The sequence below is a fragment of the Scyliorhinus torazame genome, chromosome 7 (assembly GCF_047496885.1).
Source record: "Scyliorhinus torazame isolate Kashiwa2021f chromosome 7, sScyTor2.1, whole genome shotgun sequence".
In the NCBI taxonomy this organism is placed as follows: domain Eukaryota; kingdom Metazoa; phylum Chordata; class Chondrichthyes; order Carcharhiniformes; family Scyliorhinidae; genus Scyliorhinus; species Scyliorhinus torazame.
In genome coordinates, this window is record NC_092713.1 from 218488227 (window position 1) to 218632405 (window position 144179).

General features: G+C 46.7%; 1 protein-coding gene across 1 annotated transcript; it reads left to right on the forward strand.

Annotated features, from left to right (window-relative positions):
• The first annotated feature begins 12792 nt into the window (after positions 1-12792).
• Positions 12793-95857, forward strand: LOC140426837 (alpha-1A adrenergic receptor-like). The gene is made up of 2 exons (XM_072512064.1): positions 12793-14096; positions 94016-95857. The coding sequence occupies exons 1-2, from the start codon at positions 13136-13138 to the stop codon at positions 94585-94587; spliced, it is 1533 nt and encodes a 510-aa protein (XP_072368165.1). The 5' UTR covers positions 12793-13135; the 3' UTR covers positions 94588-95857.
• Positions 95858-144179: the final 48322 nt, after the last annotated feature.

Genomic DNA, 144179 nt, shown 5'->3' on the forward strand with positions numbered 1-144179 from the left:
ACAACAGTAAGATAAATGTTAAGCCCATTTAAAAATATTCACAGTATTCTATATTTTATATGGAGAACAATTAATTATTTTTGATCTACCATCTAAAAAGAATTAAATAATCTAGGTGGGCCAATATTATTCTCTTTTGATAGCTGCAAGAAAGTAGTGGCCATGGTTGAAGCAGAAAGATCACATATTGTTGACTCAGTGTGTGGAAGTTCCTTTTCATAATTTTGCTCTTAAAAACTTGTATTGAAATAGCACCTTTAAAGATGACTGGGCACCCCAAAGTGCTTTACAGCCAATTAAATAGTTTTGAAGTGAAGTTGGGGTTTTAGCATAGGAAACACAGCAGCCAATGTGACAATGGCTTTTTAGCACAGCTATAAAAGTGCAATATTATATAAATGACATAAAGAAACCATCTGTAAGCTACCACGTTAATAGATATTCCCGAATCTATTATTACAGAATCAAACATTGAGCTAAAGACATGCTCACCTCCTGGCACTTCAGAAATTATGTTTTGTGCATGCAACTGTGTTGAGGACATGACACAGATAGAATATAAGAGAAGAGTAAGGCATCATATGTACTTGTTGACCAAGAAGATATACTACCCACAGCAGAGAGTGTGCAGGCAGAGGATGCCCTATGCAATGATGTTGGAGGAGTTGGACATCAGGCAACTACACACGGTAGCACAGTGGTTAACACTGTTGCTTCGATGCACCAGGGACCCGGGGTCAATTCCTGGCTGGAGTCACTGTCTGTGCAGAGTCTGCATGTTTTCCCTGTGTCTGTATGGGTTTCCTCCGGTTTCCTCTCACAAGTTCCGAAAGACATGCTTGTTAGGCGAATTGGACATTCTGAATTCTCCCTCAGTGTACCCAAACAGGCGCCAGAGTGTGGCGACTAAGGGATTTTCACAGTGACTTCATTGCAGTGTTAATGTTAGCCTACTTGTGACACCAATAAGATTGTTATTATTACACTTTAGCAGGGTTAGGATACCTCTGTGAAACCTTAAAAGATCATCTGAAGCCAACCTCAAAATATCATTCTGCCTTAACAGTGCCAACGTACATCAATACACCACTGGGATTTTTATTTGCACGTAGGTCATTTCATTCTGGTGACATGCGCAACACTTCCCAGGGTGCTTGGAAAGCCTGCATTCACGAGGTACCTGAGGCATTGTATCATATTGCTTCAGACTTTGTTGATTTTGACACAGAAGAAAGAGAGAGATTCCTCGCATTCTGCAAGATCACTGGTTTCCCGAAAGTGATTGGGCTACTGATGGAACACACATTCTACTGAAGACACTGCAATATGATCTTTTTCCTTCATCAATAAGAAGGGCTTCGATTCTTTGGATGAGAGGATTGTAGGTGATGCCCAAATGAAGATCCTGAATGTAAATGCAGATCGCTGGGGAAGTGCAGGTCATTCATTCATCCTGGTGGACTCAAGAGTGCACAAGTCCATAAGTGCGTCACTGGGAATGACAGAATGGCTACAGGATGATAAGGTATAGCCATCAAGAATACGGCTAATGACACAGTACTGAAGAACCAGCAAAGAAGGAATCACATTACAACCATACACATCGAGCAATGCATCAAGTGGTGGAGAGGGCAATAGAAATATTTAAGTCACATTTCCTTTGCCTGTACAAGTCAGGAGCAGCTTTACAGTAGTCACCTGTGAAAGATTCCGAGATTGTAGTAGCATGTTGTGAATTGCACAATGTTGCTCTCCAGGAAGGACTGAGCATGACTTAGTGCCAGAAATGGAGGAACTGGAGGAGCAGAATGTGGACCCAGATGTGGTCATGCCTCCTGGAGCACATCAGGAAGCCCCGTCTGCAGCCACCCTCAGGACAACTAGAGATCATCTGGTCGCCACTGCTTTTGAACACTGAAATTTGCAAATTCCCTGCCCCTCTCTCCCTTTGTGCCTCCCAAAATAAGACAAGTAAACTGTTGTTTTAAAGATAAATAAATGACTTTAATTTAGTGCCAAACACTTAAACGACTTTTGAGATAGTTATTGCTGAAGAAGGTGAAGTTCAAGTGTTCATGTAAAAGGTTTGTGTTCTTAAATACATAGAATAATGGAAAAAAGATACAAAATTTTAGCTGGAAACTTTACCAAAAGACTATTGCCTGTGTGTCATTCAAGCATTGGAAACAGTGAATACCTCTGAAATGCACCATGCACACTTAATTGAAGGCATAAACATATCAATAACGGAAAATAATAAGGCTTGGCTTCGACTCTCATGTTGCTGATCAGAAGATCTGCTCCAGTTGCCTTTGTTGATGTTGATAAAAGGATTAAAAAAGTGATGGGACGAACCTCTTGCTCTTCAAAATATTTTCAAAGGAATTTTTATGTTGATGTGAGGCAGCAAACGTGACTCTGCTTTAATGTACAGCGTTGTCCTGAATTGCTGTGCTCAAATCCTGGAGTGGGATTTAAATCCACAACCTTCTGATTCAGAGACAAGAGGGCTACTACCTGAGGCACAGGTGGTACTTGACAAAGCTGATGCAATTACTTCATTGCAATCCACTCACTGTGAATTAGCATTCCTTGCATGAAAGGTCAAAGACAATAACACTAACCGTGACCCCATCCAGGGAGGCAACACCAGAGGTGATCATCTCACTAGATGCAGAAAAGGCCTTCATCAGTGTCGAATGGAGGTACTGGAATGGTTTGGGTTTGGGACACGGTTCACCTCATGGGTGAAACTTCTGTACAATGGTAATACAAGCCTTTTTTTACCACAATCGATAAATTAATGTCATTTGTGTATGGGATGGGGGGGAATAGAGCCCAAGGATTAGGAAGAAGGTCCTACAAAGAAAGCAAAACATGGGAGGCCTGGCTATTCCGAACCTCCAGTTCTACCACTGGGCAGCCACTGCAGAAAGAGTACAGGAAAGGGTCAAGGAACTGGGAGCAGAATATGTCAAGATGGAGGAGAGTTCCTGCAAAGGGAAATCCCTCTGAGCACTGGCCACAAAAACACATTCATCTCCCCGGCCAGATACTCAAAAGGCCTAGGGTAGTAGCAAATCTTCAAATGAGGAATCAAATGCAACATCAAGTTTGAACAAGATGTCCACCATGGCAGCCATCTGCAAAACTCACAAGTTCACCCCTGCGACAATGGACACCTCCTTAAAAAAGGTGGAGACAGGATGAAGGGACTTTGAAGGTTAGAGACAGGTACATAGAAGACAGGGTAGCGACCCTAGGGGAGCTAACGGACAAGTTTCAGCTCCCGAAAGGGAACAACCTAAGATATAACCAAGTCAAAAACATCCACCGCAAGGAAATGACGACATTTCCCCAGATACCAGGACAATCACTATTGGTCAGACGACTGACTAGGGGCAAGTTAGGGGACAAGAACTGTGCAGACATGTAGGGATGGCTACTCGAGGTGGTACACTCATCCCTGGACGAGACAAGGGAGGAAGAACTAGGCAGGGATATAGGGGAAGGACTCTAGATTCAACCACTGCACAGGAAAAATGTCACCTCCACGTCCGCATGGCTGAGCCTAACACAACTAAAGATGATACACAGGGCACACCTAGCCAGGACGACAATGAGCGAGTCCTTCCTGGAGATGGAGGACAAATGAGAATGGTGCCAGGGAGGCCCGGCTAACCACACCCACATGTTCTGGTCTTGCCCCAGACTTGAAGAAGAACACCAAGTACCCGACGAGGCCATGTCCGGGGTTGTGGGGGTGAGGGTAGAGCCTTGCCCGTTGGTGGTGGTCTTCAGGATATCAGGGCAGCCAGAGCTTTTCATGGGGAGAGGAGCCAACAACGTAGCCTTTGCCTCCCTGATCACCTGCCAAAGACTCCTGCTCAGCTGGTGATCAGCAGCACCACCCCAGAATTTCTCAAGTTTGAGAAAATAAAGTTTCCCATCAGAGGATCGGAGGATGGCTTCCACAAAACGTGGAGGATGTTCTCCAACTTGTTACAGGACCGGTTTGTAACCAGTGTCCAGTAAAGTGGGGAGAAAGGGCAGGGCCCAGAACAGGCCACAAAATAAGGAAGAGAAACGGGAGGGGCAATAAAGGCACCAAAGGGAAACGCAGGGCAGGTAGAAGAGAAGAGAGCCACAAGGGACACAGGGTAACAAAACAAAGAGTGCATTCAGCGGACACGCCCCCTCCCCCAACATGACTAAGTGCCAGGAGCAACGAGGGTTTGGGGGGGGGGGGGGCAGGCCGCACAACAGTAATGGGCGACCAATGGGGCACCCAAACAGAGACCCCCCACCAAAACTATATAAAAGCTCCCTCTCAGGGAAGCACAGCCAGCTACGGGCCCCACACGACTGAACGGGCATACCGTGCCACAGTCTGGCCCAGCAAGCGCTCAGCAACAATTTCTTTGTCAAGAACCTCTGTCTGTATTTTGGTCGATTACCTTATGACCATAGCCAACAAATCCTGTATGACAAGTTCCACGACTACATCATATATAAAATAGCTAAAACTACAGTTGCTGTAAATTCTTGCACATACATGTTTTGATTTTGTCTTGTTGTATAACATATGATATGAAATGTCAAAACACCAATAAAAAATATTTTTTTTAAAAACAATGAACATTAAAATTCAGATGGTTAGGTGAATGGATACATAGGAAATTACAATGTAAAAACATCACGCAAACATGACACAAAACTATAGCAACAGGAAATAATGTTTGAAACCATGTAGGATTTAATTTCTTTATCATGTTACCATGGATTTCCCCATGGAATTGCACAAAGTCACATGTCACATGTGCTCTGCCCAAAGGCCCATTGGCTGCTTCTGCTTCATTCGGTGGGACTTTCTTGGTAGTTTTACCATTGTTTGCCATTGTCTTCCATTTTCAAGGACACGATAAATAGACAAAGTCCACCTCAGCTAAAACAGGAATTGAACAAATGCTGTTGTCATTATCCTAAACCACTCAAGACATCTCAGATAACTGGCCCACACTGCATAGAACATGTTCCAGAATATAGTTACTTTTCCGACTGTGATATTTTCATGTTTCTGTGTATTTAGGATTTCTTCTTTATCTTTTTCTCCTTTGCTTTCCTTTCGAATAGAGTGAACTTGGCAATATTGTGTGAGGTGCATACATTTAGGACAGGATTAATAGGGGACATATTATGTACCCCTTAACATCTCCCTTGAATTATTCACTTTCTCCCCATATCCCCGAGTCCTTTACCTTCCCATGAACCATTCTCCTTCTGACCGTCTGTCACAGCAATCTAATATCTCCATCTTTTTTTTTTAATTACATGCCTCAATGCCTACTCTCTCTTGCCTCTTACTCTACATGCATCTCCCAATTACATCCCTATCCCATTACATCCCGTATATCCTGTCAGTGTCTATCCCACTAACCCTCCATCCACTCTCGACAAAGCTGGGCAGCAAGAGGCCATCAACCAGTTGTATTCCTCCCGTCTCCCCAATCCTCTTTTTTAATTTCCTTCCACGAGGCATTAGTTACTTTCAATGTTTTTTTTTAAATTTAAAAGAAAGTCAAATTAGAATGAAGAATGAAAGTACCTACCTGCCTTTATCTCTCTTTTTATTTCTCTATCTGCCTCGGCAGCACAGTAGCACAGTTGTTAGCACAGTTGCTTCACAGCTCCAGAATCCCAGGTTCGATTACCGGCTTGGATTACTGTCTGTGTGGAGTCTGCACGTTCCCCCGTGTCTGCGTGGGTCTCCTACGGGTGCTCCAGTTTCCTCCCACAGTCCAAAGATCTGGTTAGGTCGATTGGCCATGCTAAATTGTCCTTAGGTTCGGTGGGGTTACTGGTTTATGGGGATAGGGTGGAGGTCTGGGCTTCAGTGGAGTGCTCTTTCCAAGAGCCGGTGCAGATTCGATGGGCCGAATGGCCTCCTTCTGCACTGTAAATTCTATGATTCTATCCACATTATAATTTCTGTCTCTTTTATAATACTTTCTAAAAAGCTAAATTGCATACATAACACGTAATAGAGAGTTATAACATTCCACAGACCTATATGACATAGATCATATTTAATTTTGCAATTAATGTAAAGATCAACATTGCATAAAAGGCACTCTTCAAATTTAAATATGTCATGCAGCATAAACAACGCACTTTTAAAAGGCATTCCAAACTCCCAGATTGCATTTAAACATCACATTTCTATCTTTTTTAACCATTCTGCCGCCGAGTCACAAATCATTGGACATAATCATTGGTTTCCTCCGGGTGCTCCGGTTTCCTCCCACAGTCCAAAGACGTGCAGGTTAGGTGGATTGGCCATGCTAAATTACCCGTAGTGTCCATAAGGGTTGGGAGGGGTTATTGGGTTGCGGGGATAAGGTGGAAGTGAGGGATTAATGTGGGTCGGTGCAGACTCGATGGGCCGAATGGCCTCCTTCTGCACTGTATGTTCTATGTAATCTATGTATATTAAACATCAAAGAGAAGTTTTCACCCACCTTCACCTGTGCTCCGATGCAGCTGCCGTCTCTTTGGTATCAGGCCGTGTCTGAAAATAACTCAACAAATCCTTCTAATTACCGTGGGAACGGGAGGCATCTCCGCGTTTATTGTCCTTTTCACTGACCGCCCCACGGTTTTTAAAGAGGGGAAGGAATCATCTCGGAACTTCAAAATTCGCGCGGATCCTGCCTGCGCCCGGGACTTCCGCAGATTGTCCCGCCAATGTTGACTACCCCGTTAGCCCCGACCCTCCCTCCGGCTGCGAGGGTCTGAGCCCTTTTCAAGTCTGACGAAAATGTGACAACTGGAAGTCATATTGGGTAGATAGGAAGTCCCTGGAGGTATAAGATTTCTAGTCTGTCCGATAGTTTGACAATGCCCCATATTCCATTTCATGTTCACAAAGTATTTCGCATTGAAGGACCAGGATCCCAACTTTGTGCGTCTGTCCATGTTCACTTCCAGTCCCAGTCGAATTCCAGTTCACTGCTTAGCTGCAACCTAATACTATCTACATCCTACCCAACACATTGCAAATCTCCGACTATGGTCCAGCGTGGAAAGACTGTTGCGAACAATTAGTTAGTCAAAGACATCGTCGGTTTTAATTGTGAGATCATTACTGCTCGGCCTGATGAAAGGGGTGGGGGAAATGTACACAAATTGTTAATTGCAGGAAGTGGCGCCCATGGGTACCGCGGTGAACCGTTTCTTCACTGGCCAAAGGCACTGCCTCATGCCCAAACTGTCCAGCAAACATTTAAAGACGTGAGGATATATTTAATATTAGCTTCCAATTAGAGACTGTCTCTATTTGATTTTTCGGAATCAAAATAGTGGTGGCTGCGTGAAAGCAAGCAAGGGTTAAAGTGATAAAGATTATTGGATTTCGTGACTTAATCTGGGATATAGACACCCTTCATCCAACGCTGCGCTGCTAGTTCTGTACTCGGCGTAATTAACCGTGTTTTTTTAAACATATGTGAATCTCTTTAAATGTAAATTTGTGTGCATTGCAACAAGTTGGTTTGCAGTCTCGACAGGCGAACAGAAGATTTTTCTGCAGATTAAGGATATGTTAAATGACTGTCAGAATTGAAGGATAAGGGGATTTGGGGGGAAATGTATTGTTTCTGCTGTTATATCCGTTTATGTTTCTGTCGGATTCTCGCACATTTTTTTATTTGCCCAATACCACGTATTTTATCCCACAAAGATAAATTATTACGATGTTAATACCGCAACCTTTGCTTTATAACAATGTACCTTCGCTTAACTAATGTGTCAACATTGGTGAGGGCTCCATCCGACTGCTGCGCTTTGCACTGGTATTCGTAGACTCGAAACAATCCCTACAGTGAAACAGGAGGCCATTCGGCCCATCAGATCTGCAACGACAGCCTATCTCAGCACTCACTAACACCCCGCCAGTGCTGTACACCCTCAGTGCCTATGTCCCTGTCACTGTTGTATATCCTGTCAGTGTTGTACTCCCTCAGTGTCCATGTCCCTGTCAGTGTTGTATATCCCGTCAGTGCTGTACACCCCTCAGTGTCTATGTCCCTGTCAGTGAGGTATACCCTCAGTGTCTAAATCCCTGTCAGTATTGTACATCCTGTCAGTGTTCAACACCCGCAGTGTCTATACCCCTGTCAGTGTTGTATATCCTGTCAATGTTGTATACCTTCAGTGTCTATCCCCCCTGCCATGTTGTATATCCTGTCAGTGTTGTATACTCTCGGTGTCTATCCAGCTGTCACTGTTGTATATCCTTTCCGTGTTGTACTCCCTCAGTGTCTGTGTCCCTGTCAGTGTTGTATATCCTGTAAATGTTGGAACCCTCAGTGTCTATCCCCCTGTCAGCGTTGTATATCCTGTCAGTGTTGTACACCCTCAGTGTCTATGTCCCTGTCAGTGTTGTATACCCTCAGTGTCTATCCCCCTGTCAGTGTTGTATGTCCTGTCAGTGTTGTACACCCTCAGTGCCTCTCCCCCTGTCAGTGTTGTATATCCTGTTAGTGTTGTATACCTCAGTGTCTATCCCCCTGTCAGTGGTGTATATCCTGTCAGTGTTGTACACCCTCACTGTCTATCCCGCTGTCAGTATTGTAAAACCTGTCAGTGTTGTCCTCCCTCAGTGTCTACCGCCTGTCAGTGTTGTTTCTCCTGTCATTGTTGTACACCCTCAGTGTCTATCCCCCTGTCAGTGGTGTATATCCTGTCAGTGTAGTACTCCCTCAGTGTCTATTCCGCTATCAGTGCTGTCTATCCTGTCAGTGTTGTACACCCTCAGTGTCTACCCCCTGTCAGTGTCTACCCCCTGTCAGTGTTGTACACCCTCAGTGTCTACCCCCTGTCAGTGTTGTATGTCCTGTCAGTGTTGTACACCCTCAGTGTCTACCCCGCTGTCAGTGTTGTATATCCTGTCAGTATTGTATATCCTGTCAGTGTTGTACACCCTCAGTGTCTATCCCCCTGTCAGTGTTGTATATCCTGTCAGTGTTGTACACCCTCGGTGTCTATGTCCCTGCAAATGTTGTATATCCTGTCAGTGTTGTACACCCTCGGTGTCTATCCAGCTGTCACTGTTGTATATCCTGTCAGTGTTGTACACCCTCAGTGCCTCTCCCACTGCCAATGTTGTATATCCTGTCAGTGTTGTACACCCTCGGTGTCTATCCAGCTGTCACTGTTGTATATCCTTTCCGTGTTGTACTCCCTCAGTGTCTGTGTCCCTGTCAGTGTTGTATATCCTGTAAATGTTGGAACCCTCAGTGTCTATCCCCCTGTCAGTGTTGTATATCCTGTCAGTGTTGTACACCCTCAGTGTCTATGTCCCTGTCAGTGTTGTATATCCTGTCAGTGTTGTACACCCTCAGTGTCTACCCCCTGTCAGTGTCTATGTCCCTGTCAGTGCTGTATACCCTCAGTGTCGATCCCCCTGTCAGTGTTGTATGTCCTGTCAGTGTTGTACACCCTCAGTGCCTATCCCCCTGTCAGTGTTGTATATCCTGTTAGTGTCCATTCCGCTATCAGTGTTGTCTATCCTGTCAGTCTTGTACACCCTCAGTGTCTACCCCCTGTCAGTGTTGTATGTCCTATCAGTGTTGTACACCCTCAGTGTCTACCCCCTGTCAGTGTCTATGTCCCTGTCAGTGTTGTATACCCTCAGTGTCTATCCCCCTGTCAGTGTTGTATGTCCTGTCAGTGCTGTACACCCTCAGTGCCTATCCTCCTGTCAGTGTTGTATATCCTGTTAGTGTCCATTCCGCTATCAGTGTTGTCTATCCTGTCAGTGTTGTACACCCTCAGTGTCTACCCCCTGTCAGTGTTGTATATCCTGTCAGTGTCTACCCCCTGTCAGTGTTGTATATCCTGTCAGTGTTGTACACCCTCAGTGTCTACCCCCTGTCAGTGTTGTATGTCCTGTCATTGTTGTACACCCTCAGTGTCTATCCCCCTGTCAGAATTGCATATTCTGTCAGTGTTGTACACCCTCAGTGTGTATCCCCCTGTCAGTATTGTATATCCTGTCAGTGTTGTACACCCTCAGTGTCTCTCCCCCTGTCAGTGTTGTATATCCTGTCAGTGTCTATTCCGCTATCAGTGTTGTCTATCCTGTCAGTGTCGATTCCGCTATCAGTGTTGTCTATCCTGTCAGTGTTGTACACCCTCAGTATCTACCCCCTGTCAGTGTTGTATACCCTCAGTGTCTACCCCCTGTCAGTGTTGTATATCCTGTCAGTGTCTACCCCCTGTCAGTGTTGTATATCCTGTCAGTGTTGTACACCCTCAGTGTCTCTCCCCCTGTCAGTGTTGTCTATCCTGTCAGTGTCTATTCCGCTATCAGTGTTGTCTATCCTGTCAGTGTTGTACACCCTCAGTATCTACCCCCTGTCAGTGTTGTATACCCTCAGTGTCTACCCCCTGTCAGTGTTGTATGTCCTGTCAGTGTTGTCCTCCCTCAGTGTCTATCCTCCTGTCAGTGTTGTATATCCTGTCAGTGTTGTACACTCTCAGTGTCTATCGTCCTGTCAGTGTTGTATATCCTGTCAGTGTTGTACTCCCTCAGTGTCTATCCTCCTGTCAGTGTTGTATATCCTGTCAGTATTGTACACCCTCAGTGTCTATCCTCCTGTCAGTGTTGTATATCCTGTCAGTATTGTACACCCTCAGTGTCTATCCTCCTGTCAGTGTTGTATATCCTGTCAGTGTTGTACACCCGCAGTGTCTATCCTCCTGTCAGTGTTGTATATCCTGTCAGTGTTGTACACACTCAGTGTCTCTCCCCCTGTCAGTGTTGTATATCCTGTCAGTGTTGTATGTCCTGTCAGTATTGTACACCCTCATTGTCTATCCTCCTGTCAGTGTTGTATATCCTGTCAGTATTGTACAACCTCAGTGTCTACCCCGCTGTCAGTTTTGTATATCCTGTCAGTGTTGTACACCCTCAGTGTCTCTACCCCTGTCAGTATTGTATATCCTGTCAGTGTTGTACACCCTCAGTGTCTATCCCCCTGTCAGTGTTGTATGTCCTGTCAGTGTTGTCCTCCCTCAGTGTCTATCGTCCTGTCAGTGTTGTATATCCTGTCAGTGTTGTACTCTCTCAGTGTCTACCCCCTGTCAGTGCTGTATATCCTGTCAGTGTTGTACTCCCTCAGTGTCAATCCTCCTGTCAGTGTTGTATGTCCTGTCAGTATTGTACACCCTCAGTGTCTATCCTCCTGTCAGTGTTGTATATCCTGTCAGTATTGTACACCCTCAGTGTCTATCCTCCTGTCATTGTTGTATATCCTGTCAGTATTGCACACCCTCAGTGTCTATCCTCCTGTCAGTGTTGTATATCCTGGCAGTGTTGTACACCCGCAGTGTCTATCCTCCTGTCAGTGTTGTACACCCTCAGTGTCTATCCTCCTGTCAGTGTTGTATATCCTGTCAGTGTTGTACACCCTCAGTGTCTATCCTCCTGTCAGTGTTGTATATCCTGTCAGTGTTGTATATCCTGCCACTGTTGTACACCCTCAGTGTCTATCCCCCTGTCAGTGTTGTATATCCTGTCAGTGTTGTACTCCCTCAGTGTCTACCCCGCTGTCAGTGGTGTATATCCTGTCAGTGTTGTACTCCCTCAGTGTCTACCCCGCTGTCAGTGGTATATATCCTGTCAGTGTTGTACACCCTCAGTGTCTATCCCCCTGTCAGTGTTGTATATCCTGTCAGTGTTGTACACCCGCAGTGTCTATCCTCCTGTCAGTGTTGTATGTCCTGTCAGTATTGTACACCCTCCGTGTCTATCCTCCTGTCAGTGTTGCAGATCCTGTCAGTATTGTACACCCTCAGTGTCTATCCTCCTGTCAGTGTTGTAGATCCTGTCAGTGTTGTACACCCTCAGTGTCTATCCTCCTGTCAGTGTTGTATATCCTGTCAGTGTTGTACTCCCTCAGTGTCTACCCCGCTGTCAGTGGTGTATATCCTGTCAGTGTTGTACACCCTCAGTGTCTACCCCGCTGTCAGTGGTGTATATCCTTTCAGTGCTGTACTCCCTCAGTGTCTACCCTGCTGTCAGTGGTGTATATCCTGTCAGTGTTGTACACCCTCAGTGTCTATCCCCCTGTCAGTATTGTATGTCCTGTCAGTGTTGTACTCCCTCAGTGTCTACCCCGCTGTCAGTGGTGTATATCCTGTCAGTGTTGTACTCCCTCAGTGTCTACCCCGCTGTCAGTGGTGTATATCCTGTCAGTGTTGTACACACTCAGTGTCTACCCCCTGTCAGTGTTGGATATCCTGCCCGTGTTGTACTCCCTCAGTGTCTATCCTCCTGTCAGTGTTGTATATCCTGTCAGTATTGCACACCCTCAGTGTCTACCCCCTGTCAGTGTTGTATATCCTGTCAGTGTTGTACTCCCTCAGTGTCTATCCTCCTGTCAGTGATGTATATCCTGTCAGTGTTGTACACCCTCAGTGTCTATCCTCCTGTCAGTGTTGTATACCCTGTCAGTGTTGTACTCCCTCAGTGTCTACCCCCTGTCAGTGTTGTATGTCCTGTCAGTGTTGTACACCCTCAGTGTCTACCCCCTGTCAGTGTTGTATATCCTGTCAGTGTTGTACACCCTCAGTGTCTATCCTCCTGTCAGTGTTGTATATCCTGTCAGTGTTGTACATCCTCAGTGTCTACCCCGCTGTCAGTATTCACCCTTCCCGTTGATCAGTCGCTCTGATGTTTCACAAATCGTTCAGATCCACTTCAGGCGGACCCTGACGTCACTCTCATCCAGCACCTTTGACATTTTGTTTTTGTGCATGGAGCAGTTTGTATAAAAGCGGAGAGCGGGAGGGAGGCAGCCACACAGCGGAGCGGAGAGGCGGCCCCTGCACTAGGTAACAGAGCCCAGCGCTGTGCCTGGCTAGCACTCTCTCAGCTCTGCTCACTAACACATTGGACATTCTTTGCCGCTCGCCCGGACAGTGTTGCTGCAAACTCCCCCGATGAGAGTGGAATTGAAGAAAGTCTCGCCTCTCCGCCGAGCAACGTTGCCCTCCTCCCCGGTGCTGACTCCGGGATGTGTGTTTGTGCCGGGACCTGGCCGCTGGGCTGGCACAGCAGCTGAGATGGAGAATGATATTTAACATGAATTCCGAGCACCCTGCCGGAGGTGTGGGCGAGAATCGCTCCTCTGCATCCCCGTTCTTCTCTGGTGTGAACTTTAGCAACATCTCAAACGGGACCTTGCACAACAGCAGCTCGGCTATGAGCCCGGGGAAAGGAGCGATCCTGGGGCTGGTCCTGGTCCTCTTCATACTAATCGCGCTGGTCGGCAACATTTTAGTCATCCTTTCCGTAGCGTTCAACCGACACTTACAGACAGCCACCAACTACTTTATCATCAACCTGGCGATCGCTGACTTGCTCCTGAGTACCACAGTGGTGCCTTTCTCAGCCACATGGGAGATTACAGGCGACTGGATTTTTGGGAGGGTTTTTTGTGATATTTGGGCAGCGGTTGATGTGCTATGTTGCACTGCCTCCATCATGAGCCTGTGTGCCATTTCAATAGACCGCTACATCGGGGTTCGCTACTCGCTGCGCTACCCCTCCATTGTAACGGAGAAGAAGGCAGTGTTGGCCGTGGTAGGGGTGTGGCTCTTGTCTATAGTGATCTCCATCGGCCCGCTGTTGGGCTGGAAGCAGCCGGCACCCCTGAATGAACGGGAGTGTCAGATCACGGAGGAACCCGGTTATGCTATCTTCTCCTCCCTGGGCTCCTTTTACATCCCCCTGACTGTCATCTTGGTCATGTACTGCAGGGTTTACATCGTGGCCAAAAGGACGACCAAGAACCTGGAGGCAGGGGTGATGAAGGAGACATCGGACTCCAGTGAGTTGACTTTGCGCATCCATTGTAGGAACATTCAGGACGATTCCATCGTCTCCCGGTCCAAAGGGCACCATGCGAGGAGTTCTCTCTCTGTCCGCCTCCTGAAATTCTCCAGAGAGAAGAAGGCGGCGAAGACCCTGGGCATCGTCATGGGCATGTTCATTCTTTGCTGGCTGCCATTTTTCATTGCTCTCCCCATTGGTAAGTAGAAGTTATCGTAAAGATTCCCATCCTCAGGAAGCACCATGTGAAAACTAGGATTGACTATTAGAGCTTTGACAAAGAGGCATTCAGATTTAAAACGTTAGCTCACTTCTCTCTCCACAGATGTTGTCAGACCTGCTGAGATTGTCCAGTATTTTCTGTTTTTGGTTCAGTTGCAGCACCCGCAGAAATTTGCTTTTATTTTAGGATTCACTATTGTCCCTCATCTCATGGATATTGTAACGAAAGATCAGCCCGCGGGACAAACGCACCAATACGTTTCTTAACATTTAATATTTTAAAATAGGATCTTTCAAAGGGACCTTGGTGATAACTGTGTAAGCAGTGTGTGTATTACCAACGTTCCTCCAGGCTTAGGGGAAAAATATATTGTGCAACATTAACTTTTAACGCAGGATGCCGCCAATTCAGAGCTTCGCTGAATCAGCCAGTCTGTCCGACAGTGAATACATCTAGTGGTTTCCTCGATTTTGATCTAATTTATGCCCCCATTCTTTTCTATTGCACTTTCATTGAGAAGTTCAGACTCTGCTCCGTTCCCAGGTCTTATGAGCTATTGGGATCAAAGTTTAATTTGGGCGAACAGGGCAGAGACAAAGTATTCGGATCCATCATCAAATAACTGCAGCCATCGCTATAAAGATGACAGAGATTCTTTCTGCCTTTTTGCAATTGGTTCAGCTGCGGGTGTTTCGCCTGTTTTGCGGGTGGCTACACACCCACACAGCCACACACCTTCCCCCCTAATCATTGAATCTGATGGTTTCATCTGAATAAAAACAGTTTTTAAGGAATAACTCTTTACGGTTGGAACTTACGGGACTTTCAGCCGAAGTTTACCGACATCATTGAATGATTGGCATGTAAATGTTATTCAGTTATATGGTCAGTATGAGAACAGTTATATTACCGTGGCAGTATGAGAACCGTTATATTAGTGTGGCAGCATGAGAACAGTTATATTACTGTGGCAGTATGAGAACCGTTATATTACTGTGGCAATATGAGAACCGTTATATTACCGTGGCAGTATGAGAACCGTTATATTAGTGTGGCAGTATGAGAACCGTTATATTACTGTGGCAGTATGAGAACCGTTATATTACTGTGGCAATATGAGAACCGTTATATTACCGTGGCAGTATGAGAACAGTTATATTACTGTGGCAGTATGAGAACCGTTATATTACCGTGGCAGTATGAGAACCGTTATATTACTGTGGCAATATGAGAACCGTTATATTACTGTGGCAGTATGAGAACCGTTATATTACTGTGGCCAGTGTGTGAACAGTTATATTACTGTGGCAGTATGAGAACCGTTATATTACTGTGGCCAGTGTGTGAACAGTTATATTACTGTGGCAGTATGAGAACCGTTATATTACTGTGGCAGTATGAGAACCGTTATATTACCGTGGCAATATGAGAACCGTCATATTACTGTGGCCAGTGTGTGAACAGTTATATTACTGTGTGAATAGTTATATTACTGTGACCAGTGTGTGAGCAGTTATATTACTATGGCCAGTGTGGGAGCAGTTATATTACTGTGGCCAGTGTGTATACAGTTATATTATTGTGGCCAGTGTGTGTACAGTTATATTACTGTGACCAGTGTATGAGCAGTTATATTACTGTGGCCAGTGTGTGAACAGTTATATTACTGTGGCCAGTGTGTGAGCAGTTATATTACTGTGGCCAGTGTGTGAGCAGTTATATTACTGTGGCCAGTGTGTGAACAGTTTTATTACTGTGGCCAGTGTGTATACAGGTATATTACTGTAGCCAGTGTGTACACAGTTATATTATTGCGGCCAGTGTGTGTACAGTTATATTATTGTGGCCAGTGTGTGAACAGTTATATTACTGTGGCCAGTGTGTATACAGGTATATTATTGTGGCCAGTGTGTGAACAGTTATATTACTGTGGCCAGTGTGTGAACAGTTATATTACTGTGGTCAGTGTGTGAACAGTTATATTACTGTGGTCAGTGTGTGAACAGTTATATTACTGTGGCCAGTGTGTGAACAGTTATATTACTGTGGCCAGTGTGTGAACAGTTATATTACTGTGGCCAGTGTGTGAACAGTTATATTACTGTGGCCAGTGTGTGAGCAGTTATATTACTGTGGCCACTGTGTGAACAGTTATATTACTGTGGCCAGTGTGTGAACAGTGATATTACTGTGGCCAGTGTATGAGCAGTTATATTACTGTGGCCAGTGTGTGAACAGTTATATTACTGTGGCCAGTGTGTGAGCAGTTATATTACTGTGGCCAGTGTGTGAACAGTTATATTACTGTGGCCAGTGTGTGAACAGTTATATTACTGTGGCCAGTGTGTGAGCAGTTATATTACTGTGGCCAGTGTGTGAACAGTGATATTACTATGCCCTGTGTGAGTACAGTTATATTACTGTGGCCAGTGTGTGAACAGTTATATTACTGTGGCCAGTGTGTGAACAGTTATATTACTGTGGCCAGTGTGTGAACAGTTATATTACTGTGGCCAGTGTGTGAACAGTGATATTACTGTGGCCAGTGTATGAGCAGTTATATTACTGTGGCCAGTGTGTGAACAGTTATATTACTGTGGCCAGTGTGTGAGCAGTTACATTACTGTGGCCAGTGTGTGAACAGTGATATTACTATGCCCTGTGCGAGTACAGTTATATTACTGTGGCCAGTGTGTGAACAGTTATATTACTGTGGCCAGTGTGTGAGCAGTTATATTACTGTGGCCAGTGTGTGAGCAGTTATATTACTGTGGCCAGTGTGTGAACAGTTTTATTACTGTGGCCAGTGTGTATACAGGTATATTACTGTGGCCAGTGTGTGAGCAGTTATATTACTGTGGCCAGTGAGTATACAGTTATATTACTGTGGCCAGCGTGTGAACAGTTATATTACTGTGGCCAGTGTATGAGCAGTTATATTACTGTAGCCAGTGTGTACACAGTTATATTATTGCGGCCAGTGTGTGTACAGTTATATTATTGTGGCCAGTGTGTGAACAGTTATATTACTGTGGCCAGTGTGTATACAGGTATATTATTGTGGCCAGTGTGTGAACAGTTATATTACTGTGGCCAGTGTGTGAACAGTTATATTACTGTGGTCAGTGTGTGAACAGTTATATTACTGTGGTCAGTGTGTGAACAGTTATATTACTGTGGCCAGTGTGTGAACAGTTATATTACTGTGGCCAGTGTGTGAACAGTTATATTACTGTGGCCAGTGTGTGAACAGTTATATTACTGTGGCCAGTGTGTGAGCAGTTATATTACTGTGGCCACTGTGTGAACAGTTATATTACTGTGGCCAGTGTGTGAACAGTGATATTACTGTGGCCAGTGTATGAGCAGTTATATTACTGTGGCCAGTGTGTGAACAGTTATATTACTGTGGCCAGTGTGTGAGCAGTTATATTACTGTGGCCAGTGTGTGAACAGTTATATTACTGTGGCCAGTGTGTGAACAGTTATATTACTGTGGCCAGTGTGTGAGCAGTTATATTACTGTGGCCAGTGTGTGAACAGTGATATTACTATGCCCTGTGCGAGTACAGTTATATTACTGTGGCCAGTGTGTGAACAGTTATATTACTGTGGCCAGTGTGTGAACAGTTATATTACTGTGGCCAGTGTGTGAACAGTTATATTACTGTGGCCAGTGTGTGAACAGTGATATTACTGTGGCCAGTGTATGAGCAGTTATATTACTGTGGCCAGTGTGTGAACAGTTATATTACTGTGGCCAGTGTGTGAGCAGTTACATTACTGTGGCCAGTGTGTGAACAGTGATATTACTATGCCCTGTGCGAGTACAGTTATATTACTGTGGCCAGTGTGTGAACAGTTATATTACTGTGGCCAGTGTGTGAACAGTTATATTACTGTGGCCAGTGTGTGAACAGTTATATTACTGTGGCCAGTGTGTGAACAGTTATATTACTGTGGCCAGTGTGTGAGCAGTTATATTACTGTGGCCAGTGTGTGAACAGTTATATTACTGTGGCCAGTGTGTGAGCAGTTATATTACTGTGGCCAGTGTATGAGCAGTTATATTACTGTGGCCAGTGTGTGTACAGTTATATTACTGTGGCTAGTGTGTGAACAGTGATATTACTGTGGCCAGTGTATGAGCAGTTATATTACTGTGGCCAGTGTGTGAACAGTTATATTACTGTGGCCAGTGTGTGAGCAGTTATATTACTGTGGCCAGTGTGTGAGCAGTTATATTACTGTGGCCAGTGTGTGAGCAGTTATATTACTGTGGCCAGTGTGTGAACAGTTATATTACTGTGGCCAGTGTGTGAGCAGTTATATTACTGTGGCCAGTGTGTGAGCAGTTATATTACTGTGGCCAGTGTGTGAACAGTTATATTACTGTGGCCAGTGTGTGAACAGTGATATTACTGTGGCAGTGTGAGAACCGTTATATTACTATGCCCTGTGCGAGTACAGTTATATTAATGTGGCCAGTGTGTGAACAGTTATATTACTGTGACCAGTGTGTATACAGTTATATTACTGTGGCCAGTGTGTGTACAGATATATTACTGTGGCCAGTGTGTGAACAGTTATATTACTGTGGTCAGTGTGTGAGCAGTTACATTACTGTGGCTAGTGTGTGACCAGTTATATTACTGTGGCCAGTGTGTGAACAGTTATATTACTGTGGCTAGTGTGTGAACAGTGATATTACTGTGGCAGTGTGAGGACCGTTATATTACTATGCCCTGTGCGAGTACAGTTATATTAATGTGGCCAGTGTGTGAACAGTTATATTACTGTGACCAGTGTGTATACAGTTATATTACTGTGGCCAGTCTGTGTACAGATAAATTACTGTGGCCAGTGTGTGAACAGTTATATTACTGTGGTCAGTGTGTGAGCAGTTACATTACTGTGGCTAGTGTGTGACCAGTTATATTACTGTGGCCAATGTGTGAACAGTTATATTACTGTTGCTAGTGTGTGAACAGTTATATTACTGTGGCCAGTGTATGAGCAGTTATATTACTGTGGCCAGTGTGTGAACAGTTATATTACTGTGGTCACTGTGTGAGCAGTTATATTACTGTGGCCAGTGTGTGAACAGTGATATTACTGTGGCAGTGTGAGAACCGTTATATTACTATGCCCTGTGCGAGTACAGTTATATTAATGTGGCCAGTGTGTGAGCAGTTATATTACTGTGGCCAGTGTGTGAACAGTTATATTACTGTGGCCAGTGTGTGTACAGATATATTACTGTGGCCAATGTGTGAATAGGTATATTACTGTGGCCAGTGTATGAGCAGTTATATTACTGTGGCCAGTGTGTATACAGTTATATTATTGTGGCCAGTGTGTGAACAGTTATATTACTGTGGCCAGTGTGTGAACAGTTATATTACTGTGGCCAGTGTGTATACACATATATTATTGTGGCCAGTGTGTGAACAGTTATATTACTGTGGCCAGTGTGTGAACAGTTACATTACTGTGGTCAGTGTGTGAACAGTTATATTACTGTGGTCAGTGTGTGAACAGTTATATTAATGTGGCCAGTGTGTGAACAGTTATATTAATGTGGCCAGTGTGTGAGCAGTTATATTACTGTGGCCAGTGTGTGAACAGTTATATTACTGTGGCCAGTGTGTGAACAGTTATATTACTGTGGTCAGTGTGTGAACAGTTATATTAATGTGGCCAGTGTGTGAGCAGTTATATTACTGTGGCCAGTGTATGAGCAGTTATATTACTGTGGCCAGTGTGTGAACAGTTACATTACTGTGGTCAGTGTGTGAACAGTTATATTACTGTGGCCAGTGTGTGAACAGTTACTTTACTGTGGTCAGTGTGTGAACAGTTATATTACTGTGGTCAGTGTGTGAACAGTTATATTACTGTGGCCAGTGTGTGTACAGTTATATTTCTGTGGCCAGTGTGTGAACAGTGATATTACCGTGGTCAGTGTGTGATCAGTTATATTACTATGCCCTGTGCGAGTACAGTTATATTAATGTGGCAAGTGTGTGAACAGTTATATTACTGTGGTCAGTGTGTGAGCAGTTATATTGCTGTGTCCAGTGAATATACAGTTATATTACTGTGGCCAGTGTGTGAACAGTTATATTACTGTGGCCAGTGTGTGAACAGTGATATTACCGTGGTCAGTGTGTGATCAGTTATATTACTATGCCCTGTGCGAGTACAGTTATATTAATGTGGCAAGTGTGTGAACAGTTATATTACCGTGGTCAGTGTGTGAGCAGTTATATTACTATGCCCTGTGCGAGTACAGTTATATTAATGTGGCAAGTGTGTGAACAGTTATATTACTGTAGTCAGTGTGTGAACAGTTATATTACTGTGGCCAGTGTGTGAACAGTTATATTACTGTGGTCAGTGTATGAGCAGTTATATTACTGTGGCCAGTGTGTGAACAGTTATATTACTGTGTCCAGTGTATGAGCAGTTATATTACTGTGGCCAGTGTGTGAACAGTTATATTACTATGGCCAGTGTGTGAACAGTTATATTATTGTGGCCAGTGTGTGAACAGTTATATTACTGTGGCCAGTGTGTGTACAGTTATATTACTGTGGCCAGTGTATGAGCAGTTATATTACTGTGGCCAGTGTGTGAACAGTTATATTACTGTGGCCAGTGTATGAGCAGTTATACTACTGTGGCCAGTGTGTGAACAGTTATATTACTATGGCCAGTGTGTGAGCAGTTATATTATTGTGGTCAGTGTGTGAACAGTTATATTACTGAGGCCAGTGTGTGTACAGTTATATTACTGTGGCCAGTGTGTGAACAGTTATATTGCTGTGGCCAGTGTATGAGCAGTTATATTACTGTGGCCAGTGTGTGAACAGTTATATTACTGTGGTCAGTGTGTGAGCAGTTATATTACTGTGGCCAGTGTGTGAATAGTTATATTACTGTGGCCAGTGTGTGAACAGTGATATTACTGTGGCCAGTGTGTGAGCAGTAATATTACTGTAGCCAGTGTGTGAACAGTTATATTACTATGGCCAGTGTGTGAACAGTTATATTACTGTGGCCAGTGTGTGAGCAGTTATATTACTGTGGTCAGTGTGTGAACAGTTATATTACTATGGCCAGTGTGTGAACAGTTATATTACTGTGGCCAGTGTGTGAACAGTTATATTACTATGGCCAGTGTGTGTACAGTTATATTACTGTGGCCAGTGTATGAGCAGTTATATTACTGTGGCCAGTGTGTGAACAGTTATATTACTATGGCCAGTGTGTGAACAGTTATATTACTGTGGCAAGTGTGTGAACAGTTATATTACTGTGGCCAGTGTGTGTACAGTTATATTACTGTGGCCAGTGTGTGAACAGTTATATTGCTGTGGCCAGTGTATGAGCAGTTATATTACTGTGGCCAGTGTGTGAACAGTTATATTACTGTGGTCAGTGTGTGAGCAGTTATATTACTGTGGCCAGTGTGTGAACAGTTTTATTACTGTGGCCAGTGTGTGAACAGTGATATTACTGTGGCCAGTGTGTGAACAGTTACATTACTGTGGTCAGTGTGTGAACAGTGATATTACTGTGGCCAGTGTGTGAACAGTTTTATTACTGTGGCCAGTGTGTGAACAGTGATATTACTGTGGCCAGTGTGTGAACAGTTACATTACTGTGGTCAGTGTGTGAACAGTTATATTACTGTGGCCAGTGTATGAGCAGTTATATTACTGTGGCTAGTGTGTGAACAGTGATATTACTGTGGCCAGTGTGTGAACAGTTACATTACTGTTGTCAGTGTGTGAACAGTGATATTACTGTGGCCAGTGTGTGAACAGTTATATTACTGTGGCCAGTGTGTGAACAGTTATATTACTGTGGCCAGTGTGTGAACAGTGATATTACCGTGGTCAGTGTGTGATCAGTTATATTGCTGTGGCCAGTGAATATACAGTTATATTACTGTGGCCAGTGTGTGAACAGTTATATTACTATGCCCTGTGCGAGTACAGTTATATTAATGTGGCAAGTGTGTGAACAGTTATATTACTGTGGTCAGTGTGTGATCAGTTATATTGCTGTGGCCAGTGAATATACAGTTATATTACTGTGACAGTGTGTGTGCAGTTATATTACTGTGGCCAGTGTGTGAACAGTTATATTACTGTGGACAGTGAGTATACCAAGAACAAAGAACAAAGAAATGTACAGCACAGGAACAGGCCCTTCGGCCCTCCAAGCCCGTGCCGACCACGCTGCCCGACTAAACTACAATCTTCCACACTTCCTGGGTCTGTATCCCTCTATTCCCATCCTATTCATGTATTTGTCAAGATGCCCCTTAAATGTCACTATCGTCCCTGCTTCCACCACCTCCTCCGGTAGCGAGTTCCAGGCACCCACTACCCTCTGCGTAAAAAACTTGCGTCGTACATCTACTCTAAACCTTGCCTCTCTCACCTTAAACCTATGCCCCCTAGTAATTGACCCTTCTACCCCGGGGATAGGCCTCTGACTATCCACTCTGTCTACGCCCCTCATAATTTTGTAGAGCTCTATCAGGTTGCCCCTCAACCTCCTTCGTTCCAGTGAGAACAAACCAAGTTTATTCAACCGCTCCTCATAGCTAATGCCCTCCATACCAGGCAACATTCTGGTAAATCTCTTCTGCACCCTCGCTAAAGCCTCCACATCCTTCTGGTAGTGTGGCGACCAGAATTGAACACTATACTCCAAGTGTGGCCTAACTAAGGTTCTATACAACTGCAACATGACTTGCCAATTCTTATACTCAATGCCCCGGCCAATGAAGGCAAGCATGCCGTATGCCTTCTTGACTACTTTCTCCACCTGTGTTGCCCCTTTCAGTGACCTGTGGACCTGTACTCCTAGATCTCTTTGACTTTCAATACTCTTGAGGGTTCTACCATTCACTGTATATTCCCTACCTGCATTAGACCTTCCAAAATACATTACCTCACATTTGTCTGGATTAAACTCCATCTGCCATCTCTCCACCCAAGTCTCCAAACAATCTAAATCCTGCTGTATCCTCTGACAGTCCTCATCGCTATCCGCAATTCCACCAACCTTTGTGTCGTCTGCAAACTTACTAATCAGACCAGTTACATTTTCCTCCAAATCATTTATATATCCTACAAACAGCAAAGGTTCCAGCACTGATCCCTGTGGAACACCACTGGTCACAGCCCTCCAATTAGAAAAGCATCCTTCCATTGCCACTCTCTGCCTTCTATGACCTAGCCAGTTCTGTATCCACCTTGCCAGCTCACCCCTGATCCCATGTGACTTCACCTTTTGTACTAGTCTACATTGAGGGACCTTGTCAAAGGCCTTACTGAAGTCCATATAGACAACATCCACTGCCCTACCTGCATCAATCATCTTAGTGACCTCCTCGAAAAACTCTATCAAGTTAGTGAGACACGACCTCCCCTTCACAAAACCATGCTGCCTCTCACTAATACGTCCATTTGCTTCCAAATGGGAGTAGATCCTGTCTCGAAGGATTCTCTCCAGTAATTTCCCTACCACTCAAGTAAGGCTCACCGGCCTGTAGTTCCCTGGATTATCCTTGCTACCCTTCTTAAACAGAGGAACAACATTGGCTATTCTCCAGTCCTCCGGGACATCCCCTGAAGACAGTGAGGATCCAAAGATTTCTGTCAAGGCCTCGGCAATTTCCTCTCCAGCCTCCTTCAGTATTCTGGGGAAGATCCCATCAGGCCCTGGGGACTTATCTACCTTAATATTTTTTAAGACACCCAACACCTTGTCTTTTTGGATCTCAATGTGACCCAGGCTATCTACACACCCTTCTCCAGACTCAACATCTACCAATTTCTTCTCTTTGGTGAATACTGATGCAGTTATATTACTGTGGCCAGTGTATGAGCAGTTATATTACTGTGGCCAGTGTGTATACAGTTATATTACTGTGGTCAGTGTGTGAACAATGATATTACTGTGGCCAGTGTGTGAACAGTTATATTACTGTGGACAGTGAGTATAGTTATATTACTGTGACCAGTGTATGAGCAGTTATATTACTGTGACCAGTGTGCGAACGGTTATGTTACTGTGGCCAGTGTGTGTACAGTTATGTTATTATGCTAAGTCCCGGGACGTATGCCACAGAGTGGATTTTGATTGGAAAAGCACTTTCATTGTGATGTGGGAAGATTGGGAGAGTTGCAGTAACTATTTCTGCATGGAGGCTAAATCAATCCAGTATACTAATGCATTGTGAAAATGACTCTCATTGAAGGTGTTCATTTCAACAGGACCCATTTCAAATTCCATGCGCAAAATTTTGAACTTCATTAAATATCATTTTGTTCGATACTCTTCATAAAAACATTATTTTAAATATATATATTCTTAATACAGTGAAAATATATTTTCACATGGTAACTGATAATGCCTGTGAGAAGGGTTTGAATGAATATTAACGGTTAATGTGGAATGGTGACGGATGTGACGATTCACAGGGGGCCAAGCTAAGATGCTCTTTCAGTCGGCCGCTGCATACTCGATGGGCCGAATGGCCGCCTGCACTTTAGGGATTGTGTGGAAGGCGAAAGTGAATAAAATAATGTTTAAATGTTGATTTCCAAGGGGCATTCCCTTCAGTTATAGCCTCCACTTAAATATGTACAATTCCAAATGGATCTTAGCAAACTGGTAAATGTTAATTTAGGTTTTGCCCCGGGCCCGAAGCAGGATTGATCCCGGTGCCCAATGGGAGGCAAACTCTATCCAAAAGCGTATTTTCTTTCCGTGTTCCTCTTCACTACGCCTCTTCGGGCACCCCAGCACTGTACAACGCCAGCTCAGACATTTCCCAATCCGGTTACTTTCAGCTGCGAGAGGCTAACATAAGAAGCAGTTTACAGTAATCTCCGTCAGTTTTTGATGCAACCATTATCTTGAATTTGACACGTCCGCGTTTTGTTTAGCGCGATAACAACGGGCAGTGCCTTTACCCTTTCGAAAATAATTCGGAACTGGCAAGAGACTTGAAATTCGTACGTTTATAGAGTTTAAAAATAAACCTCTACATGCCGGAAATCTGAAACATAATCAGGAGAAAAAATCAGCAGCTCAGACAGCAGAGTCTCAGAATTGTTCCAGCTCAGAAGCCCACCGTGTCTGCACCAGCTCTCCAAACCAGCTTCAGAATTTAGTGACTTTCCCCTGCCTCCTCCGCCCCCCCCCCCCCCCCATTATTTCTCATGTAAGTCGATGCTAGTTTGAGGCGAGCGTTCAATTGCAGATGTTACTGATCGAATTTAAATTCCACCAGTTGCTGTGTGTGAACCCATGTCGCCCAGATAATGAATCTGGACCTCAGGATTATTAAACTGGGCCTCGGGACATTAAGGGTTGGTTTGTGATACAGAACAAGACCAGCAGAGCGGGTTCAATTCCCGTGCCAGCTTACCCGAATGTGGCGACTAGGGGCTTTTCACAGTAACTTCATACTTGGAACAATAAAAAGATTATTATTATTATCACAACACCGCCATATCGTCCAATTTTAAAGCTTCCCATAAACCAAGTTTCTCCCTGGGATGTGGTTTGCTCAGTACTTTGCTCTACCTGTGGTCAGAACACCACCTTCATGAACCGTTCATGTGTTCTAGGACCCACAGTGCTGTTAGGGTGGGACGTTGATCTAGCAGCAGTGAAGTTAAGCAAAGAGTAGCTTCTTCATTTTGACCAGCTGCCTTGGTGTCCGCACAATATTCGTCTGTGCCTCTGGATTGCAAGTCAACTGACATTTGCCACTGCACGGACAGAGGCGGTAACATTTGTGAATAATGCTTGTCAGTACTGAACTCTATTTGGCTTCGACAGCACTAAAACAGGAGCAGAGCAAAGGGAGCACTACACGGTGGTGCAGTGGATAGCACTGCTGCCTCACAGCACCAAGGTCCAAGGCTCTACCCTGGCTCTGGGTTACTGTCCGTGTGGAGTTTGCACATTCTTCCCGTGTTTGCGTGGGTTTCGCCCCCACACCCAAAGATGTGCAGGCTAGGCGGATTGGCCACGCTAAATTGCCCCTTAATTGGAAATAATGAATTGGGTACTCTAAATTTGGCCAGCACGGTAGCACACATGGCTATCACTGTGGCTTCACAGCGCAAGGGTCCCAGGTTCAATTCCCTGCTGGGTCACTGTCTGTGCGGAGTCTGCGCTTTCTCCCCGTGTCTACCTGAGTTCCCTCCGGGTGCGCCGGTTTCCTCCCACAGTCCAAAGATGTGCAGGTTAGGTGGATTGGCCATGCTAAAATTGCTCTTTGTGTCCAAAAAGGTTAGGAGAGATTATTGGGTTATGGTGATAGGGTGGAAGTGAGGGCTTAAGTGGGTCGGTGCAGACTCGGTGGGCCGAATGGCCTCCTTCTGCACTGTATGTTCTATGTTCTATGAAAGTGGGGGGGGGTTAGAGAGAGAGGTAGGAGCACAATGCACACACACCGAATAAGTAATTAACAGCAAAGGCTTGAGCGGAGATGGTGAAATGGCAGAGCTGATATAAACACAAATGAATATGCGGCGCAATGAGGGAATTCAAAGGTATTTATAAGATTTGAGTAAAGTGTGAATGGCTGAAAGAGGGAGGAAAGATTTTGGTGGCTGAATAGTTTTACCCTGAATCTCGTCGCTTAGCATCTCATGATTGCAGTATTTAACTGATTCATCACATAGTACGGGGTGCGTTCCCGATAGAACTAATAAACTTGCAAGTGTTACATTCGTGAAACTGACCAACGTCTAATCTTTAGAATGTGCTAAATTACAGTAATGTACCCACTTCAGATTGTAGCTTCAGTCTCATTTCCAATGCAAATATTGAGCTAAATTCCAACGAAGGCATTGTTGACGACTTCGTTTTGCATTGATTAATAGTCCGCTTGATCAGTATCAGCAGTATATGTGAAAATTTCCGTGAGGATGCCAAATTCCCATTTAACTAATAAAAATGTTTGATAAGAATGTCTAAATTCCTGTGTTTTTACATTAGCATTTGAATCCTGTGGTCGATATGCCTTTATTACCTCTCGACTTATTTACTTCAAAGCCTTCTGGCTGCTGTCCCATTTTCCACTCTTCATAAATTTGAGTATATCTGAAACGCTATTGCTTGTCCCCAATCCAACACCAAGTCCCACTTGTTCAACGCTCCTGTTTACTTGACATACAAACTCAGAATTTCCCTTCTTGTGTTAAAAGTCCTCCAGAACCTTTCTTCTCCCTATATCTGTAACCTCCCACACTGCTACAAGCTCCCCAAACTCTGTTCCTCAATTTTAAAATCCTGCCTAACAACACGTCTCTGTTTTGATGCTCGACATTAATGAAGCTACATGAATGAAAGTGGTTGTGGTTTTTATTTGCATACACAGTGCAGGGCAGATTATACCAAAAGATGTGCTGTTCAATGTATATAATACATACATATTCAATTAAACTTTTTCTCACCTGCCCCACTTACCTGTTTTATAAACTAGAAAGATAGCCTGCCCAACAACTGCGTCCACACTAAGGTCTGCATCACCCACAGTCCAAAGATGTGCAGGTTAGGTGGATTGGCCATGATAAATTGTCCTTAGTGTCCAAAAAGGTTAGAAGGTGTTATTGGGTTATGGGGATAGGGTGGAAGTGTGGGCTTAAGTGGGTTGGTGCAGACTCGATGGACCGAATGGCCTCCTTCTGCACTGTATGTTCTATGTTCACTCACAGAAGTTACAAAAAACCATCACTCAATCTTACCCAGCTCTACTTGCAGCTCATGTCCGAGAGGACTGACTTAATGATTCTCATCCTTACGTTGAAGTTGCCTAATATACCATTAAATTATCCTCCAGATATGGCCCTGTTACACACTACTCCTCCTATACAAGCCTAGCTTTCATCTCCCGCTCCATCATGAGCAGTCTTTTCTGAGAACTCCCTGTCTCAGAATCTTCAATTTGTGTCTTTTGAAAAATCAACAGAAGTTCATTGTTTTTTATTATCCAGTTTGATTCCAGGTCGCTACTCCCTTTCTCTCCTCTGATGACTGTTCACGTGCCACAGTCCAAAGACATGCAGGTTAGGTGGATTGGCCATGCTAAAGTGCCCTTAGTGTCCAAAAAGGTTAGTTATTGGATTACGGGGATAGGGTGGAAGTGAGGGCTTAAGTGGGTCGGTGCAGACTCGGTGGGCTGAATGGACTCCTTCTGCACTGTATGTTCTATGTACTATGTTCTCCACCAGCCTGTAAGAAAATGTAAATTGTTCAAATGACAGGATAACTCTTATAGCCCGCAAAGTACTCTGTTTTCCTTTGGGTTTAGAAAGTGAGGATGTCAAAGGCTCATTTAACTAGGAGATTTAGGAGGCGTTTAAAACGATGAAATGATACAATCGAGGAAATGCAGAGGAATTATTTCCTCTGGTGGGGAAATTCAGAAGAAAGAATAATGTTAACATTGAGTTAGGTCATTAATTTGGGAGCGAATTGAATGGCTTTTCACTGGTCCCAGCGTATACCCAGATATCGATTGTTTGAAGTCATTATATTTTGTTGCTTCTATTTCAAGTTTTTTGGGACGTATGTTTTATCACGAGAAGGATATTCCTCAAAAACATTCCACCAAAAAGCACAGGAGGGAAGTAAAAAGTTGTGAGGAGAGATGCATTTGATTCCGATGGTCGATATGCCAATTATTTCATAAGCTGTCGCGATTTTGATTGTTTATTACTAATCAGTTGTTCGGTGGGACCCTGAAAGGAATTTCACAGACCCAGCAGCTTCAGTGAGGAAGCAGCGAGGGAAAATCCAGTGTATACGATCTGTTACCCCTCATCCCATCCAACAAGGCTTTCTCGTGCATTTAGTGAGAGAAATTGAATACTTTATTGTTACCATGGGGGATAATCAGTTATCCAATTCACTTTCCAGCAGCGATTTGTTTGTTTATATCTGGCTTTATGTTACAAACAGGACGAGGACATTTCACAACCTCTCTTTAACTCTGAGGAAAACAACCTTTTATTGAGTGGGGGGAGGGGAATTTTTTTAATGTAAGTGAGGATTTGGGCACTAACACAGGACACATTGGGTACTTCAAAACATCTTCGCACATCGTTCCATCGACTTTCGACCTCCAAACCCCTTAAGGGCGCTTTGGCTGTGTGAATAGCAAGAGATCAAATAAATTAAAAGCTAATATTTTCTTTCATACTGTGCGCAATCATTGTTGCTGGTATGAACTATCCCGCCACGTCCCCGCAGCTGTAATTTCTTCAGCAACAGTTTCCCATTGCTCTTGCATTCAGTATTTCTGTGAAAACGGCTTCCCAAGTTTAACAACATCCGGATTTATTTTTAAATCAAAGTAATTCATAAAATAACGAATAAATTCCCGACTGTTTTATAATTTGACAATTTCCCGGGAAAGAAAAAGAAGCAGAAAATATCGCTTTAAAAATTCGAGAGCTGGCATGGAATATCAGCAACGCAATACGAAAATGTTATTTTTTAATTCAGTATTATTAAGATTCACCCAATGAATGACTAGTTCCTTCGTTCTGTATCTTGTCAGTTGAGGCAATGATTTTCACAGATGTTGCATGTCAGGACCCACCCTCAGGACACTTTCGTCTTCAGTTAGTGAAACTGACAGCAACCAGGATCCCCACAACCTCTCTGTATCAGAATATGGGAAACACTGCCATACCATGTCTTCACTGACCTTTCACCCATGAACTAAAAAACATCCAGATCCGCCCTATATATGCTGTTACATGTCACGTTATTATAAAGTGTGCCAAAACGTTTCCATGGCTATTTTAACCAGGCAATATTCACTCGGTGGTTATTTCTCATTAAATGTGCAAAGCCTTTAGGTCGAATCACGATGAGCCAACAAAAAAGCCTATTTGGGTAATAGCAGTTCATTTATGGCACATCTGGGGATGATTCATCCATTAAAGTAAGGAATTCTTTCCACAGAAAGTGGTTAGAATGTGGGACTTACTACCACTTGGAGCATTTGAGGCAACTAGATGAGGTGCATTTAAGAGCATGTTGGGTATATACACGAGGGAGAAAGGAATATAAGGTTATGCAGAAATAAAATAGGTAAACACTGATGTGGAACAGTTGGGCCTAATAGTCTGCTTCTGTACCATAGGCCCTATATAATTCTATATAAAAAAGAAACTAGGACCATGAGTAAGATGTTGGCAGAAAAACGTCTATTAAAGAGCGTAGTATACTTTCAACAGCTGGTGGCAGCTAAATAAACCCGAATAGTCCTATTTCCTGGCCCAGACTCTTGCTTTCTTCTGTAATTCATCTGTAAACAGTTAATACAAGATTGGACTCACTGTAAAACCCCACTCCATACCAGAATGTATTTTCTTTGTCATGTATGCTCAACATTTCTTTCACAAAACTTTTTTAAAGTATATTTATTAGGATTTTACATTTTAGAAATTGATGCAAAAAATTTACAACATAATACCATACATAAAAATACTTCTTCCATCGGGCAGGAGGTACAGAAGTCTGAGAACACGCACGAACAGACTCAAAAACAGCTTCTTCCCCACTGTCACCAGACTCCTAAATGACCCTCTTATGGACTGACCTCATTAACACTATACCCTGTATGCTTCATCCGATGCCAGTGCTTATGTAGTTACATTGTATATGTTGTGTTGCCCTATTATGTATTTTCTTTTATTCCCTTTTCTTCTCATATACTTAATGATCTGTTGAGCTGCTCGCAGAAAAATACTTTTCACTGTACCTCGGTACACGTGACAATAAACAAATCCAATCCAATAAAAAGAAGCAAAAAGACAGCTCAACATACAAGGGCACAGGAGAACAACATCATAACTGGCTGGGTACAATCATTGGACAAAACTGAATGCTCTCATGACCCCACGAAGAACCAAACGAAGAATTGGATAAGGTCATAAAAAGAACATGGGAAAATGGTGCACACCCTCCCACGCCTCAACCAGTATAAGAAGTCAGCTCCCTCAGCCAGTTCGGGTGCATACCAACATACAATTCCCTCGGCCCCAGCAGCGCCACAGGCATCAGTGATCCAATATAGCCATCTCCTTCAGATATCAAACCCAACTGCACCCATGCATTAGCCAAGAGAGGATTCATCAAACCCAACTCTGCAAAAAAACAAAACAAAATCCTCGAGAATCCCAGTTCTATGGGGAAATGACATACATACCCCACAATGCAATCTGACCCTCTTCCAGGCTCAGAAACGAACCAATATCATTCATATAATTACAAAATTATAAAGAGAGGATCAGCAGCCTTAATTCTGAGTTGTTCTCGGGCACCCATAGGAAGAGAAGAAGAAAGGAAAGACAAGAGCTACCAGATCTAACACATCGGATAACAAGTGCCCAGGACCCAGGCCCTAACTCACCACAGCGCTCGTGAGGTATCCATCAACAAAAAGGAAATAGGCCACTCAACCTACAAGAAGACAACACCCCCCCAAGGGGAACAATAGGATAACGTTCAAGGCACAAAACCTGAGTAAGGATAATCTTTCCGGTCCCAATCGAAGGGGGGCCCTGTTCCCGAAGAAAGGATTCATCAAGACAGCTCCTGATAGGCCAACCCCCTCTTCCGCGGCACCATGGGACCCACGCCACCAACTGGGCCCGCCCAGGAGAAAGGACAGTGCCAACGTAAAAAGAACATTCAAAGTGGACCCATTCCTTAATGAACAGGACACCAACACACAACAAGCCTCAATGTACACCAAGGCTAAACTTCACTTCTAGGTAGCTCAGGGGAAAGGCAAAGGCTAAGTGACAGACTGAGTGGAGGACTCAAGCTTCGGGGCTGGTCAGAAGAGAAAAAAAAGAAAGAAAGAGCAAGAATCATCAAAACTTATCACTCAACAGGGAATCAGTATCCAACCCGCACTCCCAATTTTGTGGGCAGTTTCCTGAGGGACATCACTGAGGAGGAGAGCTAACCACCATTCAGCAAATGGGAGATTGGGGGGGCATTACTGCCGCAGGAGAAAATACAGGATATCTACTAAGTACAGTTCTCAGTCCATCCCCAAATCTCCATGCATCCGGCAACAAAACCCAATCTCTCTAGCCCCCTCCCCTCCTCCACAGGTGCCCTCAAAGGGGGCTCCTCCAATCCTTGTGGACAACAGGATACCAGCAAATGTGCCAGGCCTGGCATAGCCCAGCACCGTCCCAAAGAAAACTCAGGATGTTATGTCCCCAGGACTTTCCACACAACCCCAAAACCCACACCCCACTGCGCCTGCACCTGTCCAACCCCATCCAGGGCAATTCACCACCCCCACGAGGAGGGAATGGCTAATCACTGTAACCCTAGCCAGGAGGGGGCCCAGGTCCGGGAGGAAAAGCACCGTCAAGACACTAATCAATAGGACAAATTGGGGAAGAGTGCTGGTGGCCCTCCTCCCCCCCCCCCCCCCCCTGCCCCATCTGAGAGACCCCACCCACTCCAGGCAAGACCAGAACCAAGACCAGCACAAAGCTCACCCAGATGAACCACCCATATTTCACACTCCCCTGTAGGGAAAAAGACAGCAACAAAAAAACAACATGATCAACAGGGAGTAATGTTCAGCACAACAGATGAGCTGTAGGGCAGTCCTCACGATAAAGATGCCTGCCCAGTCGCACAAAGAAAGTAAAAGACAAGGATAAAGCAGGATTAACAAGCATACTTCAGGACCTCTCATGAATTACGACGATTGAAGCAAAAGACATCATTACTTCTGCCATGCCGTTTCACCAACGCCCAAAGCAGTCCACAGCCTAGGTCCGCCCAGGGGAGGCTGACTCGACCAGGGAGGCGTCCACCAGGCAAAGTGCTCTCTCAAGTACAAGAACCTCCTCGAGCACCTCCATTGCCTACTTAAAAGAACCCTGCAACTCTTGGAACTGAGCCCTGATGACCTGCATCACAGAGCCAAGATTTTCTGCCAAGGCAACATGCTCGATTCAACAAAATGGGAACAAAGACCCATTTTTACCAATTGGCCAACCTTTGGGACCCACGCTGGCCGACTTTTGCAGCCCAAGCCAGCCAACCTTTGTGACCCACGTCCGCCGACATTCGGTACCCACTATTTTCTCTTACCTTTAATGCGAGAGCTGAGCCTGCTTGGTCCACACAATCTCACTCCAATCAGGTTCACAGGAGGAGAGGGCTATGCGCAAAATGGGTGCAGGATTCAGCCCGTTCCTTTGTGCCTTCTTCATCTTTGTGAGGATGGAAAATCCAACCGCGCACATGTAGGTCATTGTGAAGGACAAAAGAAACAAAATGCTTGTTTTACTCAGCTCCGGATACTCTTCAGAGACGTTACTCCAGAATGCTGACAATTTCATTGACGTGTACCGTGTTTTTAAAGTGCTGTCAAAGCTGAGGCACAGAAGTTCATTCAGCTTCATTTGGAGTCTGTCTTGCCAGTCCGTTTACAACTTCTTTACTAATGCTGTGTTCTTCAATGTGCCGGAGCAGTGTGGGTAACATGTAGCAATTTGGGCTTTCAATGAGTTTTGGAAAGCTGCGATTTCTTCACAATGTTGAAAGCAATCATCATCTTTCCCTTGCAATTTGAGGTTCAGTTCATTTAGAATTGAAAAGATGTCTGCAAGGTAAGACATAGTTAGCATCCAAGTTTCATCAGGAAACAAATCAGCCAGAGAGGACAATTTCTTGAGCAGGAAAGCGTGGGTTTCATAACTCAGTTCGTAAACTCTGAGTAGCTCCCCTGTTGACTGATCATTACGGTAACTCTTGAAGCGTATGAAGTCCACTGTCATTGGGATTGACTGCTCACTGTTTCGATTCAATGCTTTAATGTAGTCTAAAAGGTCAGCAAAAACCTTTTTGCCAGACTTCAGTACACAGAGGGCGACAATGTGATGATTTCCCATGGCTTTCATTATATCCCTTGCCAGACATTCAGTTCTGTCCATGATTAAACCAAGAGGAGTATATACTCTCTCCAGATCATTTGAGTATTGTTTAGGGATGCAAAACAGATCAAGGTCATAGCCTTGGTGTGATCACCCCGCAGTCAGTTGCCGGCATGCCGCGATCGCACTTTGATCCTGGGTTCAGGTCCCAACACTCCCAGGCCACATGTGCACTGATGAGCAGGCGCGCATGTGCAGTGCGCCTGCATTCTTTTAGCTGGTGGCGGCCGCCATTTTTTAAGCCGCTCGCAGCCGGCATTGTTAAAAGCCGGCTGCTGCGGCTGTTGCGCGTGAATTTCCACAATCTGGAACACCGCGATGGATGACTCCGCGACTCCCCCCCCCCCACCCCCCGACTCCTGTCTGCAACCCACCCGCGAGTCGCGACCCCCACTTTGAAAATCCCATCACTAAGGGAGGGTCCCCAGCCCCAACCCAATACTGACGCAGGGCACCCCAGCCCGATCACATGCGCGCAAATAATGCCAACCTGGCACCATGGCATTGCCCATGCCAGCTGTAAATGCCACCTGGGCACCTTGGCAGTGCTAGACCAGCACCCCGGTGGCACTGCCAGGCTACTCAGGTGGCACCAGCATTGCCAGGGTACACCCCCTGCCCAAAGGACATGCAGATAGGGCCCTCCGATCGCCTGGGAGACCCCCATGAGTGCCATTCTGTCTTTTCCCCATTTGTGGGGACCAGTGCTGAACAGCACTTGCCCGAGGTCTCTGAATCCCAAAGCCTCAGGTACCTCGGGAATCTGCACATTAGATTGAGACTAATTGTCTTGCTCTACTATGCAGATCTGCCAAAAGGTGATCCTGCCCATTATGGATGGGATTTACATTGCAACATCTCATGAGATCGTGTTGGACCTTATGAGGCTTCACAAGCTGGGTAGATCCCAGGAGTGGTATCTCCCAGCTTTCATCAGCCACACTGCATCACGAACGAGCTGCTTTTCAGGTGTAACATGACTGGTGGATTAAACATCTCCATTGGCAACCATCAGCTGATGCACACAGCGTCGCCATGGCGAGAGTCCGCACAACAGCAACTGTGCCAGTGCAAGCAGGGTCTCATTCCAGCCAACTCCAGCGGCCTGGAATTCTTTCTCTGCTCTTTTTCGCAAAGACACCAACCAAACACTTTGCGGGACGTAGCACAAGCCATGTAACCCAAGAAAAGACAAATATGACATGTGCACTAGGATGAAAAGACGTACCGGCCTCCCCGGACAGGCGCCGGAATGTGGCGACTAGGGGCTTTTCACAGTAACTTCATTTGAAGCCTACTTGTGACAATATGCAATATATTTTTTTTAAAGGATGAGCAGATCCGGAGCTCCCAAACATACAGCCGCTCCCGTGCCATCATCACAGTAACCTCACATTTTTTTAAGTCAGGAAAGAAACTTTAGCCTTTCAATAACCAATCTGAATGTAGGTGTCACGTGGGCAACATATTCATTGATTAATTCATTCACTGAACTTTATCTTTAATTTTTGAGTTTTTGCAGAAGCAACGCATTTAGGTCAAAGTGAAGCCTGTTTCGAATGACCCTTAAGTGATGACAGTAAATGCTTGAAATGTTTACAGTTACGGTACAGAAATAGCATTCAGCTGTTAAAGAGAAACAGGGTTATGTTCAGAATAAACCATAATTAACAAGATGCAACTTGTGAAAAAATTATGTTTTTGAGGGAACACCAGCCTGCTTAAAATGGAAGCATGTTTGCAAATTTCAGAAGTAAATTGCACTCAGAGAGGCAATGTTCACTTCGTACAAATATAAGTCTGCTTAGTAGCAATGGACTTTTGGTCAGGACTACGTATAATTTCAATTTTTTCTTTCCCTGTATTCTGTAGTATTCCATTGAAATAATTTTAAGCAACTGCATTAGATGTATTTAAAATGTTACCTTGGTTTATTTTATGATTGTCTTTTTTATATATTCACATTCCAGGCTTGTATTTTATTGTTTCCCTACACTTACGTTGTCATCTTTAGTTTCTTTTGTGTCTGTCGTTGGTGGACAATTTAATAAAAGTAATTAAAATTAAAATTATCTTCACAAACATGATTGCATTGGCATGATGCCATGCAGGCAGATTGGAAAGTTCTTCTTGGAAAAGAAGCCAAAACTAGTTTTGTCAAAGTGGAGAAAGATAAGCATTCAAAGAACTAAAGTCCAGTAATCACCCTGACATTTACCTACCTAAATATACATCATTGGAAAGTTAATTGTATCTTGGAATTAGGTGGCAACAACAGTTGTAATACAAGCTGAACCATTCTAAATCATTTCACGTATTCAATGGAAGAAATACAGATGACAGGTTAACAAGTTGTTCACCACATGCCATTGTTTATGCATTATGTCATAAAAAGAGATGCGTAGGAGCACACATCAGAACACTGAATGACAGGAAGATATGAATTTCTCTGTCAGCTTGCATAGAAATATTGTAAATTGGTCAGAGATTGTTTTTTCAGTATCCTTAGCAAAATCATGGGCCTGCTTTAAACTAACATATTTACTATTTGTCTATGAATACCCAAGGGAGGAAATTTCCATAAATACATTTACTGTTTCGCTATGCGTGAAAATACACAACTGTAGAGCAATCTGTTATTGTAGAATTTTGGCTTCAAATATGGAATAATGTAATGAGAACAATGCATATATTTCCCTAACTGTAGAGCAGTGTGAGTCAATATACATTGCTGTAAGAGAACAGTGTCTATCAACATACTATACTGTCACTAGAGTGCAGTATGTGTTGCTATAATTGTATGTGCAATGCAAAATATTATTGTAAATTTGTAAATATATATCTGTGATTATGTATTTCTGTAGTAATGTATATGTGTAACTATAGAGTTGTTTTTGTTAATATCTATTACTGTTATGATAAAGCAGTGTATGTGCAACCACAACTATAGTTCTTTGTTACTTTAGTTATATATGTGCCAATATGAAATCATAAATAAGATTCAAATATCAAGATAAATTATGAGATTTCTAAGTTTGTAACTGTTGCAAAAACTATTTCCTTTTGGCAGTAAATCTTATCTATTACATCCTTCAAAGTAGTGATGACAGATGAGGAAAGATGTAGTGGCGTGGGAGGCAGTTCAGAGGAGGTTCACTAGGTTGATTTCAGAGATGAGGGATTTGTTATATGAAGAGAAATTGAACAGTTTAGGACTATACACTCGAGAGTTTAGAAGAATGAGGGGAGATCAAATTGAGGTAGATAAGTTGATATGAGGTAGATAAGTTGATAAAAGGTATGGATAAAGTCATGGAGCGAATGATTCCACTTGTGGAGCATTTTAGAATGAGAGGTCACAGTTTGAAGATAAGAGGTAGCAAATTTAAAACGGAGTTGAAGAGAAACTACTTCTCCAAAAGCTTGTGAATCTGTGGAATTCATTACCCCAAGAGTGTGGTGGATGCTGGGGCAGTGAGTAAATATAAGGGGCTGGATTCTCTGATCCTGAGGCTAAGCGTTGAAGCCGTCGTAAACGCCATCGTAAATGCCGGCAACAGGCCCCCAGAAGCAGCAATTCGGAGCCCCTCAGTAGGCCAGCATGGCACTGGAGCGACCCATGCCGCTCCAGCTGCCGATACTGGTGTCAAACGGGCGCCACGGGTCAGCGCATGCACGCTGCGACTGGCGCCACTGGACGCACACGCAGGCGAACTGTGCGATTATGCGCAGTGCAACCGGCATGATTGCGTGCATGCGCAGTGGCTTCCTTCTCCGCGCTGGCCCCAATGCAACAAGGCATAGGGCTACAGGGGCCGGCGCGGAGCAAAAGAGGTCCCCAGCCCGAGAGGCCGGCTCACTGATCGGTAGGCCCCAATCGCGGGCCAGGCCACAGCAGAGGTCCCACTCGGGGTCGGTCCCCCCCCCCACCCCCAAACAGGTCGCCCCAGATGGCTGCACACCGAGGTCCCGCCGGGTAAGATCACACGTGGACGGCGCCGGCGGGACTCAGATTTTATTTGTGGCCACTTGGCCCATCCCTGGCAGAGAATCAGAGGGGTGGGCCGCATAGAGTGGCCCCTGACCGGCGCCGCGTCAGCACCAATGCCACCGATTCTCCGCTCTCTGGAGAATCAGTGGACCAGTGTTGGGGCGTCGTTGCTTGATTCGCTCCCGGCCCGGCGATTCTCTGGCCCGGCGTGGGCTGAGAAAATCCCGTCCAAGGAGTTAGGTAGATTTGTAATTAGTAATGGGTTGAAGGGTTATGGGGAACAGGCAGGACAGTGGAGTTAAGGCCAGGATGAGATCAGCCTGATCGAATGGCGGAGCAGACTCGATGGGTCAAATGCCCTAATTCTGCTCCTATATTTTATGAACTTATGAGCTTGGAAGCATCTTGTGATACTGTTAACTTGCAGAGCTTAAATATGCAAAAGCAGCAGCAAGATTTATTGATTAGAAGCCCAGCATACTCTATTTCTAACAATAGAGTAGTAGAACTGTCGATGTGAGAGTGAATTCTTATAATTATAGAACAAAATTGTTGTAGAGCTGTAATAGTGATATTGTAAAGCATTGACTGAATCAATTTGTGTTCCTTCGGAATATTGTGTGAATCTGAATATGTGAACAAATAGCACTGTATAGCTAGATCAGTTTGTGAGGTGTAGAGCTAGATCAGTTTCTAATGGAAATATATATTACTGTAACTATGGACATGATTTTCCAGTCCTGCCCACCTGAAATTCCCACCTGAGGTCAACGCACCTTACAATTGTCTGTTAAATTGCCCATCCGGCCTGCAATGATTTCTGCAGTGGGCAGGCGGCCTGTAAAATTTACTTCCATGTAGAAGCATGTATTTCTTTTCAGCATGTATTAATTTTTTACATTTTAAAAAACAGTGCAATAAAACCACAAGAATAATACAGCACACCAAGTAACAAAAAGGCTTAGCATACATGAATACAGAGGGGGACAGGAGAACAGCAGTATAACTAGCTCGATACAATCATTAGACATAACTTGGTGCCTCCATACACCCAACTGGGGAACAAGGGACAAACAAGATGAGGCCATAAGAACATAGTAAAATGGTGCACATCTTCACACGCAGCGATTGCTCACAATTATCACGAGAGTTCAGAATAAGTTTTTCACGCTATATTCAGGTGCACACCAATGTATATCTCCCTCAATCTCTGCAGTGCCATAGGCACCAAAGACACACCTCTAGCTCATCGCCTCGGATACCAGACCCATCTGCATCCATTCAGGAAACAATCATGGATTCTTCATACCCACCCTTAAAAGAAAACATACAACAAAAATGTGAGAATCCTAATTCTTTTTTTTAAAGATATATTTATTAAAGTTTTTTAACACAATTTTTCTCCCTTACAAACAATAACCCCCCCCTCCATCGTAACAAAAAAAACGAGAAATCGCGCAGAGCAAGATATATACATGGCAAAATGATATATTTACACAGCTTTGGACACTGGCCCTCACCCGTACGTGCCAGTTTCCCCAACCCTTCATGTTATCTCTCGCTCATCCACCCTCCCAGGCAGCCCCCCCTCCCAGGACGTCCCCTCCACCGCCCCCCCCCACCCCCCCAAGGTTGCTGCTGCTGCTGACCGACCTTCCTCTAACGCTCCGCGAGATAGTCTAGGAACGGTTGCCACCGCCTGTGGAACCCCTGCGCAGACCCTCTCAAGGCGAACTTAATCCTCTCCAACTTTATGAACCCAGCCATATCATTTATCCAGGCCTCCAGGCTGGGGGGCTTCGCCTCCTTCCACATTAGCAAGATCCTTCGCCTTGCTACTAGGACGCAAAGGCCAGAATGCCGGCCTCTTTCGCCTCCTGCACTCCCGGTTCGTCCACTACTCCAAATATAGCTAGCCCCCAGCTTGGCTTGACCCGGACTTTCACCACCTGAGATATTGCTCCCGCCACTCCTCTCCAGAACCCCTCCAGTGCCGGGCATGACCAAAACATATGGACATGGTTCGCCGGGCTCCCTGAGCACTTTCCACATCTGTCCTCTACCCCAAAGAACCTACTCAACCTCGCCCCCGTCAAGTACACTCTGTGGACCACCTTAAATTGTATCAGGCTGAGCCTGGCACACGAGGAGGAGGAATTAACCCTACCTAGGGCATCAGCCCACAGACCTTCCTCGATCTCCTCCCCCAGCTCCTCCTCCCATTTACCCTTCAACTCTTCTACCAGCGCTTCCCCCTCTTCTTTCAAATCCTGGTGTATTTTCGACACCTTGCCCTCCCCGACCCATACACCCGAGATCACCCTATCTTGAACTTCTTGTGCCGGGAGCAACGGGAATTCCCTCACCTGTCACCTCACAAAAGCCCTCACCTGCATATATCTAAAGGCATTTCCCAGGGGTAACTCGAACTTCTCCTCCAGTGCCCCTAGGCTCGTAAACGTCCCGTCGATGAACAGGTCCCCCATTCTTCCAATCCCCGCCCGATGCCAGCTCTGGAACCCCCCGTCCATCTTCCCCGGGACAAACCGGTGGTTATCCCTGATCGGAGACCACACCGATGCTCCCATTGCACCCCGGTGCCATCTCCACTGGCCCCAGATCCTTAGCGTTGCCGCCACCACCGGGCTCGTGGTATACTTTGTCGGCGAGAGCGGCAGCGGTCCGGTCACCAACACCCCCAGGCTCATTCCTTTACAGGACGCCGTCTCCATCCTCTTCCATGCTGCCCCCTCTCCCTCCATAACCCACTTGTGGATCATCGCCACATTTGCTGCCCAGTAGTAGCTCCCCAGGTTTGGCAGCACCAACCCTCCTCGGTCCCTACTGCGTTCCAGGAACCCTCTCCTTACTCTCGGGGTCTTATTCGCCCACACAAACCCCATAATACTCCTGCCTACTCTCTTAAAAAAGGCCTTAGTCATCACGATGGGAAGGCACTGAAACACAAACAGAAACCTCGGAAGGACCACCATTTTGACCGACTGCACTCTACCCGCCAGCGAGAGCGGTAACATGTCCCATCTTTTGAAATCCTCCTCCATTTGCTCCACCAACCTCGTCAGATTCAGTTTATGTATGGTCCCCCAACTCCTGGCTATCTGGATCCCCAGATACCGAAAGCACCCCTCCGCCCTCCTCAGCGGTAGGTCCCCTATCCTCTTTCTTGGTCCGCCGCCTGTAATACAAAGAGTTCACTCTTCCCTACATTGAGCTTATAGCCCGAAAACTCCCCAAACTCCCTTAGAGTCTGCATGACATCCACCATCCCCTCCATTGGATCCGCCTCGTACAGCATCAGGTCATCCGCATATAGCGACACCCGATGCTCTTCTCCCCCTCGGACCACCCCCCTCCATTTATTAGACTCCCTCAATGACATGGCCAATGGTTCGATCGCCAATGCGAACAACAGGGGGAACAGGGGGCACCCCTGCCTCGTCCCTCGGTACAGTTGAAAGTACTCCGACCTCCGCCGGTTCGTCACTACACTCGCCATCGGGGCTCTGTAAAGGAGCTTAACCCAATTGATAAACCCTACCCTGAACCCAAACCTACGCAGCACCTCCCAGAGGTACTCCCACTCTACTCGGTCAAAGGCCTTCTCCGCGTCCATAGCTGCCACTATCTCCGCCTCTCCCTCCTCCGATGGCATCATTATCACGTTTAAGAGCCGCCGCACATTGGTGTTTAGTTGCCTGCCCTTTACAAATCCCGTCTGGTCCTCGTGGATTACCCCCGGGACACACTCCTCGATCCTCGTGACCAGCACTTTTGCCAGCAACTTTGCATCCACATTGAGGAGCGAGATCGGCCTGTACGATCCACATTGCAGTGGGACCTTGTCCCGCTTTAGGATCAAATAAATTGTCGCTTCCGACATTGTCGGGGGCAGGGTCCCCTCCTCTCTTGCCTCATTAAAGGTCCTCACCAGTAGCGGGGCCAACAGGTCTGCGTACTTCCTGTAGAACTCCACCGGGAATCCGTCCGGTCCCGGGGCCTTCCCCGCCTGCATGCTCCCCAAACCCTTGCTCAGCTCCTCCAACCCAATTGGTGCCCCCAAACCAGCCACCTCTTGCTCCTCCACCCTCGGGAATCTCAGCTGATCTAGGAATCGTCTCATCCCCTCTTCCCCCGCTGGGGGCTGGAATCTGTACAGCTCTTCATAAAAGGCCTTGAATACCTCGTTTATTTTCGTCGCACTCCGAACCGTGGCTCCCCTTCCATCTTTGACTCCCCCTATTTCCCTCACTGCCATCCTCTTACGGAGCTGGTGTGCCAGCATCCGACTAGCCTTTTCCCCATACTCGTAGGTCGCCCCCTGCGCTTTCCTCCACTGTGCCTCCGCCTTCCCTGTGGTCAACAGGTCAAACTCCGTCTGGAGCCGTCGTCTTTCCCCAAGTAATCTTTCCTCCGGGGCCTCTGCGTATCTCCTGTCCACTCTCAAAATCTCCCCCACTAACCTCTCCCTTTCCATACCCTCTGTCTTCTCCCTATGAGCCCTAATGGAAATTAGCTCCCCCCTGATCACCACCTTCAACGCCTCCCATACCACCCCCACCCGCACCTCCCCATTGTCGTTGGCCTCCAAGTACCTTTCGATACACCCCCTCACCTTCCCACACACCACCTCGTCCGCCAGCAGTCCCACATCCAGCCGCCACAATGGGCATTGGTCCCTCTCCTCTCGCAGCTCCAGTTCCACCCAGTGCGGGGCATGGTCTGAAACGGCTATAGCCGAATACTCCGTCCCCTCCACCCTCGGGATGAGCGCCCTACCCAGAACAAAGAAATCTATCCGGGAGTAGACTTTGTGTACATGGGAGAAGAAAGAAAATTCCCTGGCCTGCGGCCTTGCAAACCGCCATGGGTCCACTCCCCCCATCTGATCCATAAACCCCCGAAGTACCTTGGCCGCCGCCGGCCTCTTTCCAGTCCTTGATTTGGAGCGGTCCAGTGCTGGATCCAACACTGTATTGAAATCCCCTCCCATTATCAGGCCTCCTATCTCCAGGTCCGGAATGCGCCCCAACATGAGTTTCATGAATCCTGCATCATCCCAGTTCGGGGCATATACGTTTACTGACACCACCCACGTCCCTTGCAGCCTATCGCTCACCATTACATATCACCCTCCATTGTCCGCTACAATAATCTTGGCCTCGAATGACACCCGCTTTCCCACCAATATTGCCACCCCTCTATTCTTCGCGTCCAGTCCCGAGTGGAATACCTGTCCTACCCATCCCTTTCTTAGCCTGACCTGGTCCGCCACCTTCAGGTGTGTCTCTTGGAGCATGGCCACGTCCGCCCTCAGTCCCTTTAAGTGCGCGAACACTCGAGCCCTCTTCACCGGCCCATTCAGGCCCCTCACGTTTCACGTTATCAGCCAGATTGAAGGGGCTCTCACCCCCCCCCACCCCCCCCCCCCCCCACCCCCCACCCCCCCCCCCCCCCACGCCCCGCCGACTAACCATCTGCTTTTCTGGGCCATCCCATGTCCACGCCTCCCTCACCCTCCAGTCCCCCAGAGGGGGGACCCCAGTCCTGACCACCTCTTCTGTGTCCCATTCCCTTTCGGCCAGTGCAGCAGCAACCCTTTCCCCCCCCCCCTTCCCCCCCTCCCCTCCCCCCGCTAGACCCCTGTCTAGCTTTTTTGCTCCCCCCATGTCACTCCCGTAAGTCAGCTGATGCCTGCTGACCCCGGCTTCCCCCGCCGTCCCATTGACCTCCCCGCGTGGGAGTCTCCCAATCCATATGCATTCCTTCGTTCCCCTTCCCGCCTTTCCAAAGCCCGCTCCGCCCCCTCTGGCGCAGCTCCTGTCTCTTTCCCCCAGCCCATGTAACATTTCCTGCGCGTGATTGACCCCCTATATACAACAACCATCACACATCAAACCCCAAAACATCCCCCCCACCCTCACAAACCCACAGTTAGAGTTCAACTTTTCGGCTTGTACAAAGGTCCACGCCTCTTCAGGCGTTTCGAAGTAATAGTGTTGGCCCTTGTATGTGACCCACAGTCGCGCTGGCTGCAGCATTCCGAATTTCACTTCTTTCCGGTACAACGCCGCTTTGGCCCGGTTGAAACCCGCTCTCCGCTTTGCAACCTCCGTGCTCCAGTCCGGGTATATTCGGATCTCTGCATTGTCCCACTTACTGCTCCGCTCCTTCTTGGCCCATCTCAGGACCCACTCTCTGTCCGTGAACCGGTGGAACCTCACCACCATCGCCCTTGGCGGCTCATTTGCCTGGGGCTTCTTCGCCAGCACCCGATGTGCCCCGTCCAACTCCAGCGGCCTCGAAGGGGCCTTCGTGCCCATCATCACCTCGAGCATCGTGCTCGCGTATGCCCCGGCATCAGCCCCCTCCAGTCCCTCAAGGAGACCCAGGATTCACAGATTCTTTCTCCTCGACCTGTTCTCCAGGTCTTCGAGTCTTCCCGCCCACCTCTTGTGTAGCGCCTCGTTCTGCTCCACTTTCACCGCCAGGCCCACAAGCTCGTCCTCGTTCTGACTGACTCTTTTCTGTACCTCCTGGATCTTAGCTTCGTGGGCCTTCTGGGTGATCCCGAGTCCTTCAATTGCCGAAAGCATAGGCGTCAACATCTCCTTGCGCATTTCCTCGCGCTGCTCCTCGAAGCAGCGCTTGATGAACTCCTGCAGCTCCCCTTTGTCCCTGGCCACCGCCATTTTGTTTTCTCTCCCTCGCTTCTCCCGTTGCTCCAGTGCCGCTCCTTTGGCCGTTACACTTCTGGTCCGTTTCATAGAAGTTAGAGGGGGACCTCTCTCTTCCCTTCCCCACGGGCTGCGTCAAAAAAAAGTTCCGTTGGGGCTCCTCTAACGAGCCCGAAAGTCCGTGGTAGCGGGAGCTGCCGAATCGTGCGGCTTAGCTCCGCATAGCTGCAACCGGAAGTCGAGAGGGAATCCTTTTGGCAGTGTTCGCTTCACCAGTCTGCCCCAAAAAGTCTATGGAAACTCCTGAAAAAGGTCTGAGAGTCAGTTCCAGACGGGAGCTGCCGAATGCGCGACCTACACCTCCATGGCCGCCACCGGAAGCCTCGTCCCTGCTTCTTCAATGGCCTTGGTAGATCTTTTCACAGTTGTTCCCTCTGCTGCTAGAATTCACCTTTGATAGAGTCAAGTCAGATTGCAGCTTTAAGCTTGCCCTTCCCCCGCCTGCATGCAGGAAGAGGCCTTTGTCTATTGCTGCAGCTCAAGCCAAATCTTTTACTGTTTCTGCCGGGTCTGGTAGCCAAAAGACATAACATTCCTGGGGGACACTGTCAGGGGAATGCTGCAGTCTTCTTCCCACACCGGGAAATGTCAAACAAATGCCGTGGGGGCCCAGTAAAAGAGCCCAAAAGTCCGTTCCAAGCGGGAGCTACTAAATATGCGACCTAGCTCTGCATAGCCGCACCCGGAAGTCTCGCGAATCCCAATTCTAAAAGGGTGTTACACATATATAACACAATGCAACATAATCATAAAGTTACACAGAGATGACTAGCAGCAACATGTTTGGATTATATGTCGTCAACACCTCCCAAGAAAAAATAAGGTAGGAGAACTAGAACTACCAGGAATGGTTCACAGGAAACAAAGGATCAATTCCCCACCATGAGTCCATATTCCCCCCGGTGTACACCCATCACCCACTATGAAGAAGAGAATAAGCTGATCATTCAAGCAAGAAAGAGTCCCGGCCATTAGGGGAAACAGAATATCAACCAAAGTACAGGACCTGGCTCAATCCCAGGCCCCCGTGTACAGAGGAAGCAAAACCCAGCCTCTCAGGATGTCCCTAATAAGTGTCTTTGTGAATAGACATCCCAAGTTCCAGGGGGAAACAGGATACCAACCACAGCATTGGACCTGGCCTAGCCCAGCAGATTCTGGCACACAGGAATCAGTACCCCCAGGACCTCCAGCACATCCCAAACCGACACTCCAGCCGATCCTGCATCTCACCAACCAAACCCAGGGCAATGGTCCACCTTCACCTACACCAAAAAAACATTACACCAGTCCCAACTGCGAGAACTCCTCATTGAAGAGAAGAAGAACGATCAAGGCACCTAATAATTGGGCACCCTGGGAGGGACAAGCATGGGTTCTTAAATTCAAAACAAAAAACAAAATAAAGACCCTATATGATTAGTTCTAACTGAGGGTTATCCTCAATCTCAGTGAGGATTTAACTAACCCTACCACCCAACTCCACACCAATCAACTACCATCACCTCACCGTGGTTCTACTCATCTTCAATATAAATGAGATAAAGAGCTTATAAAAAGCACCAACTTCCCATAACTATAATGATTACATCATATAATTAAAAAAAGGACTAAAATTGTGCACAGACCACATTTCACCAAATTGACTCGTATGGCTTTTGTTAGAGTAGGATAACAGGCGACATTCAGCTTTGTGCTCACATCTCACACATCCTTGCAGGAAAAAAGACAGCAACAAATAATCAACAACATAATCACAAGGGAGTAATATCCAGGGTTATTGAAGAATTGCAGGATAGTAACGCCATCTATGTTGCTCGAAAAGGCCAAAATCATGAAAATATCATCAAACACTCCTCAAGATTTCTTGCGAGATACCAATGCACAAAGTACCTTCACTTCCACCATGTCACTACCCTGATGTCCAAACGATGCACAGCTTAGGCCTTGACTGGGGGGAATGACTTAACATGATCGGCCAACCCTAATCCCTCACACCAAGCATTGAGAACAGGATAATATAGGGCCAGTGGTCAGGGGCTCCAACTGACCAAGGCATCGAGACTGGATGCACTGTGCTCTGTCAAACCTAATATGCCCAATTTCCAGATAAAGATTACAAAAACATGGCAACCAATTTTCAAACTCAATCGGAAACTCGCGTCCCGCATCTTGCCAAGGACCAGGTTCGCAGACACTCCTGGTCCGGCCCCTACCTCTCAAACCTGTCGGGATAGATGACACACCATGCTGCAGAATCTCAATGAATCAAAGGGGGGCCCTTGCCAGGGAAAGTGATCTATCGAAGGCAAGGATTCTCTCCTGTGCTTCCACTTTTCCCCCCCAAGGACTACTTGCAGTCCCTCAAAGTGAGCTGCAAAGACATGCCCCACAGAGCTGAGGTCCTCATCTAAAACAACATTCCCAATGGCAGCCATCATCCCAATGCACACAGCACTGCCAAGGCAAAGGCCAGCTCACCAGCTACTGCTGCTGGACCCCACCAACTCTGACCGCCATGGTTAATCAAGGGTTCTCTACGATTAAACCCGGCTCCTCATCACAAAACTCCAATCAGGATCATCCGGGACATAGTGCAAGACATATATCCCCCCAAAAAAGACAATTATGAAATGATGTGCACTCGGATAAAATAAAGGATTAAAAGACGAGCAGAGCCAGAGCTCACGAAAACGCAGCCGTTCCAGCATGTAATGATATGTATATTGACTGGGATGTAAAGAGTTAACAAGTTAATGATAATGATTCACACCATTACGGGGAACCACAGAACAGTCATATAAATATCATGTGACTGGGGGATTCTGGGATTAGATTAGAAAATGATGAGATGATTAGCAGTTAAAATTTAGGAGAGAGCTGGAAGAGTGTCAGGAATTGAGAGCAATTGTATACTTGAGAGTTCTGTAAGTTAGAGATAGCGTCCTTTAATACAATATCCTTCTACTTTAGGAATGTGAACGAATCTTAGTTAGTAGTGTAATGAATTTATAGTTTGTTTGTTAACAAAGCTTTGTGTTCTTTATTCAACACAACACATCCGAGCCAACCAGGTAAAGCAGAATAGAGAATACAACGCTGCGGTCACAGCAAGTCAACCCCCCCGCCCCCCACATGTGTTTTGTTCTGGTCCCTCAAGGGGATCAGAAAGCCAAAATAACCAAATTTATCGTGTGACCCACAAATAATTCGGTCTGGGGCTGGTTTAGCACAGTGGGCTAAATAGCTGGCTTGCAATGCAGAACAATGCCAGCAGCGCGGGTTCAATTCCCGTACCGGCCTCCCCGAACAGGTGCAGGAAAATTGCGACTAGGAGCTTTTCACAGTAACTTAATTGAAGCCTACTTGTGACATTAAGCAATTATTATTGTTATTATGAATGAAGAAATTGCCTTTTACTTTTAACATGGAATCATAATGTAAATTAAACATGAATTAACAGGCAAATTGCGGTTAGTAAATTGCACATAGGATGTAACAAAAACTATCTCACGGCATCATTATGCAGTCCACTCTACCTGCATCAGCCCAGTTTCAGCCACACAGCTCTTCCAAGCAAATTTCAAGTCCCTTTCTTTGAAGGACCTAATTGATTCTCCGCAGGCACAGCTGCTCTTCTGTTCTCTTAGTGTCTCTTTTTCTGTGTCTGCCATATAACCTCCATATTCTATTTTCCTTAATCTGTTGGTATGCTTCCAGGTCAAGGGTCACTGGGTCACATGGACAAGTATCTCTTACTGTCCGTTTAATTAATTACAATTGCTTCTGAAAATAGTTTCCAGGTTATTTATTTTTTTTAAATTATATTTCCCAAACATTTTAACATAATTACAAATTTTCCTTAGTGTTACTGCTTCCAGATCAAATTCATTGCAGTATATCATAAAATCATAAAATCCCTACAGTGCAGAAGGAGGCCATTCAGCCCATCGAGTCTGCACAAAGATGTACAGGTTAAGTGGGGTGGGTGGGGGAGTGGGCCTGGGTAGGGTGCTCTTTCAGAAGGTTGGTGCAGACTCAATGAGCCGAATGGCCTCTTTCTGCGCTGCAGAGATTCGATTAACCCTTTGAAAGAGGGCCCCACCCAGGCCTATTCACCCACCCAACCTGTGGACACTAAGATGGAATTTAGCATGGCCAATCCATCTAACCTGCACATCTTTAGACTAAGGAAGGAAACCGGAGAACCTGGAGGAAACCCTTGCAGACATCAGGAGAAAGTGCAAACTCTACACAGACAGTGACCCAAGGCCAGAATCGAACCCGGGTCCTTGGCACCGTGAGGCCGTTGTGTTAATCATTGTGCCTCCGTGCACAATATGTGTTCCTGAAATAGTTGAATATGGTTTACTTTGACAATAAACCAATGTTCACCTTTCTTGATGCGTTTACTGTAACAATAGAACAGTATATTTGTGCATAAATGTACATTACAGTATGTGTTAATGGGGCTAGAAGTTGCTTCAGTCAGCAAATGAACTTAGCTGTACCTTTGCACATTTATTTGCATTGAACCTCTGCACAGTCAGTTGCTGTAAGTGTGTGTGTAGGGGGATGGAAGGTGGAACATTGTGACAGTGTCTACAAGTTATCTGGAAATGGTGTGGACAGGAGGACAGCTGTCTCTTTGCCTGACCAATCAGATTAAAACATTGTTGCCGAGCAAGACAGCGACTGAACCAGGAAGTGTTTAGAATAATGAATTTAAATATCAAATCAAATACAGAAAGTGAAATACAGAGAGGAAAGGAAGGATTTGATGTGAGAGTAGAAAGAAAAAGTAAAAAATGAATTCAAATATTAAAAAACTCCAAACGATTAAAATCTGACCAAATGTTACTGTACATTCGTAAGAATTAGGTGCCAGACAGGTTTTTTGGTAATAATTAAGATTTATCACACCTTGAAAAAGGTACTTAGATCAAAATGGACAAGGTTGAATGTTCTCCGGTGAATTTTGTTTATCTTCAATGCGAGTACAGGAACATCACACCATTTAATATTTTTAATGTTGAATCAAACAGAAAGATGCCTTTTTGAGAAACTAACAGTGTAGTGGTGCATTTGTGCCCTGATTTTCATGTTTATCTATCTGTCCTCATCTGATTTTGCTTTGCAAAATACACATAATAAATGGCAAATAGCATTAAACTTGCTGTTATTTCGACAGTAAATTCTGTTTCATTATGTTGTGTTAACTGCACCATATATTTCTGAAATTTACAATGGGGCATGGGTGTATTAATTACAGACCAGTTTATATAATGTGACAATATGTAGATTGTAAGAATAATGAAGGATTAACAATTTATTGTAACTACATCCAACCACGAGATGGCAATCAAGTGCATACACGTGGATCATGTGACACTCTTGATTCGGGGAGAAGGGTGTTAGGCGAGGTAGAGAATAGTTGTGTTATCAGGAGCTCTGTAGTTAGAATCATAGTTGAATCAAAGCGTAATCTTTTATATCTTAGCAGGAAAGTCAAATCTATTTAGTTGTAGTGTAAATAAATTAGCTTTGTTCAAAACTTAGCTTGATGTTCTTTGTGAGACACTACACTTTGAAGCCATCCTCATTCTGAAAGCAAAGAACATCACAGCGGTTCTCCTGTAACAGTAGGTAGTTTATGAATATATATCACTGATCCTGCAGGTGTCGACCATATAGACTGTAACTAACCAAGGCAATCGTGAATATTTATTATTAAAACTAAAAGCAGGGCAGCACGGTGGCTCAGTGGGTTAGCACGGCAGTCTCACGGCGCCGAGGTCCCAGGTTCGATCCCGGCTCTGGGTCACTGTCCGTGTGGAGTTTGCACATTCTCCCCGTGTTTGCATGGGTTTCGCCCCCCACAACCCAAAGATGTGCAGAGTAGGTGGATTGAACACGCTAAATTGCCCCTTAATTGGAAAAAATGAATTGGGTACTCTAAATTTAAAAAAAATTAAAACTAAAAGCATTTGTAACTGTGTAAATGTGAATCATTGTGAACGATCTTTACTGAAATTATAGTCCAATATGATTTTATTTACTTTTATGAAAGGCTTAGTTACTATATTAAGCATTCAATAATCTAGGCTCCCCCTTTATCCACTAATTGATTGTCATCCACTAATTATGTTTCATAGATTCATAGAATTTACAGTGCAGAAGGAGGCCATTCGGCCCATCGAGTCTGCACTGGCTCTTGGAAAGAGCACCCTACTTAAGCCCACACCTCCATCCTATCCCCGTAACCCAGTAACCCCACCTCAACTTTTTGGACACTAAGGGCAATTTAGTATGGACAATCCACCTAACCTGCACATCTTTGGACTGTGGAAGGAAACCGGAACACCCGGAGGAAACCCATGCAGACACGGGGAGAATGTACAAACTCCACACAGACAGTGACCCAAGCCTGGAATCGAACCTGGGATCCTGGAGTTGTGAAGCAACTGTGCTAACCACTGTGTGTTTTTACTCAAACAAACAGCTGAATTCTTGTTGTAAGATGTCAGATAAATATTTAATTGTCCAATGGAGCTCTAATGTTCATTTTTCTTGTCTTTTGCAAGGGACATTTCTTTAACCTTCATAGCCTTTGTTTGCACAGTAGCACAGTGGTTAACATTGTTGCTTCACAGCGCCAGGGACCCAGGTTTGATTCCTAACTTGGGTCACTGTCTGTGCAGAGTCTGCACGTTCTCCCCGTGTCTGTGTGGTTGAGGGTAATACCTTAAAATGGTGTACATTTTTTTGAATTCTTTGATGGGATGTAGGCATTGCTGGCAATGCCAGAATTTGTTGCCCATCCTTAATTGCCTTTCAGAAGCTGGTGGTGGAGGAAGTGAATGTTGAAGTTGGTGGATGGGATGCCGATTATACAAGGCGCTTTGTCCTGGCTGGTGTCAAGCGTTTTGAGAGCTGGTTACATTCTTGTATCTCATTCAAGTGAATAATATTCAGGGGTGACTCTTCGCAAAAAGTGTTGTCATGCTATCTGAGCATTGACACATCAGGCGAGATTCTCTGGGCCCCCAGCCGCATGTTTCCTGGCAGCGCTCCATTTGTTGGTGGCAGGATTCTCTTTTTCCACCGCTTGTCAATGGGATTTCCCATTGAAGCCTCCCTATGGTGCAAAGTCCCTCCCCGCCCCCACCCGCCCATCCCCACCCCCTCGCCTCCAACACCCCCACCCCCAACCCCCCAACCCCTGACCCCACCCCACCCTCAACCCCCCCACACCCACCCCACCCTCCCCAACCCCCCTCCACCCTCTCCCCACCCACCCCCTCCCTCCCCACCCCCCCACCACCCTCCCTCCCCACACCCCCACCCCCCTCCCCACCACCCCCTCCACCCCCTCCTCCATCCCCCCTCCACCCCCTCCCCCAGCCACCCCACCACACCACCAGCACCCCCCCCTCCCCCCCTACCTCACCACCACGACCCCCCCCCCTCCCTTCCCTCCCCCCCCCCCTCCCCCCCCAACCAACACACATCTTTGGACTGGTATTTTTATAAGACCTGATGCTGCAATCAAATGAGTGGGAGATAACCAAACCGATCAAACAAATAGCCAGAACTGTGGGTTGGGACCTGAATGCAACAGATTTTCTCCCTGTTGTGCTCTATGACAAACTCTACCAGAATTGAGGATAGGCAGACGAAATAGCACACCCTTCAACCATTGCACATTTAGAATACTTACTGTCGCCGAGAAAGTAACAATAATAATTCATTTTCTCACCACCAAAATCATCCCAAAGGTCAGACAATTTGTGATGCAGTCTTGCACAGGTAAATAATTAATCCCCTATTTGCCAGGTTAGCTCAGTTAATTACACTTTAATGCAAAGACAAATGACTTTATTTTTTATTAATTGATTGAGTTTTCTATCAGTCTGGAAACAATTGATCCCACTTGAGGCCTGTGTGCATATATATATTTTGAACACAAACTATTTTCTAAAACAAGAAGAATTTCATTTCTTGAATGTTTGATTAGCATGCAATGATAGGCACAAATTCCTATTGGATTGGATTTGTTTATTGTCCCGTGTACCAAGGTACAGTGAAAAGTATTTTTCTGCGAGCAGCTCAAACAGGTCATTTAGTACATGAAAATAAAAGAAAAGAAAAAGAAAATACATAATAGGGCTACACAAGGGCAGCACGGTAGCACAGTGGTTAGCATAGTTGCTTTACAGCTCCAGGGTACCCGGTTCGATTCCCGATGTGCAAACTGCACTTGCAATTAGGGCAAGCTGGATAGGCAATAAATGGCAGCTTGTCAGTGTGGCTCACATCCTATGAACGCATTTTTAAAATGCTGACTTTCGTGGCAGCACGGTGGCGCAGTGGTTAGCACTGTTGCCTCACGGCGCCGAGGACCTGGGTTCAATCCCAGCGCCGAGTCACTCTCCGTGTGGAATTTGCACATTCTCCCTGTGTCTGCATGGGTCTCACCCCCACAACCCAAAAAGATGTACAAGATAAGTAAATTGGCCATGCTCCAATTGCCCCTTAATTGGAAAAAAAAAGAATTGGGTACTTTAAATTAATTTTTTTTAAATGATGACTTTCTCTGTTCCATGTATGACCCAAATCTCTCTGAACAGCAACTTTCAAATTGTAATCTTTTGAACAATATTCTGTTTTTCTGCTCTTATTTGCATTGATTCACACTTCACCACATTATATTCCACCTTGTTTCCCACAAACTTGGCTGCAATTCTTTGTAGCCTCACAGCTTGCATTCCCACCTGGCTTTGTATCATGGGAAAACGTGGATACATTTCTCTTGGTGTCTTCGGCTAAGTCATTAATATAGTTTAGAAATTGCTTCCGACCCGCACTGATGCTTGCGGCACTGCACTAGTTAGAGCGTGCAATTTTAAAATGCCCTTTTTATCCCTATTGGGTGTTTTGTTCATTATTCAGTTACCGGTGTTGATACATTGTCCCCATCTCCTTTAACCTCATCTTGCATTTGCCACCTTCAGTGAGGCCCTAATCAAATGTCTTTTGGAAAGTCAACTACAGTGCAACTACCAGCTCCACTTTGTCTACCCTTTTGGTTAGATCGTCAAAAAGCTGGAATAAATTAGTCAAACATCATTTCTCTTTCCTAAAACCATTTTGACTCTGTTTGATTCTTGTATGATTTTCTAAGGGTATTGTTAAGATTCCCTTCAGACTAGATTCCAACATTTCTCAACAACTGACAGATGCTGTTGAGTGGCATCATAACATTTGCTAATTTTCAATCCACTGGAGCCATTCTAGAAATTGCAGAATTTTAGAAGATAATAGCTGGCACATACATTATCTTGGCAGCTATCTGTTTTCGAACCTTGGGGTGTAAGCCACCGGGTGCTGGGTATTTGTCAGCCTTTAGTCCCTTAGGTTTCTCAATACTTTTTCTCTGCTGATATTAATTACCTTAGATTCCTCATTCTTACTCGCCATTTGGTTACCCTCTATTTTCTTGTATGTAATCTGTGTCTTCTACTGTGATGACAGACACAATTGTTGAATGCCTGTGTCATTTCTTCATTTCTCCATGATAATTTCTCCTCGCTCTGCTTCTAAGGGACCAATGTTTGCTTTAGCTACTCTCCCCCCTTTGGCACATTGTTAAAGCTCTTGCAATCCACTTTTATATTCCTGGCCAGTTAGCTCTTATTCTGTTTTTTCCTTTTTTTAAATCAAATTTTGGTTACCCTTTGCAGCTTTACAAAACTCTCCCAATCCTCAGATGTACTACTGTTATTTGCAACATTCTCAGACTCTTTTTTCAGTCTAATACTGTCTTTAAATCCCCTGGTAAACAACAGATGGATCTTTCTTGCTGAAATTTTATTATTTATGTCTTTTTGGTGACGGTTGTGAATCATCTCTTTAAATGTTTCCAATTGGTTATTTATTGTTATTTAACTTTTTAGTTTATTTATCCAATGAACCTTAGCCAACTCGCCCCTCTTGCCTCTGTAATATGCTTTCTTAAGTTAAAGATTCTTGTCCTGGACATGCAAACATGTTGATTAGGAGCAGAAGTCGGCCACTCGGCCCCTTGAGCCTGATCCACCATTTAGTAAGATTGTGAATGATCTGATTGTATCCCAACCCTCATTTCTGCCTGCACCCGATGACCATTCACTCCCTTGTTAATCAATAATCCACCTAGCTCTGCCTTAAAAATATTCAAAGGCTCTGCTTCCACTGCCTTTTGAGGAAGAGACTTCCAGAGACTCACGGCCCACTGGCGAAAAAAAATTCTCATCTCTGTCTTAAATGAGTGACCCCTTGTTTTTAAACAGTGACCCCTAGTTCTAGATTCTGCAACAAGAGGAAACATCCTCTCCACTCTACCCTGTCAATACTCCTCAGGATCGTAAGTATACTTGAGTATGTTGCTTTTAAAATTAATATGGAATTCAATTGTCGAATGATCATATTTTCTCCCCCAAAAGATGTTTTACCTTATCATTAAAAATGTAACTTGTCTCATGACACAATATTATATCTAAAATAGGTTGTCTTAGTTGGCTCCATGACATATTGTTACAGGAAGATTGTGTGAAAGCATTCTACTAAACTCATGCAAAAGCAGATTATTGCAGTTGTTGGAAATCAGAAATGAAGAGAAAGAATGCTGGAAATATTCCCCAGTCCTGGCAGCATCTATTGAGTGAGAAACAGAGTTAACATTTCAGGTCTGTAACTTTCCATCAGAAAAGGGAGCCAGCTGAGTAGCTTTTCAGAGAGCCAGCATGAATATGATGGATCCAATGGCCTCCTGTGTTGCAACCATTCCATGGCCTGGATTTAACGGAGGCAAATCACGTGGGTATTATGATTTTGGGTGGACAGCTCGATGACAGTTCCTGCTAATGTAGAAGGCAAGCGGGACCGAAAATCAGAACCCCACCCACCTTCAGAAAACAACGAACTAAATGGACACTAAAGCCATTTAAGACCTAATTGTCAGCAATTTAATGGGCCACGGTCTATTTTACAGAAAGCGCATTGCCAAACAGGAGTAGCATTTTCCAGCAGCTATGTGTGGGTTGCATAATACTAGTTGAAAAGATCTGAGAACCAGGCTGATCTGAGAGGGTGGATGTGCCAGCTGAATCTGCTGCTGAAGGTGAGAGTGTTAATCTGTGAAATATTTCTGATGTGCAACAGGTTAAAACAAGCATGCGGAGGAGAATGAGGTGGCAGGGAGCCTGGATATGGGAGTATCCTTGAGAGTGAAGACTCCATCAGGAAATCCAGAGGTCACCGTGCCCATTGACACTCTGGAAGATGCTCCTTCAGTGAGGAGCAAGTCAGGAGAAGGAGGTTCAAGGGAAGAGATGGCCAGCGGGAGGTGCACCATGCGAACTAGATGTGTGAGAAGCCCAGTGTTACGCAAGGGGCAGAAGAACACGGAGACCAAAAGCATGCAAAGAAGAAGAGTATACTCTATGCGAAGTGTGCACATGCGGAGGATGAATTATCTCTGACTTTCAGAGCACCAGTATCCTTGAACACTGTATCACTCCAGAAAGGTAGCGGCGTCCCTTTGCAACATGCTTGCTGGAGGGATCAGTTGTATTTACATAGGAGAGTAACTGATACCTGACACTCACAAGGTGACCGTGGCCTTGAACTTTTACCTAGGCATCAGCCAAAGAACTTTGTGGTCTATTACAGACTGATGTTCACCACCTTCAGCACAGATGAGGTTAGTCAGACTGGGAGAACCAGAGGGTGCATTGTGGGATTCTCAAAACTTCATGTTGGTAGAGACTGTTGCTAACTTTTGGTTGGTTCAATTGGCTCTGTTTTATAACCTTTGCTCTCGAGTCGCCAGGTATCTTTATGATACCGCCACAAGGTTCAAGTTCAAGTGATGATCAATAACTCAATACACCAATTAATAAGATTCAAATCAAAGCACATTTATTATACACAGTAATCGCTACTCATGCACAAATTCTACTTCTAAGCTACTTCTACAACTAACAGGCCTATACTTAGCTTCGGACTGGCCCACCAGGTCAGGGGAACAAATGGCCTTTCGTTCGGGTTCTGAGTCTGCGGGATTTGAAGTTGGTACGGATTGGTAGCTAGGAGCGGCTATCTCGTAGCGAGCATTGACTTAAGACTTACTGGGTCTCGGCGGCAGCTGCACCGGTCACTGTCAAGGGTTGGTTCGCGTTGCTGAGTGACCCGGTCAAGAAGAACGATTTGAACTTGGCGGCTTAACTTTATAGTCTTCAGGGGCTTCCCACCTTTCAGGGCGGACCCTGTACCTGGTTCCAAGTGATTGGACTTCGTGCCAATTGCTTGGTTCGATTTCTCCAATACTGGAGCGTTTCCCTGATCGATGGGCGGTCTTGAGGTGTCCGTTAACCTCTTTTGTGTTGGCTCCTGCTGGCGTCGGGGAGTCTGGCTTGGCTTTGTTTATCCCAAATATTTCGATTGTACCTGGGGATCGCTCATTAGTATGTAGATGGCTGCTACATTATTATGCAGATGGCTGCTTGTATCGATGCTGTCTGGGCTTTTGCAGAGTTTAATACACAGTAAACTTGCACCTGCTAGTTTCTGCCTGTGTTGGCTGAATTTCCCTGCAGCCTTTGCTGTTCTCCATTTTACGTTGGGAGTTGGCCAACCCAGGTGGCTACACTTCCTCTTTGTGATCCTAACGCGAAGTGTGAAGGATCACATAACTGCGTTGTTTTTCATTCCCTGACCCGGCGAGCACTCTTCTATGGCCTCTACACTGACCATAACTATGCAAAAAAATTTTAACTGACAATTCTGAGGGGCGCTATGTCAAACAGGGACATGCATTACAAAACAAGAAAATCGGAACCTCTAACTATCCTTAATAAACTACACTCACTCAAACATTCCATCACACTAACTTCCTGAACCATACAAACAAATCATAGCAGTATTATACACATTTTTCTGGCTCAGCAGTCAAGCTCAGGATCGTACAATTGCTCATGAACATTTCTTTATTTACAACAAATCGCAAACGAATGCTCTTTATTATTGATCGCGGGGGTCGGGGGTCTGGTCATATCCAAAAATAGGGGATCTTATCCTATATACCAGAGTGCGAGCACGGTAGGCTCTCCTTTTCCATTTTCTCAGACGAATAGTCTGCACGATGCAGCAGAGTATCGCCAATACTAATAGGGATTCTATTAAGTAGGACAGGGAGTACCAGGTTATAAACCTGTCACACCAAGATGGTGTGGTGTCGCTTGTGACTGGGCTCTGGGCTGTGGGGAAGTGAATCATTAACGGCTGGGGGGGGTTGAGGTCAGGGGGTTCGCGTTCGCACGCAACCAAATGTCCATTAGGGCGATGAGCCACGCGGAGGATGTCCTCATGGTTCTTCTCTTCTCTTCTCTTCTCTTCTCTGGTCGTGGAGCTTCTGGAGGTCTGTGGGATCAAGCATAGTGTCTGTTACTATCTCGGTTTAATATCTTGTATGATATCCTGTCTGTCCTTTAGTGCCAATTACTCCCTTTACTCACTCTGTGTGACTCCCTCATTTTAATTTTTTTTCAAAAATCCGAATTTCAGGACAAGACACACTTACAAATATTGAACCAGTGCGAGCCGTCTCGCAGACTGTGCGAGTTACCATCCAAATGTTTGAGGATGTAAATAGCATAGGGTTGGCAGCCTAAGGGTTACCTGAAAACAAAGCAAAACTTTTTGAACAAAACTTGCCGAAATGAGGTGCGCATGAGCCGCAACGGGTACGATTTGGATGGAGTCCCCGGGTAGGACGGCGACCAATACCGTGTGTGCCCTACCCAAGCGTAGCTGACCAGAGGGGGTTCCCAGGCAGGGCGGGTCCCAATGCCGTTTCTCCACCGTCTGAGCAACCGACAAGAACAGGCAAGAAATGTAGTCATGGTGGGGGGTTGTCGTATTGGTTCTACCTTCGAACCAGAAGGGCAGTTACAAACGGGGGTCTGTGTTTCAGTCGACAGATGAGTTCCTCTGAACTGCCGTCTGGCACATTAACAAGACTCTGCGACAAGTTCTGAGAGGTTTCGGCCGAAAAATAAGGCGTGGGGCTATGGGAAAAAAAATTCCGGTCTAATATATATTTACAGGGGCTGTTTAGCATAGGGCTAAATCACTGGCTTTGAAAGCAGAGCAAGGCAGGCCAGCAGCACGGTTCAATTCCCATAACAGCCTCCCCGAACAGGTGCCGGAATGTGGCGACTAGGGGCTTTTCACAGTAACTTCATTTGAAGCCTACTTGTGACAATAAGCGATTTTCGTTTCATTTCATTTCACATACAACATTTAACAATACAAGTACAAACAACGTCAAACATGCTGCAGGTTCCATCAGAAAGGATACCGTTTTCTCCCAAGCGGTTCCTTTTAAAACATCATCTGGACACCTCAGTTATCGGTTGCGAACAGGGTCGCAAAGGGGTTCTCGTTTTGGGAGTCAGACTCCAAGTCATCATCTTCTCCTGGATGCCAAACTCTCGAGTGTATCAGGGCTGATAGGGCTGCATGGTGTGATTTTGGATCGCTCTCATCGTTCCGGACGAGTCTGTACAAATCATCTCGGTGCCAAAAGGTGGTGTCTAGTTCTGTGGGGACGGAATCAGGGTCGTCATTGTAGGTCGGTGGTCGGTGGTGGGGTTTGTTTAGGAAAGTGATCATGAACGGATCACTCGAATCGTCTGTTGCATGGGGATAGTAGGGAGGCGTGCTGTGGCTATTGTCTGAGTCACAGTCGCTGTCGCTGTTGCTGCAGTCTGTGGGCGTTCCGGGGCGGAGTCTATAGTTCGGGGGTGGAGTCGGGGTTGAGTCCATGGCTGGGCTGGACGTGTTGGAGGAGGGTAGGGTTACGTTAGCTGTGGGCGGGGCATGGTCTGCTGCATCGAGCATGACGTGGTGTGCATGGTTAGATTGTGTTCCATATGCCTTCAGCTGGTTGCTATGGAACCACGCAGTCTTACCATTGGGGTACTTTATTTTGTAGACGGAAGGGCTTACTTTGTGCGCAATGGAGTACGGACCCGAGTACTTAGGTGACAGGAATGTGCTGGGGTTGTATACGGAGAGCATGACTTGCTGTCCTACACTGAACTCAGTCGCATGCACTGTCTTATCGAAACAGGCCTTGCTCTGTTTCTTTCTTGTGCCCAATTTTACTGCGGCTGCTAGCTGAGCCGTCTGAACATTCGCCACTAATTGTCCTACTGCTTTCTTGTGTGTGAGGGCCGTCACTTCGGGGCTGGTCAAATCTAATCCTAATAAAAATTCTGTGCCTTTCATGGGGCGTCCGGTCATGAGAGCGTGTGGGGTGTAACCTGTGGAAGTTGAAACTGTATTTCGCAAAAACATCAGCGCAAAAGGGAGGACTGAGTCCCAAGTGGTGTTGTTTTGCTGGACCATTTTTCTGAGGGTGGATTTTAGGGTCCTATTCATGCACTCCACGATACCACTCGACTGGGGGTGGTATGCAATGTGGAATTTTTGGGTAATGTCAAATATGGTGAGGACATTCTTCATCACACGTCCCGTAAAATGGGAACCTTGGTCGGATTCAATGCTGCGGGGGAGTCCCCATCTCGTAAAGATGTGGTGGGTTAGGATCTTGGCTGTGGTCTTTGCTGTGTTTGTTCTGGATGGGAATGCTTCCACCCATTTTGTAAACGTGTCTATCACCACAAGTACATATTTATAACCATTCCTGCAAGGGGGCAATGGTCCAATATAATCAATCTGGAGGTTAGTCCAGGGGCCATTAACGGGTCGGGTGTGACTGAGCTGAGCCTTTTTGGCGTATCTGTCCGGGTTGTCCTGGGCACAGATAAGGCAATTCTCAACATAGTGAATTACATCGTCCTTTAAACTCGGCCACCAACAGAGCTGCCTGAGGTGGGCTGTAGTGGGATCGATTCCCTGATGTCCATGACCGTCATGGAACAAACAAATGAACTGATTCCTATCCTGTTCAGGAACCACATTAAGGGTGTCTTTTACCACCACACCATCATGTGTGGTCAGTGTATTCTTAAATCTCTCGTAGGGTGCTGGATAGTTTCCTTTTAAAATCTCCCTGAGATTGCTATCCTGCTTCTGGGCAGTACGGTAGCATAGTGGTTAGCATAATTGCTTCACAGCTCCAGGGTCCCAGGTTCGATTCCCGGCTTGGGTCACTGTCTGTGCGGAGTCTGCACGTTCTCCCCGTGTGTGCGTGGGTTTCCTCCGGGTGCTCCGGTTTCCTCCCACAGTCCAAAGACGTGCAGGTTAGGTGGATTGGCCATGCTACATTGCCCTTAGTGTCCAAAATTGGCCTTAGGGTTGGTTGAGTGGGGTTACTGGGTTATAGGGATAGGGTGGTGTGGGCCTCGGTAGGGTGCTCTTTCCAAGAGCCCGTGCAGACTCGATGGGCCGAATGGCCTCCTTCTGCACTGTAAATTTTATGATTCTATGATTCTGGGCCTTCACTAAATCCTCGATATTAGTCTGCGAGACCTGAACTGCATTCACTGGTGCGCTTTCGGGGATGTCCAAAAATATCCGTGCCTGGAACCTGCTTTAGCCAGTGCGTCGGCTTTTACATTTCCAGGGGGGGAGGAACGATGGTGACTTCGAATTTTGACTATCCCAAAAGTCCTGTTCTGTGCTCACTCTAAAATGTGACAGAGCAATGGGGCTGAAGGGAGGGGTTTTCCGTCTGCGGAAACAAATCCTCTTGCTTTCCACAGGAGTAGGAATTCCGTAAGGCTGTTGCAGACATAGAGGCTGTCCGAATATATGTCTGCTGGGCTGGGGAAGGAATCTGGGTGTTCCACTATGTATGCGATGGCCGCAAGTTCTGCTGCCTGCGCGCCTAAGTGTCCTGGAAGTTTTATTGCTATTTCTTCTAGGGCGCGTCCCTGCACATCCTCGACGTAAATGCCGCATCTTGTTATGCGCTTCCCTTCTAATATTGTGGAAGATCCATCCACATATATCCTTATGGGTTCGCACATGTCTGTGTGCTTGGGGCTCTGGGTTGAACTACCTATCTTTCTGGGGGGTGTTTTAGCAATAAAGGGGCCTGTGTTGTGGTGTGGAGAGATAATTTCACATTCATGGGGGGTTCCGGGGTACTGTATGTTGTCGGCTAAAAAGGTGTGGGTCTTTGTCCTTTTAACAGTGATGTCCTGTCCCTGCAACAGAAGGGTCCATCTAGCTGCTCTAATCTGACTAACTGTACCGTCCTTGAGTTGTCCATCCAGTAAAAGTTGGGTTGGTGTGTTCCGTGAGAATTGTGATGGGGTTCAGTCCGGTAATGTAAGAAAAATACTGTACTGCCCAAAAAACTTCGAGCAGGTGCCTTTCACAGGCTGAAAATCCCTGCTCCACAGCATCTAAAACTCTGGAGGCGTAAGCCACGGGCCTTAACTGTCCGTGCCGTTCCTGAAGGAGCACGGCCGAAAGGGTGCGGTCTGTGCTTGCTATCTCTATCGCAAAGGGGGAAAGCGGGTCTGGAACTTGTAGTGCAGGGGCTGCTATGAGTGCTTGTTTCAAAGAGTCCACAGCATCCGTATGCTGCGGAAGCCATTCCCAGGGGGCTCCTTTCTTTAGGAGGTCTGAGAGGGGAGCTGCCTTGCTGACGAAACCATCAATGTGGTTTCGGGAGTAGTCAACCAGTCCTAAAAACGACTGGAGGGCTGAAACATTCTGGGGAAGGGGCAATTTAGCAATCGAGTCAATCCTTTTATGCTCGATCTCGCGTTTACCGTGCGTGATAATTGCACCCAAGTATATCACTTTGTGTTCCAAAATCTGGGCCTTTTTGGGGTTAACTTTACATCCAATTGTTTGTAGGAGTTCCAGGAGTTCGGACAGAAGCTCGATGTGCACTTCCTTGATGTCTGTCTGCAGTAGTAGGTTGCCTACGTACTGGACCAGACATTCGGGGTGAGAAAATTTGGCTAAACCATTTGCCAGCTGTCAGTGGAAAATGGAGGGGGAGTTGTGGAATCCTTGTGGAAGGCATGTCCACGTGTACTGTAGATTTTTAAAGGTGAAGGCAAATTTGTACTGGCACGCCTTTGCCAATGGAATGGACCAGAATCCATTACTGATGTCCAAAACCGTAAAGTATCGGGAATTGAGTCCCTGCTTAAGCTCGGGACTTGTTGCTACTGTGGGGGCTGCTGCGGGGGTGATTTTGTTGAGTTCCCGGTAATCGATGGTCAGTCGCCATGATCCATCGGGCTTCCTCACTGGCCAAATCTGGGCATTATTAGTGGAGGCTACTGATCTCAGTACGCCCTGCTCTAATAAGCTGTCGATTTACCTTTGAGATTTCTCCCTCTGCCTCTTGGGGAAATCCATATTGGTTTTGGGGTCTAGGGTCAGGTCCTGTGATTTGTACTGAACCAGTCATCCAGGCCACAGTCGTGTTTGTGGGTCGCGAATGCTGTCCTGTTCTTTTGTAACACTGCCCTAACCTGCTTGTCCGTGCTAATTGTAGTCGGGTTAAACCAAAATTCATCTACTGCGCTAATTTTGTTGGCGTATTCACCTATTGTGAGCGTTGCGGGGGCTCTTGCGGATTTTGCCATTTTCCAGACACATTGGTTGACTGGATCAAAGGATAGGTTGTGGGAATTCATAAAGTCTATGCCCAAAATGTGTTCTGCTGTGTGGGGTAGATCGACTAAAACTATGGGGTGCTTGGTGGTGATGTTGTCGATTTGAATGGGTACAGGGGCTGTGATGTGTCCCTGCTGTGAGTGGCCTGTAAAGCCGCTGAGGGTGATGGTGGCTGTAGTGGGCCACGTGTCCTTTTGGAACATGGTGGAGGAATTTATTGTGGTGCGGGACCCTCCTGTGTCCCAGAGAAACTCGATGGGCTGTCCCCGTATTTTTGCTGTGACTACCGGTCGTCCGGACCTATCCCAAAGGGTGTCGCAGACCCAGCTGGGGGAGCCCGAACACCGTCAGTCCGTTCCGTTCAGGTCCGTCTGATCTGAACGGGTGCTCACACTATGTATGGGCTCTATCTTATTCTTACTTAGAGTGCCCGTCTTCTGGGCTCTCTGTGACTTTCGTGGGGCATTGCCCTCTCTCGCAAAGTGTCCCAACTGTCCACAGTTGTAACACTCCTGTGACTTTGGTGGGGGGCTGTTCTTGCTTTCATTTACCCATGCGGGGTTCTGGTGTGTTTTAACTGCTTGTCTGTCTGCTTCTGCCTGCTGTTCCTCGGGATTTTTAACTGCGGGTTTGCTTTTTACAGACTGCTCCCAGGTGCGGGACAATCTTTTTACGACCTATTTCTCATTATGAGCCTCCTCTGAGGGATCATAATTCATGCAAGCTTTTTGTCCTATTTCTGTGGCATGGGAGATAAGGGTGCGAGTCCATTTGGCCATGTTATCTGGGGACAAATGAGCCCGGTCTAAGTCTCCAAAAACTGCTGCAAAGTGGATCCACAGGCGTCCAGCAAACGCTGTGGGGTGCTCGGTTTTCTTTTGCCTGCACTTTCATAGAATTTCATAGAATTTACAGTGCAGAAGGAGGCCATTCGGCCCATCGAGTCTGCACCGGCTCTTGGAAACAGCACCCTACCCAAGGTCAACACCTCCACCCTATCCCCATAACCCAGTAACCCCACCCAACACTAAGGCCAATCCACCTGACCTGCACATCTTTGGACTGTGGGAGGAAACCGGAGCACCCGGAGGAAACCCACGCACACACGGGGAGGATGTGCAGACTCCGCACAGACAGTGACCCAAGCCGGAATCGAACCTGGGACCCTGGAGCTGTGAAGCAATTGTGCTATCCACAATGCTACCGTGCTGCCCCTTATTGAGGCCATCTACGGGGTCACCCCTGTTAAACCCGATCGCGTCTAGGACCGCGGTATGCATTTCTGCAAGGGTGCCTCCTCCTACATTCTGTGGGTCGGGAAGGGCTGCTACGACCAAAGTTCTAAACTCAAACCTGTGAGCTTTACATGCTCTCGCTCATCCAGGCCGTACATGGTCGCCTGCTGCTTTACTCTGGCAAAGAAGTGGTGGGGGTCTGAGGTGGGGAGGAACGGTGTGATTTTCTCGCACGCGTCCCGTGCTGTGCGGTGGGTGGTGACTGGGTTCATTGGAGCCTGAACTATCTGCTCGGTGGGGGGTTGGGGTGCTTTTCTCTTTTGGGGCTTTCCCTGTGCGCATGTTCCCTGAACATATCTCTGCGCTATCTCATTTAACTCTTCCCAATCAGGGCCGTCTTCCTCATCTCACTTGGATCCAAAGGTTTCCTGGAATCCTTTTTGAACTGAAAGCAGAGATTGCAGCTCTGCAATCTGCTTCCGGCACTTTGCGTGGTCTAACGAGCTTTGTCTTTGCTCCGTGGTGACAGCATGGAGTGCTCTTCACCCTGCCTTCAGGTCACTACACTGCCTCTGCAATGCCTCTACCTGCTTCTCGGTTTCTTCTCGTACCAGGACTGCACGTTGCGTGTCCTGATAGGCCTTTTCGTACTGGGACTGGAAGCTGCTTAAGTGCGCCAGACAAGACTGGTGTGCCCACTTGGCATTATCCACCTCTCCGTCTTTTGCTGCCAACTTCCTCCTTAACTCTAAGTTCTCTCTTTCTACCTCACTGACATCGACCTTGCTCATTCGATGTATGCCTTCTATCTCTTTCAGGAGCGTCCTAACGACCTCCTCTGTGCCTCGCAATTGTGCCAAGCAGGACACGATTGCCATCGGCTTGCATGCTTTCCCTAAGCTCTTCTTGTGAATCTCGCTCAGGTTCTCCCACCAAGTATATCCAATACTCCTGGGACCTGTTTCCTCATTGCTACAGAATTCGCTCCAAAGGGGCCATCCTTTCCCTTTGAGGTACTTCCTGATTTCTTCTTCCCATACGGGACACTGTCCTACTCTACTGCTGCCGGTCGCTGCGACCGCAAATTCTTCTGGGTTCATGAGGCATTGCATTGCCTACATTACCATCTTTCTTATCTGAATGCTTCTTTTAAAATTTGGAACAGGGGTGTCATGATATCCACATTAACATATCATAGTGCAATCACACACACACATTGATGGACAGGTAGCTGGACCAACCAACACACACACAACATCGCAGCCAATCACCAGTGAAAGCACACGCACTATAAAACAGGGAACACCACAGTTCCCGCTCATTCTACCAGGAGATAGCTCAGAGCAGAGCTCACAGCACGCCACTCAGACATAGACCATGTGCTGAGTGCCTCTCTAAGATAGTGCTAGGGCTGGGTCCACAAGTTAGCTGGTGAAGTACGAACCACAGCCAGTAGTTAATAGTTATTATTGTACAGAATAAGAAAACAGAGTTGTACCATCTACAACCGTGTTGGTTTGTTTGTGTATCGGCACACCCAACACAACAAGGGGGACTAAGGCGGTGCTGTAATTACGGGTACGGCTTTCGCTAATTTCCGAAATACAAACTCCCAACAGTTTTGTCACAACAAAAAGTTCTATCAGTTTTACCTTATAGCCTTGTTAGTTACGCATGCATTTAACACATTTCCGAATTATGAGGATTGATCAGAACTGCTTGAACACTTGTGGTTTTTCTCTGTTCCCAATTGGATCTCTAATTCAAATTTTTGGGTTCTCCCGGAGTAGTTAAGCCACTTCTAGATCGGGTCCCGTCAGATGTCGCCAGCAATATGTTGCTAACTTTTGGTTGGTTCAATTGGCTCTGTTTTATAACCTTTGCTCTCGAGTCGCCAGGTATCTTTATGATACCGCCACAAGGTTCAAGTTCAAGTGATGATCAATAACTCAATCCACCAATTAGTAAGATTCAAATCAAAGAACATTTATTATACACAGTAATCGCTACTCATGCATAAATTCTACTTCTAAGCTACTTCTACAACTAACAGGCCTATACTTAGCTTCGGACTGGCCCACCAGGTCAGGGGAACAAATGGCCTTTCGTTCAGGTTCTGAGTCTGCGGGATTCGAAGTTTGTACGATTGGTAGCTAGGAGCACCTATCTCGTAGCGAGCATGGACTTAAGACTTACTGGGTCTCGGCGGCAGTTGCACCAGTCACTGACAAGGGTTGGTTCGCGTTGCTGAGTGACCCGGTCAAGAAGAACGATTTGAACTTGGGGGGCTTAACTTTATAGTCCCCACGGGCTTCCCACCTTTCAGGGCGGACCCTGTACCTGGTTCCAAGTGATTGGACTTCGATCCAATTGCTTGGTTCGATTTCTCCAATACTGGAGCGTTTCCCTGATCGATGGACGGTGTTGAGATGTCCGTTAACCTCTTTTGTGTTGGCTCCTGCTGGCGTCGGGGAGTCTGACTTGGCTTTGTTTATTCCAAATGTTTCGATTGTACCTGGGGATCGCTCATTATTATGCACATGGCTGCTTGTATCGATGCTGTCTGGGCTTTTGCAGAGTTTAATACACAGTAAACTTGCACCTGCTAGTTTCTGCCTGTGTTGGCTGAATTTCCCTGCGGCCTTTGCTGTTCTCCATTTTACGTCGGGAGTTGGCCAACCCAGGTGGCTACAAGACAGCACATATGTGGCCATTAAGACTACAAATGAGGGCAGCACAGTGGCGCAGTGGGTTAGCCCTGCAGCCTCACGGCGCCGAGGCCCTAGGTTCAATCCTTGCTCTGGGTCACTGTCCGTGTGGAGTTTGCACGTTCTCCCCGTGTTTGCATGGGTTTCGCCCCCACAACCCAAAGATGTGCAGGCTAGGCGGATTGGCCACGCTAAATTGCCCCTTAATTGGAAATAATGAATTGGGAAAAACTAAATTTTAGAAAAAAAAGACTACAAATGGTCAGTCAGCGGCATTTACCAGCCATAAAATATTTATTCCCTGAGTGTCCAACTACTATGTGACCATCATGAAAGTGTCATGCAAGTCTGTGGGTGCTATCCTGAGAATTGTGGCAGGTCATACATCCTGAGGTATTCCCAAGTGCCACAGCTCATCTACCCAGCATAGCAATTGCAGGGATGAATTCTTGGAGATAAGGGCCATCGGCTGAAGAGATGGTTTACGACACTTGTGAGATTTCACCGACAGAGACCAACCTGCTCTGCTCAAAATTATATTCAGTTGTCTAGATTTAGAAGGTGGTGCACTGCAGTAGCCTCAGCTCAGTTCTCACTAATTGTTGTGGTCTCTTCAAAACCTGGTGCTTGAGAGAGGAGAGGCCCTGGCACAGGAGGATGTAATTGATTAGCCTACATCCGCTGATGACGAGTCTTGAGGAGAATTCAGATAACGATTAAGAGGAACCAGGTCAGCCAGCTGCAGAACCTGAGCGACAACATTAAGTGGGTGCCAGAGAGATGCAGGAGAGTCCCATAACGAGAAGCTTCACGCTTGAGTGTGGAAGAATTCATTGCCCTGCAGCCCACCGATCTGTTACTACAAGTCGTTAAACCTCGGCTGGTAAACATATGTCAATGGTGAGGCACACAGCAAAGACAACTGCCAAGATGCACATGACCAATAATTGTCCAGATTACAATCTTTCAAGCCAACATGTAACCAGAAAACTCCTCACATTAAATACACCAATAATAAAGACATGTCCATGCTTACACACAATCATTTAATAAAGCTTATCAGTACAATCTCTCACATAGAAGCAAAGTAATAATGTGATGAGGGCATTCAGTCGAGCACATATCTCTGCTATGCTGTGTTAACTTAATGCGTTGTATTTTACGGCCCCCCGATTGTGTGTTTTCGGAAGGGGGTGCATGTAAAATATGATGGGTGGCTACCCCACCACCTTTCCGCTCACCCCTGACTCAGTTCCAAGATTATGGGAGTAGTTAAGGCACCAACTAGCCAGCCGAACCTTGGGCCTACTGAGGCCCTCAATTAGCCAATGATGTCTCCACTGCCATAATTCACTGGGCAGTGGAAGGCAGGGAGAGTGGAAAGGCGTTGGTCACCGAAGTCGGTGAAGGATGAGAAGGAACAGGAGAATACATCCTTGGGGGAAGGGGGGGGGATAGAGGGTGAGGATGCCCTCTGTGCATCAGTGACCTCTGTGCATCAGGGTGCCCCTGCCCCCCCCCCCTCTCCATCCCAGATCATACTCACCCTATGTGTTTCCCTGCCAGGCTCCAAAACGTGAGCCCTCCCCCTGCCAAGGTCCCAGCAGAGTCTACTGCTGAATTCTGGTGCTGCTTCTGGGACTGAAAGAGCTGCTGGATAATCGGATTTTCCAGCAGCTCTTGAAGGCGGGACTTCTTTCCACTGAGTGATGGAAACCCCATTCTCTGCTTGCTAAGGCCACCCACAGTGTAATATCATTGCGAGGCAGGCTTTTGTAAAGTTAATTGATTTGCGACTGACCTTTCTAATGCGGGGGTGAGCAATGTGCCATGATTTCTGAAGTGAGTGTAATCGCAGTGCCTTTGGTCTACATGGACTTCTTCGCTGTCCATGCCAGGATGCACATACCCTCTGGAATCTTTGCCAGATGTTCATGAATCTCTAACCATATGTCCTGCACCTGTCACCTTCCAGATGACTCCAGGTGCTCATCACCTGCCTGGGGTTCAGCATGTAGCTGGCCTCCACCACTCTCCGAGTATCAGAGACCTGGACTATCTCAACCTCCACTAGCCACTATGGAGGTTGTGAAGTACTCTGACCAGTGTGTGGTTTCTTTCAGCTGATATGTGCAAACTCGCTGAGGTGCGAGTAGATGAAATGGTGGGAGGTCTGTCACAATGACATGCGACCTCTGAGATCTCTTCTTCCACAGGGGTCAATGACGATCTCTCAGATGGGTGGTTGCAGAGCAGATGGTTGATCTTTTGCGGAACAAATAAAGACTAGCAACAGTTTAATCTTCAAATACAATTACTTAAGAAATTGCCACTCATCAGAAACACACCCTTGTCATGGAATCCTTAAAACAGAGTCACACCTCCCATCTTTCAATTGAGACATCCATGTTTCTCCCTCCTCCAATGCTGCAAGCTACAGTCTTGCACCCCCTCACCGCTCCTGTCTCTTTCAGGAATGAGCTATTATCCCTCATATTCTCACCAACACCATCCCAAACCCCAGCACATACCACCCCTGCATTTGTCCCCCCCCCCCTCACCTCAGGCTGAACCCCAGCCTCTTGACAGCCAACACATCTGCAATGTTAGTGACTCTCCTCCTCCACTGGCATTCTGAATGCTAGATTGGGCTCATCCCTACCCATTCTAATTATCCCAAGGGCATTAAGGGGCCTCTTCTCCTGCCAAGATAATGGAAGATTGTTAGGTCTCATTTCTGGAAAGATCAAGCCATTATGATTGAGCCCACCATGTAAACTACCTGACTGTACCACGTGCCAATGCTCTTTGTGAAAGTTTATTAAGCCCCCAGCATCATGTATGTTGGCATGGTTGCTGGCTTCCATTTTCTAGCCATAGCCCAAACATTAGTCTATTCCTACTTGCCATGTAAAACACCCTCACATCCTCCTTTTGCTGTGCACACACATCAGCGGAAAGGTTTGCAAGATAGAAAAAATCATACAGCTTCTTGAGACACTGCAACCATGCCCCCCAGATGACCCCTTGGCTGTTGACCTCCCCTGCCACTTCCAGCCAAAATTACCTCATCTGATGGAGAAGTCTCCTCTTCCCATCTTGTGGTATTTGAACCTCCCACTGTTCATTCAGGAGGGGGAAACACGGAAAGTCATCATCAAACTGTGGGGCAATTCAAGCCTTTGATTCCCCCATTGTGACTGGCCGACACATGAAGGGGGAAAAGCCGTTCCTTTCAGCTGTGTTGGTGCTCAGGATGAAATTTCTTCATTGGCAATAGGGTTGGCAGAGATAAAATGTCACAAGAGCCTCCAAGATGACAACAGCTGCTCTGCCGCGGTGCTTTTCCACTGCTTAATTCTCAACTATCATTTTTTCTGCTCTCCCAAAGGTGGATGCCTCTCCCAAGAGCTAGTGGCCTTTTAATTTGAAAATTGGAATTTTCTGCAAAGCCCTGCAGTCGGCTACTAATTGGTCAGCATTCCCCCAGGCCAGTTGTTTTATTGAACCAGAAATACTGAGGGGGTTGGGAACAAACAGAACACAAGCTTCACCTTCTGCCTCCCCGACCCCACCAGGAAGTGTTAAATCCAGTCTTGCGATTCGATACATTCTATGTTTTGTTTTGTTCTTGGGAGATATGTGACATGTCCCTAAAACATGAAAGAAATCATAAACTATGTAAATCTGTTTTGCCGATTTAAAAATTAGCTTTGCTGAAGCAAATTATGGCTGTCACAAGTCACCTGATATCTGGAATTGTAAGGTGACCAAAAAGACCTTATATGATTGTACTGGAAACAAATCCTGATGTGCCGCTCATAGAATCGCACATCTGGAACAGTCAGGATTCATTTCAAAAAGGAGCGATTGAATCAAAATTTAAGTTATTTGCATTGTTATAAACTTATCCCTCTGGCAGAGTGTAAGGGTCTACCAAGACAAAAGCTGCTGAGAACAGGGTCATTAACATGTGTAATGACTCGTTCAGAGGCTAATTACTGGGACATTTTAAGCCATTAAACAAAATCCAGGTCTAGACACCATAAAGCATCTATTTATGAAGTTATTGTGGAGAAAGGAGTGACTCTAGTGATTTGATTTTCAATGCTCTATGTTCAATTGGGAACTCAAAAATAAGCCATCTGTTAACTACCTCCAACCTACAAGACCAACAGCAAGACTCCAGGCTGACTCAGCAGCCTGCAACAAGTCTCATTCCTCAAAGTCTATTCATCTGGAATCCTCAGACCATCAGCTGTCAAGCAGACCAAGTCTATGCGTAAACAATCTCATCTTGTTGTAACACCATCCACTTTAAAGGAATTCTACACTACTGTTTTCTGCCAGGAACCTACCAAAACTGCAATTTCTCCATGAAGGAATCCTCCTGTGGACTTTGACCTTATGGACTCTGGAAATCACATGAACTGTTATCCATTACTGTGATCATTTACTGTTAATTTGTTCATAATTGTAAAACTCCCCTTCCTATTCCTTACTCTGTATTTGTGAGTGAGTGTGATCATTCCCTTGGGTTTGAATATGAGAATAAACTAACCTTTTGATTTAATCATAAAGACAGTTTGCCGTGAGTCATTTTAAAAATTGGATTTCACAAACTGAGGGTTTGGGGAAACACAACACTGTTTAAACAATCAAAAGCACACCTGTTTACAGGCAGCTGGCAAGAGGATAAATGAGTGCAGTTGTGCCTCTCTCTCCTGTCCGTAAAATATGCAATGAAGCATTTATTGTCTTCTCTAGTTTTCCTGGAAGAATTGATGATGGGATTTTTTGAACCTCTGCATTCCTTCTGATTATGTTGCTTCTACCATCATATCAGGTTGGGAATCAATGGATTTTCATGAACCTTTTGACAGGAGACTTTAAATGAAACTTATGGGAAAGATCATTGCACATGAGATTAAGGGCAGTGTAGTCAGATGGATAGAGAGATGGATGGAGGACAGAGAGCAAAGGATAAGGTTAATGGAAAGTGTTTCAAATTGGAAAGGTCGCAGTGTTTTTGTTGGGGCCATTCTTACTTACAATATACATAAATTATCTGGACTAAGCAATTGAAGGAACAAAAGGATATTCCAAAGAAATGTCATATTGGACAGGTTAGCTCTGTTTCTCTCCCTCTACCGATGCTGCCAGACCTGTTGAGTTTTTTTCTGTTTTTTTTATGAGGGAACAATAATGAAGCATGGTTCTCACATCAACTTGAAAGCAAATTCTGATCAGCATTGAGGGCAAAGATAGTTAGTGGAATGACTGCTAACGCAGTCAACATAGAAAAACTGAATTAATGCACTTGGTGCGAAATTACAATGCCACTCAAATTTCACTCACTGATCTTGGAAATACGTGGAAGATTCTTTCATTGCTTTTTTTAATGAATGGACATGTTCTGGATTGTCGTTCACAGAGAAGGGTCTGTAGAATTATCATGTGTGTGAAGGGAAGCATTCCCTTGGTATTGCACTGTAAAATCAGTACAGATTATATCCTGAAGATTGGACTGGGGCTTGAAACTATGATCAACTAATGCACAGGCAAGAATAGTACAACTGAGTCAATTAACACCTTTGTTGCAGGATGCCAAATCGAGAGAAAGGTAAATTTAATTCCACCCTAAAATTCATTTATCTGTATATTGTTACCTTAAGCTACCTAATAGTTTTACATTTTTCAGCATAGAAAGATATTGCATCTTTTAATGTAAAAATTTTTAATTTGTCACATTACATTTATAAATGGGAATTTCTGTTTGTTGCCTTTTTACCCTTTATGTGAACCACAAGCTATTTCTTATATTGACCAAATGACCACACAACCAGTATGTTAGCTCAAAAACACAGTTTATTAATAACACAAGACTTGTATCTCTATGCAATAATACACGCGGCTCCGTACTAAACTATACCTAACAACTAAGGTGACCTTTACTTAACTTCAAGTGACCGGCACTGTGCGAGATAAGGCCTTTATCTGGGTCCACGTGGTCAGTTGGAAGTTGTTGGGTTCCTCTCAGCTGGGCCCATTCTTCAGGAAATGGTCGCGGGTCCTTGAACTTGGTTGTTCTGCTACAGTTGGTCGCACACAGGCCAATCCCAAAAGAGACCGATCTCTAGTGCACAGGGCTTTTTATCCTTCATCTCATTCGCGCCCTTTTGGGCGGTCCTTACTCCAGGTCCAATGGATCGATAGGGTTTCGATCACCCTCATCGATCTTAGCCAATTAGGGGGCAGATACCTCGATGGCTGGACGGGTCCTAGCTATCATTGTCCCAGGCACATAGGCCTTTCCAAATAAGGGGGGTGGGGCCGGTTAGTCTGCTATCATTGATGGTCCTTAATGCAAATGCTATTGTCTTGGGGAAAATGGTAATTGATTCTTAATGGATGCAAGTTTCAGTCAAGTCTGGTTTCTTTGCACAATACACAGAAGCTGTCTACCTGTCTGTGTCCCAAACTGACCACAATTCCCATGGTCCTTTGCAGGTGGCCATTTTACATGGCTACATGTTGGATTACAATATGAATAATATAAAATAGAATTAGAGGCATGTACAAATCATTGCTTTCTTATCTCATGTTCTAGCTACTTTTTCCCTCTTGTTAGGTTCATTCATTCCCACACACCAGTTCCTTGCTGAGGAGGCTCAATTGCCCTCAATTGATTTTCGACTTGTAAATGGTAGTGACTCCAGTAACACTGGTATTCAAACTGAGATTGGGAATTTCCTGTATTAACAATCTTGCAAAGTTTAATGTCCAGACTTAGAGAGGGTTGAGGGGAAATTTACTCAGTGGATACTAAAGCTGAAGGATGCTTTAATTATGTGGAAGGACTGGAGACGCTGGCATTATTCTCCATTGTTAAAGAGTTAAGAAGAGATTTAATGGAAATGTTCAAAAATTATAAAGTTATGAATTGTTTCGATGAAATAGATAGGGAGGAACTGTTTTGTTGGTAGGAGAAACAATGGGCCCTGAATCTTTTGACCATGCCGCTGCAAGAGCACCACTGACGGGATGGGGACCATGTAAAATTAATTTGGCCTCGGGCAGGAATTTGCGATCACCGGGCGAGGTCGAATAATCCCGCTCAGAAACTAGAAGGCACAGCTTTAAAATAGTTGGTAAAAGAAGAGGTAAGGTGAGGAGATTTTTTTGACACAGTGGCTAAAATCTTGTGCTCGTGTTAATAGCAAGCTTGGAGGCAAGAAGGACAACTAATTTGGCAGGTTGGTGTCGCAGCTGAAACATGCTGGCTTCCTGTCTGTGCCAGAATTACGTTTTGAGCAGTAAGGCCCATGATCAACCCTCCTGTTCTGCCACCACTTGAGGCCCTTAGGTTGCCATGTAATGACCTCTTAAGGGCCTCATTTTGCTGCTGCTGATATTAAACTAACTGTAGGTGAGCTTGTCGCCATACGGCATGCACCACAGTTAAAACTGTGCAGCCAGCTTGTCATCTCTGGGGTGGGGATGGAGTCCCTCGATCAAAGGCACTCAGTGCCTGATGGAGGGATTGGGCATCGGGAAGGGGGTGGCTTGCTAAGGCTAATTGTCACTCTGCATGGCTTACTGCCCACTCCCCTGAACCCCTGTCCCAGCAACCGACACTGTACAACATGCCCCCCCCCCCCAATTCCCTCCCTCCCCTGATTGACTAGCAGCTCTCTGTAGGTGAGACTTCCCCACCACCTCCACCAGGGTCCTGATCCCAGGGGAGGTCTGCCACTGGCACTGCCACAGCATAATTGGTATGTGGTTCAGAAAGCCTTCTCAAAAAGAGGCAGCGTGGGTCTCTCAATGACACTCATCTAGCAGGCGAGACCCCAACACTTCAACAAGATTCCACCCCGCAGAAAGAACTGTATAAAGATAAGCACGATGGGCTGAGTAACCTCCTTCTGTGCTGAAAAATTAGGTAACTTTATGATTATTCCTCGAAGAGTCTCATGTTTGGTTCATATTGTGTCAATAAACCAGACTGAAAATGCTAAATAATTTTGTGGCAAATGGATACTGCCATTTTAATCTATCATCAAAGCACATGCTAAATAGAACAAGTTTAAAATCAATAGCTGAGATCAACCCTAATTCAAACACAAGCATTCTAAGTTTTATTGAGGAATCCCAAGTTGTTAAGACAATAAGTGAGTATATGAGGCAGGAATGTAAATAGCTCCACGCTGCCTATAATACAGATTACTGTAATTTAAAATAAGCAGAGTCTAATACTTTAAGTACCTTAACTGAAAAATCAATGCTAACTTTATAACTAAGCTAATGAAATCAGAAAGGAGAAAATAAATCCAATTATTTCATGGCTGAGCACATTTAGTGCTCCCCCTTCGAATGAAGATGCTTCCCAACACATATCATACATGTAGTCCATTTGTGTATGAAGTGTACTGTTTTGTCAGTTGTGTGATATCTACCAATTCTCACTATATTATTGAACAAATTCTAACATAGAATATTAGAGAAAAAATTGACATAGCTCCAGTCAGGTTTTGTTTCTTTCCCCACTGATGAAAATGTAATGTCTTCCCCTTCCCCCACTCCCAGCCCAGAGCTATATATTTGCACTGAGGATGATTTCTGTTGTCTTCCAGCTCCCAACAAAGAACAAAGAAAATTACAGCACAGGAACAGGTCCTACGGCCCTTCCAACCTGCACCAATCCAGATCCTTTATCTAAACCAGTCGCCTATTTTCCAAAAATCTACTTCCCTCTGTTTCCCGCCCGTTCATATATCTGTCTAGATGCATCTTAAATGATGCTATCGTGCCCGTGTCTACCACCTCCACTGGCAAAGCGTTCCAGGCACTCACCACCCTCTGCGTAAAAAACTTCCCACGCACATATCCCTTAAACTTTCCCCCTCTCACCTTGAAATCGTGATCCCTTATAATTGACACCCCCACTCTTGGAAAAAGCTTGTTGCTATCCACCCTGTCCATACCTCTCATAATGTTGTAGACTCAATCAGGTCCCCCCTCAACCTCTGTCTTTCCAATGAAAACAATCCTAATCTATTCAACCTTACTTCATAGCTAGCACCCTCCATACCAGGCAACATCCTGGTGAACCTCCACTGCACCCTCTCTAAAGCATCCACGTCCTTCTGGTAATGTGGCGACCAGAACTGCATGCAGTATTCCAAATGTGGCCTAACCAAAGTCCTATACAACTGTAACATGACGTGCCGACTCTTGTACTCAATACCCCGTCCGATGAAGGCAAGCATGCTGCATGCCTTCTTGACCACTCTATCGACCTGTGTTGCCACCTTCAGGGTACAATGGACCTGAACTCCCAGATCTCTCTGTACATCAATTTTCCCCAGGACTCTTCCATTGACCGTATAGTCCGTTCTTGAATTGGCTCTTCCAAAATGCATCACCTCGCATTTGCCTGGATTGAACTCCATCTGCTATTTCTCTGCCCAACTCTCCAATCTATCTATGTGTTGCTGTATTCTCTGACAGTTCCCCTCGCTATCTGCAACTCCACCAATCTTAGTATCATCTGCAAACTTGCTAATCAGACCACCTATACCTTCGCCCAGATCATTTATGTATATCACAAACAACAGTGGTCCGAGCACGGATCCCTGTGGAACACCACTAGTCACCCTTCTCCATTTTGAGACACTCCCTTCCACCACTACTCTCTGTCTCCTGTTGCCCAGCCAGTTCTTTATCCATCTAGCTAGTACACCCTGAACCCCATGCAACTTCACTTTTTCCATCAACCTACCATGGGAAACTTTATCAAACGCCTTACTGAAGTCCATGTATATGACATCTACAGCCCTTCCCTCACCAATTAACTTTGTCACTTCCTCAAAGAATTCTATTAGGATTGACCTTCCCTGCACAAAACCATGCTGCCTATCACTGATAAGTCTATTTTCTTCCAAATGTGAATAGATCCTATCCCTCAGCATCTTCTCCAACAGTTTGCCTACCACTGACGTCAAGCTCACAGGTCTATAATTCCCTAGATTATCCCTGCTACCCTTCTTAAACAAAGGGACAACATTAACAATTCTCCAGTCCTCCGGGACCTCACCCGTGCTCAAGGATGCTGCAAAGATATCTGTTAAGCCCCAGCTATTTCGTCCCTCGCTTCCCTCAGTAACCTGGGATAGATCCCATCCAGACCTGGGGACTTGTCCACCTTAATGCCTTTTAGAATACCCAAAACTTCCCCCTTCCTTATGCCGACTTGACCTAGAGTATTTAAACATCCATCCCTAACCTCAACATCCGTCATGTCCCTCTCCTTGGTGAATACCGATGCAAAGTACTCATTAAGAAACTCACCATTTCCTCTGACTCCACGCATAAATTCCCTCTTTTGTCTTTGAGTGGGCCAATCCTTTCTCTAGTTATCCTCTTGCTCCTTATATACGAATAAAAGGCTTTGGGATTTTCCTTAACCCTGTTAGCCAAAGATATTTCATGACCCCTTTTAGCCCTCTTTATTGTGTGTTTGAGATTTGTCCTACTTTCCCGATATTCCTCCAAAGCTTCATCAGTTTTAAGTCGCCTAGATCTTATGAATGCTTCCTTTTTCATCTTAGCTAGTCTCACAATTCCACCCGTCATCCATGGTTCCCTAATCTTGCCATTTCTATCCCTCATTTTCACAGGGACATGTCTGTCCTGCATTCTAATCAACCTTTCCCACATAAAAGACACCCACATTTCAAATGTGGATTTACCCTTAAACAACTGCTCCCAATCCACATTCCCTAGCTCCTGCCGAATTTTGTTATACTTGGCCTTTCCCCAATTTAGCACTCGTCCTTTAGGACCACTCTCATCTTTGTCCATGAGTATTCTAAAACTTATGGAATTGTGATCGCTATTCCCAAAGTAATCACCGACTGAAACCACCTGGCCGGGATCATTCCCCAATACCAGGTCCAGTATGGCCCCTTCCCGAGTTGGACTATTTACATACTGCTCTAAAAAACTCTCCTGGATGCTCCTTATAAATTCTGCTCCATCTACGCCTCCAACACTATATGAGTCCCATTCAATGTTGGGGAAGTTAAAATCTCCCATCACGACCACCCTATTGCGCCTACATTTTTCTATAATCTGTCTACCTATTTGTACCTCTACTTCACGCTCACTTTTGGGAGGCCTGTAGTAAAGTCCCAACAATGTTACTGCACCCTTCCTATTTCTTAGCTCTACCCATATTGCCTCAGTGCTCGAATACTCCATAGTGCCCTCCTTAATCACAGCTATGATATCATCTCTGACCAGTAATGCAACTCCTCCACCCCTTATACCTTCCTCTCTAGCCCTCCTGAAGCATCTATACCCTGGGATATTTAGTTGCCAATCTTGCCCTTCCCTCAACCAAGTCTCAGTAATACCAATAACATCATATTCCCAGGTACTAATCCAAGCCCTAAGTTCATCTGCCTTACCTGCTACACTTCTCGCATTAAAACAAATGCACCTCAGACCACCTGTCCCTTTGCATTCATCATCTCTTCCCTGTCTAATCTTCCCCTGAGTCACAATGAGTTTATTATCTAGTACCTTACTGGTTTTAGTTGCTGCCTCTTTACTGACATCTAACTTCCTAATCTGGTTCCCATCCCCCTGCCACATTAGTTTAAAACCTCCCCAACAGTGTTAGCAAAAACACCCCCTAGGACATTGGTTCTTGTCCTGCCCAGGTGTAGACCATCCGATTTGTAATGGTCCCACCGCCCCCAGAACCGGTTCCAATGTCCCAAAAATCTGAACCCCCTCCCTCCTGCACCATCTCTCAAGCCACGTATTCATTCTGACTATTCTTGAATTTCTACTCTGGCTGTCTCGTGGCACTGGTAGCAATCCTGAGAATATTACCTTTGAGGTCCTACTTTTTAACTTATCTCCTAACTCCCTAAATTCCAATTGTAGGACCTCATCCCATTTTTTATCTATATCGTTGGTGCCTATAATGCACCACACCAACTGGCTGTTCACCCTCCCCCTTCAGTATGTCCTGCAGCCGATCTGAGATATCCCTGACCCGTGCACCCGAGAGGCAACATACCATTCGGGAGTCTCATTTTCGGCCACAGAAACACCTGTCTACTCCCCTTACAATTGAATCCCCTATGACTATAGCCCTGCCAGTCTTTTTTCCGCTCTTCTGTGCAGCAGAGCCAGCCACAGTGCCACGAGCCTGGCTACTACTGCCTTCCCCTGGTGAGTCATCTCCCCCACAGTATCCAAAACGGTATACCTGTTTTGGATGGAGATGACTGCAGGGGACACCTGCACTGCCTTCCTGCTCTTTCTCTGCCTTTTGGTCACCCATTCTCTGTCTCCCTCACCAATCCTAATCTGCGGTGTGACCAACTCACTGAACGTGCTATCCACGAGCTCCTCAGCATCGCGGATACTCCAAAGTGAGTCCATCCGCAGCTCCAGAGCCGTCATGAGGTCTAACAGGAGCTGCAGCTGGACACACTTCCCGCACATGAAATGAAATGAAATGAAATGAAAACCGCTTATTGTCACAAGTAGGCTTCAAATGAAGTTACTGTGAAAAGCCCCTAGTCACCACATTCCGGCGCCTGTTTGGGGAGGCCGGTACGGGAATTGAACCCACGCTGCTGGCCTGCCTTGGTCTGCTTTAAAGGCCAGCGATTTAGCCCTGTGCCCTGTCAGGGGCATCGGCCGCGTCCCTGAACTCCCACATTGAGCACAAGGAGCATAACACGGGTTGGGGATCTCCTGTGTTTTTACACTTTACCTTAACTGATTACAAATATAATACCAAATAATGAATAAGTGAAAGGAATAAAGATTTTACTTACCAATCACAATACTTACCAACACACGAAGAGTTAAATTTCTCCCAGCTACTGCTAATTGGAGCACTTTCCTTACCAGCCAATCAGGTCACTGCTTTGCTGTGATGTCTCTCTTCAAATTTATCCCCAAAGACCCCGTGGCCGCTGTTTAAGCAGCGAAGCTGCTCGTTTAAATATTCACCGCTCGACTCTGTAGCTCCGCCCACTCCAACAGCTGAATTCCCGCCGGAAAGAATACGGCACAATCCAATGCATGCTGTCCCCAAAAAGCAGATCGACGCAACGTAGCGAGGCCGATAAAAGCCGGGAGACCCTTATCCCGGGATCTACACGGCCTGCACCTCCTCCCGAGATCTAACGTGATCTCGCGGGATGTTGCAATATAAATCCTGGCCATTGTGGGCGGGATTACTTTTTGGCAAATCTGCATATCAGAGTGAGACAGCTGGGGCGGGATTCTCCTACCCCGTGCCGGGTCGGAGAATCACCGGCAGGCCGGGCGAATCGCGCCACGCCGCCCCAACGCCAGCACGCGATTCTCCGCAGAGCAGAGAATCGGCGCCATTGGTGCGGGCATGGTTCGTGGTTGGCGCGGCGCCGGTCGCTGGCCACTCTACGCGGCCGGCCCACCGATTCTCCGGCCCGGATGGGCCGAGCGGCCGTAAGAAAAGAGCCGAGTCCCGCCGGCGCAATTCTAACCTGCTCTGGGCTGGCGGGACCTTGGCGTGTCAGGGGCGGGTGGCGGCCTTTGGGGGGGTGGGGTCCGACCCTGGGGGGCCTCCGATGTGGCCTGGCCCGCGATCGGAGCCCACCGATCGGCGGGCCAGCCTCTGTGGCTGGGGGCCTCCTTTCCTATGCGCCGGCCCCTGTAGTCCTGCGCCATGTTGCGTCGGGGCCGGCGTGTTGAAGGAGGCCACTGCGCATTTGCGTGTTGGTGCCGGTGCCACTGCGCATGTCCTCGTTGGTGCCGGCGTAACTGCGCATGTGCGGATCCCTCGGCGCACAATATGCGGCGAGATTTGAAGCTGGAGTGGCGCGAACCGCTCCAGTGCCGTGCTGGCCCCCTGAAGGTGCCAGAATTAGTCGTTGGAGCGGTCCGTTCACGCCATCGTAAAACGCAACGGCGTTCACGGCGGCGTGGACACTCTGCCGCGGGATTGGAGAATCCAGCCCCTGGTCTCACTCTAATATACTGATCCCAAGGTATCTGAGGCATTGGGATTCATCCCCTTCTCCTCGGGGACCTCAGGCGAGTGCCCTTGAGCACTGGTCCCCACAAACAGGGACCGACAGAACAGCACTCGTTGGGGTCTCCCAGGGGATCGGAGGCCCCCAGCTGCATGCCCTTTGGGCAGGGTGGTGCCCTGGCACTGCTGGTGCCTAGGTGCTAAGGTGCACTGCCAAGGTGCCCAGGTGCTATTGCCAAATGGCATGGGCACTGCCAGGTTGGCACTGCCAAGCCACCAGGCTGGCATTTTCTGCCCATGTGCAATCGGGCCGGGGATGCAGAGGAGGGGAAGCTCCCATAGTGCATTCGAACTGGAAGGTATCATTGATTGCTTCGGCGGCTTCGGAGATCGGGTGCCATTTTTAAATGACGTCGCGATCTCGGTGAGCAGGGCTCCCCAGTGTATAAAACGGGGTAACGTGGGGCCTCAGCCACGCATGTCCCACTGAGGCCCATTAAACAACGCAAGTCATGTTGAATAGTCTTGTGTTTCTCGCCGCTGTGTACACCAGGAAACACGAGGCTAAACACACACGCTATGGGACTTTGTTCCCATTTAGTTGAATCGAGCCCATGAAGTTGCATATATTCTCTATTTCTAAAGCTATAAAAATAAATGGTTTAAACTTTTTATTTCTAACTTTAAATGCAAAAAATAATAAATACCATAGATTGGGGCATATAAGTCAACCCAGTACATAAGACAACATCATTTTTCGGCATGTTTTTGCATTTATTTCAGGTATAAGTCAACTCCCTGTCCAACACTGCATGCTGTACTCACATTAGAAGTCAGCCTCAACTTTTCACCTTATAAATGGAATAACTGGGTAGAAGGTATCAAGTAGGTGAAACAGGCAGTGTTGAGAAAATGCATGGGAGTTTAAAGCACGCCCACAGAGCAGACCCTGCCTGGCAAATGGCAGAGATGGTGACCACTCACAGTGACGTTAGCAGTTAATTTGATACTCAGGATATAAGCCGACCCCGTTTTTGGAGGAAATCTTTTTCTAGCTTCAAAGGTTGTCTTAGAAACTGCCATCTCTGGTAGTTTAGCTTCTTTTAGTATGTAATGTGCTCACTGAAAAATATATTTTGGCTCTATTCATAGCATTTGTATATGACTTTAAATGGCAATGTTAACTTTGCCATTTTGCTATAGATGGCACGGGTAACAGAGCTGTAGGCATTTTTCATTGGATGAGAGTTGCTCTTAAAGCAACAGCACCCTCCACTGGAAATCAATATGCTTAACATTTACTTGAATTGACTGCAACAATTCTTCCTTTGAGCAAACACTGTAATTGAGCACATGACACTGCAGTCTGTCCACAGATGACCATGTATTATAATTTATTACTGCAGTATTAGAAATGCCCGTGTATTAAGCTATGCAGAGGCAGAGCTGTAAATTATGCTTGCCCATTAATTTATCATTGTAGAAGATTTTATTTTCCCCCTCTATTTTTGGATGTATTAACCTCAATATTCAATGCTTTACCTGGATTTAAATCGGGTGCGGAGCAGAGATTTCCATTGTTCACTTATAGTGGGTTGCCTACGTGCCTTTGCATTGCTGTGTGTGGTATTATTTTGATATGTTGTTACTGTAAGCAGCTGCTCCGCATTCCAACGGGACACTGCAACCAGCTGTTGGCATAACACAAAACCCTTATTTGCAAACTCAAGGACAAATCAGTGGGCTCCACACGAAACCTAACATGCCTCAGTATGTTTCTTCAAAAATCAATGTACAGTATAAATGTCAGTTTCAAATGGTGATGTGTTTAGCTCCTCCATACTGCTCACACAAGCAGAAAGCAGACCTACTTGCCATTCTAGGCACAAGTAGAAGACAGAGAGGGGCAGGAGAAGCACTCCATATCTTGTTACATCCTGTTTTAGTGTTGCATGTGTAGCATGAAAGTCAATGGGTTATATTAGCACTGATACCATCACATGACTTCCTATATCAAGCGCCATTATTACTGATTGGAAATTCTTTGAATTCAGTATTAGACCATAACCTTTGCGATAGAACTAAAAATGATTTTGCTGTGACTGGATGTGGAATACAGACTGCTGGATTCTATGTTTCAGGGACTATGTCCCCATGCCGTTGTAGAAGCTGTGGTCTTTAATGCCAGAAAAACTGGCGTGATAAGGTCACATATTCATTGCCCTGCAGGCAGCTAGCAGCTTTAGTTACAGATATGGGCCCCCACACATCCGGATCAGAGGCCTCGCATGCGCCGGTGGCAGCCTCACGCGGCCACGCCATGCTCCATGGCGGACTCAGACCGTGGAGCTGGACCTCCAAAATAGTGCCCCCGATCGGCCATGCGCCCGACCCAGACTGCCCACACAAAAATAGCCCGGTCCCATTTGAGGCCACCCCCTGCCCTCCGATCGGCCCGACCCCGACCATGGCGGCCGACGCAAGTATCCCGAACGACAGGACCACATTAGATCCACGCTGTCGGGACTTCGGCCAGTCGGGGGCGGAGATTGGCGGGGCGGACCTCCAGCAATGGCCGCAGGTAGGGGATACCCAGCGGAAATACGCTGCTTTTGGGGGCCAGAGAATTGGGGAACCGCCGCTGGTCCCGATTCCATGCACAAAAGTGGATTCTCTGCCCTGGCGCCGGACGCGATTTCGGCGTCGGGGTGCGGAGAATCCAGCCCAATGAGTTTATGAATATCATGAAACACGTGATCCTAACCCTGGGTTTTATTTCCCAGATCATTGAATGAGTTATTTTGCATATCTCACCTACGTTAGTTACAAATTTTTAGTACAGTTTTCCATAACAGCAAATTGCACTTTTAGTCAGAAGATGCGCTATGCCAGGTAATGCATAATGGATTATTTTTGTGCTAAGGTAGAGTTGTTTGTAATTTTCATGTCACTTCAGTGCAACATGGCTTCTTAAACCAAACATATATTCTAAGATCAATGAGGGGATAAGCGGGGAGGCAGTGGCATAGTGGTATTGTAACTGGAATATCCATTCACAACCCACCTCAGGTGCCTCACAGCACCAGGGAACCCAAGTTCATTTCAAACTTGGGTGGCTGTCTGTGTGGAGTTTCCACGTTCTCCACTTCTCTGCGTGGGCTTCCTCCAGGTGCTCCAGTTCCTCCCACAGTTCAAAGTGTTTTGTTACCTGTAAGGCAGGTAATCTGTGCTAATCAACTCAGTTACAGTAGAGGCTTTGGAAGAAGGCTCGAAGTCGTCCAGAAGTTTTACAGAAGGTTTATTGAGCAACACAACTTAAATAACTGCATGAGTTCTTACTTTAAGAACTGTACTAGTAGAAAGGTTACAACTTTTCTGTGCACTACAACTAGGCCTGACCACACTAGCAGCCCTGAGCTAAATCTCTGCCTCTGTTCTCCTCACAGTCTAATCCACCTGAGAGGCCACAGGGCTGCTTGCTTCCGCTTTTATACACGCCAGTGCTGCCCCCTAGTGGTCTTTCCATCAGCCCCTTCTGTACATACCCATGTAAAGATCACTCCATCCCCATCTTTACTTTTTTTTTCATAGTTGCAGAGCTGTAACTAAAAAAATCAAACACAGTTAGTTTCATGCACAAATACAGAACAGAGACCAATGATTGTATCAGTTCACGTTCGCAAGTTCAGATGGTTGGGTGCACCTCTGATTCGGGTAGACCTCCTGAGTGGGCATGGAGACCCAGAGGTTTTGATGTCCATTTGGGCACCAACTGCTGGTGTCCCGGGATGTTGCATGATAGAGTCCTACAGATCTAACGTCGGAAATACAGGTTGATGAGGTGGAACCTTCAGCAGGTCTCGCCGATTGCGTCAAAACAGTATTCCATCATCAGACTTCACAACGTTCGCTCGTGGCGATACTTGGCGGAGCACCATTGCCATGTTAGACCAACCTCCACCAGGGTATAGCAATCTAACCATGTCGTTAATCGCTAACGGATGCAGCACTTTCGCATGCCAGTCATAGTGTTGCTTTTGTCCGTGACATTGGTGACGCATCTTGTCCAGGACTGGCGAGTGATCTGGATTGGCGAAGTGTAACGCCGGTAGCGTTGTCCTCACACCTCGATTGAAGAGCACTTGAGCCGATGTCAGACCAGAGCTCAGAGGCGATGAACGATATGACAATAAAGCCAAGTGTATGTCAGAATTCGAGTCAGTGGCCTTGCTGATCAGTTGCTTAATAATGTGGACACCTTTCTCCACCCTGCCATTCGATTGAGGAGAGTGTGGACTCAACGTCACGTGCTTGAAGTTGTATTTTTTTGAGAATTCCTACCACTCCCAGTTTGCAAAGCAAGGTCCATTGTTGGACATGACCATCTGTGGGATGCCATGCCTCAAGAAGGTTTCCTTTCAGGCTTTGAAAACTGACGCCGATGTGAGATCCAGGAGCTTCATTACCTCCGGAAAGTTGGAGTAATAATCTATGAGAAGAACATAGTGTCGACCCATGGAATGAAACAAGTCGATGCCAACTTTGTCCCATGGTGACGTAGCCATCTCATGCTGCTGGAGTGGCTCCTTGCATTGTGCCGGTCGATGTTTTTGGCACGTGTCACATGTGAGCACCATGTTTGTTATGTCCTCGTTTATCCCAGGCCAGTACACAGATTGCCTCACTCTTCTTTTGCACTTCTTGACACCAAGGTGTCCCTCATGAATCCTGTGGAGCATGTCCGCCCGGAGCGCCAGAGGAATGATGATTTTGTCATTTCGCAGTATGATGCCATCCACCACGACAGTTCAGTTTTGGCGTTTTGGAACTGTGGGCACGGCCCGCTTGGCCAGCCATGCTGAAGGTTGTGCATGACCTGGAGCAGGGTCGCATCGTCTCGTGTCGCCTGACGAATTTGCTGCAGCCTCTCATCCGTTGCCGGGAGTGTCTCCCTGCACCACTGTGCATGAGCTTCTACACCATTAATTGAAGCCGGAGGTGGACTGTTAGCATCAATGGCTCGGGATAAGGTGTTAGCTATTATTAGGTCCTTCCCAGGAGTGTAGACCAGCTTGAAGTCGTACCTCCTCAACTTCATCATCATGCGTTGTAGGCATGGCATCATGTCATTGAGATTTTTGTTGATAATGTTGACCAGTGGCCTATGATCAGTCTCCACTAGAAATGTGGGAAGACCATACACATAGTGGTGGAATTTTGTTTTACCCGTGATCAATCCCAGGTACTCCTTCTCTATCTGTGCATACCTGCACTCCGTGGCGGTCATCGCTCAAGAAGCGTAAGCCACTGGGACCCAGTCCGACTGGTCATTCTGTAGCACCGCACCAATTCCATGTTGACTGGCATCGGTGGAGATCTTTGTGGGTTTTGTCGGGACGAAGAATGCCAGCGTTGGAGCTGCCATCAATTGGTGCTTCAGATCCACCCACTCGTCGTGGTGGCGTGGAGTCCAGTCAAACTCCGTGTCCTTCCTTATCTCTTGCTGCAACGCCGTCGTCCGTGCTGCTAGGTTCGATATGAACTTGCCGAGGAAGTTGATGAATCCAAGAAAGCTGAGCACCGCTTTCTTGTCACGTGGCCGCTGTATGTTCTGAATTGCCGTGATCTTCTCAGAGTCCGGCTTCACCCCGTGCTCTGATATCGTGTCACCCAGGAAGGTCAGAGATGAACGTGCGAAGGTGCACTTGGCTTGGTTGAGCTTCAGCCCAAATTGGTGGATTCTTTGGAAGACTTGTTTTAACCGAGCAATGTGGTCTTCCTCTGTCATTGACCATATTATGATGTCATCAACATATACGCGGACACCTTCAATGCCCTCTGTCATCTGCTTCATAATTCTGTGAAATATTTTGGATGCAGAGATAATCCTGAAAGGCATACGATTATAACAGTATCATCCAAACGGTGTGTTGAAGGTACACAGCAGTCGGCTGGAATCATCGAGCTGCATCTGCCAGAAGCCTTGTGAGGCATCAAGTTTGGTGAATATGCGAGCCTTCGCCATTTCGCTCGTCATTTCCTCTCGCTTGGGGATAGAGTCTCCATGCGAATGTTTTTGTTCAAATCTTTCGGATCTAACCGGATTCTGAGTTCACCGGACGGCTTCTTGACACATACCAATGAGCTGACCCAGTCAGTCGGCTGTGTGACTTGTGATATGATGCCTTGAGATTGGAGGCATTGGAGTTCCGCTTTTAGCTTGTCCAAAACGGAGCTGGTACCCTCCTTGGTGCATGAATGACCGGCGTTGCATCGTCTTTGAGCAGGATTGTGTACTTGTAGGGTGCCGTACCCATGCCACAATAGACGGAATTGGGGAGTTGTTCACTTGCACCGTGACACTCCATTCGCTTGTGGATTCAATGGTATCCACGTATTGAGGCTGTGTGGTCAGCTCGTGCAGTTCCTCTGTGGCATTTATGATTCCAACGCCGTATGTGTTCTCCCAGGAGTGGAACTCTTCGTGGTCGGAAAAATTTTCTGAGTGTCTGAGTGTCTATTGCATCTACTGTGCAAACCTTGAAGTTTCCATGTCTTTGCATTGGAGAGTAATATTTGGCTGTGGACTGACACTGGGAGGCAAAATGATTCAACTTGGAGCACTTCAAACATCTTTTCCCTAGTGCAGGACATTTCTCTTTTAAAAGGGCGGCGCCTCAGCGGTAGCACGTCATGACATCCGTGACATCACGTGTCGGTAGCAATCGCGCATGCGTGACTCGCTATTCTGGCTGGGTTCGGTACTTTACATACTGCGCATGCGCAGCTTCTTGCGCATACGCATACCGGGATCTTGCGTGATCGCGTTTCTCCTGACTGCGCGCAGCGGCCGGAAAAGAAGGCTTGTGAGGTGAGGCCACCATTTTAACATCTTCTACATCGTGGAGTACTTTCTCCGTGTTTTTTTTCTCAAGAAACTCCAGGTACTGCTGTTTTTCTGTTCTTGCTGAAAGCATTTTGTTATGGTAGCTTTTAAAGTTAAATAATTTTGCTGCATTAATGATTCCCTTAAATTTTCATCTGAGACCATAGATTAATTGATCCCTGATGATGGAGTCTGTTCAGCATAGTTACAACCTTGTGCTAGCAATCGGAGATCTGTGATAAAATTAGAGATAGTCTCCCCGTTTTTGGGGAATCTGTTACGCAGGTTAAATCGTTCCATGATTTCATTTGACTGTGATTTACAGTTTCATCAAATTTTGGCATTATCACTTGAAAGCTAGTTTTATCTTCATTGTCACCATACGTAAAGGAGTTATGAATGTCTACAGCTTGCCGGCCCACCGTTGAGCGTAATATCCCAATCTTTCTCCCGTCGGGGGCTGCATTTAAGGCAGTAGCCGCCATGTATATTTGAAGCTGCTGTTTATACATTTTCCAGTTACTATTTAAATTACCGGTAGTTTTCAGCAACTCTGCAAGTGGCGTGTGGTCCATCGCTTCGGTAGGTTGTTTGGAATCAAAATGCTGCGAAGTCTTCCACAGTCGAGCCGCCGGCCTGTTACTTTTTCTGCTTGTTTTGGTTCTTTCTGGTCTCTAACCTAATCTATCTAATACTATCCGATTAAAGCCAACTTGGTACCATGTTTTGTTACCTGTAAGGCAGGTAATCTGTGCTAATCAACTCAGTTACAGTATAGGCTTTGGAAGAAGGCTCGAAGTCGTCCAGAAGTTTTACAGAAGGTTTATTGAGCAACACAACTTAAATAACTGCATGAGTTCTTACTTTAAGAACTGTACTAGTAGAAAGGTTACAACTTTTCTATACACTACAACTAGGCCTGACCACACTAGCAGCCCTGAGCTAAATCTCTGCCTCTGTTCTCCTCACAGTCTAATCCACCCGAGAGGCCAGAGGCCTGCTTGCTTCCCCTTTTATACATGCCACTGCTGCCCCTAGTGGTCTTTCCATTACCCATCAGCCCTTTCTGTACATACCCATGTAAAGATCACTACACAAAGATGTGCAGGTTAGGTGGGGTTACGGGGATTGGCTGAGGGGAGTGGGCCGAGGTTGGGTGCTCTTTCAGAGGGTTGGTGCAGACTCAATGGAACAAATGGTCTCCTTCTGCACTGTAGGGATTCTATGATGAAACTGTTGTTGATTTTGGTAAAAATCCAAATGGTTAACTACTGTCCTTTAGGGAAGGAAATCTGCTGTCCTTAGGCGGTCTGGCCTACATGTGACTCCAGTAATAATTATTGACTTTTAACTACTTTCTAAAATGGCTCAGCAAACCACTCAGCTCAGGGCAATTAGGGATGGGCAACAAGTGCCCGCCCAGCCAGCGATGCCCACATCCAATGAAACAGAAAAAATATAATTGCCATCAGATAAGCCCTGAGGTCCATTAGAAACAAATTGCTCCAAAGAATCCCTACAGTGCAGAAGGAGGCCATTCGGCCCATTGAGCCCACTGCGACCTTCTGGAAGGAGCACTCCACCCAAGCCCACACCCCGCCCCATCCCAACAACCCCTTAAACTGACCTACACATCTTTGGACATTAAGGGGCAATTTAGCATGGCCAATCTACCTAACCTGCACATCTTGACTCGGTAAATAGGCAGATGTTGGTAAATCCTATCTTCTCCGTGTGACTAAAAGAAAATAGCAAGAAATGACTGATAACTGGCTTTTTAAAACCGTGATACACAAATCTGCATTAAAAAATAAGGAGTGATCCTGAGGTTTATTGGACAAACCTAAAACCCGACATTACATTCATACAGCTTTCTCTTAGATACCTATCTTCCTATTCATCAAGTGTTCTCTCTGAAGGAGGAGTTCAATACATGAAATTGAAGTCTTATACATGAGATTCTTGAGAGATTTATTCGGGAAAAATAACTGAGATGGTTTTTGGGCTGAATTTTACATTGCTTCTCCCCTTCCCCACCAGTCCCAGGAGTGGGCTGGTGGGCTGGGGCACCTGGTGTGCCTCATTCTGGGCTCCCAGGGAAGGGACTTACTGTACGGATGGGCACATTGTTCCCAATCCCCTTCCCCCCCAACGGAAATGTGGCTAATTGAGATGCTGGGCACTGCACACAAGTACCTCTGCTGAACAGAGCCAATGTTCCAAACTGCACAGTCGCAGTAAGGTCCAAATGTCTAGCCTTCTAAAGCAAAGGAGAGATATTGACATTGAACAGTGGTTCTGCTGGCCAGATGTGATTATCTATTTGATGTCACCTTAGTATTTAGAAATCTTATTCTAATCTCCCATCATGAAGGTTGTCTGAATAGGGCCTTGAATCCTTTGCCTCCTGATTCAGGAGGCAGCACTGCTACCGCTAAGCCAAAGGTTCATTCATCCTGTGTAGTTGCATATGGTAAATTAGAAGGTGCATTATTTTATAAGAATACGAACATTACACCCAAGAAAACCGTAATGTATAGTTCAGCTGCTTTTGTCTTATTAAAGCCAGAAGGTAAAATTTCTGTGATCTTTAAATGAATGCTCAGGCCAGTTATAGATTAGTCTGAAAACTGGAACCATGGCTTTGCTCGTTGGCAAACCAACTAAGAATCTGCACACATTTTTCTATCTATGTATTAACTGTGATACAGAAATTTACATTAGACTGTGTATGACATCTGATTCTCTGACCCCCCCACGCCTCTGGCACCAGTTTTCGGGCGGGGCCGGGGATCGCGCCGCTCGGTCAGGGGCCGTTGCCAACTGTGCCCCCGGCAATTCTCCGGGCTCCAATGGGCCGAGCGGCCACCCGTTCCTGGGCAGTCCCACCAGCGTGAAATGGACATGGTCCATCACGGCGGGACCTGGCTTGTCGGCCATCTAGCGGGGTCCTCGGGGGGGGGGGCGCGGGGGGATCCGGCCCCAGGGGGGCCCCACAGTGGCCTGGCCCACGATCGGGGCCCACCGATCTGCGGGTGGGCCTGTGCCGTGGGGGCACTCTTTCCCTCCGCGCCGGCCCCTGTAAAGCTCCGCGATGGCCGGCGCGGAGAAGAAACCACCTGCGCAAGTGCGGGAAACACGGCGGCGGTTCTGCGCATGCGCCAGGACATGCTGGTAGTCCTGCACATGCGCCACCTCACGCCCGCCGGTGGAGGCCCTTCGGCACCAGTTGGCCCAGCGCCAACCCCTCCAGCGCCAGCCTAGCCCCGGAAGTGCGAAGGATTCCGCAACTTCCAGGCGGCCCGACGCTGGAGTGGTGCGCGCCGCTCTTGGCGCCGGTATGGCCCGCTCCGCCAATTCCGGGAGAATCCTGGAGTCTGATGGACTGTTCACAATGTATTTTATAAATTTATATAAATATCATGAGTTTACCTATTGGTTACATTCACTTGTGTTGGTAATGATTTTGTCACATGGGAAATGCCTAGCCATGATGGATAAAATGTAGTGACAAAGACTATTGGAATTGCTTTTAACAGGAAACACTGTAGGGTTTATTTTTCTTTTTTCCAAGCCCTGGTGCTATGCTAGCATTGGTCACCAAGATCTAATTACCATTTTGACCTGTTACAACAAGCCCAGCTAAAACATTAGCAACTAAATGGAACATTCAGGTCAGGCGAGGTTAGAGGTCAAGAATATACCTGGATCAAGATGATCAAGGAGGCCAAGAAAGCAGAAAGGGATGGGAGAGACATAGAGTGGAAGTGATAGGAGGGAGGAGAAAGGGAAAATTGGGAGAGTAAGCGAGCTATAGAGAGAGGGAAAGGAGAGGGGCAAGGAAGATACAGAAGGGAAGAAGAGCTAAGGGGCAGGGAGGAAGGGAGGCAGGAAACAGAAGAAATGTGGATAAGGTGGAATCATGGAAGGCAAGGAAGTTACTTCAGCGGTGAAGGTGAGGGCAACAAACCCGATCAGTGGGTTGGTGGGGAGAGTGAGGAGGATAGTCTGGAAAGCTACCTTTTCCTGCTCCAGGATAGGATTAACAGCAGGAGAAGCATTTATTGGCATCCCCATTAGTAATAATAATAATAATAATAATAATAATAGCTTATTGTCACAAGTAGGCTTCAATGAAGTTATTGTGAAAAACCCCTAGTCGTCACATTCCGGCACCTGTTCGGGGAGGCTGGTACGGGAATGCCCTTGAGGGGGCATTTAAGAGTCAACCACTATGGATCTGGACCAGATTAGGATGGTAGATTTCCTTCCCTAAAGGCCATTGGTGAACCAGTTAGATTTTGACGACAATTGTTTCATGGTCACCGTTAGAGTCTTCAAGCCAGATTTTTATTTGAATTTTATCACTGCAGTGGTGGGATTCAAAGCTGGGTCCCTAGAGCATTACCCTGGGTCTCTTGATTACTGATTCAGTGACAATACCACTGTGCTATTGCATCCCCGTCTCAGCAGTTGGGAACTTCACCTTCAGATACCAGACCTCAATGTTTGTTTCAAGGTTGTGATTGGATAGAGGAGATGTTGACGGTGTGAAACATGGGGATGGGAGGAGTCCAGGGAACCAAAGTCCATGAGAAAGTGTGGTAGTCATGGTCAGTAAGCAAGCGACTCCTAGGCTCCAAGGTTACATTTTAAGTGAATGCAATGTTAAAAGTGGACAATAAATCAGAATGTTAGCAGCTGTTAACAGGACAACAGTAAGGCTGGGAGAAGTAGGGTGGTGCGGTGATGGGAATGAGTAAATATAAAGATCCCACATGTGGGTGGGAGAGGAAACTCCAAACAATCATGTCCCAGCACCTTCCTTTTGGGTACAAAAGAGAGAACTTCAATTAATGGTGTCCAGAACAATGCATTCCTGGAAAAATTAAACTGCCAGGTGAGGGCATTTGGTTAAGGAGATTGCTAAACTGCAGGTTGAATTACTATAGAGAGCATGGGAGTGAGAGTGAAATTGTTGTTAATCTGACTGATGAGTGGATCAGATTGTGTACATTGTCTTACAGACATGTTTCAGTGACACACATTTAGATTTCAGGGGAATTTGTTTGCATATTATTTCAGTCATATGTTGACGGCCTGTGATAATCACAATCACATTTATGTGCTGACATCCAGTGGCTCTATGGTGGAATTGCAAGATTGATTCTCAGGCCCAAAACATGATTTACTACAGGTACACGTTAATACTTTTCAAATTATGTTCTCACTTTGACCAAAGTCAGATATAGGAATGTCCAGTGCATTTTAAGTTTGGATACATTTTCAAATAGATCCGCAAGTCCCACCTCAAGACAGCACAAAAAAGTGTAAAACAATATACTGTTTCGGCAAATAGGTGGCAAAAGTGAATACATTTAATAAATTTCACCAAATGCAACTTATTTTAAAAAGCAAATTAAGCTAAAAAGGGAATGCAAGGTTAAAAAGGTGTAATAAATTCAGGTTATAGAGCAGATGCTGTAGCACTCTATTCCAAATATTAAAAGTTGAAGAAACTATATTTTTTATTAATCTGTTTATTTACAAATATGGGACTGTAACTCCTATGACCTTTTTTCTTTGCAGGTTCACTCTTTCCCAACTTAAGGCCAACAGAAACTGTCTTCAAAGTAGTATTTTGGCTGGGTTACTCTAACAGTTGTGTAAACCCCATTATTTACTCTTGCTCCAGTAAAGAATTTAAACGAGCTTTTATCCGGATCCTGAAAGGCCAGTGTCATCGCAGAAGGCGACCAGTCTGGCGCGTTTACAATTACAACTGGAAGATGAATTCTCTTGATCAACAGAGGAAGGATTCAGTGGATGATGGCTCTATTATTTTCAATGGCAATGACAGGAGATTGTCATCTATGCATAGTCCCTGCTTCAGTGACAAGAACACAACGCAGAGCATGGAAATGTGCAGCCTTCGGGGATGGAGGCTGTTCCCTTCTTTTCGCCGTTCTTCCTTTCTAGCCAATGGACCAAAAGAAAAATGCGAGTTTCCCAGAAAAATTAATGGAGAGTACGGAGTATGTACTGATTCAACCATCCTTACAAAAAGAACCACAACTTTTGGACATCAAACAATCTTGGAGGAATTTCAACAGAATGTTCAAAGTAAAACGGCTCCTAACGTACCTGAAACACATATTTAAACAAGAACCAAGACTTCCATTTGGAACAACTTGTTGTGAAAATGCTGTATTACTGTATGCTATATTGTTTACAAATGTATAAATGCACGTAATATTATAATTGCTACATAAACGTTTTACTCTAATTTCTGGATGTATTATAATTTATTGTTTCAGATGTATATATGTTACTATGAGAACCTCATATCCTCAGGAAGATGTTTACTGCCTACAATGCACAGTTTGCATTTCAACTAGAAGCATTTTGTTTGCATTTAAAGGTCAGTGTTTCAATCATTGTTAAACAAAACAATGTCTTCTAGCAATTTGTGATTAGATGCTTTTGTAGAATTGGGAATAAGCAAAAACTTTTTCTTAGAGGATGGCCAAAAAGTGGTTTACTTTTTGTAATAACCCTCATGAGGCCCATGAGGAAACCACAATTGATCTCCCTGTGGGGCTCGTGGAATATTTTGGCTAAGATCAAGTGTAATGTAGATTGAGCCTTTGGTTCAGATCTGGTATGTCTCTCTTGTGGGGACCATGAATTGGATTCAATTTGAATTAGTTTTTTGGAGCAGGCGAGGAGCTAGATTAGGGGTTCGCCCCTGACCCACACTCTGAGCCCTGGCTTTGTAACTTAGAAAAAGTAATTAAAAATTCTTTTTTTAAATAAGCTTCCCCTATATGGGGCAGAGGCCCACTCAGCTGGGGCTCATAAGATCGAGCATAAAAGCCGGCCTGAGCAGGGACTGGCACTTTGATTGTCCCAATGAAGATTGTGAAGTGTAAATACTTAGTGCCATAGGCAGACTTTGTTCCGTTAAATAAATCCTTTGTCATTCCTACTGCTGGTTTCCTGGTCATTAAACTTTTTTTTAAATACTTCTGTACAACAGGGTGGTATTGGACCATGATGATTCATTTGCATTATTCCTCCTTTCACCAAATCAGTTTGAATTTTTCAAGCAGCCATGCTATGCATTTTAGCGGGAAGGCCAGAAAGGATGGAAAGGCATTGAACCACAGTTCCCAGTAGATGTCTACTGATTGTCAATGGCAGAGGTACATTAGGGGAGACGGGTTACCTGTTCCAACCTTTTGATCAGGGAGTCAAGACCAAAAAGAGGGATGATTCAAAATTGTTTTTTGAAAAATGAGAACTATAACAAATTAATTTTTTTAACCATTAATTTTACAGGATGCTCTTCATCATAAAATGTGGCAAGCTGTGCTTATGATGCATCACTCTTTGTCTGTGAAAATCTTTAAATAAATATTTTAAAAAGTAGTACTCGTCCAAAATGAATTATCAACTTATTTATGAAACTCGTATTGGACTAAATAACAGCTGTATTATCTAGTTATTGAGGCAACGTGATCAATGAATAAAGAGGTAAATTGTCAAGAAATTCTTTTTAGAATCCATAATATGTTTGAAAAATCTAAATTTTATAGTACGAGCACATTTGGGAACACTGTTACAGGAACAACCTCATTCTTAGTCACTCTCTGCTCATTAACTCAAATGCTACAGGCTGAGGTGCAAGTGAACTGGAAGGTCAACCAAATCATAAGTGGTGCACTGTTCCACATGGCTCTACTCTTCACTTGCTTTTTCCACATCATTTGCTTTAGGCTGAGGTTGTACCAAACCCAGATCATTAACTACAAAGTGCAAAACGCAAGTCATCAAGACCTTTCTTGCGATACTATCAAACAAATGAATCCCTTTATTTATGTAAAAATATAGTTTGGCGTATTACTTATTTATGGCTCATGGTTTTGGATATTTTCCTACTAATCAAGGTGAAGGATACCAAGAACAACAACAGAAAACACTGGAACCACACAGCAAGCCAGTCAACAAACTGTAAAGGGGATGGGGTATAAATGTGTCCTGGGGAATAGCGCAAAATGGATGACAGTCAATCAGCAGCCCATTTTATCCTTCAATTGATATTCTTTACCATAGGAAGTTGTATTTTCATGTTTAAATTAATGACAATTTTTGATCTTTCAGTACTGGAAAGCATCCCAAACAACGTACACCTTTTGGTAAAATGGCTTTATTATTATTCATTGATGCGATGTGAGATGCTGGCAAGAGCAAAGTTTGTTTCCCATCCCCAGTTCCCCATGAGCAAATGGTGGTGAACTATCGCCTTAAACTACTGCAATCCAGTCAGTACACCCGTAGTGCTGTTAGGAAGGTGGTTCCAGGATTTGGACCCAGTGACAATGAAGGAATGATGATATAGTTCTAAGATTGGGTTTGGGGTGAGAGCAAAACTTGCAGCTGCTGGTGTTTCCATGTGCCTGCTTCTCTTGTACTTTTAGGTGGCAAAGGGCATGGGTTGGAAAGGTGTTGTCTAAGGAGGCTTAATAAATTGCTGTGGTGCATCTTGTAAATAGTACACTCCAGCCAATGTGCACCAGTGATGGAAGGAATGAATGCTTAAGATGGTGGATGGGATGCCGATCAAGCAGGTTGCTTTGTCCTGGATGGTGTTGAGTTGCTTGAGCGTTGTTGGGGCTGCATTTATTCAGGTAAGTGGAGAGCATTCTATCACAGCCTAACCTGTGCTTTGTGGATGGTGAACTTGCTTTGAGAAATCAGCCGATGAGTTATATATGTATCCAGTTATTTTCCCAAGGAGCTAACTGACTTATCATTGGCTGCCTCCCCTGGAGCTATTTTCTGTATTTAATACTCAATTATCTCTTATTTTTATCTCAATTTCACTTGAGACATCCACTTTGTACTTGCTTTTGTCCACTGCTACAATCATGGGCTGGGATTTTCCCAGCACAAGATAGATCCTGACTTTGGAACGCAATGCAGGTCCCAGACCAGCGTCAAATAAGAGCCTGTCACCTGGCCTGTCATCCAATTAAGGATGGAGGGCTGACTCTCCATATTGCTGACCCAGTCAGAGAGTCAGCAGTTCTACAGCCTTGGCAATGTCATCATTAGAAGCAGCCACCAGCGAGGCTGCAAGGGGAAAGAAATGGTTTATCCATTTTCAGGAGCATTCAAAAGATCGGTAGGAGACTTGATTCTGGGCAAGGGGCCAGGTAGGTTGGCCTTGTTATTAGAGGTGAAATTTGTTGTGTATTCATGTTTGTTCCTAGTAGGAACAAGGCCACTTTAAGAGTTTGATCAGGTGACTTACTGATGATGTCATTGGCAGTTTGGACGAGTCAGTCTGTTCAAGCAGCCTGTGAGAAAACACCTTTCCAATAAAGCTCTTGTTTGTTTTGTACCTTTACGGTCTGCAAGCCTGTACTTTAAAAATACCACAAAGAGACTGGCGACGAGGATAGGATCCACACTGCAAGCACCCAAGAAAGAACTGCAGAAATCTAGTGGAGTAAGAAAAATCATTGATCCATGCTGCAGCCATCCAAAAAAAATTAAGAAGCTAAAAATTTTGCAACACCAAAGCTGGTAACAGACAGGTGCTGAATAATAGCAGCAACCATCAAAGGAACAGAAATTTAAACAAAGATTTGGGTGAAAACAACCTCAAAAGAAACTTGCCATGTGCTTGGTGCGGAAAGTTCTGTGAGAGTGCTCCCTCTACTGTGAATAGCAAGTAAAGTAACAAATACGCTGCAACAATAGTTTCGAGCTGGGCTGTCCCAAACTGGGAAATGAGCAGGCTGAGCTCGGAGTTTCCTTGCTTGAAAGGGGAAAAAAGCAGCAAGATGGTGCTAAAAACTTTGTTGCACTTCTGGGTTTATGCAAGCCTTCCCAAAGCAAAATGGCAGATGTTTTTGGCACCATGGGACCATATGATGAAAGGACTGCGCGCTGGAGCTCATACATTGAAAGATCAAATACTTTGTCCAAGTGAACAACATTTCAGCAGACATAGTAGTCCCAACTTTCCTGAGCTTGATGGGGGGAGGAGTGGGGAGGGGGCCTTTCAACCTCTGCCAAGCCTGGTCCAACTAAAAACCAGGCTGGAAAACCTATGGTGAAATAGCAGTGATATTGCAGGGCTACTTTTCACCTAAACCCTTGGTCATTGCGAGAAATTTAGGTTCCAACAAGATGGCGAATCAATCACACGATTTGAAGCTACTTTGAGGAAATTAGCCGAATACGTGAATTTGGGGATGTCCATTAGAGACAGACCTGTGGTGAGGGTTAAAAAGTGAATCTATTCAAAAAAGGCTGTCAGCAGAAAGCAACATAGGCCTAAAGAAAGCTTTCGAAGTTGTGATCTCTTTGCAACTAGTAGTTAAGGAACAGCAACAATTAAGCTTGAGCACTAAAAATCCATAAAATGGCGGCGGAGTCCCAAACATCGACAAGAGGTTCAAAATTTCCATTGATGTGCAAAAACTTAGCACACAGCAACTGATTGCTCGAGTAAAGTTGCAGAATGCAAGAATTGTGGTAAGAAGGGGCACATCGTACGAGGATGTTGGAGAAAGAAACAAACAAGTTTCAAACAAGAATTATAAAAAGCCCAAGTGTACCAAATGAAAAATCGAATCCAGGGAAGAGTATCCATGTGATACGAAAAGGGCATTAAAAAGGATCAGAGTCACAGTCCGGTGATGACCTCTCATTGAACATACTGGCCATTGAGGGCATAATGAGCCTTAACTGGGTCACTCCTTTAATGGGAGGACAACTGGTAAAAATGGAGGTGGACACAGGCGCAGCTGCTTCATTGGTTACAGAAACTGTTTACCAAGAGGAACTACAACATGTCATCTTAAAACTCTCAAAGATAACACTTAAAAGCTATACAGGGGAAGTAATGAGTTTGAGGGGCCGTATTGGCGTAAATGTGCAGCTAAATGGGTAGACCACAGACTTGTCGCTTCATATTGTTAAAGGTAATTATCCAGCCCTAATGGGGGCAAACTGGCTGGTGAGAATCAAACTAAACTGGGCCGAGGTAAATCTCATATCAGGTTCTGAAGCAGGCCCAACGAAAAGCCACGTGATAGCGAGGCTAGGAATAGGGAGAGAGTGCAGTTGAACACGTGGCTGCAGGAATGGTGTAGGAGGGAGGGCTTCAGGTATTTGGATAATTGGAGCGCATTCTGGGGAAGGTGGGACCTGTACAAGCAGGACGGGTTGCATCTGAACCAGAGGGGCACCAATATCCTGGGAGGGAGGTTTGCTAGTACTCTTCGGGAGGGTTTAAACTAATTTGGCAGGGGAATGGAAACCGGATTTGTAGTCCAGCAACTAAGGTAGCCGATATTCAGGACGCCAAAGCATGTAATGAGGCAGTGGGGAAGGGAACACTGACAAAGGAGAGTATTTGCAGGCACGGAGATGGGTTGAAGTGTGTATACTTCAACGCAAGAAGCATCAGGAATAAGGTGGGTGAACTTAAGGCATGGATCGGTACTTGGGACTACGATGTGGTGGCCATCACGGAAACTTGGATAGAAGAGGGGCAGAAATGGTTGTTGGAGGTCCCTGGTTATAGATGTTTCAATAAGATTAGGGAGGGTGGTAAAAGAGGTGGGGGGGTGGCATTATTAATTAGAGATAGTATAACAGCTGCAGAAAGGCAGTTCGAGGAGTATCACCCTATTGAGGTAGTATGGGTTGAAGTCAGAAATAGGAAAGGAGCAGTCACCTTGTTAGGAGTTTTCTATAGGCCCCCCAATAGTAGCAGAGATGTGGAGGAACAGATTGGGAAACAGATTTTGGAAAGGTGCAGAAGTCATAGGGTGGTAGTCATGGGCGACTTTAACTTCCCAAATATTGAGTGGAAACTCTTTAGATCAAATAGTTTGGATGGGGTGGTGTTTGTGCAGTGTGTCCAGGAAGCTTTTCTAACACAGTATGTAGATTGTCCAACCAGAGGAGGGGCAATATTGGATTTAGTACTGGGTAATGAACCAGGGCAAGTGATAGATTTGTTAGTGGGGGAGCATTTTGGAGATAGTGACCACAATTCTGTGACTTTCACTTTAGTAATGGAGAGGGATAGGTACGTGCAACAGGGCAAGGTTTACAATTGGGGGAAGGGTAAATACGATGTTGTCAGACAAGAATTGAAGTGCATAAGTTGGGAACATAGGCTGGCAGGGAAGGACACAAGTGAAATGTGGAACTTGTTCAAGGAACAGGTGCTACGTGTCCTTGATATGTATGTCCCTGTCAGGCAGGGAAGAGATGGTCGAGTGAGGGAACCATGGTTGACAAGAGAGGTTGAATGTCTTGTTAAGAGGAAAAAGGTGACTTATGTTAGGCTGAGGAAACAAGGTTCAGACAGGGCATTGGAGGGATACAAGATAGCCAGGAGGGAACTGAAGAAAGGGATTAGGAGAGCTAAGAGAGGGCATGAACAATCTTTGGCGGGTAGGATCAAGGAAAACCCCAAGGCCTTTTACACATATGTGAGAAATATGAGAATGACTAGAGCGAGGGTAGGTCCGATCAAGGACAGTAGCGGGAGATTGTGTATTGAGTCTGAAGAGATAGGAGGGGTCTTGAACGAGTACTTTTCTTCTGTATTTACAAATGAGAGGGGCGATATTGTTGGAGAGGACAGTGTGAAACAGATTGGTAAGCTCGAGGAAATACTTGTTAGGAAGGAAGATGTGTTGGGCATTTTGAAAAACTTGAGGATAGACAAGTCCCCCGGGCCTGACGGGTTATATCCAAGGATTCTATGGGAAGCAAGAGATGAAATTGCAGAGCCGTTGGCAATTATCTTTTCGTCCTCACTGTCAACAGGGGTGGTACCAGGGGATTGGAGAGTGGCGAATGTCGTGCCCCTGTTCAAAAAAGGAACTAGGGATAACCCTGGGAATTACAGGCCAGTTAGTCTTACTTCGGTGGTAGGCAAAGTAATGGAAAGGGTACTGAAGGATAGGATTTCTGAGCATCTGGAAAGACACTGCTTGATTAGGGATAGTCAGCACGGATTTGTGAGGGGTAGGTCTTGCCTTACAAATCTTATTGAATTCTTTGAGGAGGTGACCAAGCATGTGGATGAAGGTAAAGCAGTGGATGTAGTGTACATGGATTTTAGTAAGGCATTTGATAAAGTTCCCCATGGTAGGCTTCTGCACAAAGTAAGGAGGCATGGGATAGTGGGAAATTTGGCCAGTTGGATAACGAACTGGCTAACCGATAGAAGTCAGAGAGTGGTGGTGGATGGCAAATATTCAGCCTGGATCCCAGTTACCAGTGGCGTACCGCAGGGATCAGTTCTGGGTCCTCTGCTGTTTGTGATTTTCATTAATGACTTGGATGAGGGAGTTGAAGGGTGGGTCAGTAAATTTGCAGACGATACGAAGATTGGTGGAGTTGTGGATAGTAAGGAGGGCTGTTGTCGGCTGCAAAGAGACATAGATAGGATGCAGAGCTGGGCTGAGAAGTGGCAGATGGAGTTTAACCCTGAAAAGTGTGAGGTTGTCCATTTTGGAAGGACAAATATGAATGCGGAATACAGGGTTAACGGTAGAGTTCTTGGCATTGTGGAGGAACAGAGAGACCTTGGGGTCTATGTTCATACATCTTTGAAAGTTGCCACTCAAGTGGATAGAGCTGTGAAGAAGGCCTATGGTGTGCTCGCGTTCATTAACAGAGGGATTGAATTTAAGAGCCGTGAGGTGATGATGCAGCTGTACAAAACTTTGGTAAGGCCACATTTGGAGTACTGTGTACAGTTCTGGTCGCCTCATTTTAGGAAGGATGTGGAAGCTCTGGAAAAGGTGCAAAGAAGATTTACCAGGATGTTGCCTGGAATGGAGAGTAGGTCTTACGAGGAAAGGTTGAGGGTGCTAGGCCTTTTCTCATTAGAGCGGAGAAGGATGAGGGGCGACTTGATAGAGGTTTATAAGATGATCAGGGGAATAGATAGAGTAGACAGTCAGAGACTTTTTCCCCAGGTGGAACACACCATTACAAGGGGACATAAATTTAAGGTGAAAGGTGGAAGATATAGGAGGGATATCAGAGGTAGGTTCTTTACCCAGAGAGTAGTGGGGGCATGGAATGCACTGCCTGTGGAAGTAGTTGAGTCAGAAACATTAGTGACCTTCAAGCAGCTGTTGGATAGGTACATGGATTACGGGAAAATTATATAGTGTAGATTTATTTGTTCTTAAGGGCAGCACGGTAGCATTGTGGATAGCACAATTGCTTCACAGATCCATGGTCCCAGGTTCGATTTCGGCTTGGGTCATTGTCTGTGTGGAGTCTGCACGTCCTCCCCGTGTCTGCGTGGGTTTCCTCCGGGTGCTCCGGTTTCCTCCCACAGTCCAAAGATGTGCGGGTTAGGTGAATTGGCCAATGATAAATTGCCCTTAATGTCCAAATTGCCCTTGGTGTTGGGTGGAGGTGTTGAGTTTGGGTAGGGTGCTCTTTCCAAGAGCTGGTGCAGACTCAGGGGGCCGAATGGCCTCCTTCTGCACTGTAGATTCAATGATAATCTATGATTAATCTAGGACAAAGGTTCGGCACAACATCGTGGGCCGAAGGGCCTGTTCTGTGCTGTATTTTCTATGTTCTATGTTCTATGTTCTAAAGGAACAGCTGCTGAAAAGGTTCTAAAAGCAGCTGCGGTCAAGGCTCAGGCTAGCAGTGCTGGGACCAAGATGACAAAAGCTCAGCATGCTGGAACAAATGTGATTCAGTATCGAGAAACAAAGGATGAAGAGCTGAGGGAAGATGCATACGGATGCATTGACAATAATGAAGGTCAAAAGTATATTGAAAAAGTTGACGAGCATGTCCAGAATGCTCTCTTTGTAAATTCCGAACCACAGAGGAACAAGAAATTGAGGCGCATCACGAAATGCCTTACCATAAGGAAACTCTCAAGTTCATCGAAAAGAACATTCAGTTTGGAAAACGAGCTGCTGACTTCCTTCATGCATCAATGGTCAACAAGAATAAAAATAATGCAGATCGGAAACAACAGCAACAACAGGAGCAAAAGGAGCCAGCATAGAAACTCATGAAGGATGTTTGGATGGGAGTTGCTCCACATGACCAAATGAACAGAGGTGGAGCTCTCAGGGTGCAGTCTGCAACACTGATATTTCTTTCTTGTTTCACTTTGTACAGCAGTACCTGAAGGCCAATTAATATACCAACAGCAAGAAGAAATACTGTAACCTGACTGCTGAACAAACCAACCCTAAAGACTAAATCTGATATGTTCTTAAACTGCGAAGACCCTTCTGAAATTCTTCAGGAGCTGCAGCTTCAAGTGAAGAGGTTAGAAGTTGCATTCCAGAAACAAGACCTAAAACGCGTGGTTGAATGCAGCACAAATGAAACCTCGAGGTGTCTGACGGAGGCACGCCACAATCTGGTGAAGGCATGGCAGATGCTGTGCCTCAAGATTCAGGTAAAGGAGGCCCTGGTATGCAGCCTGGAGGGGCAATGGTTGGTAACAAAAAACAGAACAACAGCCTGGGGCAAGAACTAAAGAGGCTGGAAATGGTACTTGGGCGAAGTCAGAGAACTCCAATACACGCAGAAAGCCAACTCCACCTACTCCAGCTAAGATCTACCTGGGTATACCACACGCAGCAATGCGAATGAAGGTTCATAGTCACTGAAGTCAAAGCTCTGAAAAAGCAAATGAATCAGGTTTTGCGACAGGGCTAAACATTGTGTTTTTCATAAAGGTCAGGAAGTATTGGCAAGTGAGAGTTTCCTTATGGCCACCAGTGAGAAGTGGATACCTGCCATCTTATTAGCACAGGCAGGACCGTTCTCCTACACCAGTGCTTTTCAAACATTTTTGCCCGGGACCCATATTTACAAACTGGCCATCCTTTCAAACCCATACTGGCTGACCTTCGTGATCCATGCCTGCCAACCTTTGTGATCCACGCCGGCTGACCTTCGCGACCCACCATTTTCACTTACCTTTAATATGACAGGTGAGCCTGCTTGGTCTTCACGATTTCACTTGCTTTGTCATTCAATGTTACATTTCTGCTAAGGTCTTCAGCTGATGATTTAAGTTCCCACTGCTTCCATTGAAATAAATCAAGAGGTTTGTCCACATGTCCGCCATCCTTAGTCTTCAAATGCCTTTGAAGTTTTGAAGATTTTAAACTTCCCTGCATATAACACACTTGGGCTTTGCATCCTGATTTGCATTGGCACAATTAATAAAGCCATACCTTAAAAAATAATCTTTATAAAGCTTTATTGCTGATTTCAGCTTCTTCATAATGGGCTGTTCACCAGAGGCCATGGAGCTCACACCACCACTGCCTTTGTCCTAAGCCGCTCTCTCCAGCAGAATTTGTTGTGAGATCCTGGCCTGTTTGTATCTCTGGCCCTCTCTTCTTTGTTTAATTTCTTCAATCCTGTTGCTTGTTTGCTGGTAACAAAATGTCTGTTGTCTCTCTTCAGCCCACAGCACGTGACATCAGTGATCAAGGCGCATGACCTGCTCTCTGCTGCCGCTCCAGGCAAGGAGACTGCAGCGAGTTTTTTTAAAAAGTCTTCTCGTGGGTCAGCGCACTGATGTCAGGAGGAGGTGGTCTGCCCCGCTGGGTTTCGGGCCTGCGCACTGCTAAGGGGGCACGCCTGCGCGGGACAGCCGATGTGCTGAAAGTTGGCCACGGCCAGCATTTTTAAAAGCCGATCGCGGCTGTTGGGCACTACTTCTTGTTCTATTACAGAGATATAGTACATATGCTACACATTTGTCTTGCTGAGTTGTATTTAACTTGATGATAAACAGTCAAAGTCTTCCAGTTGATGACAGATTATTTATTGCGTGACAAAATAATATACTTGTGAGTTCTTTTACTTTAATACTTTGACTAGTACCGGCCTCCCTGAACAGGCACCGGAATGTGGCGACTAGGGGCTTTTCACAGTAACTTCATTGAAGCCTACTTGTGACAATAAGTGATTATTATTATTATTAGTAGTAGTAATAGAATTAACTAAGATTAGATTAAATTAACAATTAATATAATACACTACACTCTGAACTGGTCACGTCTATCCTCTAGCTGCAATACTCACACACTAACCTAAAGAAAGAGCGGGAAACTCCTTATATAGTTCCTGTTAGTGTTGCCATCTAGTGATCATCTGATTGTATTGACTGTACATTAACCAATCATGTATTTACATATACAGAGATCACTACACTTCCCGCGATCAGGAACGCCACAATGCATGGCCCCGGCACCTGCCCGTGACCCACCCATGGGTTGCAACCCTGGGTTTGAAAATGACTGTCCTACACCATTCAAACTCGGGACAATGTAGTGTGGAGAAGACATGCTAACAAACTTTTAGCAGCTAGAACAAGGCTGCTGGAGACAGTGTCAACTGAGAGTCTTCAACTGTACCAAATGAAAACCTGTACATACCTGAGAACCTGACAATGCTTGAAACAACTGTGGAAGGCAGTAGCTCAGTTGAGGACCTTTCAACACCAAGACAACCTCCAAATCCTAATTGGATCCAACATTGACAAATGTTGATGACGTTCAAACGCAACCAAAAACACCAGAGGTTACAGTCAACATGAAAAAGCAGACACCTGAGGTTCACCGAAAATCACACAGGCATCAATGTCCTCCAAAACATCTAACTTATTGACTGTTGTGTTTGTAAATTGTTCAAATTGTAAATTTGGACTGATAACATTATACTGTGTTTCATTGTAGAAATCTCTGATGTAACGGGGGAGGAAAATGTTGTGCATTCATGTTTGTTTCCAGTTGGAACAAGGTCACTTTAAGAGTTCTATCACGTGATGTACTGATGAAGCCATCGACATGTTTGGGCAGGACAACAGTCACTCTATTCTAGCAGCCTGTGAGGAAACACCCTTCCAATAAATCTCTTGTTTCTTTTGTACATTTGTGGTCTGTAAGCCTGTACTTAAAAATATCTCTTCAGCAGTGACAATAGGGCCACATGGGCAGCCTTTATGACCAGGGCTCCCCCTCCTGGGGTCCTTCCCGAGAAAACAAGGTTTCACCCTTCTCCCCACCCTAGGAAGCAATTGGGAGGGTGCCCCCTTGCAGCTGCCGGCCTCCTTATGCAATGTTGGGCCACTCCACCACCAGCATTTTGCATGTGGTGTAGTCCTTAAATGGGTCTTTAATTATCTTAATTGGGTGCCTGCCTCTAGTTAGCGGGCAACTGAGCCACTGCCCTTGTCCACTGCTGATAAAATGGCTGAGGGAAGAGAATGAATGGAGATAGCACTTCAAATGTAGAGTCCCCGCATAGTCTTTGTAAACAGCTAACATACATCTATCTTATATATAGCTTTTCCAGAATACTAAAGACTTGGATAATACAATTTTCTTCTTCATTTTGGTACAAGCTGTGATTAACGTGAGCCATGGGATCCTTCGTACAGCTGTTCTGTGAATAGAGTCACATGAAATACATTGCATTCAACCAGCACTTTTAATGCGGGAGGAGAGACAGATAGCAAGGTAAGGGATTTATGGAGAACATTGTAGGGGCTAAGGTAATTGAGAGCTGTGCCACTGATGGGGCTGTGCAATAGGCAGAAGCAGAAATGCTAAAGAGGCCAGAATCAAAAGAGCAGAATCCATGCAAGATTGCAGGCATTGGAAACGTAACAATGCTGTGGAAATGTAAATAAGGTGAGGGATGAATTAGAGGATATGAATCTCGGTTCTGGTCAAACAGCACGGCACAACCAGCTGGGATTGGGAACAATAATAAGGGCTTTTTGACGCCAAAATAGGTTTATTTCAATATGTCAATGTCCTTGTGAAGATAAGGAACCCAAAGCTTTATATATTGTTTCATTGAAAAATTACAGGATGTTACTGGAACTGTTTTTGGGTTGTAGTCAACTATTTTTGAGTTGCTTTGAAATACCATATTAATCTTGTGTGAAATGTTTCACATAGCTGAATGCTTTTACACTGACTTTAGCTGCAACATTTATGAACTGGATAATTAATAAAAAGAATTCAGTGTGTTAAGGGACATGAGAAGCCTTACTATATATCGGCTATAGACTGAAAGCCAGCAGTCAATGGAATCATGAAGAAATATGGACAAAAGCATTGCACCGAATCTGATTTTTTTGGGGGAGTTATAAAACCCAATTACAGGAGCAGGTCAGGAAAAACATATTTTAAAACAAAATGATGATATTGATAACTTCGATAAAATCCTTTATAAGCCATTCCTGATTACATGGTGTTACTGGAACATATTTTCATTTGAGACCATAAGACATAGGAGCAGAATTAGGCCATTCAGTCCATTGAGTCAGCTCCGTCATTCGATCATGACTGCTATGTTTCTCATCCCCATTCTTCTCATAATCCCTGATCCCCTTATTAATGAAGTACCTATCGATCTCTGTCTTAAAGATATTCAGTGACTTGGCTTCCACACCCTTCTACGACAATGAGTTCCACAGATTCACCACCCTCTAGCTGAAGAAATTCTTCCTCACCTCTGTTTAAAGGATCATCCCTTCAGTCTGAGGCTGAGGGTTCTAGACTCTCTTACTAGTGGAAACATCGGGCGGGATTCTCCGATCCTGGGTCTAAGTGTTGACGCCATCATAAACGCCGGAGCGTTTTACGACGGTGTCATCTGGCCCCTAGGATCAGCGATCCTGCGGCGCACAGGGGACCAGCACGGTACTGGAGAGCCTCATGCTGTTCCAGCTGCCGATATGGGCATCAGCACGGGTCCACGCATGCTTGCCACGGCCGGTACGAGTTCGCGATTGCGCGTGGGTTGCCGTCTCCGACGCAACATGGCGGATACAGGGGCCCGGAGCGGAGGAACATAGGCCCCCATTGGGATAAGCCCGCCCTCCGATCGGTAGATCCCGGTCGCGGGCCAGGCTACCGTGGAGGCCCCCCCCAGAGTCGGATCCCCCCTCCCCCCCCACCAGGCCACCCCCGCAGCCAGAACGGCGAGGTCCCAGCGGGTAGGACCACACGAGACTCGGCGGGACTCGGTCGAACTCAGCAGGCACTTGTCCCTTCGCACGGGGAGAATCGCATTGAGCGGCCCCCGACTGGCGCCGCGCTGGCGCCACTGGCATCAATTCTCCGGTCACCGAAGAATCGGCAGACCGGCGTCGCGTGATTTGCGCCCCTCCCCCCCGACGATTCTCCGAGCCTGCACGGGGTCGGAGAATCCCGCTGATCTTCTCCAAGTTCACTCGATCTAGGCCTCTCAGTATTCTGTAAGTTTCAATGAGATTCCCTCTCATTCTTCTAAACTCCTCCAGCACAGACCCAGAGTCCTCAACCACTCCTCATGTGACAAGCCTTTCATTCCCAGGATCATTCTTGTGAGCCTCCTCTGGACCCCCTCCAAAGCCAACGCATTCTTCCTTAGATGCTCACAATATTCCAAATTGGGTCTGACCAGAGGCTTATACAGCCTCAGTCGTACATCCCTTGCTTGTATTCTAGCTCTCTTGAAATGAATGCTAACATTGTATGTGCCTTCCTAACTGCCAACTGAACCTGCACGTTAACCTTAACAGAATCTGATCTGTGACTCCTAAGCCCCTTTCAGCTTCAGATTTCTGATGCCTTTTCCCAGTTAGAAAATAGTTTATGCTCTATTCTTCCTACCAAAATGCATAACCTCACACTTTTCCACATTATACTCCATCTGCCACTTCTCTGCCCACTCTCCTAGCCTGACAAGTCCTTCTGCAGACTCCCCACTTCCTCAACACTACCTGTCCCTCTACATATCTTGTATAATCTACAAACTTAGCAACAATGCCCTCAGTACCTTCTTCCAGATCGTTAATGTATATCATGAATAGTTGAGGTCCCAACACCGACCCTTGCAGAACACTACTAGTCACTGGCTGCTTTCTTGAAAAAGACCCCTTTATTCCCCCCTCTCTGCCTTCTGCTAGTCAGCCTCTATCCATGCCAGTACCTTGGCCCTAACACCATGGGCTCTTATCTTATTCAGTAGCCTCCTGTCCGGCACCTCGTCAAAGACCTTCTGGAAATCCAAATAGATGACATCCACTGGCTCTCTTTTGTCTAACTTCCTCGTTACCTCCTCAAAGAACTCTAACAGATTTGTCAGGCATGACTTCCCCTTAACAAAGCCGTGCTGACTCAGCCCCATTTTTCCATGCACTTCCAAGTACTCCGCAATCTCATCCTTCATAATGAACTCTAAAATCTTAACAACGACCAAAGTCAAGCTAACCAGCCTATAATTTTCCATCTTCTGCCTCCCTACCTTTTTAAACAGGGGTGATTCCTGAAAGATCATCACAATGCCTCCACAATCTCTTCAGCTATCTCCTTCTGAACCCTGGGGTGTAGTCCATCCGGTCTGGGTGATTTATCCATCTTCAGACCTTTCAGCTTCCCCGGCATCTTCTGCTCAGTGATGGCCACTACACTCGCCATGTCCCCGACTCTCTTGAAGTTCTGATATGCCTTTGGTGTCTTCTACAGTGAAGACTGATGCAAAGTACCTGTTCAGTTCCTCTGCCATATCAGTGTTCCCCCTACTACTTCTCCAGCCTCATTTTCCAGTGGTTCAATGTCCATTCTTGCTTCTCTTTTACCTATCGAAAAAAACTCTTGCAATCCTTTTTTATATTGCTAGCTAGCTTACACTCATATTTCATCTCCTCCCCCTCTTATTGCTTTTTAGTTGTCCCTCTGCTTGCTTTTAAAGGCTTCTCAATTCTCTGGCGTCCCATTAATCTTCACCACATTGTATGCTTTTTTTTTTCCTTTTATGCTGTCCCTGACTTCCCTTGTCAGCCATGGTTGCCTAATCCTCCTCTGAGCATGTTTCCTCCTCCTTCGGATGAATTTCTGTTGTGCCTCCCAAATAATCTCCAAAAACTCCTGCCACTGCTGTTCCACTGTCTTCCCTGCCAAGCTCCCCTTCCAATCAACTCGGCCAGCTCCTCCCTCATGTCTTTGTAGTTACCCTTATTACCCTCTCAAACTGCAGGGTGAATTCTATCATATTGTGGTCACTGCCCCCTTCACCTTAAGGGTTCCTTCACCTTATGTTCTCTAATCATGTCTGCCTCATTACACATCACCAAATCCAGAATTGCCTGTTCCCTCGTGGGCTCTACCGCAACCTGCTCCAAAAAAATCTTGTAGTCATTCGTGAATTCCTTTTCTAGAGATCTGCTGCCAAGCTAATTTTCCCTGTCCACCTGCACATTGAAGTCTCCATGGTTATTGTAATATTGTCTTATATGCCTTTTCATTCTTCTGATTTATTTTCTGCCCCGCATCCTGACTACTGCATGGGGAACTGCACATAATTCCTATCAGGGTCTTTTTTCCTTTGCGATTCCTCAACTCTACCCACATAGATTCTATGCCTTCCGACCCTATATCACTCCTTGCTGTCGATTTAATGTAATTTCTTACCCACAAGGCAACTCCGTCCCCTCTGCTCATCTGCCTGTCCTTTCGATAAGACACATATCCTTGGAAATTTAGATCCCAGCCCTGAACCTCTGTGATGCCCACAACATCGTCCCTGCCAATTTCAATGAACACTACCTGCTCATTTACCTTGTTTTGTATACAGCGTGCACATACGTAGAACATCCACAGTCCTACATTAACCACGTCCCTTCTCATAGTTGCCCATTATCTATTTAAATTACGCAACTGAAGATATTTAGAATCAGAACAAAAAGCAAAATACAAGAACTTGTAGAACCTCACTGTGTGCAAGTTGGCTGCTGTTTTTCCAACACTGGAACAATGACTATAGTTCAAAGGTATTTAATTGGCTATAGAGTACTTCCGAACAACCTGAAGCTAGAAAAGATGCAATATAAAATAATCACTTTCTTTTCTTTCTGTTGTGAAAATAACAAATAGAATGATTAAAGTTCAAAATTTCATGTTCGTATTATTTGTATGTTAACACCAGTTCCACAAATTCATAATCATTTTACCAATGGTCTCTTTGTACTGCAGTATTACTGATAAAAATTTAGAAAGTCACAAAAATGATAGAAGTTCAGCAATTACATTTTTTACGTTCTGAACTAATATAAAAAGCCATCCTTACTGGTTCTGAAAATATAAATGGTAAAACAAATTATCAAAGGTATATGTGTATCCCTAGATACGCTGAGCAGATTGAGGCTCTGATATTCACAAGGACGCATGTTCAGAGTAAAGGGGAGGACAGGTACGGTTATTAAATGCAGGATGCTTTTTAATATTTTTTCAGCGGATTTTCCAACCAACAGTCAGCCTGATTGATAGGGGTGGGTTTGAGAGATGATTTGGGCACAATTTAATGGAACTGTTTCTAAGTGTGGTAGCAAGCGGGAACTGTCGCCAGCTTCCCGACACTCGGCCTGGCGAGGCCGTCACCGGTATCAAACGTTGATTAGGCCACTTAACAAGGCCGCAAATAATGGTCCCGCTGGCCGATTCGCCGGGACCACGCCCGAAAGCTCCCCACCCGTCCCCCCCATACTCCTGATCCATCCACCGCCCCCCCCCATCCTCCCCATATACCCTATACCATCCCCTCGCAAACGGCCTCCCAACCCCCATGATGAATGATGCGGGTGGCTCATGATGCTTCCTCTGTGTTCCCACAGGAGAGGTTGGCCCACAAAAGAGAGTAGAGGGTGCAGACGGGCGGCGTGGCACTGGACATCAGAGTCCTCACCCCCTACGTGGAACAGGTCCTGGAGGTCGCGGGAGTTGCCGAGGACAGATGTGTAATTGACATTAATGGGTTTGTGTACAGCGTACATGTGAGGATCCACCACCCCCTATCTACGTGACCTGTCACACATGAGTTTCTAATGCCATACAGACAGACACATCCCTCCCACTGATCACATGTCCATTCCCCACAGGACCTCCAACCGACATTGCCGGCCATCCGGGGTGGTCCCCCCCCCCCCCCCCCCCCCACCCACTGCCTCCCATGAGAACACCTCGGAGGAGAGCTCCAAGGAGACCACTATAATCGGGACACAGCTGTCATCCCCAGCTGCCACCAGTGCAGAGACACACACCTCGGTGGGCAACAGTGGTGGACACGCTTCTGGGGTACAGTCTGGTGAGCACTCACAGTTGCTGATACACATCAGGTGGAGGAAGGAACGACCAGGGGAGACAGCAGCTGGAGGTCTGTGATGTGTTGGGTGTTCTGGATCACATACAGGTCACCAACACTTGAAGTAGTGCAACACTATTTTATTAAAAGGTTAACTATTTAAACATACTTGAACTGCGGGTAAATACGATACCAGCTTTAACTAAAGACCTTTGCCTTCTCCTAACCAGTCGATGCACTCAGCACATGGTGAATGTCTGTGTTGCAGGCTGTGAGCTCTGTGCTCCTAGCTAGCTGCTACTCGAATGAGCGGGAACTCTGATGCCCCCTGTCTTTATAGTGCGTGTGCTCTCACTGGTGATTGGCTGTGGTGTGTGTCTGCACCACGATATACTGGTGTATATTATGACAGTCTACTGGATCCCAGGACCCAGCTGGGTCCCAGTTTGAAGCCGAGCCTCTGGATCAGGTTTACCCAGAGCTGATACAGTCAATAGGGTGCTGCCATGATAGTCAGAGGGGGATGTCAGCGACACTTCAGCTGGTCCATAGCAGATTGAAGGAGATAGCGCCAGCAATGCTTCCACTGCTAGGGTGGCAACCGCAGTGGAGGGCCTAGTGCATGATATCAGCAGCATGAGTGGTGGTGTCTCAGGCAGGGAAGGGGTGGGGGGAGGGCTTGGGAGGATGAGATGGCTCCAACGGGGGTCAAGGGCAGTTGGGGGTGATATGCCTTCAATAAGCACATGACAAGTGATGAATGTAACTGAGGCTTTAATACACTAGACAGCAAGCCTCCTGGCCTCTGACCCGAAATGGGTCGGAAACAGAGACTTGCCACCTTTATACATGAGCCCGAGGGGAGGAGCCACAGGCGGAGCCAGCCGGGACAAGTCCAGGCATGTACAACACAACACAATGCAATACAATGTAATACCGGGGTTTACCACATTCACCCCTGTTTAAAAAAGAGTCCGGCGAGGGTGAAGTGCTCTTAAAGGTCAAGTCGGTCGGGGGCCTTGACCTTCCGCCATGATCGCCTCAGTCCCGGCTGTGGTGTGGGCACCGGTGTCGAGACCTGCACGTCCGGGAGCGTGTTGTCTTCTTCTTCACCCAGATGTTGAGTCGGTGAAGGGGGTGGCGGTGTATGGGCGGAGGTGGTGGTGATTGTCGCTGGTGGGCCTGCGGGGGCAAGTTCGTGAGGTAGGTTGGCAGGGGCGGGGGAAGACGGTGTAGGGTCGGGGGTGGTGGTGATGGTCGCTGGGGAACCTGCAGGTGCCAAATCCCGAAGGGAGACTGTGTCCTGTCGCCCGTCCTGATGTGCCACGTAGGCATATTGCGGATTGGCATGGAGGAGCAGGACCTTCTCGACGAGGGGGTCGGTTTTATGGCTCCTCGCATGCTTCCGGAGAAGGACTGGCCCTGGGACTGCCAGCCAGGACCGGAGCGAGACTCCGGAGGTGGATTTCCTGGGGAAAGCAAACATATGCTCGTGAGGAGTCTCGTTGGTGACTGTACACAGGAGCGACCGGATGGAGTGGAGCGCGTCGGAGAGGACCTCCTGCCAATGGGAGACTGGGAGACGTCTAGACCATAGGGCCAGGAGGACGGCCTTCCAGGCCGTCGCGTTCTCCCTTTCCACCTGTCCGTTTCCCCGGGGGTTGTAGCTAGTCGTTCTGCTGGAGGCGATGCCCTTACTGAGCAGGAACTGACGCAACTCATCGCTCATGAAGGAGGATCTCCTATCACTGTGGATGTAGGCTGGGAACCCGAACAGGGTGAAAAGACCATGCAGGGCCTTGATGACGGAGACAGAGGTCATGTCAGGGCACGGGATGGCAAAAGGGAATCTTGAGTACTCGTCAACGATGTTGAGGAAGTACACGTTACGGTCAGCGGAAGGGAGGGGCCCTTTGAAATCGATGCTGAGGCGCTCAAAGGGGCGGGAGGCCTTTACCAGATGTGCTCTGTCTGGCAGATAGAAGTACGGTTTCCACTCCGCGCAGACCTGGCAGTCCCTGGTCACAGACCTGACCTCCTCGATGGAGTAAGGCAGGTTGTGACCCTTGATAAAGTGAAAAAAACGGGTGACCCCCGGGTGACAGAGGTCATTGTGGAGGGCCTGGAGTCGGTCTACCTGTGCGCTGGCACATGTACTGCGGGAGAGGGCATCTGGGGGCTCATTGAGCTTCCCGGGTCGATACAAGATATCATAGCTGTAGGTGGAGAGCTTGATCCTCCACCTCAGAATCTTGTCATTCTTGATCTTGCCCCGCTGTGTGTTATTGAACATGAAGGCAACCGACCGTTGGTCAGTGAGGAGAGTGAATCGCCTGCCGGCCAGGTAATGCCTCCAATGCCGCACAGCTTCTACGATGGCTTGGGCTTCCTTTTCGACGGAGGAGTGTCGAATTTTGGAGGCATGGAGGGTACGGGAGAAGAAAGCCACGGGCCTGCCCGCCTGGTTGAGGTAGCGACCAGAGCAAAGTCAGATGCATCACTCACCACCTGGAATGGGATGGACTCGTCCACAGCGTGCATAGTGCAATATCTGCCTTGATGCGGTTGAAGGCCAGTCGGGCCTCAGCCATCAAGGGAATAGCGGTGGATTTGATCAGTGGACGGGCCTTGTCCGCATAATTGGGGATCCACTGGGCATAGTACGAGAAGAATCCCAGGTATCTCTTCAGGGCCTTGGGGCAGTGGGGGAGGGGTAGTTCCAGGAGTGGGTGCATGCGGTCGGGGTTGGGCCCTAGAACTCTGTGTTCCACGACATAGCCGAGGATGGCTAGGCGGGTTGTGCGGAAGACGCATTTTTCTCTATTATAGGTGAGGTTCAGGAGTTTAGCGGTGTGGAGGAAGTGCCGGAGGTTCTCGTCATGGTCCTGCTGGTCATGGTAGCAGATGGTGACATTGTCTAAGTACGGAACGTGGCCCTCAGCCCGTACTAGTCAACCATTCGGTCCATTTCTCTTTGGAAGACCGAGACCCCATTGGTGATGCCGAAGGGGACCCTGAGAAAGTGGTAGAGGCGGCCATCTGCCTCGAAGGCAGTGTATTGGCGGTCCTCCGGGCGGATAGGAAGCTGGTGGTACGCAGACTTCAATTCGACTGTGGAGAAGACTCGATACTGCGTAATCTGATTGTCCATGTCAGATATGCGGGGGAGGGGGTATGCACCGCGCTGCGTGTACCGGTTGATGGTCTGGCTCACGAGTCCCACGAGGGTGCTGCGCGGTCGGAGGTGTCGGCCTCCATGTTCTGGGAGGCCTCCTCCAGCGAGTTGGAGATACGCCTTCAATAAGCACATGACGAGTGATGAATGTAACTGAGGCTTTAATACACGAAACAGCAAGCCTCCTGGCCTATGATCCGAACTGGGTCGGAGGCGGAGACTTGCCACCTTTGTACATGAGCCCGAGGGGAGGAGCCACAGGCGGAGCCAGCCTGGACAAGCCCAGGCATGTACAACACAACACAATGCAATACAATGCAATACCGTGGTTTACCACAGGGGACACGTGCAGCATTAAAAAAACATTATTCTCAAGAAATATGATGCCTCTGGCACTTTCATCAGCAATGCAGGCCGACCATCAATCCCCTGCCCCAGCCCCCTGAGCATGGAGATCCTGGATGTTCCCCCGCCCCCCCTCTTACCCATGCAGGCGATGGGTGTGATCGAGCACTCAGAAGACAGGCAGGAGTCAGACTGTGGCATAGATTGAGGAGCCCCAGACCTCAGCTCTCTGCAGGTTATTACCTGCCCTTGACAGTGGCCCACTGCCGACACAGATCCATCACCCTGGAGTGATGTGACACAATCCCTGGGTGGGGGGGAATGGAGATGAAGAGAGAGAGGGTAAAGTGGGATGGGGAGAGGGAGGGGGAAGGGAGTAGGATGGGGAGGACGGAGAGGGTGAAGTGGGAGAGGGAGGGGAGAGGGGAGGGGAGGGTGGGAGGGGAGGGGGAGGGAGGGAGGGGGGGGGGAAAGAAGGGGGTAGGTGGATGGGGAGGGTGGGTGAGAGGGGAAGAGAAGGGGGAGGGATGGGCGGGTAGGATGACGGAGGCGGTCATGTCCTATGTGAAACGATGAGTGTGAGGGCCTCCATCCTCCAGCTGGTTCTGTGCGTCCTCTCCGGGCTCGTCCTCCAGCCCCTCCTGGTCCGGCGCCTCCTTGCCCCCTCCACCTTGAGCACATCACCCACTGCTGTGGCAGGTTGTGGAGGGCAAAGCAGACCACCACAAAGTGGGCGACCCTCTGGGGGGTGTACTGCAGTGCAGCTCCAGAGTGGTCGAGGCGTCGGAACCGCATTTTGGGTAATCCAATGCACCGCTGAATGACAGCCCGGGTGGCTGCATGGGCCTTGTCGTACCAGATCTCCGCATTGGTCACCAGACTCCGCACCGGCGTCATTAGCCAGGTCCTCAGCGGGTACCTCTTATCCCCCAAGAGCCAATTGGCCAACCTGGGGTGGTCCTGGAAGAGGCCAGGGATGTCCGACTGTCTCAGGATGTAGCTGTCGTGCACACTCCATGGGAAGCGTGCACACACATGCATGGTATTGAGGTGGTGGTCACACATGAGCTAGATATTCAGGGAGTGGAACCCTTTCCTGTTGATAGGGCACTCCCTGAAGGCCCAGTGAGTGCAAGGTGACATGCATGCCGTCTATTACCCCTGGACCTGGGGCATTCCGATGATGGCAGGTTATCCAGCTCCCGGTCATCTTGTTGGGCCTGGTCCATGTAAAAGTGTATAATATTAGATGCCTGGACAAACAGGCCATCCGTGACCTCATGTATGCATGTATGGGCAATTGATTGTGAGATGCCGCAGAAGATCCCGCTCGAACCCTGGAATGATCCTAAGGCCTAGATGTTCAGGGCTGCAGTGACCTTGATAGCCCCCAGGAGCAGGGATCCTCCTCCTCCACGTGGTGCCAAGTCTGTGAGGACATAGCACAGGTGCCACACATCCCCTTCGAAAGTCCAGCAATGCTTGTTCACCTCTGGGTCCCTCACTGGCCTGATGGGCGGCCAAGTCCTCAGGGTGTGGGTGTGGCCCTGGACATGGGCCGCCACATCGAACCTCAGTAAACACTGCTGCCACCACCTTCTCCAACGTCTGGCCACCTGGCCAACAGCACTGCGAGGATTCCCTTCCCGCCTCCCTCCACCCCCCTCCCCCCAGATCCCCTGTCATCGGACAAGCCTAGCCCATGCACCCCAGCTAGCCCTATTCACCGGACCCAACACTCTGTACCCCAGACACGCACATGTAACGTTATGTTACCTGTACCGGGCGCTGGTCCCCTCACCAGTTCACGGAAATGTCCCCGGTGCTGGTGCCAGGCCTCTGGGTGTTCGGATATTGGCTGCTGCATCTGTGGTGTTGCTTTCTGCAGTGCTCAAGCACAGTGTCCAGGCATCACAATCTGATTGAGATTCTAGGCAAAGACTACCACATGCCATGCCTACCCACGGGAAGACCCTTGGGAGCTGGGAAGTGCTCACTTAACTATGATTGCCAATTCCCTATTAGCAGTAGCCTTCAGCCGCATGGCCAGAGGCCTCCACTATATGGGTGGTTGGTGCGGCAGACAGGCAGGGGCTGGGTTTGCACATGATCCAAGGGATGGCATGGCAGAGTCGTGGCCATTGTGACACCTATCTCCCGCAGCCCATGGCACCCCCCCAACTGATGAAGGTCCACCCCGATCGAGGCTAGCTTCCTGGGGGCTCCCCCCCCCCCCCCGACACACTCCACAGCCCCCATCTCCGAGCACCTGAGCAGCAGCAATTCCAGTGTCCCCGGGCTCATTGCCTGGGTGCAGATGGCTACTCACATCCTCGAGTCCCGACACAGTGCACAGTGGTTAGCTCGGTTTCTTCACAGCTCCATGTTCCCAGGTTAGATTCCCGGCTTGGGTCACTGTCTGTGTGGAGTCTGCATGTTCTCCCCGTGTCTGTATGAGTTTCCTCCGGGTGCTCCGGTTTCCTCACACAGTCCAAAATCTGCAGGTTAGGTGGATTGGCCATGATAAATTGACCCTTCGTGTCCAAAACGTTTAGGTGGGGTTACTGGGTTACGGGGGTGGGGTGGCGGTGTGGGCCTAACTAGGATGCTCTTTCCAAGGGCCGGCGCAGACTTGATGGGCCCAATGGCCTCCTTCTGCACTGTAAATTCTATGATTGTATGATTCTATCTCAGCATCCATTCCGCCAGCTTTACATTTTTTTAAAAGTGTACTAATCGGCGCCATATGACCACTTGCGAATGAGACGATTAGATCATACAGGCTATTAGATAGGGGTTTGCTCCCATTAATTGCATGTAAATTGGCCTTAAATGGTGATTATTGATTTCTTGCCATGCTTCGGTAGGATCCTAATTTTGCCAACGGTGCTGGATGGTTAGATTGTAAACTGATTAGCATCCGGCGCAGTTCTTGATTTTGGCCTCTTCCGCAATCTAATGCCCATGTTGCACTCTTGTTCAAGCACAACCTGGCCATTAAATCGCACCATTTGTGTTTGGAACATCAGAAATTGCAACAGGGGAGTGGGGGGCATAAAATGAAGGGAGGGGAGTGTCATAAAATGCACCCATGCACGTCATGAGGTAAAAGCAGGCAGTGACAGACACCCAGGTGAGCCAATCAACATACAGAACAGAACATGACCAATCACCAGACAGAACACCAGAGGGGGGCTTCCAACTATAAAACACACGAGGCATCAGCACTCTGCCTCTTTCCACTGGTGACAACTGTAGTGACAGTCAGGGTGTACAAATCATTCAACACCTTCTGCACGTGGATCAGAGTTAGCCTGGTCTGGATAGTTAATGTTAGTTTATTTAGAGTAGTAGAGAGTCAACCCACAGGCAGCTGTCTGCTTTGTTACTGAAGTTCAATAAGTCTTATTGAACCAATGCCTATGTTTGGTCATTTAACTGCATCGTGTTGCTGTCCGTGTTACCCCAGGGTGAATGACACAACATGATACCAGGAGTGGCTACTGCTTCTAAGTTATTTACCTTCAAAAATTCACTGACGACCAGCAACTACCTTCCAGCGGCATTGAAAAGATCCAGGCACCTCCAGAGGTCCGGATCTCCGGGAACCTTGGCGCCAACTGGTGGATCTTCAAGCAGAAATTCAGTCTATGCCTTGAGGTCTCGGGCCTCGAAAGTGTGTCCGTGCCCGAATAATCGCGCTGCTATGTCGACTGCGGGGGACCAGGCCATCCAAATCTTCAATTCGCTCACTTTTGCTGACGGTGAGGACAAGACCAAGTTCCAGACCATCTTAGCCAAATTCGACAGTCACTGTGAGGTCGAGACGAACAAAAGCTTCAAGCGTTATGTCTTCCAGCAGCACCTTCAGGGTAAGGATGAGCCTTTCCAGTATTTTCTCACTCATCTTCGCATTCTAGCGCAATCCCTCATCAGGGATCAGATCGTGTTTGGCGTCCACTCCGACGCCCTGCGGAAGCAGTTTCTAAAAATAAAAAATGTGGCCCTGCTAGTGACCATCGAGACGTGCAAAGTCCACGAACAGGCAAAAAGTTGCTATTCCCGCCTTCAGTCGGCAGAGCAGGACCAACTTGCCTCCCACGAGGCTGAGAGTGTACAGGCCATCGCCTGAATGTGGTGCCTGAGCATCGATGAGGGCGGCCATTTTGCACGCTTTTCCAGGGGTCCCACGTATGCGCACCACGGTCGGGAGAACGAAGCGGCCGGAAACTACACTGCGCAGGTGCAAGCAGTGGCTGACCTCACTGCGCATGTGCGACAACGCACCGAGCATCACGACGTCGACGTGATGTCATGCCCTAACTGCGGCACCGCTCATTTAAAACGGCAATGCCCTGCAAGAGGCAGGCGATGTCTCAACTGCAAGAAGCTTGGCCATTATGAGGCTTTGTGCAGGTCTGCACCTCCGAGAGGGGGCCAGTGATCCCAGTTCCAACGCAGACGCAGTTCGAAGTGTGTAGCAAGGGCTGCTGGATTTGGAACCTGATCTCGTCACGGATCCAGAGGACGACTGCCCGGAGTCCCCATATCGAGTGGGCATCATCACCATGCATGACAAGGCCTCCTCGCATTCAGCAACACACACACCCATACTCAATGTGGATTATGCGGACTTGCGTGCTTGAGAACAAGTCAACGATTGTAGCATCCGGTTCAAGCTGGACACCGGTGCTTCGGTCAATCTGATATCCCAAGCAGATCTTGCTCGTATCCAAAGGCAGCCAACAATTCTTCCGCCGGCCTGCCAGTTGCTCGACTACAATGGAAATGCCATCACTGCGTTAGGGTCCTGTCACCTGCATGTGTCTAACAAGGCCATCAAGGCCATTTTGTGGTTTGAGATCGTCAAGCCCGGCAAGGCTTCTCTGTTTGGTGCCCATGCATGCAAGCTACTCCATCTCGTCCAGCGTGTACATGCCATGTCCTCTGCCAACAGCACTCTTCAGGCCGACATTAAGGAGCTACTATTGTAATACCCGGATGTGTTCAGTGGGATGGGTACGCTGCCCTATCGCTATAACATTCTGCTTTGGCCTAACGCCACGCCTGTCATCCATGCGCCACGCCGGGTGCCGGCGTCCCTAAAAGACCACCTAAAGGCGCAGCTGCAGGAGCTCCAAGATCAGGGAATAATATCCAAGGTGACGGAACCAACTGACTGGGTCAGCCCGATGGTCTGTGTCAAGAAGCCCTCTGGAGAACTGTGCATTTGTATCGATCCCACGGATCTGAGCCGCAACATTATGCGGGAACACTACCCGATCCCGAAGCGGGAGGAGCTGACGAGTGAGATGGCACATGGCAAATTCTTTACAAAGCTGGATGCATTGCGTGGCTTCTGGCAGATATAACTGGACGAGTCCAGTAGGAAGCTCTGCACGTTTGATACACCTTTTGGCAGATATTGCTACAACCGCATGAAGTTTGGTATTGGTTCGGCCTCCGAAATCTCTCATCGAATAATGGAGCAAATACTAGAGGGCATTGACGGTGCGCGGATTTATGTCGACGACATCATCGTATTGTCCACGTCCCTGAAGGAACATATTTCTCATCTGCAACAAGTCTTCAGGCGCATACATGCCAACAGCCTGAAATTAAATAAAACCAAATGCTCCTTTGGCATGTCGTCAATTAAGTTTCTGGGTGATCAGATCTCCCAAAAGGGCATGCAACCAGACTCGGACAAAGTCAAGGCCATCAACACAATGAAGACCCCAGAGGACAAGAAGGCAGTCCTCCGCTTCCTGGGGATGGTAAATGTTTTGGGGAAGTTCATTCCCAATCTCGCGTCACACACCACGGCCCTCAGGCACCTGGTGAAGAAGTCCACCAATTTCCAGTGGCTACCCGCACATCAAGCAGAGTGGCTTGAGTTGAAGGCGAAGCTAACCACCGCTCCTGTTCCAGTTTTTTTGACCCAGCGAGAGAGACTAAAATCTCCACAGACGCCAGCCAGGACGGCATTGGGGCGGTGCTCCTCCTTAAGGACGACACCTCGTCCTGGGCCCCAGTGGCCTGCGCGTCAAGGGCCATGACCCCCAGTGAGCAACGATATGCTCAAATAGAGAAAGAATGCCTGGGCCTTCTCACTGGCATCATGAAATTCCATGATTATGTGTATGATCTCCCGACCTTTACAGTAGAGATGGACCACAGACTTCTAGTGCCACATTAGACACAAGGACTTAAATGACATGACACCCAGGCTCCAGCGCATTCTCCTTCGACTCCGCAGGTATGATTTTGAACTGGTTTATACACCTGGAAAGGAGCTAATCATCGCAGATGCCCTGTCGCGTGCCATCACCTCGCCATGTGAGCAGGTAGACTTCATACACGACATTGAGGCACCAGGTGCAAATGTGTGCCAGCACCCTCCCGATATCCGACGAACGCCTCGTCATCATTCGAGAAGAGACCGCCAAGGACCCTCTTCTGCAGCGGGTCATACATCACCTCACAAATGGCTGGCAGAAAGGGCAATGCCCCCAATAATGTAAAGGATGACCTAACTGTTGTCGAGGGGATCCTCCTGAAATTGGATCGCATTGTATTTCCGCTCAGCCTCCAGAGCTTGGTGCTCACGCAGATACACGAGGGACACCTCGGTATTGAGAAGTGCAGGGGCAGGGCCCGGCAGGCTGTCTATTGGCCTGGCATCAATGAGGATATATCAAACATGGTCCTCAATTGCACGACCTGCCAGCACTTCCAGCCTGCTCAGCCCAAAGAAACGGGCAGTATAATCAAAGATCCCTCCCACCCGGCTTACTCACTCTTCCAACTTCTTCCATCGGGCAGGAGATACAGAAGTCTGAGAACACGCACGAACAGACTCAAAAACAGCTTCTTCCCCACTGTCACCAGACTCCTAAATGACCCTCTTATGGACTGATTTCATTAACACTACACCCTGTATGCTTCATCCGATGCCAGTGCTTTTGTAGTTACATTGTATATGTTGTGTTGCCCTATTATGTATTTTCTTTTATTCCTTTTCACTGTACCTCGGTACACGTGACAATAGACAAATCCAATCCAATCCAATCCAATCCAGCAGCACGAGATCGTGTCCTCACCGTGGTCCAAGGTTGGAGTTGACCTTTTTCACGCCAACGGGCGTGACTACGTCCTGATAATTGATTACTTCTCCAGTTACCCCGAGGTAGTGAAACTGTCTGACCTAACAACCAGGACTGTCATAAAGGCCTGCAAGGAGGCATTTGCCAGGCATTTGCCAGCGACAATGGTCCCGGTTTCTATAGTCAAGAATGGTCCAACTTCGCAAAGCAATACCACTTCCAGAACATCACCTCGAGCCCGCATTACCCGCAATCTAATGGGAAGTCAAAAAAGGGGTCCATATCGTGAAGCAGATGCTCTGTAAGGCTGCGGACTCAGCTTCGGACTTTAATCTCGCTCTTCTGGCATACAGGGCAACCCCTCTGTCCAATGGTATGTATCCAGCACAGCTCCTTATGAATCGTAACCTGCGGACGACTGTTCCGGCCATTCATGTACCTGACCTGGATCACCTTCCAGTGCTGCAAAAGATGCAACAGGTCAGAACTCGGCGCAAATCAGTCGGGCATCGCGCCGCCCCAAAGGAGCGGAATGCTCCACATCTTTGGGGGCCGAGCCCCAACCTTAAGGGGCTAGGCCTGCGCCGGACGAATATCTGCCCCGCCAGCTGGCGGAAAAGGCCTTTGGTGCCCCGCCAGCTGCCGCGGAAATGACATCTCCGGGCAGCGCATGCGCGGGAGCGTCAGCGGCCGCTGACGGCTTTCCCGCGCATGCGCAGTGGGGGGAGTCTCTTCCGCCTCCGCCATGGTGGAGACCGTGGCGAAGGCGGAAGGGAAAGAGTGTCCCCACGGCACAGGCCCGCCCGCGGATCGGTGGGCCCCGATCGCGGGCCAGGCCACCGTGGGGGCACCCCCCGGGGCCAGATCACCCCGCATCCCCCCCCCAGGACCCCGGAGCCCGCCCGCGCTGCCTTGTCCCGCCGGTAAGGTAGGTGGTTTAATCTACGCTGGCGGGACAGGCATTTTAGCGGCAGAACTTCGGCCCATCCAGGCCCGAGAATCGCGGGGGGTGGGCCCGCCAACCTGCGCGGCGCGATTCTCGCCCCCGCCGAATCTCCAGTGGTGGAGAATTCGGCAACCGGCAGGGGCGGGATTCACGCCAGCCCCCGGCGATTCTCCAACCCGGCGGGGGGGTCGGAGAATCTCGCCCATGATGCTCATGCTACTGATCTGCCCGTGCTCTCTCCGAAGGATGCTGCTTGCGTCAAGTTGCCTGGTGGAGGCTGGTCAGCTCCAGCTGTTGTTGTTCGACAGGCTGCTCCCAGGACGTGTGTGGTTTGCATGGCTGATGGATCTATTGTCCGGCGCAACAGAAGGGCATTACGCAAACTTGCCTGCCCACCACCAGATCTCACTTTACCAGATGTCGTTCTGCCTTATCCGGACATCTTGCTCCACGAGGCCACCAATCTGGCTGCATGCCAACCAGTTAAGACACCATCATCCCCGCCTCCACCTCTCAGGCTGTCCACAACAATCCGATGACAGCCCCAACGACTGGACTTATAAATAGTTCCTTTGTATAAATACTGTTATGTTTCTGCACACTAGACACCTTACATGAACATATCCATTCACTCACCAATTGTTGTATTTAGTTACTTTTGTAAATATGTCGTATATGCTCTAAGCAGCCGACAACTTTTTTTTTTAAACGGGGAATGTCATAATATGCAACCATGCACATCATGAGGTAAAAGCAGGCAGTGACAGACACCCAGGTGAGCCAATCAACATACAGAACAGAACACAACCAATCACCAGACAGAACACCAGAGGGGGGCTTCCAACTATAAAACACACGAGGCATCAGCACTCTGCCTCTTTCCACTGGTGACAACTGTAGTGACAGTCAGGGTGTACAAATCATTCAACACCTTCTACATGTGGATCAGAGCTAGCCTGGTCTAGATAGTTAATGTTAGTTTACTTAGAGTAGTAGAGAGTCAACCCACAGGCAGCTGTGTGCTTCGTTACTGAAGTTCAATAAATTTTATTGAACCTACGTTTGGTGTATGCTTGATCATTTAACTGCATCGTGTTGCAGTCCGTGTTACCGCAGGGTGAATAACACGACAGGGAGAATCTGGAAGATGTAGGCGATCAGGGGCGGGATTCTCTGATTGTCGGCGTCAAAATCGCATTCAGCGATTGGCCGGAGAATCCGATTTCACACCGGAATCGGGGGTTGCACTGTTTTTCAGATGCTCCGCCCCCTCAGAAATGGCGTACTTACATGCCATTGGGACAGCCTCAGGACGTCACCTGAGGCCCTCCCCCGATGCTCCGCCCTTGATGCGCCGACTTTCCGACGGCGTCGGTCGATTGGCCTCTCAATTTTAGGGACCTCGCGTGGCAGCTGCAGATAGTGTCCAGCGCCTCCTCAGTCTGTGGGGGCGGGGCCATTACGCTCGCGGGGGAGGCTTTAGCGGGGGCTGGGGAACAGGTGGGGTTGGTCCGGGGGTGGCGAGGGGGGTTACAGGGGGACCCTATCTGGCAGGCCGGGTCTGCGTGTGGCCAGCGCCACGTTGTACGGTGCAGCCGCCACAGGCCGGCGCCGTGTGCGTGCGCGGCCATGGACTCGGCCATTCTTCATCCGCATCTGCAGGTAAAGCCGGGGGCTTTATGTGGCGCAGCTGCTAGCCCCCCCATTGGGCAGAGCATCAGTGCGGGTGCGGCGTCGACATTTTGGTCATAAGGCCAGACGCTTCCTCCGGACATAGCCGCAAAATCAGAGAATCCAGCCCCAGGAGTCAGTGGGAAACACTCCCCCTGACCCAGCAGGGATGTAGATCCCCTCACTTTATGTGTCTGGGCCTTCTCGTCTCCTTTTTCAAGACTTGAGATATCAGAATGCAACACAGGTTACAATAGAAAAGCCTGGAAAAATTAAGGCACACACCCTCCTGAAAATCTGTTTCCACTGACCCATCTCCTGAGTGTGATTGGTCATCCAATTCCCCCATCCTCCTTCTATCTCCATTAAAATCAGAGATCTGAAATATATTTTTTTTAATCACTTCTTACCTGGCCCAAACCCACCCATTCTTGGGCTTAAAATTACTTTTGTGTCAACCGTGCAGTGTGGAACAGGATTCACTGACACAACGTCGGGTTTACTGGGTCCCTTCCATGAAGTACATTGTGAAACAACTGGGTTTTTACAGTAGTACAATAGTGTACGCTTTCTGTTGCTCGTCCAGAAATTACCAGGCTTTGAACTCAATCTCAGTCTCGCTTGGTCAGTGACATAATTGTTCTGATATGCATCACTGTATATACACAAGGGGTTAATGTAAATACACTACAACTAAGTAACCACTAGAGGGAACACCAGAGATGTCATGACATGCAGACATACAACCAATGGGTCATTAGAACAGGACACAACCAATGGGTAATCAGGACACCCAGAGGTGGCATTACCACAAGGGGGCACTACACGACCCATATAAAAGGACAGGGCACACAGACTCTGCCTCTTCCACAGACAGACACCTAGAGAGTAAGACAGGGTTGATCAGCAGCAGCATCACACCCCAGCACGTGGCTAAGAGCAAGCTGGTATAGTTATACTGAGTTACTACAGCTAGAATGGCAGAGAGTCAAACGCATTTAAGAACTGTGTTAATAGCTCAATAAACACGTTGAACTCATTTCAAAGTCTGGAGCATCCTTTAGTTAAGACTGCATCAAGTAGCAGCCTGTGTTACATGAAGTAACGTAAACACGACAATAACCACTTGGACACCGTGTCCATCAAGGCAGCCACAAGAACACGTGTGATACTTTACATTTTTAACAGATTGTGAACGGGCATCAGAAAAGGCGCTTAAATGTTGCTGCTGCTGATTTTTAAACAGTGCAGACAGTTCAGGAATTGGTGGGTGGGGTGGTGGTGTTCGACTCAACAGTTTGTTGAAATTCTGTGAGATTTTGATGGCGCGATGGTCACGGCTGTCATGAGTCCTGGGACCTAATCATCCCTAAGATCCAGCCACACAACAGGCTTAAACATGGAATGCAAGGTGCAAAATGTATATTACTCATTTCCATCTTTAATAAGATGTCCATTTGAGACAGTCATCTTATGCGTGGAAAAGCAGAAAAACTTTGTTAAAGCCGGGTTGCATGGCAATATCCAGCACCAGCCCAATAGCCTTCCTGGCTGTCCAGTACCGCAGCAGCTTGCTTGGCCGCAGGAATTTCAGGATCATGGTCGACACACCTTCTTAGAAGGAATATCCTACATCCATACTGTGGACCCCAGGAGCATGCAGTATCATCAGTGTTAGTTTCATGTTTCAATGTAGCACACGGAACATCAGCTACAAAGCTGAGCAAGAGTAGGCACCAAATCAAGACTGTTTCTCATTTAACAGCAGTTTAGTAAACAATACAAATCTAAAGAGTCATCATTTAATCAGTTGCCTGAGAGTGGAGTTTGAGGGGTGTGAAAGGGTCTAGCAGAGTTCTACTCTGAGACTGTGAAGGCTGACAAACTAACACCACCATGGGAGCAACAAAAACAAGGGACGGGGAGGATTTGGATCGACCACAGGGACACACCATTGTTGAATCTCTACTTCAGATAATAGTCAAGGACTACAGACATGTTTTGATAGACCACAATAAACACCTGCATAGAATAACAGAGTCAAGGACCACAGATCTGTGTATTTGCTGATAGTATAAACTATCTATAACATGCCTTGTTAGTAATTGGATTTTGTAATTAGGTAAGCATGGAAAAATTGTAATTGGTTACGTGTACTCACATGATATTAATGAATTACTCAGAACTATTAGCTGTAATTAATAGCTGGTTTAGCACAGTGGGATAAACAGCTGGCCTGTAATGCAGAACAAGGCCAGCAGCGCGGGTTCAATTTCCCTACCGGCCTCCCAAACAGGCGCCGAAATGTGGCGACTGGGGGCCTTTACACAGTAAAGTTCATTGAAGTAACTTCATTGAAGCCTACTTGTGACAATAAGTATTATTATTATTATTATTATTATTAATTGGATATTGATTATCTTAGAACAAATGTATACTCTTGATTGGTATATGCAAATCACTTGTAAGATAAGCTAAAGGTATAATTATTGTTGCAATGTATCGTTCTGGATGTCTGTGAGCAACCCTAGTGGAGATTGGCTTCCCTGCTATAGCTTGAATAAAGATCTTGATGGAACTCGAAGTGTCGTCTGGTCAGTTAGGGGACTGAGGTACACTATAGTTGAATAGCTGTGAAACTCCCCTAACAAATGGCGATGAGAATGGGATCTTCCCAGGCTAGTTGTGAAGGCAGAGCTCTGGTTTGTCAATACTATCTGTTGTTTAACGATACACTCCGATCGAGTGCTGCCAGACTAGATCAGTAGCTGTGTCAAAAGCGGATCAGTACCCAGGGGCCTGGCAACCTAGAGAGTGAGGGATGTGTCTCAAGGAACAAGGTGAGGAACCATTGTACATGATTCTCCGGCCTTGTTGCGCTCCTGCTCAAGCCTCCTCCACGATAATCCTCAACACCGGGGTCCCGCAAGGCTGCATACGTAGCCCCCTGCTATACTCCCTATACACACACAACTGCGTGGCAAAATTTGGTTCCAACTCCATCTTCAGGTTTGCTGACGACATGACCATAGTGGGTCGGATCTCGAACAATGACGAGTCAGAATACAGGAGGGTGATAGAGAACCTAGTGGAGTGGTATAGCAACAACAATCTATCCCTCAATGCCAGCAAAACTAAAGAGCTGGTAATTGACTTCAGGAAGCAAAGTACTGTACACAGCCTGCATCAATGGGGCCGAGGTGGAGATGGTTGACAGCTTCAAATTCCACATCACCAAAAATATGTCCTGGACCACCCACATTGACGCTACCACCAAAAAAGCATTACAGTGCCTATACTTCCTCAGGAAACTAAGGAAATTCAGCATGTCCACACTGACTCTCACCAACTTTTACAGATGCACCATAGAAAGCATCCTATCTGGCTGCATCACAGTCTGGTATGGCAACTGCTCGGCCCAAGACCTGTAAGAAACTTCAGAGAGTTGTCAACACCGCCCAGTCCATTTCATGAACCCGCCTCCCATCCATTGACTCTATCTACACAGAACCTCATCAAGGTCAGCCTGGTACTGGGTGACATGCCCCGAGGCGCACATTCTGTCGTGACCCTCAGCCATTGCTATTACCGACTGCGCGACACCTTGGACACCTTTATTAATGGTTCCTTCGCCGTGCACTAGGCTCTCCACTGCGATCGCCACCCTAGCAGTGTTGGCCTCAGTGCCGCACATTGCCGGCGACATCTCCTGCACCCGTAGCCTCTGGGACTTCTCCAAGCAGCAATGGATCTGCTGGAGTGATGCTGGCACCTCTCTCTGAATGTCCTGGCTGCACCCTAACATTCCCATCAGCTCCGGGGTGACCTCTTCCACAGGCTCATCATCTGGCCTGGACCCAGCTGGGTCCTGGGATCCAGCAGACCTCCGACTGCTGTCTTCCCTGGGGGTTCCTGCCTCCACCTGGTGTGTATCAACAGTAGTAAGGTGCTCACCAGATTGTGCCATAGAGGCCTGACCACTAACATTTCCCACCGAGGTGTGTTTATCTGCGTCGGTGGAGGGTGGAGATGACAGCTGTGATGCAACTAAAATGATGGCATCTTCAGAGCTATCATCCGAGGTTTCTCCTGGGAGGCTGGTGAGGGGGCCACCCGGGATGGGCCGGCGCCACTGGCTGGAGGACCTGTGGGAGAATGGACATGTGGGTCAGGCAGTAAGGGAATAACAACTCATGTTTGACAGGTGCTTTGGCTGGGCTTGGTGGATCCTCGCCTCTGCGGCATCTGCCAGTTCCACGTTGGTGACCGCCCTGTCCTCGGCCACACCAGTCACCTCCAGGGCACGCTCCTCAAAGCAGGTGAGGATTCCTATGTCTGTTAAGCCTCCGCCAGTCTGGGCCCTCTCCCAGCAATTGTGGGAGAACTTTTCCTGAGGGGACACAGAGAGGGCATCGTTAGCCACATGCGCCATTCACAGTTGTGGGAGGGGGGTTGTTGGGACGGAAGGGTTTGGGGGGGTTTGAAGGGAGAGTGGGGGTGGAGGGAGGTTTGGAGGTTGCATGGAGAGGTGGGGTGGATACTCCCATGGGTGCAGAAAGGTCTGGGGGTTGGTATCTACTCACTCATGCTGCCCAATGTAAGTCATTGACCTTTTTCCTGCAGAGTCCTCCTCATCACAGTCCCAGCGCTCATAGCTGCCGCTACCTCGTCCCAGGCAGCTCTGTCTGCTCTATAGCTAACCCTCTGGGACCCCCTGGGGAACAGGACGTCCCTCCTGCCTCCACTGCGTTTAGCAGCCTCCCCAAGTCTGTAACCCTGTATCTTTGGGCTGGTCTCCTCAGTGCCATTGTTGCGAGCTGGCTGAGCAAGTGCAACTTAAATGCTTTTTGACTTGTTAGCGGGGGACTGGCGAGCGCGGTGCCGGCAAATCGGCTAGTGAGCCTTCATATGCGGCGAGAAGCCTGTGGGGCCTCGTTAAATGGACCAATTATCGTTGAATAGCGTTGCCGGCCTCGCTGGGCCAAGCGCCGGAAAGCTCACTGCAGTTCCCGCTCGCTGCCACACTTAGAAATGTTTCCAGAGAATTGCGCCCATTATTTTGCAAAGGGGTATTAATCATGAGATTATTCTCAGAAATCCGGATTTTACAATGGCGAAATGTGCTGAGAATGCTGAACTCGAGTTCGCCACAGAGTGGGCAGATGAGCGGCCTATGTCACTACATCTCGCTCACAAGTGTCGGAAGTTATTCAGCAAAATGCAAAAACAGGGATGGGTTCCAACAGACACGCCACGGTACAGTAAAAAGTTATGGAATGCTCAAACAAGTGATAAAAACTGAGAAGGCCAATGTGCTTATCTTGAGCTTGTGTTGACAACAAACAAAACTCATGCAGAAGCATATGGGAACTTAAGCTCCCCTAGCTGCGGGTGAGGTAGTTGCAGCTGACCGATTCGCCCCAGAAACAGCTGACACTGATTGGGATTTAGCTAAGTATGACGAAAAATGGGAAAATTGAAAAAAAGAGGGGGGCATCCACCTCTGTATAATGAACCTACAGTTCCCCCACCCCTTTACAGATGGCCCCTTATCAAACAGTGGTGAAGGCACGGTATGCCGGGACACAGATAAGGAATGTCGTAACAGTGCCTTTTACTGCTGCAGAGAGACAAATATTATTACAGGACTTATCCATCCCTAAGAAAAATAGTGGAAACATAGATTTCTGGCAGAAAATAGATGAGCTGCAAAAGGTTCGTGCCCGACTTCAAGCGAAAGTGGATAAGGGGACCTGGGATAGAGTAGTTTGATAAAATTTTAAAATCAGGTTGGCCAAACTGTAAATGAAATAATTCTTGAATCCAGCTCTGAGTCGACTTGTGAAGTCTCTCTGGGTCTTATATCAGTTATAGGAACAGTTAAGGATGTGAAGTAAATAGAAAATGGCTGTGATTGCTGAGTCAGTTATAGCTAAAACATAACAAATAAGTTTATCGGGTTTTTTTGAGTTAATACCGAGTACGACTTTCATCGTTGTGTTTAGTTACCTGATGTAGGAGCGGTTTCAAGACCTGTGTATTGAGTCAGCTTCCACGTGGGGTTATTCCCTGTGGCTCAGCTCAGTGCAGAGAGGAACAAACACGACAACCTGGACGGAGATGGCTTATTTAATCAAGCTTGTTACGCGTACACGGAGAACAGACTGGATATCAGCCAAGACCTGTTCTGCCGAACAAAGAATAGAACACAGTACTTAAACAACGTTTTAAAATCAATAGCCCATCCCAGTTGGACGCGATCCAATCCCTGAAGCTGCTACTTTTAAACTTATCCAATAGAATCGCAAACAGTGTTTAAATTTTACCCAATAGAATTGCAAGCAGTGCATGATTGATCCTCATCCTGACAGCTGCTTACAATCCCAGCAGCTTGTTGACTGTTTGTGAGGAACAGAACAACAGAACCAGCACCCTGAATTGTTTCACAAAGACAAGATGTCAGAAGTAATGTCCTTTTGGTCAAGTTAGCTATCCTAAATCCCATTTGATTACTTATTACTGGTATGTCCTAAAAATTCATGTTTAATGGTTAATAATAATTACTCAGTCCTATAATTCATCTCAATCCTTAATAAAATAACTTATGCAAAACTACTCTAGTGCATGCTAACGATTCAGTTTTAAGAGGTATCATCGCTGATACCTTCATTCCCTATTAATAAAAAAGTATAACATTTCCGAAAGTGGAGTTCAATATGGTGTTTAGAACTTGTTAAAAGAAAGTTACAGAGGGTTTGATGGCTGTGTAACTCCAAGAATGTTTAGCTCCGCCTCTTTAGGTTCTGCAGCAAAGTTAAGCCTTTCAGCAGACAGTTAATTTGTTTTAAAATCATCAAACAGCTTTTGTATTTTTGCATGTAACTTCTTGCAAATTAAGTTGCAGTAAGGTTTTGATAATTAAGGGCCAGAATTCACAGGTTGTTCGCTGGCAGCAGGATTCTCATGTCCCATTGGCAGTGCACCCCCGTCTGCGATTTCCCGGCAGCGTGGGGTAGCTTCAAATGGAATTCCCATTGACAGCAGCAGGAAGGGAGAACCTCACTGCCTGCAAATGACGCGCCGCCTCCCATTGCCAGGAAACACTTGACTGAGAGTGGCAAGTGGTAACAAGTGGGCGAGAATGCGTTTGAGATTTTGAATCAACCAAAAATAGATGATAAAATCAAGCATTGGAAATTAGCTTAAATGGAACAAACAAATTGTTATAATGAAGGTGAATGGAGGATCCTGTTTTTTATTTTAATCAAGATATTGTGAGATTGTAGTGCTATGTCTCTTTAAGAAGTTATAGCTGAGAATTGGCCTGCACCACCAAGAACGATGCCACTATTTATCGGCTGTTTGCCATTTTTTTTGGCCCTTGGTGAGAAACGCCCTATCCAGTCCACACTTACATCATTTCCTGCACTGATGGGTTCAGCTCGCCAGTGCAGGAAGAGTATTCGAGGATCGGGCGGCCATTTTTATATGCTGCCCTGATCTTTCGATCCCTCTCGGCCATCCACCACAGTCTCCAGATCCCCCCCACTGCACCCAACTTACCTCTTACGGGGTTCTTGAGACCCCCACACCCCATCTCTTAGGAGCAAGGCACCCCCGAGCTCGATCCCTGACATGAGCAGCTGGCACGAGAACCTTGGCACTGCCAGACTGGCACCCTGGCAGTGCCCTGCCTGCCTGGCAGTGCCAAGGTTCCCGGGTGACAGCGGGGGTATGAGGATACCACCATGGCCAGAGCTCAATCACCCAGGGATATCTAAAGGCCTGGGAAACCCCTCCAGGTGCCTTTACTCCTAGTCCACGGGCCATTAGATCCCGGGCCTCGGGATAATAGTGCACAGACTTATTTAAATGAACCTAACGGCTTACTTAAATATATTATTCTGAAACTCATCCAGCAAGGGCAAGAGCCTGATCGTGACATCTCACGGGATTTTTGTTAAATCTCGCGAGGCGTTTCGAGCATTGAGCATCGCGAATCGCGTAGGAGTCCACTTGCTTGATTCAACAGCCTTTTCATGTCACCAAGTCGGGAGCGACTAAGCCATTAAATCGCGTCCTCTGTGTTTTGTTTGTTTATGTGGATGTTCATAGATTTGTCTTATCATTGTTCCGGGCTACATATGCTGAGGTTTATCTTTCTGGGGAACTAATCTTATCGTGAGCTTTTAATTACAGGCATTTTGAAAGTTTAAAAACAGAACCACAAGAACGTTTACGTAATTGATTTTGGTTATTTTTGTTTTAAAGCAGGTGCTATGTTTTTCTGCTTGTGAATAGATTATATTTGTGTGTTGTATACTTCAAGCTTTAATCTTTTCCTGCCTGACATTGTGATTTTGTAATAGCAGTTTAAGTGATTTCAGTCAAAAGCAGTCAAGAAAGACATGTAATTATTTTTCAAGTTATGAACCAGGAACCATGGTTACTGGCCAGAATCATAATTCCAGGATATTTTGATCAACCTGTGGGAATTTTAATCCAAATGCAGAGTCGCACATGTGAGCATGAGATTTTTTAATTTGCTGGGGTAAATAAGAATGTAGGAATTTTGGAATGGTTACTAACAATCCTGTGTTGGATTGATCTTCGCATAAAACCTTATTATCAGGATCAGGTTAAACCTAGTAGATTCGTTTGGAGAATTCTTGGTTACAAATCTCTTGGACATTTATAGCAATAGCCCTAATCATGATTTTGAGAGTCTGATGATATCCCTCCAAAGCTCCCTGAATTTATGGGTGATAGATGGTTGACTTCATTTGCTTGATACATGTATCAGTCCTTTCTGTTTATTTCCTTATTTCCCCTTTCTTTTATTTTGCCATCATCATTTTTATCCACCATTCTCCCTGTGTCTACAAGGGTCATGAGTCTCACCCCCACAACCCAAAGATATGCAAGGTAGGTGGATTGGCCACGCTAAATTGCCCCTTAATTGGAAAAAAATAATTGGGTACTCTAAATTTATAAAAAAACAAAATCATTTTTTATCTATGAGTGAATAATGGACATGTAGCTTTATGTCAAGCAGCAGAGAGAATGAGGAATTTAGAAGTTACAGGAGACAATACTCTACTAATCTCTGCTAGTTTCAACTGGAGCGTCAGGCTTTTTGGCATGGAGAGCGAGATGCGGTGGGACTCGGTTTGATTGATTGGCCAAAAGGTCATACTCTGCCTGGTAATCAGTGGTGACAGAATCCTGCCTGAGTGGAATTGTTTTCAGAGACCCAAGAAGCTCAGTTTTTAGACACAGAATGAGAAGGACCTGCTTTTCTCTCCCTCTCCAGAAAGGCTATGAGTGTTATATTCTTGATTCTGCAGAGAACCTGAATAAATGAATCTACAGGAAAACCATTACACGCTGCAAGCAAAGACCAGAATTCTCTATCTCTCTCTCTCTAGAAAGGCTGTGAGTGCTGTATTCCTGAAACTACAGAGGCCTGAATGAATCCACAGTAAAAACCTCAAACTGAAAGCAAAGTCTGAAGAGGAGTAAGATTCTGGAAACACCCATTTGACACAAAAAATATTTTTCTCTTTAACTTATGTTTATGTTACCTCCTTTCTTCCCCTCTGTGTTGTCTGTATGTTGTGTGTGGGTGTAGAGGATGGGGGCAAGTTAAAGTGGGGAATTAGGAATTAGATAATAGTTAACAAGTTGTTTTGCTGCATATTCCATTATGGTTCAAGTTATGAATAAACAGTAATTGTGTTTCAACTTACAAACCTAGTGATTGTAATTATTGGGTAGCCAAGGGCCAAAGACTTCAGGTATTTTTCTAAGAATTATTGGTTTATTCACTTATGTTATGACTCTGTGTCAAGCGTGGCTGGAATTGACCGTGCACTAGCCCAGTGTGTCAAAACAACACCTAAACTACAAATTATGCAGTGGAAATTTTTAGACATAAAGTTAGAACCCTGGTCAGATTGTACTTTCAAGTGTAGGCCATAGTGTGTTGAGAACTGCGTCAATTTTTCCACTACTATCTTAGCTGTAATTGTTCTTAAAGGTAGAGCTTCTGGAAATTATGTGGCCATATACATGACCGTAAAAATGTATTGATGTCCTGCCCTCATTTTTGGCAATGGTCCTACACAATTTACCAATACCCAACTAAATGGTCCTTCAAACACTGGTATGGGTATCAAAGATGCTGATCTAATCACATGTTGTGCTTTACCTATTATCTGACATGTCTGTCAAGTTCTACAGAATTGCACTACATCTTTATGCAGCCCTGGCCAGGACAAATACCTGTTGACTGATGCCTGAGTTTTACAAATTCCCACATTCCCCTTACCCTAACCCTGTCTTTGGTACCTCATATGCTGCCTGTACTATTTCCCCATGATATTTGGGTGATACCACTATCTGATCAACAACCGTCCATTCCGTGTCCATAAGTCTATGAGGATGTCTCCACTTCCTCATCAGTATTCCTTCTTAACATAAAAGCTGGAGACCTCAGTCTCAACTACTGTGAGAGCTGACTGTGCTAATCTATGTAACTCTGGGTCTGCCTCCTAGACCTCAATTAATGAAGTCCTACCAAACACTTGTCCTCAAGGATAATTCCAGTTATTCTACCATTCAATAGTGGTGTGACTTTAATTTCTGGTGGTGGACTTTGTTTAGCCATTGCTATGGTCACCACACATGACGGAAAATTATCTGGAAACTCTTCATGTAACTGTTCTGTCTCCTTATTTTACCTCAGACCCTCTGTAGTCATAGGTGAAGCTATAACCTTCACTCCTGCCAAATCATTCCCCCAAAGTAAATCTAGTCTATCTACTGGTAACTTCTTAACCATTCTGACAACTGCACCTGATAATAAATCACTCTCCATTGTACTTTATACAATGGAACTGGGATATAATCCCCATTTATTCCATCCACTAACACCTTAGCTTTCATTGAACTCTCTGGAGGCAAAACCAAATCCCTCTCCAGTAAGAGAGCTTGTGTAGCACTTGTGTCCCTTAAAATAGTTATGGTGTTGGCTACATCATTTTAGACAAAAAGCTTGCATATCACTCATCTACCTCATTAACCACACCTCCTCCCACTAGGTAAACTAGGTGTTTACCTCACCCCACCTAGTTCTAGCTAGAACTACAGTCTGTCCTCTAGTACTCTCTGCCTTTGTTCTTTTTTCAGAATCCTCCTTATATGAACCCTAAGAAGTCCCATGGGCTTTCCTCACAACTTCTAACGTGCTGAACGAACGTGTCCCACTTTATTGCAGTTGTAACACCTCCACCCTCAGTGTATTCTTTCCTGGTCTGAAGAAAGACGTCAGATCATTCCCAACTATCCATTCCTTACCTTGGCTGTCTGCCTTCCTTTCACTCTCCCACTTCCTATCCTTTTCAAAATTATGGGAGTGATAGAACAAAGGGTTAAATTTATGGATCAGCTCATAATCATCAGCCATTATTGCTGTTTGTGTAGCAGTTATTGCCCTTAGGTCTTCAACATCTTATCACAGAAGGTAGTGAATTCTTAAATTCTTCCAAGAGATTGATTTCTTGCAGAGATTCATGGATAGTTTCAATTCCCAATGTTCATACCCACCTATTAAAATTGTTCTACTTAACCCTCTTAAATTCAACATAAACTGTCCCTGCTGTTCCCTAAAATTCCAAAATACTTGCCTATACACCTCCAGAAATAATTCAGAAGCACCCAGAATAGTCTTTTATATCTTGTTGTAATCCTTAGATATCCCCTCTGATAGGGAAACATAAACTTACTGCGCCCGCCCCATCAGCTTACTTTGCGTGGGTAATGTCTACTTTTCCTTCGGTCACTTCATTTGAGTTGCTATTTTCTCAAATGCCATGAAGAATGCCTCAATCTTTTTCCTCAAATTTTGGGAGAGCCTGTACATATTTAAACATAGCCCCACTAGGTTTTGGACTGGGAAGGATTATTCCCCCCTCTTGACTTTCCTCAACTTCTGCCTTTAACTCAAACATTTTAAGTTGTGAGATACCCTCAATAACGACTCAGGAGAGGAGTTTGATAATACAAAGGCTTTAATAACCAGAAAACCAGACAGCTGCCGAGAAGTGTGCTCACTGCACGCTGCCTGCTGAACGTAACCTTATATACAGCTTCCTGGGGGCAGAGCTGGAGACGGAGTCCCCCAGGGTTCCAAACCCGGTCTTAAAGGGGCCTACGCATTAAGGGTACATATCTATACATATATCATTCACCACATTCACCCCTGTTTAAAAAAAAAATGCATAGTCCGTCGGGGGTGAAGTGGAATTACAAGTTCAGTCTTTTGGGTAGTCTGATTGCCCGTGTCGACCTTCTCAGCTCCGGTGGTGCGGCGGATACGGTCGTCCTCGGCGGTGGTATATCCGGGAGCATGGTTGTCTGAGCCTTTGCCCGCGTTGGAGCAGGGGGGTTTCCGGGGTGACCAGGGTGATAGGTGCCGGCGCTGGCTGGGGGGAGGGGGTGCTATGGGGGGGGGGAGCTGTCGGAGTCGACCGCCAGTGCGGGGAGGAGAGCGTCGGTGGAAGGGGGGGCGTCAGTGGGGCAGCCAGCGGGTGCCAGGTCTCGCAGATAAATGGTGTCCTGCCTGCCCTCGGGGTGCTCGACGTAGGCGTATTGAGGGTTTGCGTGTAATAGTTGGACCCTCTTGACCAGTGGATCTGTCTTATGGCTCCTCACGTGCCTCCGGAGTAGAACTGGTCCCGGAGTCGTCAGCCAACTTGGGAGCGAGACCCCAGAGGTGGACTTCCTGGGGAAGAGAAACAAACGGTTGTGGGGAGTCTCGTTCATGGCCGTACAGAGGAGCGACCTAATGGAGTGTAGGGCATCGGGTAGGACCTCCTGCCAGCAGGCGATTAGGAGACTTCTTGACCGTAGGGCTAGAAGAACAGCCTTCCAAACTGTTGCGTTCTCCCTCTCCACCTGCCCGTTTCCCCGTGGGTTATAGCTGGTCGTTCTGCTCGAGGCGATGCCCTTGTTGAGCAGATACTGACGCAGCTCATCGCTCATGAACGATGTACCCTGTTGCTAACTTTCCGGTTGGTTCAATTGTTCTGTTTTATTACATTTGCTCTCGAGTCACCAGGTATCTTTATGATACCGCCACGAGGTTCAGTCCAAGTAATGATCAATAACTCAATACACCGATTAGTAAGATTCAATTCAAAGCACATTTATTATACACAGTAATCACTACTCATGAACAAATTCTACGTCTAAGCTACTTCTACAACTAACAGGCCTATACTTAACTTCGGACTTGCCCACCAGGTCAGGGGAACAAATGGCCTTTCATTCAGGTTCTGAGTCTGCGGGATTCGAAGTTGGTACGGATTGGTAGCTAGGAGCGCCTATCTCGTAGCGAGCGTTGAATTACGACTTACTTCTTTCGGCGGTCACTGCACCGGTCACGGTCAATGTTGATTCGTGTTGCTGGGTGACCCAGGCAGGACGAAGAGAGAGAGAGGTTTGAACTTGGGGCTTCACTCTTATAGTCCCCAGTGCCGCACAGCCTCCACTATGGCTTGTGCCTCCTTCTTGACTGCAGAGTGTCGAATTTCCGAGGCGGTGAGGGTTCGGGAGAAGAACGCTACCGGTCTGCCCTCCTGGTTGAGGGTAGCAGCCAGGGCGACGTTTGATGCGTCGCTTTCTACCTGGCAGGGAATGATTTCGCCCACCACGTGTATGGCGTCCTTGATGATATTGGCCTTGATACGACTGAAGGCCGACCGAGCCTCAGCCGTCAGGGGAAAAACCGTGGTCTTAATGAGTGGACGGGCTTTGTCCGCATATCTGGGGACCCACTGGGCATAATAGGAAAAGAGCCGCAGGCACCATTTGAGTGCATTGAGGCTACGGGGGAGGGGAAGTTCCTTAAGGGGATGCGGTCGGGGTCTGGCCCTAGGACCCCGTTTTCCACGACGTAGCCGAGGATGGCTAGTCGGGTTGTGTGGAACACGCATTTCTCTTTATTGTATGTCAGATTGAGGGCCCGGGGCGGTCTGGAGGAACTTCCTCAAGTTTTCGTAATGGTCCTGCTGGTCATGACCGCAGATGGTGACGTTGTCCAAGTACGGGTATGTAGCCCATAAGCCGTACTGGTCCACCATTTGATCCATGGCCCTTTGGAAAACGGAGACTCCATTTGTGACACCAAAAGGGACCCTGAGGAATGGAAGAGCCGACCGGCTGCTTCGAAGGCTGTATTGGGTCGGTCATCTGGGCGGATAGGGAGTTCATGATAGACAGATTTTAGGTCGACCGTGGAGAATACTCGATACTGGGCGATTTGGTTCACCATTTCTGCCATGCGGGGAAGTGGGTACGCATCCAGTTGCGTAAAGCGGTTTATGGTCTGGCTATAGTCCACCACCATACGTTGTTTTTCCCCGGAGCGGACTACCAGTACTTGTGCCCTCCAAGGGCTGTTGCTAGCCTCTATGACCCCTTCTTTTAGTAGCCGCTGAACCTCTGACTTGATGAAAGTCATGTCTTGGGCACTGTACCGCCGACTCCTGGTGGCAACGGGCTTACAGTCGGGGGCGAGGTTCGCGAAGAGGAGGGGTAGTGCAACTTTGAGTGTCGCCAGGCTACATACCGCGAACGGGGGCAGGTGTCCGCCGAACTTCAGTGTCAGGTTTCGGTGGCTGCACTGAAAGTCCAGACCGAGCAGCAGGGGGGCGCAGAGGTGAGGGAGGACATAAAGTTTAAAACGGGCGTATTTGGCACCTTGGATAGCGAGGTTCGCTGTGATTTGGACATAAGTGAGACCCAGATGCGAGGGCGATAGTTTGGGAGGTGGGATAGGTGCGCAGAGAGCAGCGTCTTACCGTGTCTGGATGGATAAAACTCTCCGTGCTCCCGGAGTCAAAAAGGCAGGGGCTGTCACGGCCGTTGATTTGAACCTGCATCATTGAGTTTCGCAGGTGCTTCGGCCGAGATTGATCGCGCGTGATGGCTCCTAGTTGCAGGCAGTCAGAGTCCTCGGTTGAATCGGACTCGCAAAATGGCCGCCGCCGTCGGTCGCACATTTTGAGTTTTGAAGATGGCCACCGCCAAGATGGCCGCCCCCATGACTCGCATGAGGCTAATGATGTGTCGAAAGTAGGCGTGTCCGGCCACCGTGGGGCCACGTTGCGGGGCCTGTGGTCCCGGGAGTTCGATTTCTGGGCCCGATGAAGCTTTTGTTTCTGGCCTTTGGGCCCAGCTAGGCAGACCTTCGCGAAGTGCCCCTTCTTTCTGCATTCGCCGCAGATAACGGAGCGGGCCGATCAACGCTGGCGTGAGTGCTGGCCTAGCCAACAGAAATAGCATTGGGGGCCCCCGTGTGAGCGGGTTGCCGCGTGGCGCGGGCCTGAAGCGTGGCCAAGTCTGGAGGGGATCGAGAGGGGTTTGCAAGGTCCGCGGAGTACGTGCGGAGGTTATGGTGGGCCGCTTCCAGGGAAGAGGCGAGCGTTACCGTGCCTTGGAGGTCCTTTGCTCCGTCTTCTAGGAGCCGCTGCCGGATGTATGTGGATCGGATACCGGACACGAAAGCATCATGAATATGTAAGTTCATGTGGACTTCTGCCGTCACCTCCTTGTGATCGCAGTTCCTGGCGAGCGCGGTGAGTCTCTCCAAGTATTCATCTAGTGTTTCGCCGGAGCACTGGCGGCAGGTCAAGAGCAAATGCCTGGCGTGTACCTCATTTATCGGCTTTACAAAGCGCTTCTGTAGGATTTCAACCGCCGTTTCATACATCGTAGCTTTCTTGATCACGGAGGATAGTCGGTGGCCCACCCGGACATGTAGTAAGCTCAGCTTGCGAGGTCCGTCACCTTCAGTCTCTGAGGAATTCAGATAGGCCTCAAAACACCGGAGCCAGTATTAAAAAATTTCAGTGGCTTCCGGTGACCGAGCGTCCAAATTGAGCTTCTCCAGCTTTAGACCGCTGTCCATCATGATGTAGTCTGGTTATTAAATTGAGATACCCTCAATTACGACTCAGGGGAGGAGTTTGATAATACAAAGGCTTTAATAACCAGAAAACCAGACAGTGTGCTCACTGCACGCTGCCTACTGAACGTAACCTTCTATACAGCTTCCTGGGGGCAGAGCCGGAGGCGGAGTCCCCCAGGGTTCCAAACCCGGTATTAAAGGGGCCTACGCATTAAGGGCACACATGTATACAGATATCATTCACCACAAGTTGATATTCTCTCTCTCCCCCTTTCCCTTTCTTCTCTTGCTAATCTTTCCATTTCCACATCAAGTTTCCTCATTTCAATTTCCTTTGGAAAAACTCTTTTTATTTCTCCCACTTCTCCAACTCTTTGTAGCATGTCCATTTTTAAAAATTCCTTCTCATGTTTGAACTGCAACTAAATTCTCTCCAGATCAGTTTTTTCACAGAAAGTGCTTCTGATACTATATTATCTCGACTACTTGCTTGTCATCTCTCCTGTGTTTTTAACAGACCCATGTACTCAACTAATATATCTTATTTCTCTGCCTTCTTAGCTTTCACCAGAACCTCTACTTTTAATTCACCTGCAAATTCAATTAACTTGTTTTTTTTTTTAATTTAGAGTACCCAATTATTATTTTCCAATTAAAGGGCAATTGTAGGATCACCAATCCACCCTACCTTGCACATCTTTGAGTTGTGGGGGTGAAACACACGCAGACAAGGGGAGAATTGCAAACCCCACACGGACAGTGCCCAGGGTCGGGATTTGAACCCAGGTCCTCATAGCCATAGGCAGCGGTGCTAACCACTCTGCCACCGTACCCCAAATTGTCACGGTCTACCGTTCCACAGATCCCACGACTGAGCCCCCAAATGATGCTAACCCTAGGCTAGTGTGCAGTCAATTCCAGCCCCACTTGTTCTGGAGTCCCAACATAAGTGAAATTATATTTTATTTAAAATACCCGAGGTCCTTGATTGAGCCCACCGATTTGTAGCTTCAAAATACAAGTAATGTTTTATTATGTGCACTATTATAATTAAATGAACAGAAAATGTAATTGACTATCTACTACCCTTTCCTAACCCCCCTTCCTAACTTACTCCAGTCTCCAAAGAATGGTGGAAAGGGAAAGAAAATATATAAATAAAAATAAAAGGATAATGATCTTTGATGCACTGGGATGAATTCCAGTCAATGTATTTCTGAAGTTCAGGCTTTCATTTTGGTACTTCTTCCTTCTAGGCTTGAGATAGTTTTCTCTGGCAAGGTGGCCTACTTTCTCTGCAGACTCAGCATCATTTCAGGTTCACAGCAATAGGTTTGCCAGGCACTCACTGCTTTCAGAACAATTGAGCACTCCTTTCACTCCCAAGGTTGAAACATTACTGCCCAGCTCTCTCACAAAGCATTACGCAGGAACCAATCACTGACCGTTGTCACGCAGAACATTGCCGCTAGCCAACCCATTGGTTGCCAGTTACCCAATCAAACAGACTGTGGTAGTATGTATTGGGGGTCATGTGGGACTGGAAGCCCTAATGTCATTGGCTGACAGATCCCGGGTCCTGGTTGGCCGTTGACCTCATACTCCGCCCTGAAGGCGAAGTATAAGAAGCCGGTGCCTTCCCCCGCATGCCAGTTTACTATCGGGCTGCTGGGGAACAGACACGCTTAATAAAGCCTCATCGACTTCACTCTATTTGTCTCACGGAGTCTTTGTGCGCCACAATTTATTAAGCGTGCCTAAAAAGGACTATGGAGCTCAGGATCATTCCAGAATGCCTGAGGATCAGCCCCCACGCAGTGAATGCAGCAGCAGCCTTCAAACACTGGCAGACTTGCTTTGAGGCCTACATCACATCGACCACAGGCCGAGTCTCAGATGAATAAAAACTGCAGGTCCTGCACTCGAGGGTGAGCACGGAGATTTTCACCCTCATTGAAGACACCCGCGATTTCCAGACGGCGTTCGCAGCACTGAGAAGTCTCTACGTTCGCCCAGTTAACCAAATCTACGTTCGCTACCAGCTCGCGACGAGACGGCAAGCTCCCGGAGAATCGATGGACGAGTTCTACGCCGCGCTGCTGATTTTGGGACGAGCCTGCAGCTGCCCGTCGGTGAACGCAAACGAACACACGGACATGTTAATGCGCGATGCTTTTGTTGCAGGTATACAATCCTCCCAAATCCGCCAAAGACTTCTAGAAAAAGAGTCACTAGGACTCTCAGAGGCACGGTCCCTGGCAGCCTCGCTGGACGTAGCCGCGCGTAATACCCGCGCCTACGGCCCCGACCGCGCGGCAGGCCATTGGGCCCCGTACGTACCCGCCGCGGCAAAC

Excerpts from the sequence above, each read along its gene's own strand:
- LOC140426837 (XM_072512064.1), top strand. The coding sequence starts at position 13,136 with ATGATATTTAACATGAATTCCGAGCACCCTGCCGGAGGTGTGGGCGAG. Across the intron at positions 14,097-94,015 it reads TTTCATTGCTCTCCCCATTG|GTTCACTCTTTCCCAACTTA; the intron begins GTAAGTAGAAGT and ends TTTTCTTTGCAG.